This window comes from Furipterus horrens, unplaced genomic scaffold (genome assembly GCF_987537825.1).
Source record: "Furipterus horrens unplaced genomic scaffold, mFurHor1.1.pri manual_scaffold_3, whole genome shotgun sequence".
NCBI classification, from domain to species: Eukaryota; Metazoa; Chordata; class Mammalia; order Chiroptera; family Furipteridae; genus Furipterus; species Furipterus horrens.
The window spans coordinates 101,694,995-101,839,173 of record NW_028327173.1 but is presented as its reverse complement, the minus strand read 5'-3'; the positions used below and the strand labels follow the sequence as shown (position 1 = coordinate 101,839,173).

The 144,179-nt window shown below is 42.7% G+C and overlaps 1 protein-coding gene and 1 long non-coding RNA gene across 5 annotated transcripts; one reads left to right on the top strand and one right to left on the bottom strand.

Moving 5' to 3' along the window:
• Positions 1-56,544: 56,544 nt before the first annotated feature.
• Positions 56,545-120,454, top strand: RPIA (ribose 5-phosphate isomerase A). Of its 4 annotated transcripts, XM_090269924.1 has the most exons (12): positions 68,052-68,183; positions 68,825-68,861; positions 68,940-68,965; positions 69,075-69,135; positions 70,838-70,893; positions 87,543-87,602; positions 89,695-89,759; positions 91,152-91,220; positions 91,931-92,072; positions 94,332-94,431; positions 97,844-97,892; positions 110,879-111,783. In XM_090269924.1, exons 1-12 carry the CDS (start codon positions 68,067-68,069, stop codon positions 111,057-111,059), a joined length of 963 nt encoding a protein of 320 aa, XP_090126050.1. In that variant the 5' UTR covers positions 68,052-68,066; the 3' UTR covers positions 111,060-111,783. The 4 variants fall into 4 exon arrangements, with proteins under 4 accessions (XP_090126048.1, XP_090126049.1, XP_090126047.1 ...); XM_090269921.1 differs by lacking the exons at positions 68,052-68,183; positions 68,825-68,861; positions 68,940-68,965 and adding an exon at positions 56,546-56,885; XM_090269922.1 differs by lacking the exons at positions 68,052-68,183; positions 68,825-68,861; positions 68,940-68,965; positions 97,844-97,892; positions 110,879-111,783 and adding exons at positions 56,545-56,885; positions 120,009-120,454.
• Positions 97,583-106,117, bottom strand: LOC150015583 (uncharacterized). The gene is made up of 2 exons (XR_016509747.1): positions 105,886-106,117; positions 97,583-97,995 (listed from the first exon to the last, which is right to left on the bottom strand). It is a non-coding gene; the product is annotated as an uncharacterized LOC150015583 (long non-coding RNA).
• Positions 120,455-144,179: the final 23,725 nt, after the last annotated feature.

Genomic DNA, 144,179 nt, shown 5'->3' with positions numbered 1-144,179 from the left:
ATCTCCTTGTGTTTTTTTATTTTACATGATACAGAGAAATACAGAGAAATTCTCTGACCTCCAATTTTCCCACCTCCCCACTTGAAGAATATTTTTTATATGCATGGCTTAATGAGTACATACTCCCTGTAATATAACTTGGAGTAATTTTTGAGGTTTACTGACAAATATAAAAATCCCTTTGACTTTAAATTAGTTGTTTTATAGATCACACCTTTTCATGAATGTGGATATTTTCTTCTATTTCTTTTTCACATGGTCTCTATTTAGTTTGGTGGTGCTGGCAAAATTTACTTGCTGATGTGTTTAAAAAATTATCCACCGAATAAAGTATGTGCTCAAATAAAGAGTGTATCTGAACCCTTTTTATGGGAAAGGTTGCACTTGGATAAAATAGGCATCTCTATGTTGACATGTAATTAAATTCATAACCATTATTTATGAATATAGTCACTGTAAAATTTAATTATAGTATATTCCTTTGTTGAATTTTGGTCTCCTGCTTTGTAAAAATAACTATGTAATTGATATTTATGTTTTTAAATTTGTAAATTCTAATCATTGTCATCTGTAGTCATTTAAAAAATTGTAAAGATTGAGGTGTATTTGGTGATTTTCTCTCAGACAAAAATAAACAGTGAAAATAAGTGAGATATTAATGTAGGAAAATGTGGGCAGTGACTCATATTTGTTAATGAATTGCTATCATAGAGGTCAGAGAATGAACCAGTGAAGTGAAGCTAACACTAATTTTTTTTGTATACCTTCTTCTGTGTCATCTTTAAAATTGAACTGGATAAATTATTAATTTGGGCTGGGTACACAGCCTTGTTTTAAGGTTTCTAAGCGAATCATTTTATTGTTCAGTTGTCCTTCTACACAAAAATGAAATTAATCTGCTATGAGAAAATAACTAATTAATATGTATAAAATAACAAATTTGGACAGGCTTCTTTCACGTTATACAGTACAGTAACAAAAAATTCTTCTGGAAAAAATGTAAAGATAAGTATCTGTCTCTCAAAATAAGTTCCAGATGGAGGCCAAGATAGACATGATGCATTTCCCTCCAAAACTACAAAGGAATATAACTATCTCAAAACTGAAGACAACCAGAAGTTCCAGAAAATCGAGCTGCATGGAAGTCCAACAAGTAAAGATATAAAGAAGAAATACTCATCCAGACAGGTAAGAGGGGTGAAGCCAGGGCAGAGTGGAAGCAGTGTGGCAGGGGTCATGGCGGCAGTGGCAGCAGCAGCAGTGGCCAGTGGAAGGCACAGTTACATGTTTTAAAAAGTAGGGAAGGACACCTGGGGAGCACTCTCAGCACCAAACCAGGCCACAGAGCTCATGGTTCAGTGCCAGGGAAAATAGAGCCTCATTGCTTCTGACTGTGAAAACCAGTGGGGGTTGGGGCGGAGAAAGAAACTGCTGGTCTCTCAGCAGAGTCCACTTGTTTAAAGGACCCCCATGGTCCTAGAATATCTTCAGACCCATCCACTCTGGAAACGATGGCCAGGGCAGCAGCTAGAGAGGTGCCAGTCCCATATGGGAAGCAGGAGAAGTGCCTGGAAAATGGGCAAGTGCTAAGCAAGGGGCATTTTCCCTCTCAGACCCCTCCCTCACATAAAGTACCATAACATGGTGAAGTGGGTCACTCCGCATTGACGAACACCTAATGCTCCAACCCTCACAACATAATAGGTGCCACAGCTCTACCTAAGACACAGAGGCAAACGAACAAAGGAGCCTGTCAAGATGAGGAGACAGAGAAGCATGGCCCAAAAGAGGGGACAAATCAAGGTTTCAGTGATAGAACTAAGCAACAAGGAGATAGCCAACCTAACAGATGTAGAGTTCAAAACACTGGTGTTAAAGATGCTCACAGACTTGACAGATATGCTTAAGTATGGCAAATGCAGAAAGGAAGATATAAAGACTATGCTAGATGAAACAAAGGAAAATCCACACAAAACCAATGGTGAAGGGAAGGAAAATGGGATTCCAATCAATGATTTGGAACATAAGGAAGAAAAAAACAGTCAACCAGTACAGAATGAGGAAACAAGAATTGAACAAGCCCTGTCTGCTGTGGCTCAGTTGATTGAGCGTCGGCCTGCGAGCCAAGTGTCGCTGGTTCGATTCTCAGTCAGGGCACATGACTAGGTTGCACGTCAGGTTCCCAGTTGGGGGCGCGAGTGAGAGGCAACCACACAGTGATGTTTCTCTCCCTCTCTTTCTCCTTTCCCCTCTCTAAAAATAAAATAAACAAACAAACAAATGAATAAATTATTTTTAAAAAATTGAACAAACCCAGGAAGGCTTAGGAACCTCTGGAACAACTTTAAATGTGCCAACATCTGAATCATAGATGTGCCAGAAGGAGAAGAGGAAGAGCAAGAAATCGAAAGCTTGTATGAAAAAGTAATGAAGGAAAACTTCCCAAATTTGGTGAAGGAAATAGACATACAAGTCCAGGAAGCACAGAGAGTCCCAAACAAGCTAGACCCAAAGAGGACCACACCAAGATACATCATAATTAAAATGCCAAAGTTTCAAGATAAAGAGCGAATCTTAAAAGCAGCAAGAAAAAAGCAGAGAGTTATCTACAAAGGGGTGCCTATAAGACTATAGCTAATTTCTCAAAAGAAACTTTGCAGGCAAGAAGGGACTGGCAAGAAGTATTAAAAGTGATGAAAAGCAGGGACCTACAACCAAGACTACTCTATCCAGAAAAGCTATCATTTAGAATGGAAGGGCAGATAAAGTGCTCCCAGACAAGGTAAAGCTAAGAGTTCATCATCACCAAGCCATTACTATATAAAATGTTAAAGGGACTTACTTAAGTAAAAGGAGATCAAAACTATGAACATTAAAATGACAGCAAACTCACAACTATCAGCAAGTGAATCTAAAAAATAAAAACAAAATCCAACTAAGCAAACCAGAATAGGATCAGAATCATAGATATGGGGATCATTTAGAGGGTTATCAGCTGGGTGGGGAAGGGGGATAAATGGGGAAATGGTGCAGGGACTAAGAAGCATAATTGGTTGGTACCAATTAGACTGGGGAAAGTTAAGAATAGTATAGGAAAGGGTGAAGCCAAAGAACTTACATGCATGACACATGATATGAATTAAGGGGGCTGGGATTGCTGGGGGTAGGGAGTACTGGGCAGAGGGGACCAAAGAGAAAAGAAATTGGGACAACTGTAACAACATAATTAATAAAACATACTCAAAAAATAAAAATAGGCCCCAACCTCAAGCCTATAATTTCATCTGTTATTCATCATAAGAAAAAACAATCTGTTTCAATGTTGACTGTATTTGACTTATTAAGAGTTTATATATTTCTTTGCACTATTATGAGAGTTCCAATAATGATTTGAAAAATCCACCCACTACTCCTTCTTCTATCTCAAATAGGTACTATTTTTATTAGTTTCTTGTGAATTCTTCCAGAGCTTAATTATGCAAATTAAGTTAATGCAAATACTTATTTTCTCACTTTTTGGGCAAGGAGGAGGAAATTACAGCTTTTATTTTTCCCCTTTTCACAAAACAAATAGGAGAAATAATAATAATACAGGATTAAATCCATGAAAATAGTTAAATTGGTAGAACATGTATATAAGAAAAAGAAATCCAGATAAAATGATAGGCATATTTACAACAAGGAGATACATGTAAATTAAAGTAGCTTATAGTTTTCATATGAAACATTAAAAAATCAAACATATGCTACATAGGTTCCACTGTTTATAGCAATATTAAAGGGGATAAAACAACACTTACTTAGGAACAGATATACCACAAGGCCCAGGTTTTATAACATCAGTGCAATGAATTCACAAAACTATATTGCAGCTAATTAATTAGAGTTTAAGACTGGTAAAAAAAAAAGTAAATGTTAACAAAGCAGGACTGAGACTGCTATTCTTAGAAAATGCTATTTGCAAGGTTCGCCCATGCATGGTATCTGGATACTTGGAGTGGGATGCTTCTCACATTCCCTAACTGATAAGAGTGGCTCACTGTGCATAAACTATAATAACAGTGTGGTTTATGCTGATACCTGCCTTCCTTCTGAGAGTCAGGAATTGGTATATGTTAGGTAGTAAATGCCTGTATGATCAGCCCCTAGGGAAACCCTTGAGAACTGAGTCTGTAATAAGTTTCCCTGGTAGACAACATCTCACACATGTTATCACAATTTGACGTTGGAAGAATTAAGTGCATCCTGTGTAGCTCCACTGGGAAAGGGTTCTTGGAAGTTTGCTCCAGGCTTTCTCCGGACTTCACTCCATGTGCCTTTTCCCTTTGCCGATCTTCTTCATATCCTTCCATCATAATAAAGCATAATCAGAGAAGGAAAACTCTGATTCCAAAAAACCTCCGCTGCCTTGAGGCATACCTCTTCAGGGGAAAGGCTAAGGGAGTAAACCCCGACAGAAAATCCGGAGCCGGAGTCCCTAAGGCGGTTTGACGTTGTAGTCAACACCGGCAACTCCTGCGGCGCACCTGAAGCCAAGCTGTATTGACTCCGTCTTTCCCTTGGATCCTTCAGCTGCGAAGAGAGGGGGGGTCTGCTGCATGGGCAACAGCAGACCCTCCATATCACCCTGCCCAGGCTCTGTAGCTTCAGCTTCACTGGAGAGGACACTCCAGCGTCATCGCAAGATGTCGATTCAACACGGGAGGAGACAGATACCGTGTCACTCCCGAGTCGGACTGCACAGCCATTCTCGGCGGTGCAGATAGACTCTTAAGAAGCTACACCATCGTCTCTCGAGACGGACGGCTGCCGACTCAAATAAAGCATAGCTATGAGTATGACCATATGCTGGGTTCCATAAGTCCTTGTAATGAGTCACCAAACCTAGGAGTGGTCTTGGGGACCTCAGACCTAGTACCTTATTTGGATCTTGATAAAACAAACAAACAAAAACTGGAGAAAATAGACAAAGAAATTTGAACTCAATATAATGATACCATGGATTTATTAATTTTTTATTTGTGATAACAGTATCATGGTCCTGTTTATTTATTTAAAATTATTTTTAATCCTCAGAGGAAGGGAGGGGTGGGGAAGAGAGAGAGATAGAGAGAAACATTGATATGAGAGAGAAACATCAATCAGTTGCCTCCCATATGTGCCCTGACTGGGGAATGCAACCTAGGTATGTCCCCTGACCAGGAATCAAACCCATAACCTCTTGATGTATGGGATGACACTCAACCAACTGAGCCACCCAGCCAGGGCTCATGGTCCTGTTTAAGAGATACATGTATTGAACTGTTTCTGATATTTGAGACTTACTTCAACATACTCTGAAAAGAAGAACATTTCTACATGCAGCTCTGGCCTTCCACATTCCTTAGAATCCTTATTTTTTTAAAAAAGATTTAATTTTTTATTTTTTAGAGGGGAAGGGAAGGAGAAAGAGAGTGAGAGAAACATCAATGTATGAGACCTACATCGATTGGATGCCACTCAGAGGCCTCCAACTGGAGACCCAACCTGCAAACCAGGCATGTGCCCTGACTTGGAATTGAACCAGTGAACTTTCAACTTGTAGGCTGGTGCTCAATATACTGAGCCACACCAGCCAGGACCAGAATTCCTTTTTTAAATTAAAAGGCCAAACACTTCATGAACTTGGATGTGCACAGGTGGCATAAGTAGCTCAGCAGAAGGAGCAAAGATGAAACCTACTAAGGATTCTTTATGGTGGGAGAAAGTCTTCTCTCTGAAAGGAAACTTGAAGTGTAGCACCCCACAGGTTGTGCATGAAAGATCATACAAAGACCTACTTAATTCCAGGCCAGCCCTGACTACATCGCACCCCTCTACATGCAGGCCTTGGCTTTACTGAGCTTATGAAGATACTAGAGACCATTTGTTTGCTTGCCTGCTTTTCCGTGGTGGCTAAAGGAGAAAACTATAATTGGCTCTGTATAACCAAAGTATATAAATAACCAAAATTATAAAAAGGGAAGCTTTCAAAAAAGTCCTTTGGTTAAAAATCCCAGCTCTTAAGTCTGGTTCTTAGTTCATATTAAGTTTCTAGAGCTGTAAGGGCTTCACAGAACCTCGCAGCTCTACAGATTTCCTTTTTAAAATTCAGAAGGCCCTTTGCACATGCGCATGCGCACTGCCACACACACGGACAGGGCTTTAGACATAGGCCTTTGTTATTATAGCAAACCCAATAAAGCCTTCATTAGTGAACAAAAGACAGGCCTAGGCTTGATGGGTCCCCGGAATTGTGAATTTGGCTGCTTCCATCATTGAACGGAATTTGTGACAGATACAGCTATAAAGGAGGAGGGCATATAGTGAAGGGCCTCATATATCAGACTGAAGGATTTTTTTTCTGCAAGCAAAAATACCCCAGAGACTTCCAGTCAAGATGGAGGTATAGGTCAACATGCTTTGCTTCCTTGTGCAACCATAGAAAGAATTACAACCAGATCTCAAAAACAAATAACAATCAGAAAATTGAGCTATGTGGAAGTTTGACAACCAAGATTTAAAGAAGCCACATTTATCCAGATAGGTAGGAGGGGTAGAGTTTCAAAGATGGGGCAGAGAGGTGGTGTGGCTTGTACAAGCAGCAGCAATGTCAGTGGTGGTACAGACAGTTCCGATTCATGTGTGGTAGATAAAAATCAGGAGGGATAACTTGGGAGGGAGCCATCCCAGCCTCAGGCCAGACTGCATAGCCCTGGGTGCCAGCACCAGGAAGATAAAACTCCATTATATCCAGCTGTAAAAAGCAGTGGGGGTTCGGATGGCAGAAGAAATTGTGGATTATCACCACTTAAAGGGCCCTCATGGTCTTAGAACTTATGCAAATCCCAGGGCAGCAGCTGGAAGGGTGCCAATCACATATGGGAAGTAGTGAAATGATTGGAAATGGAGCAACAGCCAGGCAAATCGCCAGAAGCCAGGCAGTGGTATTGTCCCCTCTCTGAGCCCCACACCACAAACAGAGCCACAAAGTAGATAAGAGGATAGCCCCACCCTGGCAATTACCCAAGGCTTTGCCCCACACAATTTCTACACAGGCCACGCTACTAAGGCAGAGAGTGAAAGTAGCTCCACCTAATACACAGAAACAAACACAGGGAGGTTTCAAAATTGAGGAGGCAAAGAAATATGGCCCAAATGGAAGAACAGAACAAAACCTCAGGAAAAGAACTAAATGAAATGGACATAGCCAACCTATCAGATCCAGAGTTTGAAACACTGGTGGTAAGAATGCTCAGAGAACTCATAGAGTATATCAAATAAATAAATAAATAAATAAAAGAAAGAAAGAAATAAAGGTTAAATTAAGTGAAATAAAGAAAAATATACAGGGAACCAGCAGTGAAGGGAAGGAAGCCAGGATTCAAATCAATGATTTGGAACAAAAGGAAGACATAAACATTCAACCAGAACAAAAAGAAGAAACGAGAATGCAAAAAATCGAGGAGAGGCTTAGAAACCTCTGGAACAACTTCAAACATACCAACACCTAGCCCTGGCTACTATGGCTCAGTGGATTGAGTGTTGGCCTTCCAACCAAGTGTTGCTAGTTTGATTCCCAGTCAGGGCACATGACTAGGTTGCACATCAGGTCCTCAGTTGGGGGCGCGAGTGAGAGGCAACCACACAGTGATGTTTCTCTCCTCCTCTTTCTCCCTTCCCCTCTCTCTCAAAATAAATAAACAAACAAATAAATTATTTAAATAAAAAACAACAACATACCAACATCCAAATCATAGGGGTTCCAGAAGGAGAAGTGGAAGAGCAAAAATTGAAAACTTACTTGAAAAAAATAATGAAAGAAAACAACTCTAACTTGGTGAAGGAAATAGACATACATGTCCAGGAAGCACAGAGAGTCCCAAACAAGTTGGACCCAAAGAGGACCACACCAAGATACATCAGAATTAAAATGCCGAAGGTGAAAGATAAAGAGAGAACCCTAAAAGCAGCAAGAGTAAAGCAGAGAGTTACCTACAAAGAAGCTCCCATAACATTACCAGCTGATTTCTCAAAAGAAACTACAGGAAAGAAGGGAATGGCAAGAAGTATTCTGTGATGAAGAGCAAGGAACTACAATCTAGATGATTCTGTCCAGCAAAGCTATCATTTAGAATTGAAGGACAGATAAATTTCTTTTCAGACAAGGTAAAGCTAAAGGATTTCATCACCACCAAGCCCTTATTACATGAAATGTTAAAGGGACTTATATAAGAAAAAGATGATCAAAACTATGAACAGTAAAATGACAATAATCAACTATCAACAACTGAATCTAAAAAACAAAAACAAACTAAGCAAACCAGAACAGGAACAGAATAAAGAGTTAGAGATCATTTGGAGGATTATAAGTGGGGAGGGGAAAGGAGGAGAATAGGGGAAATGGTACAGGTATCAAGAAGCATAACTGGTAGGAACAAAATAGACAGGAGGATGTTAATAACAGTACAGGAAAGGGAGAAGCCAAAGAACTTATATGCATAACCTATGGACATGAACTAAGGGGGGATTGCTAGAGGGAAGGGGGGTATTCAGCAGAAGGGGGCAAAGGGAAAAATTTGGGACAACTGTAATAGCATAATCAATAAAACATACTTTAAAAAACCCAGAAAGCTGGAGAGCAATAGGAAAAGCATTTGTAAAAGATTAATTTACAGTTATTTCATGGGTTCCGTGAAACACTAATCCCAGGAAATCCTTCTTGAAAATAATCCTATGGACAGGGACTTACTTAAGAAAAAGAAGATAAAAATTATGAACATTAAAATGACAACAAACTCACAACTATCAACAACTGAATCTAAAAAATAAAAACAAAATCCAAACTAAGCAAACCTGAATAGGAACAGAATCATAGGTATGGGGGTCATTTGGAGGGTTATCAGCTGGGGTAGGGGGGTGGGAATGGGGAAATGGTGCAGGGATTAAGAAGCATAATCGGTTGGTACAAAATAGACAGAGGGAAGTTAAGAATAATATAGTGATGCTGGAAATCAAGACTTCTTATTTGAGGTATGTTTACATGCCTCTCAGTCCAGGTGTTTAATGATCCAAGCATCGTGCTGGACTCGCTGGTGCCGACAGTCTCTGACTGCTCAGGCCTCAGGATCTTAAAGACATCCTGTGACTTAAAAAGAATCTTGCTGAGTACTCCATCTTCCCTGAGGTTGATAAGGAAATCAAACAAAACTAAGTACAAATGGTGTTTAACCTTGACTTCTTTCTAAACAGTGTATCCGTTCCTTAGCCTTGGAAGAATCAGTGATTGGATTTCTGTTTTTCTGTTTTTGAATCTATAGATGTTATATAGATTTGTTTGTCAGGAAGCGTTCTCTTCAGTTGATCCTTTAAGCTTCCTCTGTTGTAAGTTTCAAGTACATTGTAATCATTCCTGGGATGTGCCTGTGAGCTCATTCCTGGACCCTCCCTGTTGATTAGCATATCTGCAAAATCCAATAAAAGGAAGGTGCCTGCACTGCTCAGTGCTGATCCTGCCTGAGCATGCGGCAGCCCTCCGACCGTCCCACATTCTGTCTGCTGGAATTACTTCCGCGCCCTCAACCACAAAGTACTACAACATATAGGAAGGGGTGAAGCCAAAGAACTTATATGCACGACCCATGGACATGAACTAAGGGGTGTGGGATTGCTGGAGGGGAGAGGTGTACTGGGCAGAGGGGAACAAAGGAAAAAATATTGGAACTACTGTAACAACATAACCAATAAAATATACTTAAAAAAAAAAAGTAATCCATGGACAAATACATTTTGAGCACCCAGTCCACTGAAGTCCTGCAAACAATTTGGAGATTCATAAGCCTATTTGTGTTAAAGTCTATGAGAGGTAGAGACTTATGGCCAAAATGGAGGCCTAGTTCAGACATGCTACGTTTTTCTCCACAACTAGGAAGGAATACAACTACCTCAAAACTAGAGACAATCAGAAGTTCCAGAAAACCGAGCTGCATGGAAATCCAACAAACAAAGATATAAAGAAGAAATGCTCATTTAGACAGGTAGGAAGGGAGGAGCCGGGGCAGAGAGGGCGTGGTGTGGTGGCAGCAGCAGGGGTGGCAACGACAGTTCAGTGGAAAATGGAGTCACACATTTAAAAAAGTCAGGAGGGACACCTGGGGAGTGCTCCCAGCACCAGACCAGACCACACAGCTCATGGTCCCAGCACCAAGGAAAATAAAGCATCATTTCTTTTGACTGTGAAAACCAGTGGTGGTGGGGGCGGAGGGAGAAACTGCCGGTCTCTCAGCAGATTCTACTTGTTTAAAGGGCCCGCACAGTGCTAGAACGTCTGCAGACCCACCCACTCTGGGAACGACAACCAGGGCAACAGCTAGAGATGCCAGTCCCATACGGAGGTAGGAGAAGTGCCTGGAACAGGGGCGAGTGCTGAACGGGAGGCATTATTCCCTCTTGGACTCCTACCCCACACACAGCGCCACAACATGGTGAAAGGGGTTGTCCTCTGCCAACGAGTACTTAAGACTACGCCCCTTATAATGTCAAAGGAGCCACAGCTCTGCTTAAGACACAGAGGCAAACAAACACAGGAGCCTGTCAAGATAAGGAGACAGAGAAGTATGGCCCAAAAGGGGGACCGAATAAAATTTCCAGTTGGAGGACTAAGCGATGAGAAGTTAGCCAACCTAACAGATGCAGCGTTCAAAACACTGGTGATAAACATGCTCACAGGCTGGACAGATATGCTTAAGTACAGCAACGCATAAGGGAAGAAGTGAAGACTATGCTAAGTGAAATGATGGAAAATCCACACAAAACCAATGGTAAAGAGAAGGAAACCAGGGTTCAAATCAATGATTTGGAACATAAGGAAGAAAAAAACAGTCAACCAGCACCGAATGAGGAAACAAGAATTTTAAAAAATGAGGAGAGGCTTAGGAACCTCTGGGACAACTTTAAACATCCCAACATCCGAATCATAGGGGTGCCCGAAGGAGAAGAAGAAGAGCAAGAAATTGAAAGCTTATGTGAAAAAATAATGAAGAAACTTCCCAAATTTGGTGAAGGAAATAGACTTACAAGTCCAGGAAGCACAGAGAGTCCTGACAAGCTAGACCCAAAGAGGACCACACCAAGACACATCATCATTAAAATGCCAAAGGTGATAGATAAAGAGAGAATCTTAAAAGCAGCAAGAGGAAAGCAGAGAGTTACCTACAAAAGGGTGTCTATTAGACTATCAGCTGATTTCTCAAAAGAAACTTTGCAGGCAAGAAGGGACTGGCAAGAAGTATTCAATGTGATCAAAAGCAAGGACCTACAACCAAGATTACTCTATCCAGCAAAGCTAGCATTTAGAATGAAAGGAGAGATAAAGTGTTTCCCAGACATGGTAAAGCTAAATGAGTTCATCATCACCAAGCCTTTATTATATGAAATGTTAAAGGGACTTATTTAAGTAAAAGAAGAAGAGCAAAATTATGAACAGTAAAATGACAACAAACTCACAACTATCAACAACTGAATCTAAAAAATAAAAACAAAATCCAACTAAGCAAACCAGAATAGGAACAGAATCAAAGGTAAGGGAATCACTTGGAGGGTTATCAGCTGGGAGGAGGAAAGGGGATAAATGGAGAAATGGTGCAGGAATTAAGAAGCATAATTGGTAGGCTCAAAACAGACAGGGGGAAGTTAAGAATAATATAGGAAAGGGTGAAGCCAAAGAACTTATATGCATGACCCATAGCATTGAACTAAGGGGTATGGGATTTATGGAGGGAAGGGGGATACTGGGCAGAGGGGAGCAAAGGAGGAAAATTTTGGGACTACTGTAACAACCTAATCAATAAAATACACTTAATTAATGTCTATGAGAGGTATGCATGCATTTACGTATGTATTTTCAGACAGAGGGGAAAGGAGAGAGAAAGAGAGGGAGAGAAACATTATCAGTTGCCTCTTCTACATGCCCAACTGGGGACTAAAGCTGCAATCCAGGCATATGCCTTGACCAGGAATCAAACCGGCAACCTTTCATTTCATGGGATGATGCCTGCCAACGGAGCCATGCCACTGAGGGATGAAGTCTCTAAGAAGCCTTGAGAGACTGACTTTTTACTCTGCTTAACTCAGAGGGAGAGAAGAGAGGAGAGTATATTGCTGAGAGCCTGATTACATCTTTTTTAGGCAACCTCACAACAAAAGAATTGCCCCTCTTCAGTAATGCAGGCAATTTCAAAATTAATTTCTAGGTAGCTTCTTTATTTGTATCAAAATATTGTCCAATAATTTAGTATCAGGCAAATGTAACTTGCATGACCAAACCCCACCAGCAAGTGACCTCAAAATAAAGTTTTATTCATGGCAATATCACAAAACTTGATGCTCAATGCTTCTAACAAAGTTTCCTCTGCAAGTATTCCTGGATGCTCACAGATATAGTCTCAATGCCCTCCAGTCTTGGTCAGTTTGTGGTTCTAGTTAAGTTCTAGTTCAGAGAGCAAAAGGGAAAGAGGGCCAGTTCCTTCGTCCTGCTCCACAGGCTGCTGCTGCTCCCTGTTGTCTACTCAGTGCCTTTCCTCATTCACAGAAACCCTCCAAATGACTGCAGTGTTTGTCTTTCTCAGCCAGCAGGAAAAGTCATTTCAGAGGGATGCTCCTAAGAGAGCTGCTGGGCCCCCATGTCACCGTTTTCCCTATTATGCTGCACATCTCCCGTGCTCAGGCATGAAACACACTAGCCCACCACAGTGAGCAGTGGGGGCAAGCTGGGTCTGGGGCATAACCTTCCGTGTCAGGCAGAGTTCTCCAGAGAAGCAGAACCTACAGAATATGTCCTGTATAATGAAATAGACCCAGAAAGAGTTGATGTTGTAGTCTCAAGTCTGAAGACAGTGTGGAGGCAGAATTCCTTTTTTCTTGGGCGACCTCAGCCATTTCTCTTTAGGTCTTCAAGTGATTGATGAAGCCAACCCACATATGGAAGTTTATTTGTTTTACTCAAAGATGACTGCTTTCAATATTAATGTCATCTAACATCTTCATAGCAACATTCAGACTGGTGTATTTTTAAAAAACTGGATACAGTGTCATTACCAAGTTGACACAAAATTAACTATTCTACCCAGGTGTACTGTGGAGTTGGGCCCACGCTACCAGGCTCCTGAGTCATTTGTGGTGACTTTCCTCTCAGGCTCTTTATCCTTCTCTGCAATCTGATGTCCACAGGGTCAGGCCCTGGCTAAATGCTTAACTCAGGAACAGCCAAAGTAGTGTCTCTTAAACCCATTAAACTAGCTTTAGTTTGCATGAAATTCTGTAGTTTTGTCTTTAAAGTCTCATTTTCCCAAAGAGTTTTCCTACTCTTCAAATACTAAAAGCTTTGTTTAATTATTTAAAAACTCAATATGACAACATGAGAATGGAAAGTGAGGTGCTGGCTACCAGACAATAGTAGAAAGACAACCACACTATCCAATAGCTTAATGTTCAAAAGCCTTCATTCAGAGCATGGAAGGAGATTTGGGGATGTCCATGTACAGGGTGCGGCAAAAGGAGGTTTACCATTGTTTATATGGAAAACAATACAATAATGAATAAACAATAATGCGAGAATAAACTCTGTGTTTCATGTACTCGCAACTGTAAAGTTAGGTGTGCACTGCCATCTGTGTCATGCTTGATGGGTTGAAATGTGGGCAGAGTGATCTGATTAGATATACCTAGGCTCTAAACCTCAGATACATTAAGACTTTTTGTATTTTATGGTTTTATCTACTAAATATTTTCTAAATTTAACTTCTATTCTCTCTTCCTATTCTGAAATCTGACTTTTTTTTCAGTCTTCAGTCTTTAGATATGCCAAAGTAAGAACCCTTAAAAGCCAGGTCTCTGTCACAAAATTGTGCCTGGTGACCAGTCACCCAAATTAATTTTCATACTGCTTGTTCATTTACACTAGTTCAGGTATCATAGTCCATTATGAAATGTTAACTTTTCTAATTCTGGCTACTAACAATTGTATAAGGGCGTGGTGCCACTTAAACCTTAAATCATCTAATCAAAATGGCCTAATTATGGACTATAGAGGCCATGATAAGGTTAATGCCAGAGAGGTGGAGGGGAATGCATATACACTTTGGAAAATGAACAACACTGTTTCCTTGTTCACTTATACAACTCATCTTCCAGTCTTTACAGGTGGTATTGTCCAGTTTTGAATGAAAAAGCAATTACATACACCCAAAGTCAAATATTTCTGAGCATCTATCCTAGATTAGACCCTGTATTGATGTACATAACCAATGACACACAAAACCATGTATTTTTGAATGTCATTATATAAGAAATAAGGACATAGTGACTCCCAAACCAGTAGAAAGTCAGTAGTAACAAAAGGCAAATGTAATTAAAGGGTCTTAAGGGTAAATGTAATTAGAGGATCTCTGAGAAGGGAGTTTACAGCACTGGCATATCTACAAATCACAATGGGGGCATTTAGATAACCGTGTTAGATTGTAACTCCCGAGTAACCAGTAATGGAGAAACGGGGAAGAAGGAGAGGGGAGGGGAAGCTAATTGATCTCACTTTAGGGCGAGGAAGCTAATCACTTTAGGGTGGCAATTTTAGGGTGGGGAAGATAATCACTTTCAGGGCAATTTCAGGGTGGGGAAGCCAAGACTATAAAACCAGCCATCTTTGTCTACTTGGTGTGCACATTCTCCTGGCTGTGAGGGTGCTCCCGGCTCTGCAGACTCATGAATAAAGGCCTCCCTTTGCTGCTCAAGTCCTGTGTCCCAGTTTTTATTGTGAGTGTTTCTCACAATTATATTTAAAATTGTTTTGTTATGATATGGATCCATACTGAAACTGTTAGGGATAAAGAAGCAAGCCAGTGATTCTCAAACCAGTAGTGTTACAGAACCCCTGGGCTGCTCCAGTTGAAAACAAACCCACGGGCTCTTTAGTTAGGGGCCCGATTGCCCGCCGCCAAAATTATAACTCTCAATACCAGAGTTTAGCGAAAAGAAAAAGAATTGTTTATTTAACAGTTATATAGATTTAGTTACTTGTGGATTTCTGTTATTAAGTCTTATGCTCTTTAAAATACCCACAAACACATATCCTTGCCTCCCCCACTTCCAAACCAGGCTAGTTTTAGGGAAGTCAGAGAAACCGTTTCCCTACTTTCCCAACACAGTTCAGCTTTACCAGCAGCTACCAATCATTCAATCTGATTGGGGAGGTCCTTTCTGTGCTGTGGTGCCCTCCAGCTCTCAATGCAGAACCACCTGGATTCTCAGCCTCCTTGCAAACTGCCTTCTTCCTGCAAACCACGTGGATCTTCTCTCCTTCTCAAAACCGTATGGCGAGAGCCTCTTAAAGCAGCCTGGAGACCCCTTCTCCAAGCCACATGGAGAAGGCCCCTTCACCAAGCCCCGTGGAGGGAGCACATGAGAGAGCGAGAGAGCGAGAGCTCCAGAGCAAGCGTGCCAGAGAGAGAGAGAGAGAGAGAGAGAGAGAGAGAGAGAGAACTAGAGCCCGAGAGCGAGCGCGCAAGTGAGAGCGAGAGAGTCAGAGCGCCAGAGCCAGAGCGAGACCGCAAGTGAGAGCCCGACTCAGAGAGCGAGAGAGTCTCAGAGTGAGAGCACGAGCGAGAGCCAGAGAGAGTCCGAGTCAGAGCGCCAGAGTGAGAGCCAGAGTGCCAGTGAGAGCCAGAGCCCGAACGAGAGCTTGAGAGACCCTGAGCTAAAATGTCTGCAGCTGCTTATATATCCCTGACTGCGTCATCTGACGCAGTGGGCGTTGCAAACAGTTCTGACCATTCACAGAACCTTACGTAGGCTCTGTGTGCTTTCCATACCGTCCCCTGGTTCAAGACTCCTCCCATCTGCCTGAGGCTTTGGATGCATTAAAGCCATTTGCATAAGAAAGACAGTAGCCACCAGCCTCAGGCATGTGGAAGCATTTGAAAAGCTGTTTACTTCTCCCCATCCCCCAGCAGCAAACTCTGGGGATTTTTGGACTCCCCTGTTTCTGTAACAGTAGGAGATCATTAACAGATGAATTATGGAAAAGGGGCACGGAAATGACATTCTGCAGCTTCTCACACATATCTCTGGGATTAAAAGGAGGAAGATTGTCATCACCAAAACACAGAGAAATAGGAAGATGTAGCTGGATAACTTTGCAAATAAGTTGGAGATAGACCTATAACTAGATTATCCTTGGTTAATCACACCCTGAGTTAAGTAGTTAATTGCGTTAGAGTGTGAACACAGATTAACCAGTAATGGAGAAACAGGAGAGAAGGTGAGGGGATGGGGGAGATAATTGCATTAGTATAAACCAGTTTTCTTTGTCTACTTCACCTGCACAGGCTCCTGGCTGGCAGTGTGCCCAACTCTGCAGACTCGTGAATAAATGCCTCGCTTTGCTGCTCAAGTCCTGTGTCCCAGCATTTTATTGTGAACATTTCTCACAAAACTAGACCAAGAATTGAACTGCTTTAGAATGCAATGGACCACACCGTCACAGACCCCAAAACATGAAACCCAAAATACTTCAAATCATCATGTTACAGAACCCCTGGGCTGCTCTAATTGAAAACGAACCCACAGGCTCTTTAGTTAGGGGCCCGATTGCCCGCCGCCAAAATTATAACTCTCAATACCAGAGTTTAGTGAAAAGAAAAAGAATTGTTTATTTAACAGTTATATAGATTTAGTTATTTGCGGATTTCTGTTGTTAAGTCTTATGTTCTTTAAAACACCAATAAACACATACCCTTGCCTCCCCCCTACCAAACCAGGCTAGTTTTAGAAAAGTTAGACATACCGTTTCCCTACTTTCCAAACACAGTTCAGCTTTACCAGTAGCTGTCAATCATTCAATTCTGATTGGGGAGACCTCCTCTGTGTTATCAGGTCCACCATCTTTTAATCCGGAACCTTGTGGATTCTCAGCCTCCTTGTAAACTGTATAGTTAGTCCTTTTGTAATCCACATCGTCAGTCTGTTCCTTTTCAAAGCAGCAAGGTACGTCCCTTCCTTAAAACTGCATTGTCAGTCCCAGTTAAATTCACATGACCAGCCTGTCCCCAGTTAAATCCACATGGTCAGCCTGGCTAAAATGCTGCTTATTTTTAAATTCCTGACTACGTATGTCCTCTGATGCAGTGGGTGTGGTAACCAGTTCTGACCATTCACAGAACCTCACGCAGGATCTGTGTGCTTTCTCCATACCATCCCCTGGTTCAAGACCCCTCCTTTCTACCTGAGGCTTTGGATGCATTAAAGCCATTTTGCATAAAAAAGACACTAGCCACCAGCCTCAGGCATGTGGAGGCATTCTAAAAGCTGCTTCCTTCTCCCCATCCCCCAGCCACAAAGTCTGGGGATTTTTGGACTCCCCTGTTTCTGTAACAATCATAACAAAAATGTGTTCTAATTTCAAGTCTTAATTGCTTGTGCAGTGCATAGTCTTATGAATATGACCAGTCTAAAAGTAACTGTGCTCATTAAGAAGCAGTACATCATCAATTTCCAATTCACTTCTATGGCCATTTAATGGATATATGCAAGACATGGCACTCACCCACACATGAAAGTCCCCACTCTTTTTTTTTTTTTTTTTAGTAAAAGTCAAAGACTTCTGAACTGGCCTCTAGCATACAAGACCTACTGGAGTTGTGGACTGTTTCACTGTGAGATCCTGAAGAAAATTTTCTAGAAGGGAAGGGAGACTCAGAACTGATATTGAAGAAGGAAGAGTTAAGATATTAAGACAGCAAAGCTCCCTTATTTTTCTAGGGTCCTATATGAATGGGTTTCTCTTGAGTTTGGGGTCAAGTTATATATTGTAACCAATCTACCTTCTTTCTTAGAATGTTGCATTCCAACATTAGGGATGAAGCAGTCATTGCCAGCCTTCTGAAAACCCCACACAATCACCAGGCCTTTGGCTGCAGGTTGAATAAACACACAAATATATGACAATCCAAACAATGTATAAATGGCATGGTTAATAAAATACAAATATATTTAAAATCACTGGAGAACTTACAGACTCTCATTATAAGTTGTATTAAGTCAACAAATAGTAGAAAAAACAACTACAAACAAGTAGAGATATACAAGACTTCTTTTTCATAAGTTAAAAATAAAAAGCCCTCTGCCCAGTCCTTGAAGTAGGAATTGGGTGTTCCAGCTGTTTTAGCTGTGATACAATGTATAATAGGGAGAGTTTTTACACAGTAGGGCAAGCAGAGGAACAAGATCAGAGGGTCTGAACAAAGGAGCAACCTCATGGCCCAGCTGCCCATACCTCCCATACTGTCCAGTTTGGAGGTTCTAGGGTGTTTTTGTTTTGTTTTTTGTTTTTGTCAGGGTCCCCTGGGAAAGTATCGAGACTTGGAGCTCTGTGCAGGCCAGGTGAAGGAAACAAAGCCTGTAAGACCTGACTGGAAAACCAGGAAAGCTGGGTGCATATGTGCTATGAGAAAATACTTTATGTCCTTTGAAGCTTGCCCTGTTCTTTTACCTCACTTGATCACTTTATCTACAAGCAGCAGAGGTTTTAACTTTAACTCAAAATGAACTCACCCTCCCTATTTTATGGCCACCTGAAGTTTTTGTGTCCAAGACACCCTGACCTGAGGGAGATCTCAATGTTCCTTTAATTGTTATCCCTGAACAACATCTGTTTTCTGTAATCAGCACTGTTTAACATTGATTGATGAGCTTTACCTGCATGCTACATGCCCTTAAGCTTACTGCACTCAATATAAGACCTTGGAGCAAGGCAATCAAGCCATTTGTCAGTCTCAGACATTTGCCATCCTTCTCCCCCCTAGCACAAGCTGCCTGGAAAGTCTTCGTTTCGTCGGCAACACCAGGGGATCTCTGTGGGTTGGGGGTCTCCAATATTTTCTAATTAGGAAGTCTCCATCCTGGGAGACTTCTAGGGTCAAGACTGGAGGAAAGCTGTACATGGAAGCACTTTATGGTAGCAGCATAAAGATAAAAAACACAGGGGCAATCCTGGACAAGAATACAGTAATTCACTCATTAAACTGAGTCTTGACTATCATATCAATTCCATGCCAGGTAGAGCACTAGGTTCTGGAGATGTTTGATAACACCCGTGCCCTCAGGAAGCTCACAGTTGAATCTAGGAGACATACAAATATAAATGGTGACCAAATATAACGGCAAAAGTATCGGGATGAGGTGCTTCAACTATGACCATGTTGCAAGTGACAGTGGCCTATAAATAAAACAATTCAGTCATGTATCTTCATTTCCTATACAAACTTAATCTTAGGCTGACCAAAGAGAGAGGGAAGGCTTATCTTTATAGACATTTTTATCTTTTTCTTCAAGGCTGAAGGATTACACCTGAAATGACTGTGCCCACTGAAGTTGGAGGAGAAAACAATGCCAGCCACCAATGCCTTTTGATCAGCCAGACTAGATCTAGGCTCTCCCAAAGGTGGTTGGATGGCAGTGCCCCCACCTGCTCAGGTGCTGCCATTCTCAGGTGTCCTTGTTTTCAAGCACTGTTCACAACACAGCTATGACTTATTATCACAGGGTGCCTGTCTCTGCACCTGCCCTGGTCCCGCCAGATCAAACATACTAGCTACAGAGGTAATTGGCCAGGAGTTCTGAGCCCTCCTGACCTGAAACATTTGGCACAGTGACTGCAGCATGCCCATCACCAATTCACAGCTGTGCCCAACACAGATTGCTGGGCTCCACACTGGGGCCTCGTTTCCTGCCCGCCTGCCCTATTGTTCCCCTTTGTTCCCAGCATTACTCATCTAGCTAGCTTTCCTGGTGATCCACCTTTGCGTAGTTGTCCCAAGATATTTTAAGCATTTGTTTGGTGGCTGCTCTTAACCATGCTTAACCAAATGCTCTTTACAGCAGAATGCAAAGCTGTGTGATTCACACACCCCTTGGCCTTACAGGGGGTCAGAGTGGGGGTATTGCTGAAGACTAACATAGTGTGGCTGAGTATTTTCATTAGCACCAGCTGACCAATCCACTGTCTCTGTTTCCCCCAAGTTTTATTCCAGAATCACTGTCTGCACGCCTGTGCAGTCCAAAGGGGAAATGGGGTTCCCAGGAGAGCAGGCAGTATAAGCACTAGGAAGATGTTTAAAAGTTCACTGTCTTTTTCTCTCACAGCTCTTGCCTTTGTGACCAATGCTCTGCAGCTACGGATGCACCACAGGCTCTGCTCCTCTCTAGAGCCTGACCACCCCAATGGCCTGGCAGGTAGGAGACATGCGCATGCTGTGCTGGGGAGGCGTCCCGTGAATTCACACTCCCATTCATTTCAAGAAGTATAGCAGTTGTATCCTGAGACTCAGCAAGGAACATAATAGTTTTTTGCTCAGCTCCAGCATCAGGCCGGGCAGAGGGGGGAAGCTCGCGGGCTTGGCAGTGAGTGTGTCTTTCAGAGCTAAGAGCACCTAAAAAGTATTCATCATTTTTCTGTTTCACTTTTCCACCACATCTCCTCACTCACTTCTCCTTATTTTACCTGCCTTGAGTGGGGAGCTGTGTGCACAATAATATCTTAGCTGCTAAGTGTCTATCTTTGGTGGGGGATCATTCCCTGTGAGGCCTCAGGCTGAGCGACTACACTGCTTTTTAGCTACAAAGTGGGACGTAGAAAATGGGAGGTTCTGGTTAAGGAGCTGTTTTGTGGCAGTCCTCTTCCCCTGCACCTTGCTTTGTACTTTCATATGGTGGCATGGGGGTCTCGTGAGCCTGACATTATACGTTTGATTCAAACAGCAGGCACTTCCTGTGAGATCTCTGATTCCGCTCTAGCTCCCTCACAGTCCACTCTCCCCATTGCAGCCCAGGTGACTGTTTTATAGCACAAACTGGATCGTGACCTTCCCCCTCTTCAGGTTTGTCTTTACCGAGACCAGATTTCAAACTCCCTTGCCAACACACACAAGACCACACATGAGCTGGCCCCCTACCCTGCCCAACTCACCATCTACCAGCTCTTCCCTCACATTCTGCTCCAGCCACACTGAGGGCAATTTGCTTTCACCAACACTGTAAGTTTCTACCCATCTCAGGGCCTTGGTACTTGCTATTCCCTCTGTCTGCAGTGCTTTTCCCCAGAGCTCTGGATAGCTGCCTTTTTGTCTACATTTAGGGTGCAGCTCAAACGTCACTTCCTCAGAGAAGGCTTTTCTCAGAACTGTCTCAGGATTCAAAAGCAGCTTTATGTCTACTTGGCAGCTTGGCATGGTACCCTGGATGACAGTCCCCATGACAAGACAGGCTTAGTGACAACCCAGGAGAATGTCATTCTGAAATCCTCTCCCATTTCCTGATCTGAAATCCCTTCAGACAGGAGTAAGAGTAAAGCCATCCCTAGGTAGGGGGACCAGCCATCCCAGTTTGCCTGACTGAGAGGTTTCACCGGATTTGTGATCTTTAGATCTAAAGCTAGGAGAGTCCCAGAAAAACTGATGTCTTGAGAAGGTGCAACAGTTGTATTGAAATCCAACCAAATCACTTTTGTGCACTTGGTTTTATTTATTTATTTTAGCTTTTCCCACATCATAGAAGTTAGGTACCAAAAAAGAACAAATACTTTTTGGTAGCACTTCGTGCAAATTTATATAGGAGGACTTGATAGGAAAATACCTTGCAATACACACACACACACACACTCAACCTAAAGCAAATGGGCCATACATCCTGAACACTTAATATGGCTCTGGTCCCCAGCCCTTTGCACAGTAACTGTCATATGAGCTTGATAAATATTTGATAAACTCTTGAACCATGTTTAACTGAATATATTATTGAATCACATCCAAAACCAGACAATCAGGACCAGACTCTCTGGAGAAACTGGGCTGTTCCAGAAATTCCTCAAAGCAGAAAACAGAGAAAGACTTCTTAATCTTAATATATCTGGTTACCAATTACCTTTGCAACCAAATTGATCCTTCAATTGAGAGGATGGCCTGCCACCTGGTGGTATCTGTTAGCATTGCTCACTGGTAAACCACAATTAATTCCTGTGTTGGGTGAATTTACTGGGCAAAGGATCATCAAAGATAAGGGCTGGAAGAGTCACTATTCTATAACTATATTTCTAACAACTAAAATTTCTAAGCATATTTTTAAATGATTTGTGAATTATTTTATATGAGAAATCTCATAATGGGGTAAGGGAAATAAAAAGCAAAGTAAAATCTGTGAAATACTTGAACTAAACATTCTAATAGATTATTTCCTCTCACAACAACCAAGTAATATGGATAGTATTATATCTATTTTATAGATAATAAAAAGGATACTTAGAGAAGTTAAGATATTTCTCTGACATTAAACAAGAAAATAAAAGGGTATGACAATCCTTTCTGGCTCCAAAGCATGAACTCAGGCTGTTACTGTGAATTTTGCTAAACATTTAACAAATCACTTTAAAAAATTTAACTTTATTGCAGTATAGTTTACATACAATATAATTGCTAGTTTGTAACATTTTTTTACAAATTTTTACATCTTATTGGACTACAGTACAGCATCAAAACCAGGAAATTAATATTGGTACAGTGTAGACACCTACACATGTATAAACTCATGTAACCACTGCTACAATAAAGAGACAGAAGTGTTCCATCACCACAAAGACGCCCTTTATAGTCACACTGTTTCGTATTAACCTCAGCCTATCAACAGTAGTGCTATCTCCTGGAAATGCCTGGGGGCACTCACTGGGGCATGTATTATTTGTGGTGAGCCAACAGATATTTTTCATTTCACAAACAGTGTTGTGGCTAAACTGGCCCTGTGGTTCTTATGATTATAAGACAGGTCAGCAAGAACCATTAGGATACTTTGAGAAGACAAGGTTCATTACTCACTAGTCCTGCAGTGTACAGGGCACACCCAACGCCTCATGGTGAGGTCATTGAAAGGTAGGAGGGAGGGAGGAAGGAGTGGGAGGAGGGAGGGAGGGAGGGAGAGAGAGAGAGAGAAAGAGAGAGAAGAAAAAAGGAGAAGGAGAGGGAGAGGGAGGGAAAACAAGAACTAACCTGGGGTTCTGCATTATTTGGGGTTGAGAGTGTAGTGCGTAGGTTTTCCCCAGGTTCACTCTTTCAGGAATTAATGGAATGCAAGAGAAAAGCAGGGTCACTTAAATAGTCATTTAGATCACCCAGGGCTTTCTAAAAGGGGACCTTCATGGGTGGGGAAGCCTGGCTCTTCATCTAGTTGTGTAGCTGGCAATGTGTTCATTACAGACTTGAAGTGGATGCCTTAGCAATAAAAAGCTTAATGTCAGCCACTTGCATTAAAATAAAAAAAGCTAATTGTCAAGCACTTGTACACACCCACAAATCTCTCTTCTACCGTTCCTAAACGTGGGCAACCATTAAACCATCTCCACAATGTTATTTGACAGTGTTGCATAATTGGAATCATATAGTATGTGATCTTTTGAGATCTTTTTTAATTTCACTAACTATAACACTCTGAGGTCTATCCATGTTGCTATGTATACCAATAGTTCATTCTTTTTCATTGGTGAGTAAAGTTTCATGGAATGGATATACCACATTTGTTTAACCATTTACCCACTGAAGGACATTTTAGTTGTTTCCAATTTTTATTATTACAAATAAAGTTTTTATAAACATTTATGCACAGGTTTTTTTGTGGAAGTAAGTTTCCATTTTTCTGGACTAACTGTCCAGTAGTACAACTGCTGAATCACATTGTAGATGCATGTTTAATTTTTAACTAAACTAGTTTGCCAAAGACCTTTTCAGAGTAGCGTATCACTTGACATTTCAACCAGCAATATATGAAAGATTTACTTTCTTTTTAAAATGTTTTATTTATTTATTTTTAGAGAGAGGGGAAAGGAGAGAGAGAGAGAGGAAGAGAAACATTGATCAGTTGCCTCTTGCATGCCCCCAACCAGGGACCTGGCCCACAACCCAGGCATGTGCGCTCATTGTGAATTGAACCAGCAAACTGTTGGTCTGCAGGCCAGTGTTCAATCCACTGAGCTGCACCAGCCAGGACAAGAGATCCACTTTCTTTACATTCTAGCCAGTGTTCGGTATTTTCACCCATTTTTATTTTAGGGTTTTTGTTTTTTTTTAATGAAATCAGGTTCTGCATCTTTTGTTTGACATATAGAAAAAACTTGATACTGGAGATGTGAGAAACACAATAAATCACTGGGACAAAGGACTTATGCAGCAAAGTGAAACATTTATTCACAAGTCTGCAGAGTTGGGCGCACCTCCAGCCAGGAGCACGTGCACAAGAAGTAGACAAAGAAAACTGGTTTTATAGTAACATGATTAGCTCCCCCTCCCTAACACAACTAGCTCCCCTTCCCCTCTCCTTCTCTCCCGTTTCTCCATTATTGGTTAATCTGGGTTCACAGTCTAACATGATTAACTACTTAATTAAGGGGGTGATTAAGAGTAATCTAGTTATAGGTCTATCTCCAATTTATTTGCAAAGTTATCTAGCTGCATCTTCCCATTTCTCTGTGTTTGGTGATGACAATCTTCCTCCTTTTGATCCCAGAGATAAGTGTGAGGAGCTGTGGAATGTCATTTCCTCGTGCCTTTTCCAGGATTCATCTGTTAATTACCTCCTACTGGTTTGAGAGTCAATGGCTTCTTTATCCCTTACAGAGAGGAGTGGTAGTTCATAATACAATTTTGTGAAATTGAAATATATGTTGCCATGTTGAGCAACAGTTATCCAGCGGTCCCTCATGGTTCTGCTTGTTTGCAATGGGAGCACTGTCTGCCCTTTTTCCTTTATGTGTAGGAAACATCCTTGGAAGATGGTGTTTGCCTCAGGAGCAAAGGACAGGTTTGCTTATGGCCTTAGAAGATAGAGATGGTTTCTCCATTTGAGCAAAGGGCAGATGTTCTTACTGCTCATTATTAAAGATATGGGTTTCCTAAGCTCATTGACCCTTTTCTGTAATGCCACCTGGTATGTACGAAGGTGTCATCTGGCCTTCTTCACATCACCCTGTGGGAACTGGGGCTCAGAGGACTGGCACAAAAATGGTGATACTCTGCTGCTATGCTGAGTAACAAATTCTCCTTTCTCTCAGACCCAGCAGTTTGCCAGTCTATCAGTATACATGGGGCTGTGTCAAATCTCAGACACTTCAGAGTTCTGGAAAAGCGATCAAGAATGATGCATAGCACATGTATGTGACTGCTGATGGATACAGGTTTCTTTGGGGGGTGATGAAAATGTTCTGAAATTAGTGGCAATGGCTGCACAACCATGGGAATATATTAAAAACCACTAAATTATATATTTCACAATGGTGCATTTTACAGTAGCAAATTATATCTTAATAAAAAGAAATGTTGCAAAATCTAGTTGAAAGGTATATAGCATCTATTTTGTCAGATATAACTATTGGGTACACCTGCTTTTCTGGGAGTGGTATTTTCTTGGAGAATAATTTTCCACCCTTTCCCTTTGAGTCTAACTTTGTTTTTGCAGCTTTCTTGTGTCTCCTGAAGGCAGCGTATGGTTGGGTTTTGCTTTTTTGAGCCAATCTGCTAATCTGTGCCTCTTTATTGGTGAATTCAGTCCATTTACATTTAGGGTAATTATCAATGTATGAGGATTTCCTACAGCCATTTTGTCTTTTGTTTTCTGGTAGCCTGTCCCTCTGTTGGTTCTTTTCCTTTGTGTTTCTGACTGTTATTTTTATTTAGTGGTATTGCATCCTTTGTTCCTCTCTTTCCTTTTTTTTCCCCCCCTTTAAGCTATGTGCCTCAGTTTTGGCTTTTTTGTGTGTGGTAATCATTAGGTTTATGAAAAGGAAAGTTTCATATACAAGTTGTGTCCAGAAGGTATCCAACCACATAATACAAAAAATAGGAAAATTTATTGAATATACAAGATACAGGAAACATTAGACATAAGACAAATGACACCTCAGTCCCCTTCAAAGTAGGCACCTTGGGATCTCACACAGTTCTCCCAGTCACCATCAGCTGCCCTGTTATATTTTCCTGAATCTCATTTATGGTCTGAAATATGTTTACTTTCAAAGGTGGTTTTAGTTTTTGGAAGAGCAAGAAGTTGCAGGGCACCAAATCTGGGCTGTATGGAGACTGAGTCACCTGAGTGACTTGATGTTTCACCAAAAGACTCTGCAAAAGACATGATGCATGAGCAGGCATGTTGTCGTGATGAAGCTGCCAATCACCAGTTGCCCAGAGCTGCAGCCTTCTAAATCATCTGAATAGTTTCCTCAGAGAAATGTTCAAGTAATGCAAATTTTTTTTCTTTTTTTTTGTTAGTAACAAATTTATTTTATTTTATTTTTTTAATTTTTTGGTTTTCAATTACAGTTGTCCCATTTTCCCCCCATTTCTCTCTCCCACCCAGCCCACCCCTTCTCCCATAATCATATTCCTCCCCGTTGTCCATGTCCATGAGTCATTTATACACATTCTTTGACTAAACCCTTCCCTTACTTATCCTCCTTCTCTCCCTCCCCCCTCCCCCCTATTGACTGCTATTCTGCTCTTTGTCCTATTTAGTTCGTTTAGTAATGCAAAATTTGATGCAGATTTGTTGCTCTACTTGCTCAGTCATTGTGAATGCAATGGCCACACAGTACATACACTCACTCAACAGCGTCTACTGCTTCCCCTCACTAGTACAGTGAAATCATCATTGTTCACACATGTCCACTCTCCTTGGCTGCCCAGTTACATTGATGTCATGCAAACCATTCTCATTATATTAACAATGGCTGGACTTTTTCTGAACAGACCTTGTATACTTCAGTTCATTATCTTTTGAATGTATCTGATCTCCATTTTCCTCTGCAAATTCAGATCTTTATCCCCTCCCCTTTTATGTTTTTGTTGTCACAAATCATCCCTGTTTATGCTATAAGTTTGTTGGTGATCTTACTTATAGTTTTGCAACCTTTTGTTTCAGGTAGAATAACCCCCTTGAGTATTTCCTGCAATGGAGGTCTTCTGGTGATAAATTCCCTCAGCTTCTGTATGTCTGGAAAGGTCTTTATTTCTCCTTCATATTTGAAAAATAACTTTGCTGGATATATTATTCTTGGCTGGCAATTTTTCTCTTTCAGTAGTCTGAATATTTGGTTCTACTCTCTTCTAGCTTGTAGATTTTCTGGTGAAAAGTCTGATGATAACTTAATGGGTTTTCCTTTATAGGTTACTTTCTTCTTTTCCCTGGCTGTCTTAAGAATTCTTTTTTTGTCATTAATTTTTGAAAGTTTTAATACAATGTGCCTTGGAGAAGGCCTCTTTGGATTGAGATAACTAGGTATTCTGTTTGCTTCTTGGGTTCAAGAATTTAGCTCTTTCCATTGGTTTGGGAAGCTCTCATAAAGCATTTGTTTAAACAAGCTGCTTCCTTCTCCCTCTCTTTTTCCTCTTTCTGATGGAGTCAGATCATTCTCAGAGTTCTTTCTTTCTTTATTTTTATGCTCAAGTCTCTCTTATTCTCCCTGCATCATTTCTAAATTTCTATCTTTGATATCATTAATTCTTTTCTCCACCTGCTCAGCTCTATTTCCTATGCTCACTAGTTCATTCCTGATATATGTTGTTGAATTCTTCATTTCAGAATTTGTTTGGTTCTCTTTTAAAGTTTCAATTTCTGTGGTAAAGTACTCATTTTATTTGTTAATTTGTTTTCTGAACACATTAAATTGCCTGTCTGTATTTTCTCACATCTCCTTGAATATCTTCAGAACTGCAATCTTGAGTTCTGTATAATTTATGTCACATTTCCATGTGTTTGCTTTCTGGAGATTTTTCATTTTCTCTCTGAGCTGCCTTGCTGCCTTGGTTATATATGGCATTTGATGGGCTCCTTCTCTGTCTAGGCATCTGTGTATGAGCTCCTGGCTGCAATGCTGGCTGTGTCAGCCCTTCTCCCTATTCACTTCCCCTGTGTGTCCAATGTGTGGATCTCTTAGGCATGCTTGTACATTAGGCAGGGAATTCTTTGTTGAGTTATAACGGTTCAAATAGTTGAAAGTTCAAGGGGAAATACCAAAGGGATCTCTCACACTACCAATTCCTCTATTTTAGTTGTTTTTAAATTTTTATCTTGAGAGAATGTTTATTAAAGCTGGAGACAGTGAAATAAGGGCCTAGGATAGAAGAAGCAACTGGAGAGAGACTAGGCAGGGATACTTTGGCTATCTAGAAATGTTATAGGAAAGAAACACGCTAGGCTGGGCTGCTCTGGCTCACTGAGAAGTCAGAGAAAAGGGGGCCTTGGAGACTGGTTCAGGGGATTAGCCTGGGAGAAACCATCACTACCCATTACTCCCCTGGTTGCAAGGCTCATAGGGTCCCTTAAAGCTAAGGAGATGCATGCCTTTAGGAAAAAAAGAAGGGGAAGGAAAAGGTATAGGCATACTCCCTGAAACAGAGAACATGCCTATTTTAGTGGTTTTTAATAGGTCTAAAGTGATGTCTCAATGTGTTCTTAATTTGCACTTCCCTAATGACTAGTGATGTTGAGTATATTATTGTGTGTTTATTTGACTTCAGTATATCCTCTTCACTTAAGTGACTTTTCATGTCTTTTGCCCTTTTTCTAACTGAATTTTTTATCATTGTCTTTAGCCATCTTTTAAAAATTTAATTTAAAAAATTTTCTTTGAGCATTCTTGCTGTATTCTAGTTATGTATTCTTCTGTTACCAAACAAGGGTTCCCTGCCCAATCCATCCAGAAGCCAATACTATGACATTAGTTTTTGAGATAAGAAAGAGCAATTTATTTAGTGCTGAGTTGGCTCACAGGAGAAAGGAGGCAAAGCTCAAATCTGTCTCTGTGATCCAGGGTTTGGGGCAGAAGTGCTGGTGGGGCAAGTTTTAATTGGAGAACCTTGGAACTTGGACTTTTATGGTTAGGGGGTTCAGCATCGGATCTTTCCGGACAAAAACAGCCATCACTTCTGAAAGGGTTCTGATATTCAAGTTCCAGTTCTGTCCTGGTCCTTTGGTTCCTTGCAGAGGTGGAGCACAGAAAAGATTCTGGTTCTGGCTGCAGCTGGAGGCTAATTTTCTTTCTTCTGGACATGTTCAGGTTGCACGACTTGCAGCCTTGTTCTGTTATCTCTGAGTAGCAACTCAGTATGTACTTAAACAGGATAGGACCATTTTGAGCTGGTTCTGCAATTACATTGTGGTTTGCAAATATTTTCTCCTAGTCTATAGCTTGTCTTTTCATCATTAACCAAGCCATAAATTCTAAAATTTTTCTCCAATGTATTGTGATATAAGAAATATATTTTCGTCTTCATCCATGATTCCTCCTGGCACACAGCCCCTAAAATCCTTGTAATTTCCTAAGTGATAAAAACTAAGGAGCACCATTTGTTGTAATATTTAGTTTTTGTTCTCAGCTCCTGAAATAGCTTCACAGAACAAAGGTGAAAGGAGTGTATTATTCATTGCAAGCTCCTTTCAACCACACCTGAGTTTATGTTAATGAGGTGACTTTTTAAAAGCCTCTAAGGATGAGGGATCTGGTTGCCAGGGAACCAACTTTGTAATTAGAGAGTTGGAACTTTTAGTGCCACAAGTGCCCAAGTACTATTTTCCACTTCCCAGCATTTTTTCTTTCTTCAACCCTAATTTTTATTTCACTCCTTTCTACAATATGCGGGCTTCTGAGGAAGCTAATTCTGGCTCAGAGTAAGCAAAATCCAACTCTCCTTCCCCCAAAATTAGTTCTGAGGGGAATATTACTAAATTGGCCTAAAGTAAAGATAAGGTATTTGGTCCAAGATGATGGAGTAGGTATAAGCTGCATTCACCTTCTCCCATGAACACATAAAATTACAACTAAATTAAAACAATCAACCTGGATAACCACTTGAAGACTAGCTGAACATAAGTCTTAAAACTGAAAATGTATAGAAGCCACATACAGACTGATAAAGGGGCAGAAATGCTAAATGAGCTGGCCTTGTACCCACATGTGAAGGTTGAAAATCCATAGGGCTATCTCAGCTGCAGAGGTACCTTCTGAGGAGCAAGGGGTCTCAGCCCTATGCCAAGCTTCCTAGTTCAGAGCACCAGTACCAGGAATAGGAACCCACATAACATCTGGCTGAGAAAATCAGCAGGGATTTTTGTCCACCTGGGGAGACAGGGGCATGTTGGAAACCTGGGCATCCTTTGAAAGGGCTTGCAAACTCTTACTAGCAGCACTCACTCTGGTCTCTGGCAAATGGGTGGCAGAGTCATACAGGGAGAGACTGGGTTGTGTAACTTCAGGGAGAGGGCTGGAGGGACAGCAGCCAAGGTCCCAGTGCTGAGAGCCTTTCCTGCAGGGCTCAGGAAAACTATCTTTCCTGGGTCGAGCCTTCCTCCCATACACTGGGGAGCTACACTAGCCCCACCCTACCCAATTTACTCACAACTATAAGCTCTGCCAAACGGCAGCCAGCCTGGGCCTGTGTTTCAGTCTTTCTTGAAAAATTCTAGGGAAGCTTGGGGGTAGCCAGAGAATGGAAGGTAGAAAGTAAGTTGTGTAGCTTTAGGGCAAGAGCTGTCTTCCCACACATCTAGCAGGCACCATCTTTTATTTGCTAAGTACCCCCCCACACACACAGATAAATCTTAATTGCTTGAGCCCAATAAACTCAACTAGCTATACCCTGATGACTCCCTGAGACCCCCCCCCCCCACAGCACACCACAGAGGCCCGCAGGTACCAGGAGGGTGTACTATGCAACTTTTGCTAAGAGACCTCAGACATAGTGCTGGTGCCCAGTTTGAATCTTTTTTAACCTGGCGACCACCACTCAACCTCCTCAGGTGATTCTCTAAGAACCTGCCTTATGCAACTCACATACCATCTGAGGCTCTTTCAGTGGCTGAGCGTAATGGGAAGCTGGCAGGAGCTGGCAGATCTCAAGGTGCCTTGGGCTTTTTGCTGACCTGCCCCAGGCCCTGTGCTGGTAGCAGCTGGCCTCAGTAAGCAGCTTGGCCCCTCCCATGTGCACCCAGACCCAACAGAGACAGCTGTCTGTCACCAGGCTGACTTTCACACAGTAGGTTCAAAGCTTTGTAAAAAAAGTTATCTGCATCCCATTTGGCAGAACAGCTGCATCCCATTTGGCAGGATTCTTTGCATGCTTGCTACTAAATAACTCTGAAGTCTGGGGAGGAATCTGGTGCTTTCTCACTTGAGGTGCTCACCTTTTGCTCCCCAGAACAGGCAGACAGTTTCTGGGTCATTTTCATACATGCCGTGGGAACTGCTGGTCCAGGATCCCCTCACTTAGTGACAATTAAACAGCATAAGAAAGGACATAGAAACCATAAAATGAACAAGTAAGAAATGAAAATTGAAATGAAGAAAACACAAGAAGGAATCAACAGTAAATTAAATGAAGCAGAGGTTTGAATCAGCAATTTGGAAGACAAGGTAGCAGAAAACACACAATCAGAGCATTAAAAAAAAAAAGAATTTTGAAAAATCAGGGACTTCCAGCCAAGATGGAGGTATAAGTAGACACACTAAATCTCCCTTGACAACTAAGAAGGAATACATCTACGTCAAAAACTATAAAAAACAATCAGAAACTGAAGGGAAGTTGAACAAAAATATAAAGAAGAAATACTCATCCAGACAGGTAGGAGGGGCAGAGCCAGGGTGGAGAGGAATCAGTGTGTCGCACCAGTGGTGGAGGCAGCACTGGTGGCACCTGGGAAGCAGCACCAGTGGCAGTGGCACCAGCACCAGCAGCGCTGGTGGCAATGGCAGTGCAGTGGCTGGCACCGGCTGGTGTAAAGGGCAGTCACACATTTAAAAAGTCAGAAAGGAAACTTGAGAAACTATCCCAGTCCCCAACCAGACTGGGCAGCTCATTGTTTTGCCACTCGGGGAAAATAAGGTCTCATTGCTTCTGACTGAGAAAACTAGTGAGGGTTGGGGTGGCAGAGGAGCTGCCGGTTATTCAGCAGAGTCTGTTAGTTTAGTGGAAAAGGAGCGAGTACTGAGCAAGTGGCATTATTCCCTCTCAGACCCCTAGCCCCTATACAGCGCCACAACGTGGTGAAACAGGTCACCCCAGCACTAATGAATGCCTAAGGCTCTGCCCCTTACAATATAACAGGTGCAACAGCCCTACCCAAAACACAGAGGCAAACACATGAAGCTGTCAGGTTGAAGGGACAGAGAAGTATGGCCCAAAGAAGGGAGCAGATCAAGATTTCAGTGGGAGAACTGAGCAACAAGGAGATAGTCAACCTAATAGACAAGGAGATAGGCAACCTAACAGATGAAGAGTTCAAAATGCTGGTGATAATTATGCTCACAGACTTGACAGACAAGATTAAGTATGACAGGGGAAAAAATGAAGGCTATACTAAGTGAAACGAAGGTAAATCCACACGAAACCAGTGGTAAAGGGAAGGAAGCCAAGGTTCAAATCAATGATTTTGAAAATGAAGAAATAAACAGTCAACTAGTACAGAATAAAGAAACAAGAATTGAAAAACATGAGGAGAGGCTTAGGAATCCCTGGGACAACTTTAAACGTGCCAACATCCAAACCATAAGGGTGCCAGGAGAAGAGGAAGAGCAAGAAATTGAAAGCTTATATGAAAAAGTAATGAAGAAAAACTTCCCAAATTTGGTGAAGGAAATAAACACACAAGTCCGGGAAGCACAGAGAATCCCAAAGAGGACCCAAAGAGGACCACACCAAGGCACATCATCATTAAAATGCCAAAGGTGATAGATAAAGAGAGAATCTTAAAAGCAGTAAGAGAAAAGCAGAGACTTACCTACAAAAGGGTGTCTATAAGACTATCAGCTGATTTCTCAAAAGAAACTTTGCAGGCAAGAAGGGACTGGCAAGAAGTGTTCAAAGCGATTAAAAGCAAGGCCCTGCAACCAAGATTACTCTATCCAACAAAGCTATCATTTAGAATGGAAGGGCAGATAAAGTGCTTCCTGGGCAAGGTAAAGCTAAAGGAGTTCATCCTCACCAAGCTATTATAATATGAAATGTTAAAGGGACTTCTTTAATAAAAAGAAGATCAAAACTATGAACATTAAACTGACAACAAAATCACAACTATCAACAACCAAATCTAAAAAACAAAAACAAAAACAAAAACAAACTAAGCAAACAACCAGAAGAGGAACAGAAACATAGGTATGAGGATCATTTAGAGGGGTATCAGTTGGGAGGGTGAATTGAGAGAAAGGGGGAAATGGTGCAAGAATTAAGAAGCATAATTGGTAGGCTCAGAATAGACAAGGGGATGTTAAGAATAGTACTGGAAAGGGTGAAGCCAAAGAACTTATATGCATGACTCATGGACATGAAGTAAGGAGGGTAGGAGTGCTGGAGGGTAGGGGGATAAATGGGTGGAGGGGAACAAAGGGAAAATAAATTGGGACAACTGTAATAGCATAATCAATAAAATATACTAAAAAATAAAACAAAATAAATGAATGAAAAACATAAATGGGGACAGTTTAAGGGACCTCTGAGACAACATCAAGCATAACAACATCCACATCATAGGGGTACCAGAAAGAGAAAGAAGATGGCACAAATTTAAGAATATATTTGAAGAAATAATAACTGAAAACTTCTCTAATCTGGCAAAGGAAATAGGCACACAAGTTCAGAAAGAGCAGAGAATGCCAAATAGATGAACCCAAGGAGGCCCACACCAAGACACATCATAATTAAAATGGAAAAGGTTAAAGACAAACAAAGCACCTTAAAAGCAGCAAGGCAGTTAGTTAACTACAGGGGAGCTGCCAGAAGACTGTCAGCTGATTTCTCAGCAGAAACTTTGCAGATCAGAAGGGAGTAGCAAGAAATATTCAAAGTGCTGAAAAGGAAAGACCTACAGTCAAGATTACTCTATCCTGCAAGGTCATCATATTCAACACAGTATTGGAATTCCTAGCCACAGCAATCAGACAAAATAAATAAGTAAATAAATAGCATGCAACTTGGAAAGGAAGAAGTAAAACTGTCATTATTTACAGATGACATGATACAATATATGAAGAACCCTAAAGAGTCTACCAAAAAAAACATTAGAACTGATAAATAAATTCAGTGAATTAGCAGCATACAAAAATAAATAGTTAGAAATCAGTTGCATTTTATACACTAGTAATGAGAAACCAAGAAAACAACCCATTTACAACTGCATCAAAAAAATAACCTAAGACAAATTTAATCAAGGATAGAAATGACCTGTACTTGGAAAATTATAAGACATTGAAGAAATAAAAATACAGATAAATGGAAGCATATACTGTGCTCATGGATAGAAAGACTATTGTTAAATGTCCATAATACCCCTCAAAATCTTTAAATTTAATGCAATTCCAAAATATAGGACTTCCAGCCAAGATGGAGGCATAGACAGACATGCTGTGTCTCCCTCCACAACTAAGAAGGAATACAACTACCTCAAAACTAGAAACAACCAGAAGTTCCGGAAAATAAAATTGCATGGAAGTCCAACCAACAAAGATATAAAGAAAAAATACTCATCCAGACAGGTAGGAGGGGTGGAGCTGGGGCAGAGAGGTTGCGGTGTGGTGGCAGCAGCAGTGGTGACAGCGGCAGGCTGGCGGAAAGCGCAGTTACATGTTTTAAAAAGTCAGGAGAGACACCTGGGCATCGTTCCCAGCTCCTCACCAAACTGCGCAGCTCACGGTCCCAGCACTGGGGAAAGTAAAGCCTCATTGCTTTTGACTGTGCTGACCAGTGGGGGTTGGGGCGGAGGCAGAGACTGCTGGACTCTCAGCAAAATCCACTTGTTTAAAGGGCCCCACGGTCCGCAGACCCAACCACTCTGGGAACAACAGCCAGGGTGACGTCTAGAGAGGCACCGGTTCCGTACAGAAGTTGGAGAAGTGATGGGAAAAGGGGTGAGCACTGGGCAAGCGGCATTGTTCCCTCTCAGACCCCTCCCCCACATACAGCGCCACAATGTGGTGAAACAGGTCCCCTGTTACTGATGAATCCCTAAGGCTCTGCCCCTTACAACATAACAGGAACAACAGCTCTACCTAAGACACATAGACAAAGACACACAGGAGACTTCCAGCCAAAGTGGAAGGCTAGACTGACATGCTCCGTCTCCCTCCACAACTAAGAAGAAATACAACTACTGCAAAACCAGAAATAACCAGAAGTTCCAGAAAATAAATGGAAGTCCAACATATGAAGTTATAAAGAAGTGGTGCTCGTCTGGATGGGTAGGAGGGGCAAAGCCAGGGTGGAGAGGTCAAGCTGCGCTGTTGGGGGCAGCAGCGGAGACGGCGGCAGGACAGCGGTAAGCACAGACATCTGTATTTAAGGGGAGGCGAGAAGCGCCCGGGGAACACCCCCGGCTGCAGACCACACCCATCAGCTTGCGATTCCAAAGCCAGGAAAGGCAGACTCCATTGCCTTGGACTGTGAGGCCCGGAGGGGGTGGGGATGGAGGAGGAGGCTCCCGATCTCTCAACTGAGAGTGAAGGGCAGGAACCGATTCTGCCCTCCCCCCCGCCCAGAAAATGCCACAGCGTGGTGAGAAGTGTTGCCCGGTTGTGACAAGTGCATGGGGCTCCACGCCCTTTTGCATAGGAGATGTGACAGCCCTGCCCAAGAAGGTAAGATAAACACAAAACGGTCAGGATGGCACAGATCATGATAGAGATCCCGGTGACACAGTTGACCAGACAGCAAATATCTAATCTAACGGACCAGCAGATAGATAATCTTTCTGAGGCTCAGTTCAGACCTTTGGTTATAAAAATGCTTACAGACATAATAGCAGATCTTAAACAAGATGGGGAAGGAATGAATGCTAGTCCTGCTGAAATGAACAAAAACACATACGAAACTAGTGGTGAGGGAAAGAAAACCAGGAATCACATCAACAAATCAGAACATAGGGAAGGAACAAACAGTAAACCAGCGCAGAAAGAAGAAACAAAAAGTGAGGAAAATGTGGAGAAGCTCAGAAACCTCTGGGACAACTATAAGTGCACGAACATCTGAATTATAGGGTTGACAGAAGGTGAAGAAGAACTAAAAATTGAAAAATTATGTGCAAAAATAGTGAAGCAGAACTTCCCTGTCTTGGGGAAAGAAATAGACTTACAGGTCCAGGAAGCACAGAGAATTCCAAAAGAACTGGACCCAGGGAGAACCACACCAAGACACATTATAATCAAAATGTCAAAAATTAAGGATAAAGAGAGAATCTTAAAAGCAGCAAGAGAGAAGAAGAGAATTATGTACGAAGGGGTCCCAGTTAGACTATCAGCTGATTTCTCAAAAGAAACTCTGCAGGCAAGAAGAGACTGGCAAGAAATATTCAAAGTAATGAAAGGCAAAAACCTACAGCCACGATTACTCTATCCAGCAAAGCTGTCATTCAAAATAGAAGGGCAGAGAAAGTGCTTCCAGGACAAAGTAAAACTGAAGGAGTTCATTAGATCCAAACCACTGTTATGAGATGTTAAAGGGACTTGTTTAGGAGAAAGAGGATCAAAACTATGAACATTAAAATGAAAACTGTATCACAACAACCAACAACAGAAGTTAGGGAATTGAAACAAAGGCAAACTAAGTAGGCCACAAGAGTGGGAAAAGAACTATAGGTATGGAGAACATTATGGGGGGCGGGTCAGCAGGGAAGGGGAAGGGGGGAAAGGGAGGGAGGTGATGCAGCAATTAAGAAGTGTAGTAGGAGGGAATGGAGTAGACAGGAAGAGGATGAGAAGAACTATATGCACAACCAATGGACATGGACTAAAAGGGCGGGACAACTGGAGGGAAGGGTGTCACTAGGTGGAGGGGAACAAAGGGAAAAGAATTTGGGACAACTGCAACAGCATAATCAATAAAGCATATTTAACAAAAAAATTCAATGCAATTCCCATCAAAACACCAGTGGTGTTTTTCAGAGAACTGAAACAAATAATCCAAAATGTATAGGGACCCAGAAAAGACTCTGAATAATCACAGCAATTTTGAGATAAAAGAACAAAGTTGGTGGTATCCCACACTCTGTTATCAAACTATACTATGAGGCTATAGTAATAGAAACAGCATGATACTGGCACATATATCAATGGAACAGAATAAAGAGTCCAGAAATAAACCCACACCTATATGGTCAATTAATATTTGAAAAAAAAAAGAAAAGAAAGCTGAACAGACTGAAAAAAAATTAATATTTGACAGAGGAGGCAAGAACATACAATGGGTAAAGACAGTTTATTCAATAAATGATGTTGGGAAAATTGGACAGATACATGTAAAAAGTACCTTCTTACACCATATACAAGAATAAACTTGAAATGGACCAAAGACTTAAATGTAATACTCTAAACCATAAAACTAGAAGAATACAGGCAATAATCTTTGTGACATTTATTTTAATAATATTTGTTCTGATATATTTTCTCAGGAAAGAGAAACAAAAGAAAAATTAAAGAGCCCTGACTGGTGTGGCTAAGTGGATTGAGTGTCAGTCTGAGAATTCAAAGGTTGCCAGTTTGATTCCTGGTCAGGGCACATGCCTACGTTGCAAGTCAGGTCCCCAGTTGGAAGTGTGCGAGAGGCAACCGATTGATGTTTCTCTCGCACATCAATGTTTCTCTCCCTCTCTTTCTCCCTCCCTTCCCTTCTCTATGAAAACAATAAAATCTTTATAAAAAAAGAAAAAGATAAATGGGACTGGAAACGAATTCAAACTAAAAGGGTTTTTTTTTTGTTTGTTTTTACGCATAGCAAAAAAAAGGCTATAAAAAACAAACAAACAGAAAACCTACTGAATGAAGATATTTGCCAATGATACATGTGATAAGGGATTTATCCCCAAAATTTATAAAGAACTCAACTAAAAACCCCCAAATCCTCAAACAATCGAACTAAAAAATGGGCAGAGGACCTGCACAGACACTTCTCTAAAGAGGCCAATAGACATATAAAAAGATGCTCAAGTTTACTAATCATCAGAGAAATGCAAATTAAAACCACAATGAGCTATCACCTGACATTTGTCAGATTGGCTATCATTAACAACTTAAGAAACAACAAATGTTGGCGAGGATGTGGGTACAAGGGAACACCTATTTACTGTTGGTGGGACTGTAAACTGGTGTAGCCACTATGGAATACAGTGTGGAGGTTTCTCAAAAAAAAAAAAAAAAAAGGAATGATTTTATGATATGATCCAACATTTCCACTTCTGGGAATCTATCCAAGGAAACCCAAAATACTAATTCAAAAACAGATGTGCAGTCCTATGTTTATTATAGTGTTATTTACAATAGCCAAGACATAGAAGCAACCCAAGTATCCATCAATAGACAAGTGCATAAAAAAGCTGTGCCAGATATATACAATGAAATATTACTTAGCCATAAAAAAGAATGAACTCTTACCATTTGTGACAGCATGGATGAGCCTAGAGGGTAAAAAGATAAGTGAAATAAGTCAGACAAAGACAAATACCATATGATTTCACTTATATGTGGAATCTAAAGAGTAAAATAAGTGAACAAACAAAACAAAAACACTCATAGATACAGAGAATAGCTAATGTTTGCCATAGGGGAGAGGGGTTTACAGTGCTCATAGAAAAAGTAGATGAGATTAAGAAGTAAAAGTAGGTAGATACAAAATAATCATGGGGATGTAAAGTACAGCATAAGGAATATAGTCAATAATATTCTAATAACTATGTATGGTGGCAGGTGGGTACTTGAAACATGGAGAGGATCATTTCTTAAGCTATATAAATGTCTAATTACTATGTTGTACACCTGAAACTAATATAATATTGAATGTCAACTGTAATTGAAAAATAAAATAAAATAAAATAATGGAGGTTTTGGATCAGAGGATGAGGAACACACACCTGAAGTTTCTGGTAGTCATCTTGGGATAAAGGGAAAAGTCCATCTGAGGCTGGAGCCAACCTAGAGGTAGCTGAGCTGAGACATGGTTATAATCGCATCCTTTGAGGTCCAAATCAAGCCAAGCTGTGGATATTTGGTTTTTTGAACCAATCAACTTTTTTGTGTGATTGGGGCCAGTTTGAGCTTAGTTTTTCCATCCAGAAGTGAAAGATTCCCTAACTTGCCTCTTCTCTCAGAGAGGCTTCTTGCCCTGGGAAAAGTTAAGGCCAGCAATAAGAGAAGTGGAGGCAGGTAAAAAAGAAGTTTGAAATTGGCCACTAAAACCTTCTTGCTTTGGGCAAAAAGTATCCTTTTCAGTCAGTACATTCACCTATTACTCCACTATTTTGCGGGTAGAGTGGAGGCAATAAGGAAAAGCATGTTTACCTTAGCAAAACAAGACTCAGAGAAGCAATTCTGGGTTTTTCAACAAAAATATGTGGACTTTCTTCTAGGGGTCATCTGCCATAAATGCATTTCAGTCCCACCAGTAGGTCCTGGGGACAGTGTTTGGGAATTACCAGGTTGAGACAACCTCTTGAAAAACCTCAGCCAGACTAGCTTCCAACCAAAGCCGGCAAGGCATTTCTTCTTCCCAAATTTATTTTCTAATCTTTGATATAAAATGAGCTTCAGGGGACTTATGGCCAAGATGGAGGCCTAGACAGATACACTGCATCTCCCTCCACAGCTAAGAAGGAATATAGCTACCTCAAAACTAGAGACAACAAGAAGGTCCAGAAAATCAAGCTGCATGGAAGTTCAACAAACAAAGATATAAAGAAGAAATACTCATCCAGAGAGGTAGGAGGGGCACAGCTGGGGTGGCGAGGAAATGGTGTGGTGGCAGCAGCAATGACAGCAGTGGCAGGCCAGCGGAAAGCGCAGTGACATGTTTTAAAAAGGTGGGAGGGACACCTAGGGAGCCCTCCCAGCACCAGACTAGACCACACAGTCCACAGTCCCAGCACTGGGGAAAATAAAGCCTCATTGCTTTTGACTGCAAACCAGTGGTGGTTGGGGCAGAGGAAGAAACTGCCAGTCTCTCAGCAGTCTGTTTGTTTAAAGGGCCCCCATGGTCCTAGAATGTCCGCAGACCCACCCACTCTGGGAACACTGGCTAGGGCAACAGCTAGAGAGGGGCCAGTCCCATACAGAAGTGGGAAAGTGACTAGAAAAGGGGCAAGTGCTAAGCAAGTGGCATTGTTCCCTCTCAGACCCCTCCCCCACATACAGCGCCACAACGTGGTGAAATGGCTTGCCCTGAACTGACAAATACTTAAGGCTCCACCCCTTAAACATAACAGATGTGACAGCATTATCTAGGATATAGAGACAAACACAGGAGCCTGTCAAGATGAGGAGACAGAGAAGCATGGCCCAAAAGGGGGAATGGATCAAAGTTCCAGTGGGAGAACTAAGCGACGAGGAAATAGCCAATCTTGCAGACAAGGAGATAGACACCCAACAGACATAAGAGTTCAAAACACTGGTGATAAAGATGCTCACCAGCTTGACAGATATCCTTAAATACAGCAAAGGCATAAGGAAAGAAGTGAAGGCAATGCTAAATGAAATGAAGGAAAATCCACAGAAAACCAATGGTGAAGGGAAGGAAACCAGGGTTCAAATCAATGATTTGGAACATAAGGAAGAAACAACAGTCAATCAGCGCAGAATGAGGAAACAAGAATTGAAAAAACAAAAATGAGGAGAGGCTTAGGAAACTCCGGGACAACTTTAAACGTGCCAACATCCAAACCACAAGAATGCCAGAAGAAGGGGAAGAGCAAGAAATTAAAAACTTACGTGAGAAAATAATGAAGAAAAACTCTCCAAATTTGGCAAAGGAAATAGACATACAAGTCCAGGAAGTACAGAGTCCCAAACAAGCTAGACCTCAAGAGGACCACACTAAGACACATCATAATTAAAATGACAAAGGTTCAAGATAAAAAGAGAATCTTAAAAGCAGCAAGAGAAAAGCAGAGAATTACCTACAAAGGAGTGCTTATAAAATTATCAGCTGACTTTTCAAAGGAAACTTTGCAGGCAAGAACGGACTGGCAAGAAGTATTCAAACTGACAAAAAGCAAGGACTTACAACCAAGATTACTCTATCCAGCAAAGTTATCATTTAGAATGGAAGAGCAGATAAAGTGCTTCCCAGACAAGGTAAAGCTAAAGGAGTTCATCATCACCAAGCCCTTATTATATGAAATGTTAAAGGGACTTACTTAAGAAAAAGATCAAAATTATGAACATTAAAATTAAAACTGCATCACAACAACCAACAACATAAGCTAGGGAATAGAAACAAAGGCAAACTAAGTAGGCAACCAGAGTGGAAAAAGAACTACAGGTATGGGGAACATATTGGGGGGAGGTCAACAGGGAGGGGGAAGGGGGGAAAGGGAGGGAGATGGTACAGAAATTAAGAAGCATAGTAGGAGCGAATGGAGTAGACAGGAAGAGGTTGAGAAGAACTATATGCACAACCAATAGACGGACTAAAAGGGGGGGATTACTGGAGGGAGGGGGGCCACCAGGTGGAGGGAAAAGAAATTGGGACAACTGTAACAGCATAATCAATAAAACATATTTTTTAAAAAATGACAGCAAACTCACAACTATCAACAACTGAATCTGAAAAATAAAAACAAAATCCAACTAAGCAAACCAGAATAGGAACAGAATCATAGGTATGGGGATCATTTGGAGGGTTATCAGCTGGGAGGGGGAAGGGGGAGAAATGGGGAGATGGTGCAGAGATTAAGAAGCATAATTGGTAGGTACAAAATAGATGAGGTAAAGTTAAGAATGATATAGGAAAGGGTGAAGCCAAAGAACTTATATGCACGACCCATGGACATGAACTAAGGGGGGTGGGATTGCTGGAGGGAAGGGGTGTACTAGACAGAGGGGAGCAAAGGGGAAAAATTGGGACTACTGTAACAACATAATCAATAAAATATACTGAAAAATATATATAATATAATGAGCTTCACTAAATAAATCCTTTCTCCAGGGATTTCTGTCCTTCTTTGGTCCTGAATTACAAAGGCCCCAAAGTTGTGCATTTTAAACTGCTGGTCTCCACCCACCATGGGTGAAATCAATCTAGTATGTTTGTTACAGAAACAGGGGTGTTCCAAAAAAAACCCCAGAGTTTGCGGCTGGGGGATGGGGAGAAGGAAGCAGCTTTTAGAATGCCTCCACATGCCTGAGGCTGGTGGCTAGTGTCTTTTTTTATGCAAAATGGCTTTAATGCATCCAAAGCCTCTGGTAGATGGGAGGGGACTTGGACCAGGGGATGGTATGGAGAAAGCACACAGAGCCTGCGTGAGGTTCTGTGAATGGTCAGAACTGGTTACCGCACCCACTGCATCAGAGGACGTAGTCAGGGATTTAAAAATAAGCAGCAGACATTTTAGGCAGGCTGACTGTGCGGATTTGACTAAGGTTGAGGCTGACTATGTGCATTTGACTGAGGCTGAGACTGACTGTGCGGATTACAAAAGGACTAACTATACAGTTTACAAGGAGGCTGAGAATCCACGAGGTTCTGGATTAAAAGATGGTGGACCCCATAACACAGACGAGGTCTCCCCAATCAGGATTGAATGACTGGCAGCTACTGGTAAAGCTGAACTGTGTTTGGAAAGTAGGGAAACGGTTTCTCTAACTTTTCTAAAACTAGCCTGGTTTGGTAGGGGGGGAGGCAAGGATATGTGTTTATGGGTGTTTTAAAGAACATAAGACTTAACAACAGAAATCCGCAAATAACTAAATCTATATAACTGTTAAATAAATAATTCTTTTTCTTTTCACTAAACTCTGGTATTGAGAGTTATAATTCTGGCGGCGGGCAATTGGGCCCCTAACTAAAGAGCCCGTGGGTTTGTTTTCAATTGAAGCAGCCCAGGGGTTCTATAACATGTTTTTTAAATACAAAATATCAGTACATTACACATAATAAAAACACTGTTTTCATGAGTATTCCTTCCAGGTTGCTATGTAGAATGTGGTGTTTTCTGTTGGGTCTGAAAAGTTGAGTCCTTTTGTTACAGAAACAGGGGAGTCCAAAAAACCCCAGAGTTTGTAGCTGGGGATGGGAAGAAGGAAGCAGCTTTCAGGATGCCTTCACATGCCCGAGGCTGGTGTCTTGGTGTCTTTATTATATAAATGGCTTGGATCCTTCCAAGGCCTCAGGTAGATGGAAGGGGTCTTGGCCCAGGGGATGGTATGGAAAAAGGCACAGAACCTGCCTAAAGTTCTGTGGATGATCAGAACTAGTTACCACACCCACTGCATCAGAGGATGTAGTCAGGAATTTAAAAATAAGCGGCAGACATTTTAGCCAGGATGACCATGTGAATTTAACTGGGGACAGGCTGACCATGCGGATTTAAGGGGGTCTGATGATGCAGTTTTAAGAAAGGGATGTACCTTGCTGCTTTGAAAAGGAACAGACTGATCATGTGGATTACAAAAGGACTAACCATGCAGTTTACAAGGAGGCTGAGAATCCACGAGGTTCTGGATTAAAAGCTGGTGGACACCATAACACAGACAAGGTCTCCCCAGTCAGAATTGAATGATTGGCAGCTAGCTACTGGTAAAGCTGAACTGTGTTTAGAAAGTAGGGAAACGGTATGTCTAACTTTTCTAAAACTAGCCTGGTTTGGTAGGGGGAGGCAAGGATATGTGTTTATGGGTGTTTTAAGGAACATAAAACTTAACGGCAGAAATCCACAAATAATCTAAATCTATATAACTGTTAAGTAAACAATTCTTTTTCTTTTCACTAAACTCTGGTATTGAGAGTTATAATTTTGGCAGCGGGCAATCGGGCCCCTAACTAAAGAGCCCATGGGTTCTGTTTCAATTGGAGCAGTCCAGGGGTTCTGTAACAATTTGGCTGAGGTTCTCAGAGGTCTTGGGGTAGGAGGCAGGGGTGGGATAGAAGGAGATAGAGAAGATGAGAGCTGGGAAAGGGGTTGGAGAAAATTGAGCTGCTAATTACTGCTGGTTCTGTATTTGTGAGGCCAGGGTGAGAGGACAAGTCTATGGTTACTCCAATGTTAAGATTTCTAGGACAAATATTGAGTACTAGGACTATATACCTGTTGCTAGAGAAGTGCAACTATGTGAATGTATTACAGATGGGTTACCTGCCTTGGTTCTTGTCTCGCTTGCAAGACATGAATTCAAGTGAGAGATAAACATGCATAGTGGAAATGAGATAGCAAGTTTATTTATGAAACACATGAGCACAAAGCTGCAAGCAGTCACCCAGCTAGTCTAACTGTCCCACATATGGAGGAAATAAAGTTATTAGTAAATTTGTTCTACACATTTGAGCTGAGGCTACAAGTGGATACTTAGCTAATCTGAGTATGCTGACTATTGGGGTTCATGAGTTATATACCTTAGCTAGCTTCTAGCCACGCCCCGTCCCCTGCCATTCCCTCTTCTAAATCTTGAGAATAATGTACAAAGGCTTTCTTTATCAGTTAGTAAAGGCTCTTTGTCTTAGTTAATGAAATTGTTACAGAGGCCCCCTTTCTCAGCATAGGCCCCCCTCAAAACACAAAACTATAAAACTCCAATAAGATAACATAGGAGAAAATCTCAATAACCTTGGGTTTGTCGATGACTTTTTAGATGCAACACCAATAGCACAATTCGTAAAAAGAAAGAATTGATAAGCTTGATTTCATTAAAATTAAAATTTTCTACTCTTTGAAAGACACTGTTGAGAGAACTAGAAGAAAAGCCACAGACTGGAAAAAATATTTGCAAAAGACATATCAGATAAAAGACTAATATCCAAAATATACAAACAAATCTTAAAACTCAACAGTAAGAACACAAACACTCTGATTAAAAAATAGGCCAAAGATCTTAACAGACACCTCACCAAAGAAGAAGATATACAGATGACAAATAAGTATATGAAAAGATGCTCCACATTATATGTCAACAGGGAAATGCAAATTAGAACAACCATAAGGTTATCACAAGAGACCTATGAGAATGGCCAAAATCAGGACATTGACAACACCAAATGCAGATGAGGGTGTGTCTCAACAGGAACTCTCAGAAATTGCTGCTGGGAACGCAAAAAGGGTGCAGACAGTTTCCTGGTTTCTTTTAAAACTAAACCTCCCCTTAACATAAGATTTAGCAATCATGCTCCTTGTAATATACCCAAAAGAGCTTAAAACTTATGTCCACACATAAATCTTCACGTGGATGTTTATAGCAGCTTTACTCATAATTGCAAAAACCAGAAAGCAACTAAGATGTTCTTTTTAGTAGGTGAGTGGATAACTAACTTGTATGTAGTACATCCGGGAAATGAAATACTACTTGACACTAAAAAGAAATGAGCTATTAGACCATGAAAAGACGTGGAGAAAACTTAAATGGATATTACTAAGTGAAAGAAACCAATCTGAAAAGGCTATATATGATTCCAACTATATGACATTCTGGAATAAAGGAAAACTATGGAAATAGTAAAAAGATCGTGGTTGCCAAGGTTTAAGGGGGAGGGATGAACAGATAGAGCACAGAAAATTTTTAGGGCAGTAAAACTATTGTGTTTGATAATATAGAGGTGGATACATGTTATTATGCATTTGTCCGAATCCATAGGATGTATAACACTGAGAGTGACCTATAATGTAAACTATGGACTCTCAGTGATAATGACATGTTAATGTTGATTATCAATTGTAATAACCATATCATTCTGGTAGGGGCTGGGGAAGCCATGCATGTGTGGGAACAGGGATTAATAGGCAACTCTCTGCACCTTCTGCTCAATTTTACTATAAACATAAAATTGCTGTAAAAAATATATTTAAAATCATAATAATATCATCTGAGTCACAATCCAATACATATTTAGATTATAATTTAGGAAAAAACTGAAGTCTTGGAGAGCCTGGACTTTCTAATCATCTGAAGATAAACATGCTGAGTAAATCAGCAACATTTTTTGAGTTTATCCTCCCTGTAATAATAAAAACAATGCTCGTTTTCTGAAGTTTAAAATAATAGCACTTTATGTTAGGTTATTCTAAATTTCCAACACTTGTCCTGCATTTCTAGTGGTGCAAGCAGAGGTTGCCTATATCAGCTTCTTTTCGTCTTCTGCTTGAACCCTGCCCATGTGTGCGGAGAACCAAGCCCAGCAGCCTCTGCCTGAAGACCCTCTTCTCTAAACTCTGGCTGAGCCTTGAGTCAGAGAAATCTGCAAGAACAGAGTTGCTGTAAAAGACATCAGCAATGCTGTGCTGAGCACTCAATAATGCATGCTGTGTGCTTCATACATAGCAAATAGGTCAAGGGATGCAGAAGGAAAAACGATTGGGCTGAAGTTATCTTGGTTTGTGGTTTTATCATAATTTCTTGGTAAAATTACTTCTTATACTTAAACCACTTGTAAGCTAATAAAGAGAAAGGTTATTTTATACTATGCCTGAGGCACAGTGAGGGTGAAGGCAGGGAGTTGGAGGGTGAGGAGAAGGAGAAACCAAGGGCTGGTCCCCATACTCATTTGTTCCGCAAATGTGGGGATCCAGCAGTGAACAAGAAAGCCAAATTTTCTGTTTATGTTTGAGAAGAGGGAATACAGGCAATAAAAAAAAGAAACAGACCACTTAACAAAATGATGTTAGAGCACAATAAGATGATATGAAGGGCATGAGATAGAGATTGGAGGGCTGAGAATTGGGGTAATGGTACTTTATTAAGTGATCCGACAGGTAAGACCTCTGAGCTGGCAGAGAGCTGAATGAAGTGAGGAAACTAGCTTGTGAAGGTCCATGGTTAAAGTGTGTGGTCAAGTCTCAGAAAGTAGCTCTCTGACTTCTCTGTAAAACTCATTGCTCCCTCCCAAAATATTGAGCCAGGTGCTATGCATTTTATAGGGAAAAAAAAGGTCTCCAACATCGAGTGACTTGTAGTCTTTTGAATGAGACAGTAAGTTATAGATGTTACTGGTGATTGGAAGCACAAAAGAGCAGCCAGCCCAGCCTGGGTGGGGTTCAGGGTTGCGGAGTAACAAGTAAGAGTGGGGTCCTCAAGGATGACTGAGTGTTAGAAGGGTACAGTACGTTTAAAGATATGGAGGTAAGATGTGCACAGCAGAGACTGAAATTCTGTATGGCTGAAGGCTGAATGTGAGGTTGAGGCACAAAATCTGTTACCCAATCATGCTCTAGGTATTTGTCTGGACCATCTATGTAATAGATACATGGAGGATGCTGTAGGGAAAAAAGCAAAGTCCCTCTTGTAAGAACGGTGTCGCTCAGAGAACCATAGGCGGCAGCAAGCAGATAGAAAATTTAATTAAGGGAACTAGCAAGCTGGGAGGAAGCCCTGTTGTGAATGGCCTGACTCCGGGGTCCTAGGGAAGGAGCGGCTGTTTTATAGAGGGAAGAAAAGAAAACTATTGAATTCAGTTGTTATCTCGCAGCTGTGAGTCTAGGGCTCATCAAGGCCAAACGGACCTCGGGTTGATGTACCCTACTATCTGTTAGAAATAGTAAAAACCAAAACCAAGGAAGCTGAGATGCAAGATATATTAAGAGGAACCTGCCGGGCTGTCTCAAAGGAAAACAGCAGCTGGCGTACAGGCTGGCAAGGTTTTAAAAGGAGGGATAGAGAATGACTGGAACAGGGTATCCGGGCGCCTAGTGATTGGCTGGACCTGGGGGTAATGGTGGGAACAATGGGTTGAGTCTGGGGGTAATGGCGCGAACAGTGGTGGGAACAACGAGGCACTTGGTGTTCTGTTGGGTATGTTGCTCGGGAGAAGGTACTTGGTGATTTATTGGGCATGTTTCTGGGGAGAAGAATAGAATAAGGGAGTAAAAAATTTTCTACCCCCTGCTGGTGTTTTGCAAGATTTGAGGAACTTTTCACTGGACTGCTCAATAGTCACTGTTTGTGGTTTTTACTTCCTGCTAATCAACTTATTATTGGGTGGGGGTTTTTGAGGCTCTTACTGAACCTAAGATTCCTGCCTTTTGGTTGTTTTTAAGAGCTGGGTGATAAGGAAGGCAGGGACCGGAAAGGGGTCGTCGGTCTTTCTCCGTAGCTGCTTCCTGCTGAGTGGGGGCGTTGTTATTGAGAGGGGGTCCCTGAGGGTTTTAAGGGGGGCCGTATTCCCCTTTGGCTATTGTGGAGTTGGTTTGTAGGGCTAGATAAATTTCACCAACCTTCTGGTTGGTGAGGGCTTGGATGCGGTTTTGTAGGAAATTAGAAAAAAGGCGGAGGATACAGGGCCCAAAGGCTAGGGCAGCAAGTAGGAGGGTTAGAGGGCCTAAAACGGGTAAGAGCCAGGAGATCCAGTTGGTTCATAGCCAGTGGTCCCAGGATTCCATCTGCTGTTCCCGGATTTTCTGGGTCCGTTCTCTTAGCTTCACCACCGCGTCGCGGACCAGTCCAGACTGGTTGAATTAGAAGCAACATTCCTCACCTAGAAAGACACAAACGCCCCCTTTTTCCGTGGTTAGGAGGTCTAAGCCCCTGCGATTCTGGAGGGTAACTGCTGTTAGTGAGTCGATTTGGTCCTGTATGTGTACTAATGATGCGGCAATGTCATCTAGGGACTTCTGTAAATCTTCTGAGAGGGCGTGAAAATAGGCGAGGGCGGTTGCTAAGCCTCCTACTTCCGTGCTATTCCTGTTGATATACCTAAAGCTACAAGAAGGGGAATAAGCTGAATTGCTCTTTTGACCTTGAGGGGCAGCGGTAGAGTGCTGGGAATAGGTAGCGGGGTGTCCGAGGGAACGATGTCTAAATTTGGGGTGAGGTAGACTGGGGTGCAGGTCCCTGTCCAATTGGTAGGTAGGCACATATAAGTGTTGCTCCCACATAAGTAAAATACCCCTGCCTGAGTGATACAGGAGGATATGTGAATGGAGAAGAGATGTATAAGGGGATAGGAAGGGCGTGTTTTGCCCTGTTCCGGCTCAGAGCTCCAGACACTAAGCGTTGAGGAAAGGGTTGCGCCTATTAGGGGTGAAATGTGGGTAGCGCCTATGTGGGAACATTGGTATTTGGATATAAAGGAAGTAGATAACCAGGGGTAGATTTTAGAGGTAGGGAAGGAGCAGTTTATTCCGACAGCTGCTAGGAAAGGGGGTCCCGTAAACCTTACCGGTTGAAGAAAGAGTCCATTGGCGGTAGGTGAAACTTCATAGTTAACGTGCTGGGAAAGATGGTTGTTGGGTAATTGAATGGGAATAGTTGTACTGTATTGTTTAGTAGCTAAGTGGCCTACTAGTACAGAGCCAGTTGCCAAGAAGCAGACGGGGGCTTGAGAGAGAAGAGGGGTGTTGAGGGTAATTGGACCCTGTGCTGGAGGGGTGGATGGTTTAAAAGCCTGTAATTGGGTGAAATAAGTTTGGTATAATAGGTTGGCTCGGTTGAAGGCTGCAGTGGGATAATTATTTATTAGGGAATGAGCCTTTTCGAAGAAGGTTGCTCCTTTCTGAACGTTAAATAGGAGCTGTACTTTGGGAGAATGAGACATGCGAGTGGGAACTGGTAACGCGGAATATGCCGATGAGCACATAGATATGCACATCCAGCAATTATTGGCATAAGAGGAGTTAGCTCGGCGTAAGAGTTCCTGCGTGAGATTGAGGGATCGAGGTATGTACCTAGCTTCAAGGAGGGAAGATAAGGGAGCAGTGTAAGATGGAGGTAAGGAAATGCCAAGTAAAAAGAGAAGAGTGTGGTAGATCATGATTGAGTGGTATAGAGGAGGGAGAGGAGGAAGAATGGGAATATTTCTGCCTCTTCTAGAGTGAAATCAGAGAGAGCCTTGCCAGGCTAAGTCCTGCATCCATTGGAGAGTGTCGGAGACTTCCAGGGTGCGTAGGCAAAACCAGGATAGATCCTCGGATACATGTAGGAGGAAGTGGAGAAATCTAACGTGGTGGTAATGGAGGTAAGCTATCTGAGTATATTTGTTGTTCAGTAGGGTGTGATGTCGGATGGCTTTGTGAAGAAGAATAAGAGGTTTAGTCTGGTTCCTCCTGGATTGGAGGACATTTGGAGATTTTGAGAGTCAATGGACCTGCGGGGGTAGAGATAAATGAGTTAGGGGAGTTGGAGGGGTAAGGTTTGATATGCGAGAGATGGGTCCAGTGGGCATCACCTTCTAATTTAACAGCGGTGGGCGTAGAGAGGATGACAGTGTGAGGACCTGTCCAAACGGACTGGAGTGGCCCACTCCCTTTAGCGCGCCTGTAGACTGTGTCTCCAGGTAGTACTGATAGTTGTGTGGTAGAGGTAGGGAAAGGTTGTGGTAGTAGTTTGTTAACTTCTGTTTGAAGTTGCGCCCTCATGTGAGCTAAAGAGGTGAAGTATGAACCAAAAGTGAGGTTGCTGGGAGCTGGGATAGGGGCAAGTACAAAGGGTCATCCATACATGATTTCGAAGGGACTGAGATGTAGATGTTTCCAGGGCATGGCTCGGATATGTATGAGGGTGAAAGGAAGGAGTTGGGGCCAAGGGAAATGAAGTTCAAGGAGGAGTTTTTTTAGGTGGTGTTTTAGTATTTGGTTGGCCCTTTCCACTTTCCCTGAGGACTGGGGTCAGTAAGGGATATGGAGATGCCATTTTATTCCTAGTTAACTAGGGCCTGGGTAATATGTGAAATAAAGGCCGGGCCATTGTCCCATTGAAGGGATAAGGGAAGACCAAAGCGTGGAATGATGTGGTATGTGAGAACTGAGGCAACTGTAGAGGCGTCCTCTTTTCTTGTGGGGAAGGACTCAATCCATCCTGAGAATGTGTCTACAAGGGTGAGGACAAACCTGTATCCCTTGTAGGGAGGCATATGGGTGAAATTGATTTGCCAGTCCTGACCTGGAATACTGACCCTTGCTTGGTGTGTGGGAAAGGATTTGGGGTGGAGTCCACATTGTGGTGAGCAGGGGGTACAGATGGAACAGGCTGAGGTGATACACTTTAGGTCTGTTGATAAGAGAGGGGCAGGAGAGGAAAGAAGAGAGATATAGGTGGAGGGGGCGATGCCCTATGTGAAAGGTATTATGGAAGGCGCATAGAATGTACTGTGTTTGTGCTTTGGGAAGGATAAGTTTGCCATCCTTGGTGTACCACTGGTAAACCTTAGGTAGGGGGGCATATGCCTCTACTTCTGTAGGGGAGTAATTAGGGTGGAGGGAGGCTAGAAAAAATACTTGTAAGGGAGGTTGGTGGGTAGCCACTTTCCGGGCGACCTGGTCAGCTAGGTTGTTACCAATGCTTATGAAATTATTGTTTTGTTGGTGGCCTTTGCAATGAATTATAGCGGCCTATTTTGGTAAAAGTGCCGCCTCTAAAAGACGTTTTATAAGAGAGTGATTTTGTAGGGGGCTACCCTTAATTGTGAGGAATCCCCTTTCCCGCCATATGGCTGCTGCTGAGTGGAGTATATAATAGCAGTATTTTGAGTCTGTATATATATTGGCTGTTTTGTTAGAGGCAAGTGTTAGCGCCCTGGTTAGGGCAATAAACTCTGCCTGTTGTGAGGTAGTGGAAGGGGGTAAGGGATGAGCCTCAAGGATGTGATGGGAGTCAGAGATTATAGCATATCCCGCAGCTGACGATCCATCCCGAGTTTTGGTAGAGCTGCCATCGACAAATAGGGTTAGGTCTGTTTCCGTTAGAGGGGCAGAGGTAAGGTGTGGAAAAGGGGAGTGGAAGTACGTTAAGACTTCGGGACAGGAGTGGGTTGGCGGGTCTGAAGAAACCGGGAGTAGGGTGACTGGGTTAAGGGTAGAGCAGCGTTGAAAGGTAAATTCTGCGTTTTCAAGGAAAATGAGGTGAAACTGTTGGAGGCGGGAAGGGGAGAGGTGGTGTGTGGCCTTGTTAGATGCTAAGCCCTGGAGATTATGTGGAGACCTAATAATAACCTTTTGACCTAAGGACAGCTTTTTGCTTTCTAAGGCTAACACTGCTGCAGCTGCTAGAGCCCGTAGACAGGAGGCCCATCCCTTGCAGGTGGGATCTAATTGTTTGGATAGGTAGGCTACAGGGGCAAAGGAGGGTCCCTTCTGGTGTCCTAGAACCCCAAGGGCTAGATCTTTGTTCTCATGGACGTATAGGAGGAACTCTAGTTGTAGGTCAGGGAGGTGTAGGGCAGGAGCCTGGAGGAGTGCTTGTTTGAGTTGAGTAAATGGGGTTGCTATGGGGAATTCAGGGCTTAGGGGCTCCGAGGGGTCTCCCTTAGCCGCCTCGTAGAGAGGTTTTGCTAGGAGACTGTAGTTAGGGATCCATGAGCACAGGAAACCTGGCAGTCCCAGGAAGGAGAGGATTTCCTCCTTGTTGGAAGGGGTAGGAATTGAGGAAATAAGTTTCTTTCTGTCTGAAGTAATGGCCTTGAGTCCTGGGGGTAGGAGTATGCCGAGGTAGGAGACTGTGTGTGAGGAGAGTTGGACCTTAGTGGGGGAGACTCGATAGCCTTTACTTGCAAGAAAGTTGAGGAGAGAGATGGTGTCATTTTGGGAGGTTTCTAGAGAAGGGTTACAGAGGAGGAGATCATCTACGCACTGTAAGACAATACTGCCTGACAGGGTAAGAGATTGTAAGTCAGAGGCAAGAGCCTGTCCGAAGAAATGGGGACTATCTCTGAATCCTTGGGGAAGGACTGTCCACGTTAGTTGGCAGGAACGCATAAGAGTCAGGATCAGTCCAGGTAAAAGCGAACAGGTCTTGGCAGGAAGGATTTAAGGGAATGGTGAAGAAGGCATCCTTGAGGTCGAGGACAGTAAAGTGAGTGGTAGTGGCCGGAATGTTAGAGAGGATAGTGCAAGGGTTTGTGACTACTGGGGTAATAGGGAGAACTGCCGAATTAATGGCCCTTAGGTCTTGTACTAAGACGGTAGGTGCCGTTGGGCTTGACAACGGGGAGGATGGGAGTGTTGTAAGGGGAGTGGGTGGCTATTAGGATGCCCGCCTGGAGGAATTTGTGAATAAGAGGTTTGAGTCCCTGGAGGTGGGAGAAGGAAATGGGATATTGAGGTATGGATGGAAAGAGGGAGAGGTCTTTGAGAGAGATAGTGACTGGGGTGTGGTGGGCGGCTACAGGGGGATGGTCGATGTCCCAAACTGAGGGGTGTACGACAGTGGGGGAAATGGGGTAAGTGTGGATATGGGGAGTGGAGTCTGGATCCCTGGCCAGCAAAAGGAGAATGTTGGTAGAGCTGGGCGGGGTAAGGGGGAAGAGATGGAGAGTTGTCCCAAACTTGGCTAATATGTCTCTTCCTAGTAACGGGGTTGGGCACTGAGGTGTTATGAGAAAGTGGTGAATGAATGGTTGTTGTGTAATATACAGGTGACCGGAGAGGTGGTGAGGGGAGTAGTCCTGATGCCCGAGACTCCTATAATGGTCGTGCTGGATGGGACTAGTGGCCCAGAGAACTCTGGGAGGGTGGAGAAGGTGGCCCCGGTATCTACCAGGAAAGAGATTCGCTTTCCTGCCACTTGGAGGTCTACCCTAGGCTCATCGTTGGAAATGGGTACCGGGGCTAGCAGCCCAGGGCCTCCTCAGTCTTCAGTTGCCAGGCCAAGGAAGTCTGCCACGGGTATAGAGGTTTGGGGATTTCCTGGCCCAGTCCCTCTCTGGGGACTGGGGCAGTCAACTCCCCAGTGTCCCTCTAGGTGGCAGTGCGGGCACGGGCCCGGCAGAGGCCGAGGATTAGGACATTGCTTTGCCCAGTGGCCTTCCTGCTTACATTTGAAACATGATCCTGGTGGTTTTGAGGAGGGCCCCTTTGGTCCCTTTATTTTCGAGCCTGGGTGTTGAGCCCCCTGTATGGCTTTAGCTAACATGAGATAATTCTCCTGGTCCCGTTTTTTCTGGTCCTCCTTCTCCTGTTCCTCCCTATTGTGAAAGACCTTGAAGGCCAGGTTAAGAAGTTCCTTTGGGGGGTTTCGGGCCATTTTCAAGTTTTTTTTAGTTTTTTCCGGATGTCTGGGGCAGATTGGAAAATGAAGTGTGAATGTAAGAGTATAGTTCCTGCTGGGGTAGTAGGGTCTATGCGGGAATATTTTTGTAAGGCCTGGGACAGACGTTCTAGGAACTCCCCTGGATTTTCTTGGGGATATTGAATTACCTCCTTGATTTTATCATAATTGACTGCCTTATTAGCTAATTTGTTAAGGGCTTGTTGTAGGTAATCTATCATGAGATCTCAGGCCTCCCGATTCTGATGTCCGGTTTGGTAGTTCCAATTGGCATCTATGGTAGACACCGCAGTCACCCCTAGGGGGTTGGCATTATTGTGGGAGTAAACCTACCTGGAGGATAGGAAGACGCAGAAAATTCCTAGTCCAGGTGCGGCAGGGGATAGCTTCGGGACAGGGTTGGGTCGCCAGCCAATCTACCCTTACTCCCACCAAGCAGAATCAGGGAGTAAGTCCGAAACGAGCTGCCGCTGTTCACAGCTTCCCAGGTCGTAAGCTTCGTAGGGGAGAAGGGGATCATCCAGCCAACTGGCACCCTGTCCCGGGTTTCGGCACCAAATGTTAGAAATAGTAAAAACCGAAACCAAGGAAGCTGAGACGCAAGATTTATTAAGAGGAACCTGCCGGGCTGTCTCAAAGGAGAGAAGAGCAGCTGGCGTACACGCTGACAAGGTTTTAAAGGGAGGGATAGCGGATGACTGGAACAGAGTATCGGGGTGCCTAGTGATTGGCTGGACCTGGGGGTAATGGTGGGAACAATGGGTTGAGTCTGGGGGTAACGGCGCGAACAGTGGTGGGAACAACGAGGCACTGGTGTTCTGTTGGGTATGTTGCTCGGGAGAAGGTACTTGGTGATTTATTGGGCATGTTGCTGGGGAGAAGAATAGAATAAAGGAGTAAAAAATTTTCTACCCCCTACTGGTGTTTTGCAAGATTTGAGGAACTTTTCACTGGACTGCTCAATAGTCATTGTTTGTGGTTTTTACTTCCTGCTAATCAACTTATTGGATGGGGGTTTTTGAGGCTCTTACTGAACCTAAGACTATCATGGGAAACTCCCAGGCAGCTGCAGGCAGGCGGGTGGGGAGAAGGGGGGATGGCATGGGAACCAAGGCTGTCACCTCTTAAAATATTTTCTAGAAAGGATAGATGATAAACAAGTACAAGATTAAGTAAACAAATTCATGGAAGTTCTATGATGGAAATAAAAAATGGGTAAAGTGACAGGTAGGTGGGTAGGAACCCAGTTTAGATAAGGTGATCAGGAAGACTGAGGAAGTGGCATTTCAGCTGAGAGAAGTATAAGATTAAGTTGGCAGTACAAAGATGGGTGGAGCATTTACGGTGGTGAAGAGATCCAGTGCAAATGCCCTGAGGCTGGAAGTGTAAAGCAGAGATTGGCTACTAACAATTGCTCCAACCTCTGGGTAGTGAGTACCGAGGAGCCTGAATGGGAAAAAGACTGCCCCAAAGAGGATGCAGAAAATGTCACAAATTTGACTCAAGAGGCCTTCAAAGGTGCAGGGACTAACAGTGGTGGGGGTCCACTGTCTTAGCCAGGACTTGGTGCTAATTTCCAAATTCTACCTAGAACCTAGCATTCAAATATCACCTCAAGTAACTTTTATTCTTTAGACTAAGTGGAGAGGTCAAGGAGCTGACAGCTTTAGTGGACACAGCAAAGAAAACCGAGATCGGTGCTCTGCACACAGAAAAGGGAGAAAGCCTGGGGTTTGAAGATGACTTCGCAGGCAGAGAGGGAATTCCACCAACATGGGCAAGAAGCGCAAAGTCTGCGTGCTTTGTAAGAACCTTCAAGTCGTAGGTGTGGCTTGGGTCAGCATGACCTTCCTCTCCTGTAAAGTGGGGACAGTAAAAATTCTCCGCTCCTTACTATTTCCCGCAGCAAGACAACTTACAGATGGAGAAAAAAAAAAGAAAGCTTTTAAATTCAGTTAAAGTCCTTGTTAGTCAACAAGAATTGTATGGTATCTGTAGGGCACATTGGTAGGTGCAGGACCACGCTCCATCCGGAAGAACGCCATCTACTTCCGCAAAGTGCAGGACAACGTCTAGGGCCCGAGATTCTAAACCTGTTAGTCCTGGGCCTTCAGAGGTCTAGGACAGAATTCAGCGCCCGCCGCCCCCCTCCCCCTTGTGCGTTTCTTTTGGGAATCTAGAGAAGCCACTCCCAAACGGAGGTCTCCAGACGAGCGACTGCCCTGCCCTGAGGTCTCGTCCACCGTCTCATTCTTACAGCTGGGAAAAACAACAGGGTCAGGTCTAACATCGCTTCCCCTGAACTAAGGGAAGAGAGAAAAACCTCTGGCATTCACTCAACCTGTTACTCCCGCCACACTGACCAAGACGCCAAAGCCGGTCGCTGGACATTTACGTACCCGGTCGCGGAGCATTGTGGGGCTGGTAGTCCAGGCTGGGGCACATGGCTTTAGCTACGGAAGCCTTAGAACTACATGTCCCAGTAAGCTCTGCGCGGGCGCCGGCCGCGTGCCTGACGATCAGACTTCCGGAAGAACCCGGGGCGGGACCGTGGCTGAGGCTGGAACCAAGCGTCAGGATGCAGCGCCCTGGGCCCTTCAGCACCCTCTACGGGCGGGTCCTGGCCCCACTGCCCGGGCGGGCCGGGGGCACGGCCTCTGGAGGAGGCGGAAACAGTTGGGGAGTCCCCGGCTCCCACGTGCAGCTCTTAGGGTACGCGCAGACCGGGATTCGCGGCGGCGCGGGTCGAACAAACACGAACAGCGGGGAAGCCAGCAGCGCCTTGCCGGCTCCCTCAACGATGTCGAAGGCCGAGGAGGCCAAGAAGCTTGCGGGCCGCGCGGCGGTGGAGAATCACGTGAAGGTGAGCGGCTCCGGGCTGGGGAAATGGGCTCGTGTTGGGTTCTGCCAGGGCGCCCTAGTTCCTGGAGGCGCGTGTGCTGCGTGAGAGAGGGGAAGGTGCTCATTTTCCCCGAGTGAGTTCCCCGCTTCTAAAGGGCCGTTGTGATAATGGGATCTACTGGGGGCGAGCACCGTAAGTGGAGCTTTATGAAGACTCCTTGTGTGGCCGGACAACAGCTTTTGCAAAGTGGAGCCAGCTGGTGTCTGATGTTGAGTGGGACTGGAAGGGACTTGCCGTCTGGGTTTTTATCAACAAATGAGAACTGGTGAGTTCTGGGTTGCCGAGAGGTATTCTTACTTTCCTTGGAAGCCGATGGAATGCTGGCTTGAAAATTGCCTTGAAATATCACTCCAAGCAGGTTTTAGGTTGGCGCGCGCCCGCTCCTGCGCATACTCGTCAGAAGGAAGGGGAGACAGGTTCAAAGGGGAAGACCTGAGCTCTAAACGTCACTTCGACAGGGCCTGGTGAACACTTGAAGTTTGGAAGGTGATACTGTGCCGACATGTTCAACTGTTGGTGATGAGGTCGAGGCCCCACTTGTTTGTTAAGCAGCGCGTGTGATGCTGTTAAGTGGAGTTTTTTTTTTTTGTTTTTTTTTTTTTACGTGACTGGATTTGCTGTTGCCAATCAAGTTATCTTAATTGTAGTGTTTTGAGAGCCAAGTGGAGTATCTTTGCCCTTAGGTGGAGTTTCTTTTGCTTTATTGGCTTTTTTTTCTTTTCGGCTTAGGAAATGATATAATTCGCTAATGATAGTTCATTATATTTACAATGCATTAGTTTACAAAGTTATTTTGCGTAGATAGAGGATGTTCAATCCTCAAACAGCCTGCTTAAGTGGGAGAGGCCAGAGTGGTGATCTGTAGCTCAGCATGTCTGTAGAAGAAATGGACGAGGATCCTCCAGAACGGAAACCAAGTGACTCGTGTTCCAGTGCCCTTCTGTTACAGAACGAAAGGGGGTTCTTTCACGTGGCGCCTTCGTATAAAACCCAACTACTAGTGTTGAGGGAAACAGGTTTTTATTTACAGTAGTCCAACCTGGGGAGGACAGTGAGCACTTCAGCTCAGAGCCCTGTTCTCTCACGGGACCCAGCACTTCCCTTGCTCCCCAAAAGGCTAGAAGCCAAAAACATGCCCAGAAGTTCCCCATCTTTTATCTGTTAGCTGTCTCCTTCAGAATCTGGGGTACGATGTCATCAGCCTCTGTATAGCAGTCCAGAAAAACATGTGCCATGTTGCACTGGATTACGCATGGTTCTCCCTTTGCTCTTTCAAAGCCGCATGGTGTTCTCTCACTAAAATGTCTGCCGCCTATTTTTAAATCCCTGCTGTGTCCTGTGATGCAGTGAGCATGGTAACCAGTTCTGACCATTCACCGAACCTTGTGGGGCTCTGTGTGCTCTTTCTCTACCATTCCATGGTCAAAACCCCTCCCATCTTCTTGGGGTCTTGGAAGAACCAAAGCCATTTGCATAACTGAGACACTAAGCTACTAGCCATAGTCATGCAAAGGCATCTTATAAGCTATTCCCTTTTCCCCATCCTCCAACCCTCAGGCTCTGGGGATTTTTGGAGACCTCCACTCTCACACTTCCATCAGTTCCACAGCTGCCCTGTCCTGGTGTCACTTGTTCTAAGTCTGGTTTGCAATAGGATTTTCTATGGAAATTGACAGTTAATGTGTAATCTGGCTCTACTTTTGGGATTCAGTGCCTCCGCTTCAAAATTGGGAAAATAAGCAGAGATTTCAAAATGCTGGGATAAAGTGAATAGCTTATCTACAGGTAAATGGAATCTATACAATTGGAAAAGCCCATATTTTAGTTGTTTAGTTAACCTATTTACATTAATATTTGGTGGCTCATGTCTCCCTGACCTTTGTTTTATAATTATGTATTTGTTTAAATATAAATCTGCAAGCCCCTATTCAGACTAGAGCCCCAGAACACTGTATTCCAGACACATTATTCCATGAAGTTACCAGGTGACTCTGGGGAGATCGCCATTGACCTTTTGGGGACATCTCGCCCAATCTCAATGGCACCCACTTTCCCTACCAACATGCTTTTCTGAGATGCCAACACTACTTGCATTTTGTATTTTCTTCTCTTTAACATTGATTTATTCATTTCATTTGTTTGCCAGGTATTTTTTTGAGTGCCTAGCAGTGTGGTCACCAGAAATATGGCTAGAGGGGGAAGGAGGAGAGTCTGGTTCTGGATACTTTTTGTTAGAAATAGTAAAAACCGAAACCAAGGAAGCTGAGATGCAAGATATATTAAGAGGAACCTGCCGGGCTGTCTCAAAGGAAAACAGCAGCTGGCGTACAGGCTGGCAAGGTTTTAAAAGGAGGGATAGAGAATGACTGGAACAGGGTATCCGAGCGCCTAGTGATTGGCTGGACCTGGGGGTAATGGTGGGAACAATGGGTTGAGTCTGGGGGTAATGGCGCGAACAGTGGTGGGAACAACGAGGCACTTGGTGTTCTGTTGAGTATGTTGCTCGGGAGAAGGTACTTGGTGATTTATTGGGCATGTTGCTGGGGAGAAGAATAGAATAAGGGAGTAAAAAATTTTCTACCCCCTGCTGGTGTTTTGCAAGATTTGAGGAACTTTTCACTGGACTGCTCAATAGTCACTGTTTGTGGTTTTTACTTCCTGCTAATCAACTTATTGGGTGGGGGTTTTTGAGGCTCTTACTGAACCTAAGATTCCTGCCTTTTGGTTGTTTTTAAGAGCTGGGTGATAAGGAAGGCAGGGACCGGAAAGGGGTCGTCGGTCTTTCTCCGTAGCTGCTTCCTGCTGAGTGGGGGCGTTGTTATTGAGAGGGGGTCCCTGAGGGTTTTAAGGGGGGCCGTATTCCCCTTTGGCTATTGTGGAGTTGGTTTGTAGGTCTAGATAAATTTCACCAACCTTCTGGTTGGTGAGGGCTTGGATGCGGTTTTGTAGGAAATTAGAAAAAAGGCGGAGGATACAGGGCCCAAAGGCTAGGGCAGCAAGTAGGAGGGTTAGAGGGCCTAAAACGGGTAAGAGCCAGGAGATCCAGTTGGTTCATAGCCAGTGGTCCCAGGATTCCATCTGCTGTTCCCGGATTTTCTGGGTCCGTTCTCTTAGCTTCACCACCGCGTCGCGGACCAGTCCAGACTGGTTGAATTAGAAGCAACATTCCTCACCTAGAAAGACACAAACGCCCCCTTTTTCCGTGGTTAGGAGGTCTAAGCCCCTGCGATTCTGGAGGGTAACTGCTGTTAGTGAGTCGATTTGGTCCTGTATGTGTACTAATGATGCGGCAATGTCATCTAGGGACTTCTGTAAATCTTCTGAGAGGGCGTGAAAATAGGCGAGGGCGGTTGCTAAGCCTCCTACTTCCGTGCTATTCCTGTTGATATACCTAAAGCTATAAGAAGGGGAATAAGCTGAATTGCTTTTTTGACCTTGAGGGGCAGCGGTAGAGTGCTGGGAATAGGTAGCGGGGTGTCCGAGGGAACGATGTCTAAATTTGGGGTGAGGTAGACTAGGGTGCAGGTCCCTGTCCAATTGGTAGGTAGGCACATATAAGTGTTGCTCCCACATAAGTAAAATACCCCTGCCTGAGTAATACAGGAGGATATATGAATGGAGAAGAGGTATAAGGGGATAGGGAGGGCGTGTTTTGCCCTGTTCCGGCTCGGCGCTCCAGACGCTAAGCGTTGAGGATAGGGCTGCGCCTATTAGGGGTGAAATGTGGGTAGTGCCTATGCGGGAACATTGGTATTTGGATATAAAGGCAGTAGATAACCAGGGGTAGATTTTAGAGGTAAGGAAGGAGCAGTTTATTCCGACAGCTGCTAGGGAAGGGGGTCCCGTAAACCTTACCGGTTGAAGAAAGAGTCCATTGGCGGTAGGTGAAACTTCATAGTTAACGCGCTGGGAAAGATGGTTGTTGGGTAATTGAATGGGAATAGTTGTATTGTATTGGTTAGTAGCTAAGTGGCCTACTAGTACAGAGCCACTTGCCGAGAAGCAGACGGCGGCTTGAGAGAGAAGAGGGGAGTTGAGGGTAATTGGACCCCGTGCTGGAGGGGTGGTGAGGGGAGTAGTCCTGATGCCCAAGACTCCTATAATGGTCGTGCTGGATGGGACTAGTGGCCCAGAGAACTCTGGGAGGGTGGAGAAGGTGGCCCCGGTATCTACCAGGAAAGAGACTCGCTTCCCTGCCACTTGGAGGTCTACCCTAGGCTCGTCGTTGGAAATGGGTACCAGGGCTAGCGGCCCAGGGCCGCCTCAGTCTTCAGTTGCCAGGCCAAGGAAGTCTGCCACGGGTATAGAGGTTTGGGGATTTCCTGGCGCTGTCCCTCTCTGGGGACTGGGGCAGTCAACTCCCCAGTGTCCCTCTAGGTGGCAGTGCGGGCACGGGCCCGGCAGAGGCCGAGGATTAGGACATTGCTTTGCCCAGTGGCCTTCCTGCTTACATTTGAAACATGATCCTGGTGGTTTTGAGGAGGGCCCCTTTGGTTCCTTTATTTTCGAGCCTGGGTGTTGAGCCCCCTGTATGGCTTTAGCTAACATGAGATAATTCTCCTGGTCCCGTTTTTTCTGGTCCTCCTTCTCCTGTTCCTCCCTATTGTGAAAGACCTTGAAGGCCAGGTTAAGAAGTTCCTTTGAGGGGTTTCGGGGCCACTTTCAAGTTTTTTTAGTTTTTTCCGGATGTCTGGGGCAGATTGGAAAATGAAGTGTGAATGTAAGAGTATAGTTCCTGCTGGGGTAGTAGGGTCTATGCGGGAATATTTTTGTAAGGCCTGGGACAGACGTTCTAGGAACTCCCCTGGATTTTCTTGGGGATGTTGAATTACCTCCTTGATTTTATCATAATTGACTGCCTTATTAGCTAATTTGTTAAGGGCTTGTTGTAGGTAATCTATAATGAGATCTCGGGCCGACCGATTCTGATGTCCTGCCTGGTAGTTCTAATTGGGATCTATGGTAGACACCGCAGTCACCCCTAGGGAGTTGGCATTATTGCGGGCGTGAACCTCATCTGCAATTTGTTGGGCAGTGGTCCAGACTCTGTCTTTATCGGAAGGTGAGAGGGAAGAAGTGAGAATGATATGAAGATCGTGCTAGGTGAGGTCATAGGATTGGGTAAGGTAGCGGAACTCCTTTATTATCGTGTCAGAGTCAGAGGAAAAGGACCCGAGCCGGCGCTCAATTTGGGTTAAATCCGAGAGCGAGAAAGGGATGGCTACTCGGACTATGCCCTCCGATGCAGCAACTTCCCGAAGAGGGTAGAGGCCGGATTGGGTGGAATGGGGGCCGTCCCTGTGTCGTGGTCTGAGCTGGGGGGGCGAGAGAGGAGGGTCTTGGGAGGAAGTGGGTGGCTCTGATGGGGCTTCGGACGAACTCTCGGAGGCAGAAGGTATAGGGGAGGTAAGGACTGAGGCGCCGGTTGGGGAGGAGCAGAATGATCAGGTCGAAGAGGTCAGTAGAAAGGGGGACGGGGGTTAGAGTGGCTGAGGGTGTAGGAGTAGAGGGTTTGGTAGATTTGGCTAAAAGGATTTGGTAGGTTGAACAAGAGGTGCAGAGAGAAGGGCGAGAGCTGAGATAGAAGAAAGCCTGGACATAGGGAATTTCTGAAGCTTTCCGTGTCCGGTGGCAAAAATTATCTAAGTCCTGAGTATATTAAAGTCCAGTGTGCCATTCTCTGGCCAGTGTGAGTTATTGTCTAGTTTGTATTGTGGCCAGACCACATTACAGTAGAAAATGAGTTTTTTGGGCTTTAGGTCTGACAATCCTAGCTTATGGAGATTTTTGAGAAGGCACCCTAACGGGGTAGCCTCGGAAGGCTGGGACTTGAGAGGAACCCATTGTAGAGAAGTCTCAGTGAGGAGTCAGGCGTCCCCGAGATCCAACACTGAGACCGCGTAGGCGTAGGCGAAGGCGAAGGCAAAGGGAGTGATAGGGACGTCGTCATCGGCCCTATCGATCCCGGAATGAGGGACGGACTTGGCCAGGCACCTGGACTTTCGTAGAGTAGGCAAATCAAGTCGTCCAAGAATGGTCTCTCAGTCTCTAGCCGGCAAGAAGGGAAGGAGGGGTGGGAGAGGAATGTAGGGGCTGAAAGCGAGGGAGTAAACCTACCAGAGGACGGGAAGACGGAGGAAATTCCTAGTCCAGGTGCGGCAGGGGATAGATTCCGGACAGGGTTGGGTCGCCAGCCAATCTACCCTTACTCCCACCAAGCAGAATCAGGGAGTAAGCCTGAAACGAGCTGCCGCTGTTTGCTGCTTCTCAGGTCGTAAGCTTGGTAGGGGAGAAGGGGATCGTCCAGGCAACCGGCACCCCGTCCGGGGTTTCGGCACCAAATGTTAGAAATAGTAAAAACCGAAACCAAGGAAGCTGAGATGCAAGATATATTAAGGGGAACCTGCCAGGCTGTCTCAAAGGAGAGAAGAGCAGCTGGCGTACAGGCTGACAAGGTTTTAAAGGGAGGGATAGGGAATGACTGGAACAGGGTATCAGGGCGCCTAGTGATTGGTTTGGCCTGGGGGTAATGGCAGGAACAATGGGTTGAGTCTGGGGGTAACGGCGCGAACAATGGTGGGAACCACGAGGCACTTGGTGTTCTGCTGGGTATGTTGCTCGGGAGAAGGTACTTGGTGATTTATTGGGCATGTTGCTGGGGAGAAGAATAGAATAAGGGAGTAAAAAATTTTCTACCTCCTACTGGTGCTTTGCAAGATTTGAGGAACTTTTCACTGGACTGCTCAATAGTCATTGTTTGTGGTTTTTACTTCCTGCTAATCAACTTATTGGGTGGGGTTTTTTGAGGCTCTTACTGAACCTAAGACTTTTCAAGTGGAATAACTAATTCAAACCCACACATTTATTGAGCATATTCACATACTTAGTTGCTTTCCACAAGGCGTAGTGTTTGCTCCATCTCAGGCTATGCTTTTGTCTAGCACTTTGTGACTTGGATTCAATGACTTGTTTGTGTAAGAAGATTATCAGGATCAGATATATGCTAAGACCTGTTGGTTCCATCTCTGGAATATTCTTAGAGCTGACTCTTGCCTTTGACTTACCAGCTTGCTCAGTTTAGGCTCTCTCCAGGGCCAGATGATAGCAGTTGCCCTTACCTTGTCCCCTTTGTCAACCTCCAAGTGGTGCATTATCATCTTCTGAAGCTCTCATCTGCTCTTGTCACAGTGGCCTTCATGTGGCTTCATCTTGACCTTCATGTGACACATCTGGAACATCTGTTGTAAGCTAGGAACTCAGCTGGGTGGGGAGGATCCACAGACAAGAGACTCTGGTCCTTGTCCTCAATCCCAATCTTGTTTCCTTCTATACTCCCTTCTCCCCATGTACCCAACCATTGCAAGTCAGACCACTGGCATGTAGTGTGTGTTTTAACATCATCACCCTCAATCTAGAATGCTTTCTTTTGCTTTCCCTCTATGTTAAAATCATATGTCCTTCAGGATTTTGCTCAAGGCCAGTTCTTCCTTTCAGTTTTTCTTTAGCCTCATAAGAGGAGGGCAAATTATCTTTGATTTTGTAGCACTTTTTACCTCTGAGGCGCCTTATGCAGATGTCTTATGTTCTAGTCATTTCTGTGTTTACATCTCCCAGGCCCATAAAGGGTAATCTCTTATTGAGAGTTAACCTTATCTTCATTCAGCGTGGGTCCCACTGGGGCCTGTTTAGTAAATGTTCAATGAATTGAATGAAGTGTGGACATAAATATGGAGGTTGTGGGGTTGATTATTGGTGGCTTGAGTCTCTGGGTGTAGTCTAGTTCCCTAGCCCATGGGTGTTCCAGTGTGGTAACCACCTCCGTATCTGGGTAGATGCAGAAGTTGGAGAGTTCTGAACCAAACTCAGATCTGCCTGTTTCTGGGACTATAGCCACCCAGTATCAGCTACCATCCAGGTCCCTGCTCTTTTGAAGGTCCATAGCCTCCTTTGTTCTCTTTGGAGCCCTATATAGTAATCTTGGTTGCAGGTCCTTACTTTTCATCACATTGAATATTTTATGCCCGCCCTGTGGCCTGAAAAGTGACTGTTGAGAAATCAGCTGACAGTCCTGTGGTAGATCCCTTGTAGGTAACTGTCTGCTTTTCTTTTGCTGCTTTTAAGATTCTCTCTTCGTCTTTAACTTGGCGTTTTAATTATGATATGTTTTGGTGTGGCTTCTTTGGGTTTGTCTTGTTAGAAACTCAGAACTTCCCGGCCTTCTGTGTCTTATTTGTTTCACTAGGTTAGGAAAGTTTTCCTTCATTATTTTTTCAAATAGATTTTCAATTCCTTGCTCTTTCTTATAGCACCCTCATGATGCAAATGCTGGTATGCTTGAGGTTGTCTCAAAGGCTCCTTTCTTCCTCCTCCTACTCCTTCTCCTCCCCTTTTATTCCTTCCCCCCTTTTTTCTCCCCCTACCCCATTTTGATTGGGTGTTTCTGCTTCCTTATATTCTAAATCACAGATTTGATTATCTGCTTCATCTACTGTTGATTCCTCTAACTTTTTTGTCATTTCAGTTAGTGAATCCTATATTTTTGCTGGTTCTTTTATGGTTTCCACATATTTTTTTATGCTATTGAAGTTATCACTGAGTTTCTTGATCATCCTTATGCCATTGTTTTGAACTCTGGTAGTTTACTTGCCTCAATTTCATTTAGGTTTTTTTTTTTTTTTTTTTTTAATGGAGATTTCTTCTGTTTTTTCACTTTCGACGTGTTTCTTTGTCTCCTTATTTTGGCTGCTTCACTGTGTTTGTATGTATTAGGTAGAGCTGCTACATGTTCCAGACTTAGTAGTGTCCTTATGTAGTAGGTATCCTAAGGGCCCAGTGGCTCAACCTTCCAAATTACCTGTACTGGGTGCTTCAGGTGCACCTCTCTGTGGGCTTTGTGCACTGTTCTGTTGTAGCTGAGCCTTGATAGCTGTTGGTGTCACTGGGTGGGATTTACCCCAGGCCAGTTGACTGTGAGGGCATGCTGCAACTACAGTAGGTAGCTGCTACTTGTGTTGTGCTTGGCAGTGCCTGGAATAGGTCATGCTGTGAAGAGAGGCTGGCTGGCTGCCACTGTTGCTGGGCCTGAAGCTACTTAGCAACAGGTTTTCTACAGAGGCCAGATGCTGCTTTTTGAGAGACTTTAGGAAAGTCTGAAGCATCAGCCAAGATAGGCCATTTGTAGGGGAAAGCCACTGGAAACAGCTTGGGTGGGCCCACAAGTTGGGTGGGGTGGGGTCTCTGGGAATCACCAGAGTGGGGCAAATAGTATTAGGCAGGTTGATGGGGAGACTCAGATGTGGTGGCCACATGCCAGGTCAGTGGGGAAAGGCTCAGCAAGGAAACAGTCGCCTCTGCCAACACTTCTGTCTGGGAGGATGCTCCCCTCCAGGCCTTGCCCTGATGCCAAGACACTTCAGTTCTTCTTATGTCCCTGGCACCTTTCTAGCTGCTGCCCCATTGCTGGAACTCAGAGTGAGTTGGACTAATTCTGTGCTCAGGCCCTTTAAGAAGAATGCCTGGGACTTTAGAAACTCTCCATTTCACTCAGCCACAATCCCTACTGATTTTTACAGACAGATGTTATGGGACTTCTCTTCCCAGTACTGGAACCCTGGGCTGGGGGGTCTGGTGTGGGGCTGGGATTCCTCACTCATTACGGGGTCCTTTACAGCTACGACATCTCTCCTGGTTTTTAACTGTCACATGTGGGAACAGTCTGTTTCCTGTCTCCTCTCCTCCTTCCACTCTGATGTTGCATCTTCTGTATACCCTTAGTTTTAGGACTTCTGTTAGCTAGATTTTAGGTGTTTGAATGATACGGTTATTCTGTGATTGAGCTGTAGTTTTGATGTGGTTGTAAGAGATTCTGAGCACCGTGTTTACCTATGCCGCCATCTTGACCGGAAGAAAGAACCATAAATTAAAATGGAGTCAAAAATGTTAAAATTTACAGGACTTATTTCTAGGGTAGTAATCAGATGGATCTTGCAAAACACAATTAATTTGCATTTTGGTGGACAAGAATTATTTATTGTTAACGGTTTTCTGCAAGTTAGAGTCTGTTTCTAGAGTTGTAAAATGGCCTAGTAAGGTGTTATTGGTTTTCTCCAAGATACAAATCGAGGAGAAACCCCATAGAAAATTCCAGGCAGATTTTATTAACCTTTTACTTGAGCACAGAGGATCAACACAGAGGAAAGGACTGTCCTCTGAAATGGCCTGGGGGCTGGCTCTGCTGGCTGCTTTTATAAACTGGGGACAAACTAGGTATGCCTGAAAAGGCAGGCTTTTTGAGAAAGGTAGGCTTGCAGAAATTTCCATTCCAGGCTTGGATGACTTCCTTTTCCAGCTGTGTTGTGTGGTAAGTACATGGGCACCTGAGCTGTGGGGCAAGATGGCTGACTGCTCAGTACTGCCACCCTACAAAGGTCGATTAGTGGTCACATCTTCATCCACTGTGCATATGGGTCAATAGTTGAAGCAGTTAGTTAGAAGGGAGAGAAAATCAGCTATCTCTGCATTTTTGAGTAGGGAGTGGAAGAGTGGTGACATTTTGGGGTCCAGCATTTCTTTTGGTTATCTGGAGCTGTTGGGGTCCTGGGCAAAGGTCCCTATGCTGTCTCAAGGCAAAAGCATACACCTCTCTAGGATCAGATTATACAGTATTTACAGGCTCCAGTATGCCATTGAATGGACATCCAGTAATCTCTTTTGCTTATTTCTAAGTCTTGTTTTTCCTTAGAGTGTTGAATTCATCGCTAAAGTGGGGATAATGGGTCTTGAGATTATAAGGGGTTGTGAGATATGACTAAAAATAACATTTATCAATCTTCTTGGAAGATGCTTAATAAATGGTAGTTGCTGCTTTGGTTTTTAGCTGTTTGCTTTAGACTAGTAGGACATTGTTTCCAGGAAGTTGCTTGGGAACTGAGCTCCATAATAGTTCCTGACTGTTTGTACCCTGACCTTGTTGTGTTGTTTATGGTCTAACTGACCTCTGCTGGGGCCCTGCACTGCCCCTGGTCTAGTCATAGGTCCTTCCTCCTTAAGATCAGTAGTGATGCCTGTTTCTTGTCCATTGCACTGAGGAAGTGGTGTGCATCTTTCCAAGTCCTTCCTATTGCACATGAAGACTTTTTTTAAATGTCTCTAATTAAACCTTTGTTTGCCCTCTTCCCATATTCTTTTAAACAGGCTTATGCAAAATGTGGATCCCTTGGTATCAACTGGACAGAGGCTGATGTAATTTGCTACTTCAAGGTTACTTCAGACTCTTCCCTCTTCTGTTAATTCTGGGGTCTAGATAGTGGGCTGGGTATTGGATATGTCCCTCAGGTTCCCCTTGATGTCACCAATGTGAAAGTATCTGTGGTTAGTCTCTTGCCTTTCTAGATATTAAGCCTTTACTTAGGCGCTGAGCCAGAAACCTTGACTTATTAATGCCGAGTGCCTTTCCTTGCTGATTGCCTTGCCCAGGGGTTGGTCAGGGATCTTTCAGCTAATTTGCCGGCCATTTTGGGGAGGCCAACCTAAATTGCTATATGTTGTATGTGAGCCAAACCTTCTGTCGACAAGATGTAGGGAGTATTAAATATTAGGCAACAGGCCCAAAATGGAGTAATTTATGCTAAGCCCAACTCACCAAACCGAGACATAATTACAGTTTTGGTTCTCCCAGAAATGGAATCTTGAATTAGTCAGTTGTGAATCGCCTGATTGGTAGTTGGGTAATCTGCCCGATAGACCTGCCATCCCTTAAAGGAAAAGTACATAAAAGTTTCATTTTGGGCAGTTCCTTGGAGCTCCTTTCTGTCTGCTAGATTGGATGCTGCCCAATTCAAATCAATTTTTGCTCAAATAAACTTAACATTTTAATATTTCTTAGTTTTATCTCTCAACAGGAGGAAATGGTGGTGTCAGTGTCAGAGATAAAAGGAGGTAGTCTGCTGATAGATTGCCACTGGGCATTATAATAAAGTACAGCTTTGAGGTTCAGTGGTTATGTTTCTGTAACAGGGGCACAGCACCTCCCTTGCATCCAGGTTGGTGAATTAATGTTTATAATAATTTTATAGCTCTAGGAAGTGGGCTGAAGAGGGGATAAAAGATGGTATTAATATTTTGGTTTTTTCCCTTCTTTTTTTTGGACAGAATAATCAAGTGTTGGGAATCGGAAGTGGTTCTACAATTGTCCATGCTGTGCAGCGAATAGGTATGGTCTTGGGCTGTTTCCTGGATGTTTAGTGTGGTATGGTGGGTGTGGGGAGGTAGGACAGGATGGAAGCGGGGCATAGGTTTGGCAGTGGCTGAGTGTGGCTCCAGCAGTATGGAGCTGGGAGGAAGGGCTACTTGCCTGAGGTCGGCTGAGTGTTCCTGCTCTTTTCTGAGAGAGGGATTCTAGGACTTTTCAGCCACCTTTGGGGGTTGCCCTTTGTTTTACTCAGCTGGAAGGGAGGAGCAGACTTAAAGTGAGGTCTCAACAGAATTTTAATACTCATTTGTGTGAGTGTGTGTATGTTTGTGTTTGGTCTCAAGGGCCCTAAGGCAAGCTCTGAAGTCTGTGGGTTTCTCAGACAATCTCAGGTTAACAAATCAAGGTCAGTGCAGGCTTGACCCTAGAGAGAAAGTGAGGTGCCTGCAGTTAGTGGATGGTTCCCGTAGGTGCTGATTTGATTCTGACTAGGGTGTCTCTGTGCTTCAGAAAGGCTCAGGAGTCATCAGCCTCTGTGGGTTGCTCAACAGGTTTACTGCCTTGATCTTGTGTGTAAGAACAAAGCCCAGAGGAGAGGCTTGCCCAAATGCTGACCTCTTCTAGATCCCAGGAGACAGTGCTCAGGAGACAAAGTCCAGCAACAGTTTGTCTTTAAGGAGTGGTTGTGGTGCTGCGGTTTTGGCTCCTGGAGGCCTTCTCATTGGCCTAACATGGTCTCCACACACTTTTTACCTTAGCACCAAGTGTGTGGAGGATTTTAAGCACAAGAATTAACTGTGGATTTCATAATTCCGACATCCAAACCTTACAAGATGCAACCTGGTGATTAAAAGGACTTAAATTTTAACAAGACAGTGTTTTGTTCGGACTTTAAAAATCAGGTTTTTCCCTGGCTGGTGTAGCTCAGTGGATTGAGTGCTGGTCTGCGAATCAAAGGGTCGCCAGTTCGATTCCCAGTCAGGGCACATGGCCTGGGTTGTGGGCCAGGTCCCCCGTTGAGGGCATGCAGGAGGCAACCACACATTGGTGTTTCTTTCCTTCTCTTTCTCCCTCCCTACTCCTCTCTCTAAAAATAAATAAATATATTTTAAAAATCAAGTTTTCCTGAAAGGTGCAGTTCCCCAAATGGATAAATAAACCCACTCTTAACCCTCTGGGGCCTACAAATGATTATACCTTTTTACTAAGTGTAAAAGTTGTAGTTTTTCCCTGTAAAAGGCAGTATAGGGAAGTTAAAGACTATGAAGCTAAACTGCCTGGGATCATATTTCAGTTCTGCCACTTGTTAGCTGTGTAACTACCCAGTGATTGTACCTTACCTTTCTATGTCTCACTTTGCTCACCTGTAAAATGGAGATAATAATTGTAACTTATCTTTGGGTTGTAACTTATCTTTGGATTGAAAGAGTTCATTTGTACACAGTTCTTTGAACGTTGCCAGAAAATAGCAAGCACTGGCATTGTTCTTTCTGTAGTTAGTAGTTAGTACTCACTTCCTTAGGCTTTCTAGTGACCCTGTCTTGTGATGTGTGATATAAGTTCACCAACTTTGTTTTACCAAAAGTGGGGGGACAGAATGAAAGGCAGCTGTCAGTCAGGGGAAGACTGTTTGTTTTCTGTTGGATTTGAGCAGATGTGTACATGACAAGAAGAATGAAGTGAGGAGAATGAAAATTCACCAACATGGCTTTTGTCTCCACAGCAGAAAGAGTAAAACAAGAGAACCTGAACCTCGTCTGTATTCCCACTTCCTTCCAGGTATGTCTTGTTTTCCCTTCTGTTTCTTAGCAGTAGCTGAGGAATCTACTGGGTCCCTGAGGACATTGTGGTGAAAGGCTTTGAGTGGCACAGCAGGGTTGTTCCAGGTGAGAGGGCTAGGGAGCAGAAGAGCCTCTTTACTGAGGATTGTTCCTCAGAAGTGTGGCTTTGGTTCATTCATTTATTCATTCTGAATATTTCTGTGTATCTTGTGTTAGGCACGATGGAGTCTATAGAGATGACCACATGGTTTCTATCCTTATTGAACATTATTTTTATTTATAGATGGAAAAAACTGGGGCAAAGGGCATAGGGCATTAAGTGATGTGTTAGTAATGCAAGTACAGTATTTGCAGTTCATGTCTAATGCTCTTTTACCATAAAATAGTAGGGGCTCACGGAGGAAAGCAGTGGAGCCAGCTAAATTTAGGGAAAAATCAGGGGAGAGTAGACTTCAGGAAGGGAAGGAAGAGAGGTGCCCAGGTGGAGCTTTCCCTGTCTGCCATCTGGCTGTTGTGTGGAGGGGCATGTGTTGGAATTGCAGGTGGTTGGTGCTACTGTGACTTTGTGGACTTCATTTTGGACAGGTAGGTCTTAGGAAAGAAACTCTTCCAACCCTGCAGGCTCCACACCCACAGCCTGCAGGTACCGCTGGTGAAGGGACAGAGAGGATAAGGTGCCCGAAAGATGTCCTTTAAGCTAGGCGGGTGCCTCAGCCTATCAGAGTAGAGAATGGAGGAGGCATTGCGGATGGACAGGGTAGGAAGTTAGGGTAGCGCATGCTGCCAGAGCTTCCTTGGAATGAAATCTCTTGGAACCCTCAACAGGGTGAGTGGGCACCCAGGAGACTAAAGGCAGTACCATAATCTCTGCCACAGGCTAGAAAATGAGTGTTTTTACATCTCATTTTTGCCTTTGAAATCCTACTGTTCTCAGGAGATGTTTTTAAAATCAGTAATTTATGGATTTTCTTGCCTTTCGAAAAACTAGGTATATAATTTTCCAAAGGACTTGACCATCTTGTTTTTTTTTTCTTATTTAATAAGTTATATGTATATCGTCGTTGGCAGCCGTCCGTCTCGAGAGATGATGGTGTAGCTTCTTAAGAGTCTATCTGCACCGCCGAGAATGGTTGTGCAGTCCGACTCGGGAGTGACACGGTATCTGTCTCCTCCCGTGTTGAATCGACATCTTGCGATGACGCTGGAGTGTCCTCTCCAGTGAAGCTGAAGCTACAGAGCCTCGAGAGACGATGGTGTAGCTTCTTAAGAGTCTATCTGCACCGCCGAGAATGGCTGTGCAGTCCGACTTGGGAGTGACACGGTATCTGTCTCCTCCCGTGTTGAATCGACATCTTGCGATGACGCTGGAGTGTCCTCTCCAGTGAAGCTGAAGCTACAGAGCCTGGGCAGGGTGATATGGAGGGTCTGCTGTTGCCCATGCAGCAGACGCCCCCTCTCTTCGCAGCTGAAGGGTCCAAGGGAAAGACGGAGTCAATACAGCTTGGCTTCAGGTGCGCCGCAGGAGTTGCCGGTGTTGACTACAACGTCAAACCGCCTTAGGGACTCCGGCTCCGGATTTTCTGTCGGGGTTTACTCCCTTAGCCTTTCCCCTGAAGAGGTATGCTGCAAGGCAGCGGAGGTTTTTTGGAATCAGAGTTTTCCTTCTCTGTATATGTGTGTGTATATACATATATATATATATATATATATATATATATATATATATATATATATATATATATTTTTTTTTTTTTTTTTTTAACATAGATGGTCTTGATAAACTCATACATATTCCTGGTGGTTTGGAAGAGGTACATTGAGGCAAGGTGCAGTGTACAGGCTAAAAAGAGGTCAGAGATGGCCTAGTTATTTACTTATCTTCCCTGGCTCAATATGGTGCCCAGTGCAGGTGCAAAGGAGACATAAGAAAGCCCAGCAGAAAATAATAGCCAGGGCTAGCTTGTCAAATGCCTGATCTTTGACTATATAGTATTCCCTCACTTATCGTGGGTATTATGTTCTAGACGACTCCCCCCCCACCGTGATAGGTGAAAATCCGCAAAGTAGGAACCTTACATTTATTTTAGTATTTATTTACGTTTTAAAGCTTTATAAACCCTTCTCACACACTTATAAACTGTTCCCAGTCCCTTATTAACCTTTTCCACACTTTTATAAATACTACTTATGTTCTTAATCATATTCAACACTCTTAAACTTATGTAACTTTAACATGTATACAGTACTGCAAAATCCCGCAATATAGCAAAAAATCCGTGATAAATAATTAAATATAATATTTTTAAAAATCCCGTGATAGAGTGAGGCTGCAATAAGTGAACCGCGATAGAGGGACTACTGTATTCCTCAATCCACACATAGATCTGTTAGTAAAGAATGAAAGCCTTAGTGGTTTAATCTGTTTAAGCATAACTTCTGATCAACTAAACTATGCTGACACAGGGTGACTGTTATGATTCTAGGCTTACAAATAATAACAATTGAAGTAAAATCAAACTGAGCAAAAGTATCAGTGGCCATACATTGCAGGGAAAATGAGACTATAAAGTAAGTTAGTGCAAGCAAGTTGTAACAGAACCCCTGGGCTGCTCAGACTGAAACAGAACCCACGGGCTGTTTAGTTAGGGGCCCGATTGCCCACTGCCAGAATTACAACTCTCAATACCAGAGTTTAGTGAAAAGAAAAAGAATTGTTTATTTGCACATAGTTCTGCCTCCCCCTCCCAGACCTGGTCAGTCTTAGGAAAGTTAGAAACACAGTTTCCCTACTTCCTAGACACAGTTCAGCTTTACCAGCAGCTGCCAATCACTCACATCTGATTGGGGAGATCCTTTCTGTGCTGTGGTACCCTCCAGCTCTCAATGCAGGACCGCCTGGATTCTCAGCCTCCTTGTAAACTGCCTTCTTCCTGCAAACCGCATGGTGAGAGCATCTTCTTAAAGCAGCCCGGAGGCCTCCCTTAAAGCAGTCTGGAGAGACCCACTCCTCCAAGCCACCTGGAGGGAGTGCACCCACAAAAATGTCCGCAGCTGCTTATATATCCCTGACTGACACAGTGGGTGTTGCAAGCAGTTCTGATCATTTACAGAACCCTATGCAGGCTCTGTAGGCTCCTTCCGTACCATCCCACAGTCCAAGACCCCTCCCATCTTCCTGAGCCTTGGAAGTTTCAAAGCGGATCTTTGTGCAACAAAGTTTCCAGCCACTAGCCCCAGGCATGCAAAGGCATCCTGAAAGCTGCTTCCTTTTCCCTATCCCCCAGCAGCAAACTCTGGGGTTTGTTTTTGGACTCCCCTGTTTCTGTTACAAAGTCACTAAATGAATAGCAAGAACTACTCCTAGTGACACACCAGATCTGGAGTTGTTGCAGCATATTATTTTTATTTTTTAAATGACAGTTGCCATTCACTATTATTTTGTATTAATTTTAGGTGTATAGCATAGTGATTAGACAATCGTATACTTTACCAAGCAGTTCCCCCAATATTTCAAATACATAGTTACTTCAATATTATTGACTATTTTCTATGCTGTACTTAGTATCCCTGTGACTATTTTGTATCTACTAATCTACTTCTCAATCCCTTTACTTTATTCACCCAGCCCCCAAATTCCCTTCCCTATGGCAAACATCAGTCTGTTCTCTGTATCTATGGGTCTGTTTCTGTGTTGTTTATTTTGCTCTTTAGATTCCACATTTCAGTGAACTTATATGGTATTTGTCTTTTTTCTGACCCCTCTGGGTTCCATCCATGCTGTTGCAAATGGTAAGATTCATTCTTTTCTGTGGGTGAGTAATACTTTTAATTGAAGCTGTGCAGTCATGTGCTGATAACATTTTGGTCAACAGTGGACCACATATATGACATGATGATGGTCTCATATGATTATAATGGAGCTGAAAAATTCCTGTTGCCTAGTGACATAGCTGTCATAATGTTGTAGTACAATACATTACTCATATGTTTGTGATGATGCTGGTGCAAACAGCCCTGTGCTGGTAGTTGTGTAAAAGTATAGCACGTACAATTACAGTAGTAGGCTATATACCATCTAGGTTGTTTAAGTGCACACTCTGATATTCTACAATGATGAAATCATCCAACAACACATTTCAGAATGTATCCCAGTTACATTACATGACTGTACCTACACAAGGATTGAAGAAGCAAAATATTCAAGTCTTTTTATTAAAAACACCACCACTCTCCTTATCCCCCACCCCTGACAACCACCATTTCTTGCTCTTTACATGGAAATAATTTTAAAATTCCTTTAGCTGACTGGATATTTGCTCCAGTATCTCAAAAAGACATGTTTTTCTTGGTACTTAAAATTTTTTTCAACGTTAGGTAACAATTCTGCACTGAGAGGATGAATAAAATATAACATTTGGTGATTTTTACTTCATCTCACTGTTCACACACTTTTCTCTCCCAGTCTTCCCATAGAATTCACATTAAAAAAAAACTTATTTATTTGTTTGTTTATTTATTTATTTTTAGAGAGGGGGAAAGGAGAAAGCGAGGGAGAGAAACATCACTGTGTGGTTGCCTCTCACTCGCACCCCCAACTGGGGACCTGATGTGCAACTTAGTCATGTGCCCTGACTGGGAATTGAACCAGTGACACTTGGCTCGCAGGCCAACGCTCATTCCACTGAGCCACAGCAGCCAAGGCAGAATTCATATTTTGATGAGGTTTTACTCAATTCTTCTTTTTCACTGTCCAATATCAGTTTTATTTTATTCTTTATTTTTATTTATTTTTTTAATTTTATTTTTTGGTTTTTCAATTACAGTTGTCCCATTTTTCCCTCATTGCTCCCCCCAAGCCAGCCCACCCCTTCTCCTACAATCATATGCCTCCCCGTTGTCCATGTACATGAGTCATTTATACACATTCCTTGACTAAACCCTTCCCCTACTTATACCCCTTCTCTCCCTCCCCCCATTGACTGTTATTCTGCTCCTTGTCCTATTTAGTTCGTTTGTTTATGTTGTTATTTAATTTCCTTTATTAGGTGATATCATATGGTATTTTTCTTTCATTGCCTGGCTTATTTCACTAAGCATAATTCTCTCTAGTTTCATCCATGTTGTCGCAAATGGTTTTACTCAATTTTTACAGAACTGTGACCATCCAAACTACCGCTGACCTGTGTAGTGTGCTGATTACTCTTCCTTACCCGCCCATTATTTTGTTTTCTTGAAAGTTAAGCAGATATTGCCTTTGTTGTTGTTTTGTTTTTGTAATTTGCTTTGTTGTCTATGTACTCCTTACTAATTCAACCCTAAACTCTTATTCAAAAACACAGTGGCCTAAAAGCAAATATTTTAATCCTCATGATTCCCTGGACTGACACGGAAGTTTATCCTCAACCCTTTCCAACACAGTGGATATTCCACTAAATCAATTTCATCTTGGTCAAGTCTCTGAAGGGTTGGGGTTGGTAATACTATAGCAGCTGCTAGTGGCTCTTATCTTGGGGGCTCCCTCTGTAGTTAGGAAATTTCCTTCTCTTGTTTTGGATCCATTATATTTTTTGGTCTTGTTCCTCATGCCTCCTCCACACCCTTTTGTTTTCTTCAGTTTTGGCTAAGCACAACCTTTAGGTAGCTACTCAGGTGCATGGGATACAAATTTATTGCTACTTTAGATATCTGAAAATATATTTATTCTAGCCTCTCTTGTAGTCAGTTATTTCGTCAATAGAGAATTCTATATTAAATCATTTTTTAGAATTTTCAAGGGATTTCTCTGTTGTCTCTACTGTCTTCTGGTTTTCATTTTGCTATTGGGGAGCTTCAAGCTATACTGATTCTTGATCCTCGGTATGAAACCTGTATTTTATTCCTTTACACGTATACCCTTATATTATCTTTTCTTTGTCTCCAGTATTCTGAAATCTCACATATTGTGTCTGTCTTGGTATGTGGTTTTTTCGTTTGTTTGTGTTTTGTTCATTCTGCTGCTCACTTGGCTGGGACATTTTGTTCTGCGAATTCACACTATAGTTTTGAGAATTTTTTTTCCTGTTCCTTTGATTTTGTTTCCTCTCTTTTTATTGGTCTTTCTTTCAAGGACCCCTGTGTCCTTGGTGCTTGTGGCCTGTTTTGTCTTTTTCTTTTCTTTTTTTTAAGTATATTTTATTATGTTGTTACTATGGTCCCAATTTCTTTTCCCTTTGCTCCCCTCTTTCCAGCACCCTCCTTACCTCCAGCAATGTCACACACCACCCCTTAGTTCATGTCCATGGGTTGTGCATATAAGTTCTTTGGTTTCAACCTTTTCTATATTATTCTTAACTTCCCCCTGTCTGTTTTGTACCAACCAATTATGCTTCTTAGTCCCTGCACCATTTCCCCATTTATCCCCTGTCCCCCTCCCGGCTGACAACCCTCCAAATGATACCCATACCTATGAATCTGTTCCTGTTCTGGTTTGCTTAATTTGTTTATGGATTTATTGTTTAGATTCAGTTGTTGATAATTGTGAGTTTGCTGTCATTTTATTTTTCATAGTGTTGATCTTCTTTTTCTTAAATAAGTCTCTTTAACATTTCATATAATAGTGGCTTGGTGATGATGAACGCCTTTAGCTTTACCTTGTCCGGGAAGCAGTTATGCTGCCCTTCCATTCTAAATGATAGCTTTGCTGGATAGAGTGGTCTTGGTTGTAGGTCTTTGTTTTTCAACAGCTTGACTACTTCTTGCCAGTCTCTTCTTGCCTGCAAAGTGTCTTTTGAGAACTCAGTTGAGCATCTTATAGGCACCCCTTTGTGGGTAACTCTCTGCTTTTCTCTTTTTTTTTTTTTTTTTTCAGATTTAATGTGTTTTATTTATTAAATTATTACATGTGCCAATTTCCCTTCCCTCTGCTCCCCTCCACCCGGTGGCCCCCCTCCCTCCAGTTGTCCCCCCCTTTTAGATTATGTCCATTAGTTGTGCATACAGTTCCTCCCAACCTCTCTCCGTCTATTCCATTCCCTCCTACCTTGATCCCCAATTCCTATATCATCTCCCTCCCTTTCCCCATTCCCCCTCCCTGTTGACCTCCCCCCAATATGCTTCCCGTACCCACAGTTCCTCTTCCCCTCTCGTTGCCTATTTAGTTTGCCTTTGTTTCATCTCCCTAGCTTCTGTTTTTTTTTTAAACCAGTCCCTTTAACATCTCATATAACAGTGGTTTGGATCTAATGAACTCTTTCAGTTTTATTTTGTCCTGGAAACACTTTCTCTGTCCTTCTATTCTGAATGACAATTTCGCTGGATAGAGTATTCGTGGTTGTAGGTTTTGGATTTTCATTACTTTGAATATTTCTTGCCAGTCTCTTCTTGCCTGTAGGGTTTCCCTTGAGAAGTCAGCTGATAGTCTAATTGGGACCCCTTTGTACATAATTCTTTTCTTCTCTCTTGCTGCTTTTAAGATTCTCTCTTTATCTTTAATTTTTGACATTTTGATTATAATGTGTCTTGGAGTGGTTCTCCCTGGGTCCAGTCTCTTGGGAACTCTCCTTGCTTCCTGGACCTGCAGGTCTATTCCCTTCCCCAAGTCTGGGAAGTTCTCCTTTATTATATTTTCACTCAGTTTTTCAAGTTCTAGTTCATCTTCCTCATTCTCTGGCAAACCAATGATTCTTATGTTGGGCCTTTTATAGCTGTCCCAGAGGTTTCTGATCCTTTCATTGTTGCTTCCCATTTCCTCTCGCTGCCTTGGTTGACTGCTTGTTCCTTCTCCATATTCCAGTTTGTTGAAATGAACTCTGGATTTTATTTCCTTTCCTTCTGTCTCGTATGCTATTTTGTTCCTTTCGTTATGAAAGTTTTTCGCTTCTTTCATATCTTTTTCCTGCTCTTTTGTGAATTCTGTAAGCCACCTGATAACAATGGCCCAGAACTGAGCCTCTGACAGGTTTCTTATCTGTTCATCTGTCAGGTTCTCTATCTGCTGCCTGGTGAGTTGTGTTACTGGTATTTCTAAAGTTGCCTGCCTCATTTTGACAGATGCTTTTTGTTTTCTTGGGCTGGCTGTCGGGGGCAGTGCCTGTGTACGCGTCACAAATTAGCGACCGGCGTCTGCTTGTCCGCGACCTATTTCGCAGCCCTGTGGTGCTTTCTTTGGGGGCGGGGGTCCAAGATGGATTCACACAGTTATTCAGCTAGGAGACCGGGATCCGTCCTCCCGCCCCCCTGGGCCTCACTGTTCAAGGCGATGCGGCAGCCGCCCTCCCCAGCTCCAGAGTCGCGCACCGCCAGGGGCTTGGCCGCCGGGACTCCTCGCCGGGGTCGCGCACCGCCAGGGGCTGCGCAGCCCGGATTCCGCGCAGCCCGGATTCCTCGCTGCCCGGATTCCTCGCTGCCCGCTGCTCCGGGTGCGACCGCAAACAGCACTGCCCCCTTTAACTCTTACCTGCCCAAATGGCACCGCTGGTTTATAACTTCATATGTTGGACTTCCGTGTAGTTTTATTTTCTGGAATTTCTAGTTATCCTTTGTTTTGAAGTAGTTGTATTCCTCTATAGTTGTAGAGGGAGACCTAGCGTGTCCGTCTAAGCCTCCATCTTGGCCGGAAGTTCTCTCTGCTTTTCTCTTGCTGCTTTTAAGATTCTCTCTTTATCTTTCACCTTTGGCATTTTAATGATGATGTGTCTTGGTGTGGTCCTCTTTGGGTCTTGCTTTTTGGGGATTCTCTATGCTTCTTGGACTTGTATGTCTTATTTACTTCGCCAAATTTGGGAAGTTTTCCTTCATTATTTTTTCACATAAGCTTTCAGTTTCTTGCTCTTCCTCTTCTCCTTCCGGTGTAACAGAACCCCTGGGCTGCTCCGATTGAAACAGAACCCACAGGCTGTTTAGTTAGGGGCCCGATTGCCCGCCACCAGAATTATAACTCTTAATACCAGAGTTTGGTGAAAAGAAAAAGAATTGTTTATTTACACATAGTCCTGCCTCCCCCTCCCAGACCTGGCCAGTCTTAGGAAAGTCAGAAACACCATTTCCCTACTTCCTAGGCACAGTTCAGCTTTACCAGTAGCTGCCAATCACTCAGTTCTGATTGGGGAGGTCCTTTCTGTGCTGTGGTGCCCTCCAGCTCTCAATGCAGAACCGCCTTGATTCTCAGCCTCCTTGTAAACTGCCTTCTTCCTGTAAACCATGTGGATCTCCTCTCCTCAAAAGCGCCTGGCGAGAGCTTCTTTAAGCAGCCTGGAGACCCCTTCTCCAAGCCACATGGAGGGAGCCCACAAGAGCCAGAGTGAGGGCATGAGGGCCAGAGAGAGAGACCCTGAGAGAGAGAGCCTCCTAGCGCCAGAGCCAGCCCAACATGTCCGCAGCTGCTTCTCTCTTCCTCCTTGCCTCCTCTCTCCCCCTCACTGCGTCCTCTGACGCAGTGCGTGTTGCAAACAGTTCTGACCATTCACAGAACCCTAGGTAGGCTCTGCCTGCTTCTTCCGTACCAGCCCACAGTCCAAGACCCCTCCCAGACCTGAGCCTTGGAAGTAAAGCGGATCTTTGCAACAATGTTTTCAGCCGCTAGCTCCAGGCATGCAAGGGCATCCTGAAAACTGCTTCCTTTTCCCTATCTCCCAGCCTCAAACTCTGGTGTTTGTTTTTGGACTCCCCTGTTTCTGTAACACTGGCACCCCTATGATTCAGATGTTGGCACGTTTAAAGTTGTCCCAGGGGTTCCTAAGCCTGTCCTCATTTTTTTCAGTTGTTTCCTCATTTTGTACTTGTTCACTTTTTTTCCCTTATATTCCAAATCATTGATTTGAACCATGATGTCCTTCCTTTCACCATTGGTTTTGTATAGATTTTCCTTCATTTTATATAGCATAGCCTTTGCTGCTTCCTTTCTGCGTTTGCCGTACTTAAGCATATCTGTCAAGTCTGTGAGCATCTTTATCACCAGAGTTTTGAACTCTATGTCTGTTAGGTTGGCTATCTCCTCATTGCTTAGTTCTCCCACTGGAACCTTGATCCGTTCTCTCTTTTGGGCCATACCTCTGTTTCCTCATCTTGACAGGCTCCTGTGTTTGTTTGCCTCTGTGTCTTAGGTAGAGCTGTTGCACCTGTTATGTTGTAAGGGACTGAACCTTAGGTATTCATCAACCTGTTTCACCACGTTGTGGCAGTGTGTGTGAGGGACGCATCTGAGGGAACAATGCTGCTTGCTCAGCACTTGCCCCTGTTCCAGGTACTTCTCCCACTTGTTTTTTTTTTTTTTTTTTTTAATTTTTGGAGGTATAATTTTCATATAAAATTTACCATTTCTAACATATAATTCTAAGTTTTGACAAATACAATCAGGTAACAACCAACACTGTTAAAATATTGTTAGATTGCTTTGGTAGTTAAAAGATATATATTTCTGTTTTTCTTATCCTGATGTTCTTAGCTGTATGCTTGCTATGAAGACAGGTAGGCTGAGAAGTTGATTGGAAACTGACTCTCATGGAGAGGGTGGTCTGAATTGCTCAGTTGCCTCTTGGGTGGTGTGCATGGCTGCCCATGTCCTGGGAGTCACATAGGTAAGAGGGCTTGAAGACATCTGTCATTAATCTGAATATAAGCTTGCCCTTAATTCTCATTTTTAGTGTACTTGTGGTAGATGAATAAGAAGTGTCTGTAGTGTTTTGCAGAATTTCTTTGACTGTGATCGTGGGACCCTGCCCTGGCTGGTTTAGCTCAGTGGATTGAGCGTCGGCCTGCGAGCTAAGTGTCGCTGGTTCGATCTTCCAGTCAGGGTACATCAGAGAAGGAAAACTCTGACTCCAAAAAACCTCCGCTGCCTTGCGGCATACCTCTTCAGGGGAAAGGCTAAGGGAGTAAACCCCGACAGAAAATCCGGAGCCGGAGTCCCTAAGGCGGTTTGACGTTGTAGTCAACACCGGCAACTCCTGCGGCGCACCTGAAGCCAAGCTGTATTGACTCCGTCTTTCCCTTGGACCCTTCAGCTGCGAAGAGAGGGGGGGTCTGCTGCATGGGCAACAGCAGACTCTCCATATCACCCTGCCCAGGCTCTGTAGCTTCAGTAGAAGCTACACCATCGTCTCTCGAGACGGACGGATGCCGACGACGACGATCGTGGGACCCATTTGCCAATGGAATGTGACCAAATTGTATGCCAGAGAGGCTTGAAAAGTGATCTTGCATTGGGCTTAGCCCTTCTTGCTGCAGAAACCATTCTGCTCTCAGATGAACAAGCCCTGGTAGATGAGTGGTTAATTGGCCCCAGGCATGTTTGTGACACAGGTTACACACCTGGCCCAGACCAGAAACTTCCCAGTCAGTCTTGGGAATCATGAGGATTAATAAATATTTGCTTTTGTGTTTTGGGGTAGCTTCTACACAGTAAAGGCTCACTGAAGTAGTACTCCCATCTTCATCATTGCCTGCCAGCGCAGTCCTGAGACCTACCTACTGTTTGACTCTCTCAAGATAATAAATGTACTGTTTTGGGAGTAGCAGAGAAGGATATGGAGGTGCAACAGGTTCTTACATAGCCTTTCCACCAGTCTTCCCTTTGCTCCCATCATTGTCTGCTCCCTGAAGTTCACAATGCCTTTGAGTCCTGAATCTTTTGGGAGATTCTATGTTTATTTGTTTGCTTCTTTGCTTTGTCCAGTACTGACTTAGAATTTCTTTTTCATTTTTGCCTTGTATGAGAGGCAACCGATCAATGTATCTCAATGTTTCTCTCCCTTTTCTTTCTCCCTCCCTTTCCACTTCAAAAAAATAAATAAAATCTTTAAAAAAAAAGTTTGTTGCTGTTTTCTTCTTCTTTTTTGGTTTTTTGTTTTGTTTATTCCTTTAAGAAAAAAATTTTTATTACAGTTTTAGAGAGGTTTTGGGAAAGAGCTTAGCTAAACACAGGTTTTTATATTGCTACCTTTAATTGAAAAATTGATCCTGCATTTTAAATATAGCATCATCCTCTTAATGTGCCTGTTTTATGGTAGTAATTAACAGCAACTGCTGGCCAGTTCCAGGAAGTTAGGAGGAGGAATTGTTCACAGTTCATAGGGCTTTTAAAAATTTACTTGCTCAGTTACTGTTTCGGTTTTGTTTTTTTCTCTTCCAAACCCAAACTTATTTCTTAGTAAGTTTAGTAAGATACAATCTCTTGAAATGATTGGAGGAAAATAAATATATTACAGGCCCTATCTTTTAAACAAGTAAACCTGTAGTAATTTAAAACATTTGTATAGATTTTCCTTTTAAAGTTAGGCTTTGGAATAATTTTTAAAAATTTGAAAGTCAGATCTGGTCTAAGCCAAAAAGAGTTGTTTATTGATTACACTGGCCTTTGTTCTACCTCAATTAGGTGGTAGAAGGGGAAATGTTTTCAGATTTTAGTGTAAAATTTATGAAAAACTAAAGGATTGCTAGCCTGTCATTAGTCACATGAGACATTTGGGGGTCATCAACTGTGGGATTACAGTGAGAAGGCATTGCTTTCTCTTTTCACAAGCACAGGCTAATCTTTATTAGCTTTCTGGCTCCCTGCACTTTCCAGAAGAGGCAGACATTTGCTCTCCACCCTCAGGAGACCCCTTAGATTGTGAGCATGAGTGTCTGATGTTCAGTAGGGGCTGCTCCCAGTCGGACACCTGAGGCACCATCTGTGCTGGCTGAGCCAGAGGTGGGTCGGTACTCCCAGGCAGGGCTGCTGCGTTGCATTCACAACACAACAAGTGCATTAGTGTACTAGGGCTGCTGTGACAGGGCCCCATAAACTGAGTGGCTTAGGAACATTTACTTTCTCACTGTGGGGGAGAACCTGTCCCGTGCCTGTCCCCTAGCTTCTAGTGCTTGGCTGGCCGTCTTTGGTGTTGCTTGGCTTGTAGGTGCATCACCCTGATTTCTGCCTTCGTGTGCATATGGCTTTCTCTTTGTGTGTGTATGTCACTGTGCAAATTTCACTTTATAAGGAAACCAGTGATACGGGATTAGGGTTTACCCTAATGATTTTATTTTAACTTGGTTACCTCTGTAAGAATCCTAGCTCCAAATAAGGTCTAACTCTGAGGTACTGGTGGTTAGAACTTTAACGTGTCTTTTTTTAAGGAAACACAGTTCAACCCCTAACACTCAGGCCACTTGTGAGTATAACTTCTCTGTGTGTGCAGGGCCACTTACATGGCATCCAGTCAAAGGTAAGGAGAGACAGGAGAGTTGGAGAATTTGCTGATGGGAGCAAATTTAAAGGGTCTCAACCCAGTGGAATCTTGAGGTCATTGTACAGGGTCTTCCATGTTATGAATGGGGATATATACTGTTTAGAGGTAGGGCAGATCCTGTGCTCATGTTATTGCTTATTGTTTGGGGAGATGAGTGTTTGTGTGGGGTAGGGGGTTCAACAGGCTCTCCCAGCTGCACAACGTAGACAGTACTTACCTACTGGCCCCCTCATGTGCCAGACTCTGGACAGGTGCTGGTGTGGGAAGCTGGCAGTGGTGGTGGTGTGGAAGCAGAATCAGTTGGATGTAGTGCTTATTGAAGGTGTATGTATTTTTATTAGGGAGAGAAGGCTCCCTGGGGCATGGGAGGTGTTAATCACTGTCTCCAGTGTCCTAGTGTTGTTCCAGGCTCTTAGGCACTCTGTGTTTGTTGGATGAATTACTGCCACATTTATGTGTGTCATTTGTTACAAATATGTAGTAGAGAAGAAGTAGAGATAATGTGCTGTTTAGAGGTAGGAGAGAGCCCACTCTTTGCCTGGGGATTGGGGAAGGCTTTCTGGAAAGAACAACGTTTCAGTTGGATATGAGGGGCTGGAGTTTGGGAGAATTGCGGGGCATTTCAGGTAGAAGAGGAATGCCAAGACCTCAAAGATCTCCTTTTAAAATTGTTACTGTTAATGGAATTATTAATAGCATATTATTATGTAAGATGGCTTCAATTCCATTTATAAGTAGGGTTGTTTTCCTTTTTTTCTTCTATCATTCCCTCTGTTTTCCTTTCCTTCTAATTTCATTCCTGGTCCCTACAGAGGATAGGAAAGCAGGTGGTTGTATTTCTGTTCCTCACTCTGTCCCTAACTTAACCACTGTGTGACTTCCCCCGGCATCCATTCTTTAAAACAAAGGCTTTCACTAAGTGACTCCTTTTGGATTGAACTCACAACAATCATTTATTCAACTATTGGCCCAATATGATGCTAACTTTCGTAGGGCGCCAAGAATATTTGAACTGTGTTCTTTTGTACTCTGATTACAGCCTAGATGGACAACAGGACATCCTCATCAAACAGGAACACTGGCAAATGTGCTTCAAACTTAAGAAATGTTAAATTAAAATAATATATTTACACAGGACTTTTTCCATAGGAATTGTGATAGAACATTTTTCTAACACCCAGTTTTCATGTAATGAATTTGAATACAGTTTAGTACTGTTTCTAAAGTATGTAAAATTAATAGGAAATCATAGTATATCACTTTTTTATTTGTATGATACAACAGCACACTGAACTGTGCAGTTTTTGTCATTTTTCTAACACCATCCGTATTAGCTATTTGTTCCTATGGCACAAAGTACCCCCAAACTTATCAGTTTCAAACAACTAAATTTATTACTTGTAATTTCCAAGAGTCAGGAATCTGGAGTGGTTTAGTTGGGTCTCTCATGAGGTTGTAGTTGAGCTGTTATCATTTCAAGACTCAGCATGGTTGAGGTCTCTTCAAAGCTCAGTCATGTGGATGTTTGCAGACCTCAGTTCTTCACAGGCTGTTGAGTAGAGGGCCTGTGCCCAGGACTGTCTCAGTGTCTTAAAGACATAGCAGTTGGTTTCCCCAGAGTGTGTGGTAAGAGGGACAGAGGGAGAGGAAGGAAAAAGGGAGGGTGTTTGAGTATGTCGTGCCCCACAGCCCCTTACGCTAGTTCATCTCAGCAGTGTCATGCCATCTCCCCTGCTGTGTCATACAGACCAACCCTGGGACTCTGTTGGGCAGGGATTATCCAAGGGCATGAATACCAAGAGGAGGGGATCATTGCGGGTCATCTTGGACGCTGCCTTTCAGATATTCTTAATGTTTTAGAGTCGCAAGTTCTGGAATTGGGGTGATTTCCCTAGTACTACTTTTGAAGAAATCTAGAAACTTGTAAACAATCCAGCAATACCATTTGTTGTTATTGTTTTCTTCATATGTTTCTTTTTAATATGAACAAAATCATGTTTTTTTTAAACTTGCTTTTTTTCTGTCAGTATTTTAGCTTTTTATTATGAAAAATTTAAACTTCAGAAAGGATAAAGAACAATATAATGAATTTCTGTGTACCCATCACCCAGTTTGAACAATTATCAATTCATAGCCAGTTTCGTTTCACCTGTACCCCATTCTCCTCCACCTAGGTTATTTTGAAACTTCCCAGTCATAATATAAATTAATTGTATATATTTTATTATGTCTGTCTGAAAAATAGGCTTTTAAACATCTTAACACTACTAAAAAACTGTAACTAATTTTTAATAGCATCAAATAAAAATCCAGGGTTCAAAATTCCCCTTTTGTCTTATCCTTAAAATATTTTTTTACAGTTCGTTTGAATCAGGATCCAAATAAGGTTCATATATTGCAAATTCCAGGGTCTTTGTATTTTATTCTTAGAGTCTTAGGATTTTGGATGTGAAGATTTATATTGGTCATTTAATCTATCCCCATCTTGTTATAGATGAGAAAATTGGCCAGGGGTTACATGGCTGGTTCATTTAAGATCGGAACCCAGAGCTTGTGATTATTAATCTCAGGTGCTTTTCACTTTAAGAAGAAAATATTTTCAAGACGTGCCTTTGAAGAAAACATTTTCATTCTTTTGTTTATTTGCATGTTGTAAACAATGACATGAACATAAGTCCTCCTCACTTGGAGTTGAGTGATCAAGGTTCATGGTGCATTTGTTTCAGCTATGAGTCCTGTTCAGGGCTGTATGGTGGCAGTCACCACTGCTCTCCCCTTTGGTCAACCTGTGTTAAAGGTTAATTATTTATAAGGCATGTCTATAAAGTTAGTGGTGCTGACTTTTTCCACAAATATCCTAAATTCCAGTTGGGTGCTCTCAATTTGCCAAGCTCCTTACTTAGCCATTCCAGAAGTCCTGCCTTTATATACTCTTCTCAGTATGTTTCCTTTTCCTTGTTTTTTTTTCTTCTGCTTATTTTTACTTGATAGTAGTATAGCCTAGGAATCACTCCGTATCAATTCATAGTGATCTTCAGCCTTTCTCCCCACACTGTTGGATTGTTTTTAAAAAACTTTTGTAATATTTTACAGATTTGGTTCTTATTTTAGGAAGTATTTTAAAACACTATAACCAGAAGCTTTTTTAAGAAGCCATAGCACTGTCTTAAATAGCAGGTCATTGAGGAGGAGCACTTAGATTAGCACTGGACTGAGTCTTCACTATGTGCTATTTGCCTTCTTCTGGGTCCCAAGATGAATTAACTTAGTTTTGCCTTTCGTGAATCTAGATCTCCTGTCTCTTAGTGGTCCAGGCTGGGATATGGGAGGGAGTCTTGGTGTCAGGACTCAGTGTTTGACACTTAAATCCAGCAGAATTCTGAAAATCCTTGGCATGTGCTCAGGGTAAATCATTATGGGTACTTTTTCCTGTCATGCATAGGCCCGTCAACTCATCCTGCAGTATGGCTTAACTCTCAGTGACCTGGACCGACACCCTGAGGTAAGAGACGCTACTCTGTCTTCTGTCTCCTTTTTTATGGCTGTCACTTGTTCATGGGCTCTGGGTATCTTGTTGCATCTAGGAGAAGGGTCAGTTAATCGTAATAGCTTTTCCCCTGAGGCCTTGAGTATTAATCTTGACTGAGGTCACATGAGGAGAGGTGGTTGATTTCTAGTACATTCCCTTTGGTTTAACCATGAGTACTCAATCTTAGTGTAGTGAAGGGGGATAGGACAGGCCTCCCAGCTTCATGCAGGGCTTCATGCAGGTCCTTGAGCAGACTTATGATAGTGAGCCGGCCCGCGGAGCTTACCACCACATAGAGAAAAGAAGTAATCATGTGAGGCACCATAGTGTTTTGGAAACAGGTTATAATTAAATTTTATGGTAAAGATGATTGAATACATGGGTAATACAGGGAAACTGAAGTTGATAGGGTGAATAGCATGGTCATAGTTAGCATTTACTGCACCCTTACTGTTTACTAGATATTTTGCTTAGTGCTCTACTATGCGGTAAATTATTTAACCTCCAGTAATCTTAAGGGTGAGTACTATTATATACCCCCCATTTTCAGAGAGGGCAAGCCACTGCCTAAGGCCATGCTTTTTGTAAGTGGCAGAGTCTTAATATGAATTTGAGTGCTACTAGCTCTAGAGTGATGCTACTTAGAAGGGTATTTGTGGAAAGAGGTAAAGTTTGAACAGAGCTAGGTGACAAGGGCATGAGAGAACATTCTAGAGACAGATAGATGGAAATCACAGGACCAGTTCCGGGCATGCACATGGATATGTGTGTACATTCCCAGACTGGCTGTGGTGATTAGGACTGAGTGGTGGAATGCTTTGATGCATTGGGGTAAGGAGGAGAGGGCAAGGCTGGACTGGAAGAATTAGGAAGGGTTATGGCAGCTCCAAAACCAGGCTAGTCGTTGAGGTTTGTTGATGGTCTAGTAACCTAGTTGTCATGGTATACATGGGCCTCAGAGGGGATAGCAAGGATCATGGGAAGGCTTGTTGGGAGAAATCTGTGGATGGAGCCAGGGCACAGGCTGGATCAGCTGTTTAGCACTGTTAGGAGAGTACTTTGAGCTGAAGATGGGTCTGCCACCTTCCAGGCCCTGGAGAATCAGTAGCCCAGGCAAAGCCCAGCCCTGGAGTTAGAGCAGGGTCAAGGAAGAGCAATGTAGGCTGTACCTTCAGATAAAGGGCACATCTGTAAATGGATGGAAGCAAGGTTGTGCACCTGCAGCTTTGTAGGCTTCACTTGTGCCGCAGCAGCCACACCGAGCAACTTCTAACTGAAGCGTAAACTGAATTTGTACCCTGAGGTTTTCTATACTGTTATTATTAAAAACCATACTCGAAACTGCCACATTATTCATGCACAGTACCAGGAGTGAGGAGAAATACATAGCTCCCTTGATTCCAGATTTTGAAAGATGAATGAACCGATTTTTCTTTTGACTACTTTTGGTGCTGGTGGTAGAGCTTCCTAACAGAAGGAGTGGGCAAGGCCAGATGGGTGCTTTGGTAGTATCATAGTCAGGGCCCCCTCAGATAATTTCCAATCCCAGATCAATCAAATGTGTGTCAGCTTTATAACTCTTCATTGGGTCTTCTCTGTCCACTTGAAATTGCCTGATTTTGCCACACTAGTAAGAAGACTTCTGAATCAGTGTTTCTCTGCCTTTCTCTACAATCTCCCTTTCCTTCCCCAATGAAATTTTAATACCACAGATATATGTGTATATATATATATGTTACTGTGCTTGGGGGTAATGTCACCCACATTGAGATTGTGTGATCTCCACAATTCCAGATTGCGCAGAGAGAATCCCGTTGGTGAGAAGAGGGGGTGTAAGAGCTGGACCCAGGCGTGGTTCCCAGGTCCCATGTTTATTTCCCTGTGCCTCTAGGAGAATAGTTTGACCTCTCAGAGCCTCCGTGTCTGGATTGGTTAAAAGCAAGTAACTGTACCTAGCTAATTGGGCTTCTGAAGGTCTGATGAGCTATTATATGCTCAGGCTTTGCACAGAGCCTTCCCTCAAAAGGCTCTTAGTAGTGTTTTTATCTTTCTTCTCCTGACACAGATTGACCTTGCCATTGATGGTGCTGATGAAGTAGATGCTGATCTCAATCTCATCAAGGGTGGTGGGTGAGTATTGTGGTGACTCTGGAGTATCTACCAGTTAATCCTTGGCAAAGCAAAATGGATTACAAAATAAACAAATTGCCACTGTGATATACCCGAGTTTGTCTTTCTACTAGGGTATTTATAGCTATGGCTGTAGAGCCACCAAATTGGCATTTCTGGTCATTAGTTGCAAAATATGGTGACTAGGAACCTGGGCCTCTCTAGTGAGATCATTCATTTTAATGGGTTCTCTGTATGTGCATTCTTCTGATTCAAGCTTTAAAACTGTGCAGGCTAAACCAAACATATTATTGGGACTAAATTATTAGGTCTGTGGGTACCAGGGTGTGATCTTTGCTTTAAAGCTGCTCTTACCTATGAGAAGTTAGTGATATGTTTGTTCATTCATTTAGAAAACATTTATATTGGATGTTTTTATGTGTTGCTTTGAGGAGTAGGGAGGAGTGAGTTGAAGAAGGTGAATTTTCCTGTTTTGCTGGTTCTTAGAATTAAGCAGACTATGAAATGACACTAAATTTGTTTATGTGCTCTCTGCTTTATTACCCTGTCAACCTATAGACCAGGTTGTTCTAAGCTTATTTTACTTCTTGATCTATAAACTCTTCCCCATTTACTCCTTGCTCAGATAATTTCTCCCTAAGCATGGCACTTCCTCACAGATGCATCTTAGATTATATTAGGCCTGGCCTAACTGGGAACCATTGTCCGTTTTTAGGTTCTCCCAGACACAGTCTAAGGTTCCCATAGTCCATTTAGTACAGCGGTTCTCAACCTGTGGGTCGTGACCCCTTTGGGGGTTGAACGACCCTTTCACAGGGGTCGCCTAAGACCATCAGAAAACACATATATAATTACATATTGTTTTTGTGATTAATCACTATGCTTTAGTTATGGTTGGTTACCACAACATGAGGAACTGTATTAAAGGGTCGCGGCATTAGGAAGATTGAGAACCACTGTTTTAGTAGAAGCGTCATGTCTTACCTTTGGCTGCCATAATAAAATACCATAGCCTGGGTGGCTGCAACAACAAAAATCCCTCGCAGTTCTGGAGGCACTTCAATTGAACATGGTGTCTATGGTCATAAAGACTTTATTGTTATCAGACCAGGGCCTGACCCTGTGAACTCATTTAACCATAATTACTTCTTAGAGGCCCCATCTCCAAATACAGTCACATTGGGGGTTAGAGCTTCAGCCTCAGAATTTGGGTGGGACACAGTTCAATTCATTGCACAGCATAATGGAGTTGGGTCATGTCCCTTAAGAATTAAAAAGTAAGGTTCTTTTTAAGTGCCAGAATTGAGTGGATTTGGGTTTTCTGTATCTCACTAGTTCCCAGATCAAGTTTTTGTTTTACCCATGTGTTCATTTTCTTTTTCCTATCCCTAGAGGCTGCCTGACCCAGGAGAAGATTGTGGCAGGCTATGCTAGTCACTTCATTGTGATTGCTGATTTCAGGTATAATGCTTAGTGTTGTAAATGTCCACCAAGGAGGTAGATTGGACCCCAGGCATCATTCTCATTTTATAGAGGAGGAAACAGAGAAATGGAGAGACTGCCTGACTACTTTCAGACTCATGACTAGGACTTAGGGCAGTGTCTAGGAGGATTTCTGTCCTGCCTTCATGCTGAAGGTAAATATTGTTATTTATGTGTCCTTTGGAATGAGGAGGAAATAGCTTGTCTCCCTTGTTAACAGAGCCCATCTTCATATATCAGTCATTTGATCCACAAAGACTCAGAGGAAGCAGAGCAAACACTGCTTCCCATGGGCAGTGACTCAGCACATACTGCTTCCTTCTGAGGTCATATGTGACTTGTGTTGTGGATTGGTTTTGACCTGGCTCTTAGATTCTCTTTCAGGATCCTAGTAGAAGGCACATGTGCTGAGCGTATTAATTTTTTTTTAAAGTATTTGCTTTTGAAATATAAAATAGCTGTAGAAAGAACATAAATAATAAATACCTGTATACCACACAAAGCTAGTCATACTAGATTTTAACATTTTTGTCATAGGTACTTCAGATACATTTAAAACCTCTGTATACTTGCCCCTGCTTTCCTCCTGTGCTATTTTACCATATAATTAAACCCGTTCCTGAATTTGGTGTTTATCTGTACCATTGAGCCTATTACATTTATTGTAGTTTTTAACTCTTTACTTCCAGGAAAGATTCAAAGAACCTTGGGGATCAGTGGCATAAGGGAATCCCCATTGAGGTCATCCCTATGGCTTATGTCCCAGTGAGCCGAGCTGTGATTCAGAAGTTTGGGGGCATGGTTGAACTTCGCTTGGCTGTCAACAAGGCAGTAAGTGGCCGGGGAGGTTTCTGGAGGATGTGCCCGGTTCTTAGTACTGTGTCAGCAGTTGTGGTGTAAAACTTTCTAGTGCCCACATGTCCTCAGTGTTTTCTGCTTTAGTTAGGGCCTCTGCCTGAACTGTGCAGTTAGCTTTCATGCACTTCTTTTATTTTTGTATATTTTATTATGTTGTTACAATAGTTCCAATTTTCCCCCCTTTGCTCCCCTCCACGCTGTACTCCCCTGTACTTCTTTTATTTTATTTTATTGTGTGGCTTCAGGTGAATCTTTTATTCTTTTAAATGGATACAAACATAATTTTTCAAGGATGGTAGCACAGTCGTTATCACAAGCATGTTCTTATGTTGGTTTTGCAGAGAAAGAATGCTAAAAGTCATGCTATTCTTATATATAATAGCATTCTGGCATAATTAAAGACATTTCTAATTGCCTCAACATTTAATGACTGGCAAATTCGCTTTCTGCCTTTGAGTAAATAAATGGTGTCTTTCAGGGAAGTGGTGGGAAATAGGTAATGTGAAGCCTGCTTCTTAAAATGGCCCTTGGCTCCAACAGCTGTCAGCCTCTTAGATTACCATTGAACTTCTCAGCTGTTTTCTGTAGTTCCAAATCCATTGCAGCCAAGTTTTCAAGTTCTTTTTCCTGGATCCACCTCAGAAGAGGAAAGAATAGAAAGGGCTTCTACAGAATTAAAAGCCTCGCTGTGGGCCTCCTGGTTGGGTCCCTGTAGCATGTAATCTTATGTCACAAGCAGATGGCAGGTCCACAGCATTGTTCCCTGGCTGCCTGGAGTGGTTTCCTGAGATGCTGTAGTTCATCCGGGAAGAGAAGCAACCTGGAATCCGGGAGCCTGTTTATTTATTTTAAATAGGTTTCTTGGTTTATTTTTAGAGTGCTGGCTCTATTAGTTTTTCTATTCAAACTCTTGTAAATAAAGCTTAATGTAGTGTGTGTTGTCTGTACCAAATGGGGAAGTGATTCTTTGTCTCCTGAGGGGCTGACACTCCTCAGCTGATCTGAACTTTCTATCCCATACCTGCCTGGACCACCCTGATTAACATCTGCTAAGCCCAGGCCCCCTGGGGCATCAAGTTTTTCAGGTTTCATGGTGTAATTTTCTTTTTTCCTCCTCTTTTTTTATTCTTTGGTTAAATTTGACAAAAGTAGAATTTCTTGGGGGATACGAACCCTTCCTCAAGAATACACTCCAGATACTTAATCCAAATGTTTCGCTTCAGCTTCTAAAGTTGCACTGAACTTGTTTTTCTTACCCATAAATAAACAAACAAAAAAAATTAAAAGTAATAATCCAAAAACTAAATATAGTATAACTATTAACTATATAAAAAGCTTGGGAGATATAGAAAAGAAAGATTATCTGTAACTCTTCCTTGATACATTTTTGTTTTGATGTGTTTTCTTCCTGGTGTTTTTGTGACTTTTTAAAATCATTGTCCTAATCATAGAGATTGTGCAGATCTCTGACCCTGGCTCCTTTTGAAGTCCAGGAGGAGATTGTTGGAAGTTCTCTCTCATAGCTGGGTTTATTCCAGATAAGAGCCTCAGCATCCTGTTTTCATGGAGGTCTTAACCTGCCTTTTCCTCCAGTCTGCAGGGGATCCCTCATTTCTTTCCCTTTGACTGCAGTGTTCTGTCAGCATTTGTGGTCTTAAGCATTTCCTAGTGCCCAAAGCTGTTGAGGAATCCTAGATTAATTAACTAAAACTACCCCCTGCCTATATGACCTCAGAAACCATCTCTACTTCCTGTCTTTGATGGGACTGCCTGATTGAAGAGTGAGATAGCATTGTCTCATTTTACATTATTAACGCTACTTAATGTGAAGCTCTTGAGACTATTGTGCCTCATTGGTGGCCTGCTGTAGTTTTCAGTCTAATAATAGCTAAGAATTGTTGAGCTGTCACCATGACCACTCCCTGTGGTCAGTGCTGACCCATGTGGTTTATACATAAGCTGCCTGCGAAGTGTGGATTGTTGCCTCCTTTCTGCAGTTGAGAATCTGAAGCCCATGGAAGTTAATGGCTCATCTGAGGTCTGGACTCAGATTCTGACTCCAGGCTCTTCTCATTACTGCCTCTCAGCACTGCCTTCTAGAGAGCATGAGGTGGGAATACTAGCTGGAGTGGGTTAGTTAGGATATTTGTCTTTGGTTATTGCCTCCACTTTCCTGTCTGTCTCTGCCTACTTGTGTCTCTATAGTCAGTAATATGGAAAATTATCTCCTAGGGTCCCGTGGTGACAGATAATGGGAATTTTATCCTGGACTGGAAGTTTGACCGCGTGCACAAATGGAGTGAAGTTAACACGGCTATCAAAATGATCCCAGGTAATGTGAGTGGCATTCACCCTCTCTGCATACAGCCTTTCCTCCCAGGACCTTTGCTTAAGAATCAGGGAACATTCATAGGTACAGACGATAGGCAAGATATTGTGCCACGTGTCATAGGGAATGCTCCCACCTGGAGAACATGATTTAAACCTGTGGAAAGCTTTGTGGCTGTGTAGAAGCCATGCCCTCAAACAAGATGGCATGTGTTAAATTCTGCTAGAATACCAAGAGTCTAGAGTGAGTAGAAGTTCTTTCTTTTGGGGAGTGTAGGGAAGTTCCATGGGAGAGAGGTGGCTTTTGAGCTAAGCCTCAGCATAATTAATCTAGACACTGCACAAAGTGTTTAAGAGTCTCATTTGACTCCCCTGTTTGATTGCATAGTTATAAAGAGCACACAGATTGAGCAAGGTTAAAGGATTTGCCCAAGGGCCGCAGCTTCAATGTGAGAGTCCCAGGTTGTTTCTAGACCCTGAACTTTTAGTCCTTCCTTCTTTGAGAGCCAGGTCAAAGAGGGGTTGTGTGACATGCACATTTGAAGCAGTGGAGAGCCTCTGATGTAGCTTTTATGAGGGCCCTGGGTAAAGTCTGGTGGGCAGTGTATAAGTGTGTGCTGGAGGAGATACTAAGAGCCCATACAAGGGGATTAAAAGGAGGAGGGAGAGGTGAGAAATATTAGTGTTATGATATTGAGAGACTAATATTCTAACTGGGAATACTTCATGACATGGAATATTCGTGGCTGATAAGGCAGATAAGGTCAGTTTAGCAGAGTATATTTGGCTGAGAGTAGATCCTCGAGCAGACTGCCTGAGTGAGGGTCCTAACCCAGCTTTGCTCTGTCAGTGTGGCTTCTGTGCAGTTAATACCTCTTCCTTTGTGAAAGAGGCTCATTCTAATATCTACCTCTTAGGATTGTTGGAGGATTCAGTGAATTAAATGGTGCTCAGCACACAAGGGAGTGTTTGAATGAGTGCATCCCTAGGAAAAAAGGGTAGTATCTTCATTAATTAAATATGCTAGAGTCTGAGTTATTCATGCTATTTGGGATTGGAAATAGTGTGAGTACATGCCATGTAACAAAGAGCTAATTTTTCCAGCCTTACTTTAGGTCACGATTTTAGTCTTCCATTGACAGTTTTTTACCAGATTTCTTAAATTTTTAAAAAGATGAGCTGAATTATGCTTATTCTCTCAGTGTGTTAACTTTTTGTTGGAAGAACTAAAGAGCCAAGAAGGCACGAGGAAGAGAAGACATAGAGGGCACTGTTAATAAAATGGGGGCATCCGTCTTAATGATAATGCAGACAGAGCCAGGGGACCAGGAGAAGATGCCTCACCCATGCCAGCACTGCTCCTCTGTAGGAGCTTTTCTCGCAGTACCACAGGGTGCCTCTGTTGCTCCTGTTCAGACCGCTCTTGGCTTATTGAGACATTGAGATGTCCTTCGTGAGAAACTTTCTTCCATACTTTGCTCCCCAGCTCAGTAAGTACATGTTATATCCTAGAGATGGTTAGAAGTTTGTCAACATGAGAAACATTCAAACCTGTAGAGAATTTTTGTGAGTTTATTTGAGCCAAACTGATGACAGTTGTCAGGAAGCAGAGCCTCAACAAGTTTAGAAAATACTTTGGAAAATGACAGTTTTACACCTTATTTATACATCACAATAAAAGGAGAAGGTATAAGGGGGTTACTTGAAATCCATTGGTGATAGATTAGGGAAGCAGGAGAAAGCAAAGTGGGGAAACCTCAGATTGGATAAAAAGTAAAATGATAGACACATACTTCTTTTACACAGGTGAGTACAGGATCCTTAACAGTCAACAATTAACATCATAATAATAACAAAGGGGATTTGTGGTCTCTGGTCCAGTGTGGTTTTTGTAGGTGGAGGGATCTGGAAAAGGTGGTCTTACGTTGGCACTCCAAAGGCATGTTATTGTAGCTGCAGAAGGACAATGGACAAGCTAAAGATAAAGATTGACTTTTGTCAGGGAAGATTCAAGCCTAGGGCATGACTATCAGCCATAAACTGGTTTTAGTTAATAAGTTTTAATTTCAGATCATCCTGTGTAGTTACTTTCGGTCTCCAAATTTGCAAGGTTGTCATGCAGGCCCTCCCCTGACCTTGTCAGGCTTAGCATGTGATCCCTTTTCTTCCATAGTTTTTAAGAACTTAAAGTGAAAAAAATGAAGAGAGGCTAGATATTAAATCATTTAGTACAACGCAACCAGGATCATCTGTGGTTTGTTTTCTCTTTTGTCTTTCCAATTTGGCACATTATAATAATTGCTGCTGGGCCAAGATCTAGGGAGGAAAAGCAGGGCAAGTTTCAGTCTGTCCCTGTCCCCCTGCCCTTGCCCCATGTCCATCCATGAGTGTCGCGGACCTCTGACCAGCAGAGTCCACGGCGTTGTGGATGAGGGAATAAATGCACAGCGACTGCAAGAATCCTGTGGAGAAGAGGGGACAGAAGTGGCCACTTTCTAGAGGAGAAAGCGCAGTTTGTCCCTGCCTTAACAGGCTTTTATTGATTTCTTAGGTGGATTACATCCAAGAAAGTTGTGAATCATTGTGCTAATCATTGCCTTATATGATTATTACTTTTACATGTTAGAGAAAAGAATGTTACACATGCATGGATGATAAGGATAACTTGTCTAGCCACATCCTGTTCTTAGAAATTGGCCCGGAATAGGCTCTAAGAGACTGGTTCAAGGTTACACGCTGAACATCTGTTGTTCTCAGCCCAGGATGAGGGGGTCCTTTAGCAGAAAGCAAGCTTTTTAACTATTATAGAAATGCAGGCCTGGTTCCCTGCGGGAAAACTGGTCTGTGGAGTGGGTCCTGCATGCCACCATGCTCCCAGGGGTTTTCCACTCTGGGGCTGAGCTACATTTGCCACCACCAAGCACCCCGGCTTCCCATACATGAGGTCACTTAAGAGAATAGCTGAACTGTGGATTCCCTTGGGTGATCCACTGAGTTACACCCAGAAAGACATTCTCTATAGAAGGGTTAGAGCTACTGGGGTTCTTTCCCTGTGTTCATGTTGAGCCACCTCTGCCTCTCCCACTTTGTGAAACCAGAAAAGCTGGTGTTCGTGCTGCCTGTCACCTACCAGACCCAATAAGCAGACACAGGGATTGAATCTTTATGGGCACTTTATTCAGATTGTTGGCAGTCTGAGAAGACTGCGGGTTTGAACCCTAACAAGACTGTCTTAAATTTCATTATAAACAGATCCTTTTTATACTGAGAATTAAAAGTATAGGTTACAAAGGTTTGGAATTCAGGGGAAAAGTTAATCAGATAAAAAAGCTGCAGCATTCTTTCATCTGTGTCTTGGGCCATGGTTGTCTCACCCAGGAGTACAATGGCTCAGATACCATCTTGATTGCTTGCAGTCCTCCTGAGGCACAAAGGTGGAACTGTTTATGGTCTCCTGGAGTCAAGGTGGGTCATATCTTCAGTTCCTGAAACAATAGCTTTTTCCATACATTTGAGTCCCCCATCATTTGGGGGTGGGTGGGTCAGTCATTCCCTTCATCTCAGTGACCTGAGGAGAGATTGCTTTCAGATTAGATCATAGACTACTGCCATTCATCTCTGCTCCTTTTTTCAAATATTCTCTGAACCTGGTTTGCCTTCTAGTGGATCGGGTGGAAGCTGTCACCTTGTATTACAGAATTTTTGAAAAGAATGGGTCTTCAGTGGTCGTTTTTCATATCTTTGTGTGGGAAACGCTCACAATAAAACACCGGGTCACAGACTTCAGCAGCAAAGTGAGGCGTTTGTTCACTAGTCGGCAGAGTTGGGCACGCAGTCAGCCAGGACATGCACACCCAAAGTAGACAAACTGGTTTTATACTAATAGAATTGGCTCCCCCTCCCATCTGCTCCCCCATTTCTCCATTACTGGTTAATCTGGGTTCACAACCTAACACTGTGAGAAACACTCACAATAAAACTGGGACACAGGACTTGAATAGTAAAGCGAGGGCTTTATTCATGAGTCTGCAGAACCGGGCTCACCCTCACAGCCAGGAGAATGTGCGCACTAAGTAGACAAAGAAACCTGGTTTTATAGTCTTAGCTTCCCCACCCTGAAATTGCCCTGAAAGTGATTATCTTCCCCACCCTAAAATTGCCACCCTAAAGTGATTAGCTTCCTCGCCCTAAAGTGAGATCAGTTAGCTTCCCCTCCCCTCTCCTTTTTCCCCGTTTCTCCATTACTGGTTACTCGGGAGTTACAATCTAACACGGTTATCTAAATGCCCCTATTGTGATTTGTAGATATGCCAGTGCTGTCAACTCCCTTCTCAGAGATCCTCTAATTACATTTACCCTTAAGACCCTTTAATTACATTTGCCTTTTGTTACTAATGACTTTCTACTGGTTTGGGAGTCACTATGTCCTTGTTTCTTACAACATGATTAACTACTAAACTCCGGGTGTGATTAAGGGTAATCTACTGATAGGTCTATCTCCAACTTATTTGCAAAGTTATCTAGCTATATCTTCCCATTTCTCTGTGTTTGGTGACTGTAACAATCTTCCTCCTTTTGATCCCAGAGATATGTGTGAGAAGCTGCGGAATGTCATTTCCTCGCCCCTCTTCCATGATTCATCTGTTAATTATCTCCTACTGGTTTGAGAGTCACTGACTTGCTTCTTTACCCCTAATAAGTCCCCGTCTCTTGGAAAATTGACTTACTCAAACCTCTAATTTGTTCCTTCAAAACCCATGAGGATTTCCCGATTCTCTGCCTCATAGCAAGGATTTTCTTCAGCCTCCAGGAGGAGATTACAGTATTCCTTCACTTATCGCGGGTATTACGTCCTAGACCACCCTATGAAGTCGGAACCTTACATTTATTCTACAATCTTAAACCTACGTAACTTTAACAACATGTATACAGTACCACAAAATCATGCGATATAGCAAAATATCCGCAATAAATAAATGTAATATTTTTAAAAATCCCACGATACAGTGAGGCCGCGATAAGTGAACCGCGATATAGAGGGACTACTGTACTCTGTTGTTAAATTACTGGCATCTGTATAGTTAGTGTAGTCTCAATCTCTGAACTAAACCTATGATGCAGGGAATAATACAGCAGCCTAAAGCAGTAAGGATGCCTGCTACAACTACGAGGGAGAGGAGACAAGAGCGTGACGTTGATCATTCCTTTCCAACTGCCAAACCAGTTTTCTAAACATCCTGTTATAGGATTGCTGATACCTAAGTTTTCTGCTAGTTCATTTGCTACGGTGGTCAGTCCCTGTAGAGCCTTAGTGATAGTCCCATCAGGAGCTGTATTATTGGGGATAAAATTGTAACACTGTTCCCCGAGCATTACACATACACCTCCTTTTTCTGCTAGCATCATATCCAGTATCATCCTATTCTCCCAGGTCATTCGACTAGTGGCATCTTACTGTTGAGCTATTTCTTCTATAACATCCCTGGTATAATTAATAAATTACTGCTGATTATAATAAATATAGTTTATCCAATCACTTATTTTTATTTAAGATTTTATTTATTTTTTATTTTTAGGGAGGGGGAAGGGGACGAGAAAGAGAGGGAGAGAAACACTGATGTACGAGAGAAATTGGTTGCCTTTCACAGAGCCATGTAACCCAGGCATGTACCCTGGCAGAGAATTGAAGCAACAACTTTTTGGTTCACAGGCCGACGCTCAATCCACTGAGCTACACCAGCCAGGGTTCAACACTCTTATTAATTGTTGACCACAAGAAGAGGACTGACTCAAACCCTGCGTTATTTGATTCCTAGCCTTGAACTCATCTGAAACTCCTTAAGGGACCCCAGTGGCATCGATATAGATGTGAGGATCAAATGATCCACCAGGGGCTGTTCACCTCTTTTTCATCACTACTTTATAGTCAAAATCCCTCCCATCTCCTTGGGGCTTTGGAAGAACCAAAGCCGTGTGTATAACTAAGATAATAGCTTCCAGCCATTGCTATGCAAAGGCATTTTGAAGGCTGTCCTCTTCCCTCACCCTCCAACTGCAGGCTCTGGGGAATTTGGGGGCCCTTACTCTGTAACAATTCACTCTCTCAGACTTAAGACCTTTTATAATCTTATAGAGGACAATGGGCAAAGGTCTTGTGCTCCTCTTGCTGCTTCAAGTTGGACATGGCAGTTGTTCTACCTACCTCTGGGTCTAGAAATCCCAAATAGAGTGGGAGTGAGGAGGGGAGGTTGGCCTTCCACATGGGGAAGGATTTTGTAAAGTCCAGGCCAGTTGGCTGTCCCCAGGCAACGGCATGCTCAGCTTCCATGGGCTTGCACTGCTGAACAAAGTGGCATCATTGTCATAATCTGGGGGCAACATATTTGGTAACGGGGTTAAAAGGCATAATTAAAACTATAACCACTAGATGACAACAGGCAGGTATTATTGTTTAATGTCCTACATTGGGAAAAAAAATTGGCTTCTTTGGCAGAAGGTGTGCAAGGCATGTCACATCTGTTCAAAGCCCTTTTGCTCACTAAACTTCGTTTTGGCTGAGGGGAATATTTTAGAATTTCCCCCTTCTCAGATCTCTGGGCCCTTTCTGTCCAAGTTGTGGGACCAAAAAAGAGAAACCAGTTTTAATGTGAAGCCCACAGATTGCCCCACACTTTACCAACCCAACCACTTAGTTCAACCAAACCATTGAGTTTCAAGAGGTGGTGATGCAGATGGGCTTCTTAAGAGAGGCCTATACGTACAGACAAATTACTCAGGTAATGAGATTATGGGTGTATGCCCTATGCAAACAGAAGGTAGAATATACATGTTAACTCACACATCATAATCCACAAACCCGCCTCTGAATCTGTAAGACTGTAGAGACATCCAGCCACAGGGCCTTTGCTGCAATGATATTTAACAGTGGCAATTTGACAGGTCCTCCTTGCCTGTAGATTGAACATTACTGATGATTTTATAAACCTACTTTTAACTTCTAAATGAAAACAAACTTTCTAAGACACTAGCTGCACTAGTTTATAGTCTACCACTGAGCATTGTGATCTTCCTCAAATCATGATTTTTCTCCTTAAGATTACCCTCCTTGTTGTTAAAGGGACTGCATTAAGTCCAGTTTTAATTTAGCCTGTTCATTTGCATAAACACAACAAGAGCAGCAATTGATCACATATAATCTTTTAAGTCTGCTTTACTGGAACTCACAAGAGGAACCTTCAGGTCAACCTTCAGTCTGGCCTCTGGGCACAGAAGCTGAGTCACACACCTGCCATCTGGCCTTGCAAGTCCTTCAGGCTTTCCATTGTGTCTTAAGGTTCCTCCTAGCCATCTATCAGGAAAACAAACTTCATTCCTTCCCTAGAAAGATTGTCATGAACCGCACAACCAACCAGGGTATCACGCTTTTTCTTCCTTGGCTTTCATTAGCCTTGAAAGTCAACTCCCATTTCTCAGGGCTTCTGGTAACAACCAGAGCCTAGGCATGCCTCCTTCAGGCATGATATCCCAGTCAAAGCCTTGGCTGACAAAACCACCATGAGTAAGTAGTCCTATTAGTTTTTTGCCAAGGAACCTTATTGTTACAGAGTGAACCTGGCTACAGGTTCCATTAGTCCCATCTGGGCTTGCCAAAACTGTTACAGAGTGAAAGGGGGTTCTTTCATGTGGCACCTTGGTATAAAACACAACAACTCGTCGGCAGCCGTCCGTCTCGAGAGACGATGGTGTAGCTTCTTAAGAGTCTATCTGCACCGCCGAGAATGGCTGTGCAGTCCGACTCGGGAGTGACACGGTATCTGTCTCCTCCCGTGTTGAATCGACATCTTGCGATGACGCTGGGGTGTCCTCTCCAGTGAAGCTGAAGCTACAGAGCCTGGGCAGGGTGATATGGAGGGTCTGCTGTTGCCCATGCAGCAGACGCCCCCTCTCTTCGCAGCTGAAGGGTCCAAGGGAAAGACGGAGTCAATACAGCTTGGCTTCAGGTGCGCCGCAGGAGTTGCCGGTGTTGACTACAACGTCAAACCGCCTTAGGGACTCCGGCTCCGGATTTTCTGTCGGGGTTTACTCCCTTAGCCTTTCCCCTGAAGAGGTATGCCGCAAGTCAGCGGAGGTTTTTTGGAGTCAGAGTTTTCCTTCTCTGATGTGCCCTGACTGGAAGATCGAACCAGCGACACTTAGCTCGCAGGCCGACGCTCAATCCACTGAGCCAAACCAGCCAGGGATAAACACAGGAAAACAGGTCTTTATTTACAATATTCCAACCTGGGGAGGACAGTGAGCACTTCAGCTCAGAGCCCTGTTCTCCCATGGGACCCAGCACTTCCCTTGCTCCCCAAAAAGCTAGAAGCCAAAAGCATGCCCAAAAGTTCCCCATCTGTTATCTGTTAGCTGTCTCCTTCAGGATCTGGGGTACGATATCATCAGCCTCTGTATAACAGTCCAGGAAAACATGTGTCATATTGCACTGGATCACACATGATTCTCTGTTTGCCTTTTCAAAGCCACATGGAGTTCTCCTCTGCCCTCCTTGCAAACCATGTGGATCTCCTTTGTTTCTCTCAAAGCTGCATGGAAATCTCCTCTTCTCAAAACCACATGGAGAACCTCACTAAAATGTCTGCCACATTTTTTAAAACCCCTGACTGCATCCTCTGACACAGTGGGTATGGTAACCGGATCTGACCATTCACAGATCTTTGCGCAGGCTCTGTATGCTCTTTCCATACCATTCCATGGTCAAAACCCCTCCCATCTTTTTGGGGCCTTGAAAGTATGAAAGCCATTTGCGTAACAAAGACATTAGCCACTAGCCACAGGCATGTGAAGGCATCTTAAAAGCTATTTCCTTTCCCCATCCCCCAACCTGCAGGCTCTGGGGATTTTTGGAGACCCCCACTCTGTAACATGTCATTTCTTAATTCTATAGAATGCCAAATACTGGAGGGTTCAGGTAGGGAGAAAAATATAAAGGCGTGAAGGAAAATCCTTGTCCTTCAAAACTGCATTTCCATTCATGATACCTTCCATTACTAAAACCAGACAATTTCTTTGCCAAGCCTTTATAAACTTCTAACAGACCTTTTCATTTTCATGCCTTACACTTTCCCTGGGAAACCTTATTTTTCCTTTCAGAGCATAAACAGAGAAATAATTCAAAACAAAGACAGCTAGGCCCTCTCTCTCCAGTTGTCCACTGGTCCCCTGAGAGACGTGCCCTTGGCAAAGACATGTTCACTTGCCCAGGCTGGAACACTCAGCAGCCCTGAATGACCCTTCCTGGATCCTGGGTGGCAAGAGGAATTTTCGCCAACCGGTTTAGATGACCTTTCCTAGGGTCTCATTAGTCAGAAACAGATACAGAGAATTCCACAACAGAACAGACCAAAATATGCTTTTATAAAAATCAACACAAGCGGCTGAGGTTTCCTTTTCCCAGGTAAAAACTTCCATAACTGTTTCCTTTTTATCTTTACGACATTCCACAGACGTTCTGCAACATTCACAAACTTTCTAAGTATCCTTTAGATTTAACCAAAACATGCTTCCAAACCTTGTTCTTTTCCACACTGTGAAGGCTATACTCAGACTCAGTATCTGGCAGCTAAAAGTTTCTAGATTTTCAGAGATATCCTGCAGCTTTTTGAAGTTCCTGCTTCTTCTCTCTTCTAACGTGCACTTTCTGAGCTTTCCTGAGGAGTTTTTAAATTGTTCTCTTTGGCCCATTCATCTACCATCTGCAATTTCTTACAAATATCTGGCCAGTTTCTGTTACAAAGGTGACTTTTAACAGTCCCTGTCCTCCTACAGTGTTCTCTGAATTTAGACCAGAATCCTTTCTCATCTGGTCCCTGAGCCTCTGTAGGAATGCTGATGGAGTTTCATCTCTTTCTTGCTATATTTTGAAGGCCTTGGAGACAATCTGTGCTTGGGAAACGGACTCCTTGATTCCCCTGGTGATGGGCTTCTAAAGTCTCTCATCTGAGCCCTATCCTCCGGCCCATTTTTATCCCATTCAGGCTCTATATTGGGAAACTTCTGTTTGGCCGGGACAATTCCCTGACTAGGAGGATGTTCCCTTTCACATATCCTCATAGCAGCCCGTCTGATCACTCCCTTCTCTTCCCCACTGAAGATGTCTAGTATAGACATTAATTCCGTCCACATGTATGTGCTGGGTCCAAGGAACTGATCTAATTGTTCTGCCAATCCAAAGGGGTCTTCTACCAAGCGCTTCATATTGCGCTTGAAGTTTCTAACTTCAGTGCTTGTTGAAGGAGCATTTGACATATCTAATATGTCCTGGACCCATGGAGACCTCCCTAAGGGGAAACATCGGCTGCTCTGAGGGAATGGGAAAGTACTTCAGGCCTTACTTACATCATTCTAATTCTTTTCTTAAATCTAGAGGATGTTCCCGCCGGTGCTGTGGGTGTCATGGGCACAGCTACCAGTTGGGCACCTGTTAGGTGTCCTTGGCCTGATTCGTCTGTACTGTCTGTCCGAGTCCCTCCGCCCAGTTGGCCGCCGGCTGGCCAGGGTTGTAAGGTGGTGGGAGACAGGGCAGAGGGTTCCAGGCTTTATCTTCTTTTTCATTTATAGGGAAGAGACCTGTAGACCTGCTGGTAGGTTGTAACCAGCAGAGAGCATATTCCTTCTCTTCCTTAGAAGCTCATGCCTGATAACTCACACATAAGATCAGGGCTTGACAAACCCAAGTGTAATCAGACCCAAATTGGGGCCAGAAAGCAGATTGCCCCTTATTGGGTTCCTTTGGCCAAAGGAAACAGCAATATTTTACCATTTTCTGTTTTTTCTTATTCTGGGTCTGAGGATCTTTTCCCCGATGCTCTAATATTTTCCCTAATGGACTGTTGGGTGGAATGTCTATGGGGTGTTTCTTTGCCTCATTTTCTTTAGTTTCCCTAGGCTTAGAATTTTTCTCATCCTCCGTCGATTCCCGTGGCTGTGACTGAATCTGGTTGTGTACTCAACCCCCCTTACTAGAGGTTTCTTGAACATGAACCTGTAAGCTCAACCCCCCCCCCCCCCCCCCCATTATTGGAAGTTTCTTGCTCACACCCTGTATACTCAGACCCCAGTACTGGAAGTTTGTTGTTTGTAGACTTCCTATGCTCAGCCCCTCTTACTGGAGATTTCTTATATAGGGAGACACTGTGAGCTCAACCCCCCTTATTGAAGGTTTCTTGTTCGTGCCCTGTGTGCTCAGTCCCCTGTGCTGGAGATTTCTTGCACACACCCCAAGATTCACTTTGTCCATCTCCAGATTCACTTTGTCCGTCTCCGACCATTTCCCTCTTGGGAGAACTGAACTGCGGATTGGGACTCTGCACTCCATATCTTGAGATACATCTCAGCCACACACACTCGACCCCTGAGGTTGCCCAACCACCAAGGCAGTACTTAAGTCTGATTTTCCTACCTTGGCCCGTGCACGAGGTTGCCTGGTTACCACAGTGTTTGCTTTTGTTTCTCCCTTGAGTCGGTTCTACTGGTGTCCCAACAAGAAGTCTCAGGTCCACTTCCGGACACTGTGAGATGGGTGTGTTTGGGGGCGAGCAAGTAGGATGCGTCTCCCTGTCTTGGCTCAGAGCTCCTTCCTGCACACAGGCAGAGGATCCCAGTTGAGCCCACAAATTGTGAGAAACGCTCACAATAGAACACCGGGACACAAGACTTCAGCAGGAAAAAGAGGCGTTTATTCACGAGTCTGCAGTCGGGCGCGCATCCACCCTGGGGCATGCGCGCCCGAAGTAGACAAAGTAAACTGGTTTTATACTAACACAGTTAGCTCCCCTTGCCTAACACGAATAGCTCTCCCTCCTCTCTCCTTCTCCCATGTTTCTCCATTACTGGTTAATCCGGGTTCTAACATGATTAACTACTTAACTAAGGTTAGAGTTAACTAAGGGTAATCTAGTTATAGGTCTGTCTCCAACTTATTTGTAAAGTTATCTAGCTGCATCTTCCCATTTTTCTGTGTTTGGTGATGCCAGTCTTCCTTTTAATCCCAGAGATGTGTGTGGGGAGCTGGGGAATGTCATTTCCTGTGCTCTTTTTCATGATTCATATGTTAATTATCTCCTACTGGTTTGAGAGTCACTGGCTTCTTGTCTACATTTGGGAAGCTGCAGTCATGACACAGTTTAGTGCCAGGGACCTTTGTGTTTCAGCAGGTTTGTTCACCCCCTGGCTTTTCATTGAAGATAGATGAGTTTCTTTATATATTGGGGGGTGTCTTTGGAAGTTTAAATTTTATTTTTTTTATTTCATGTAGTTAATATTATAAGAGTAAGCAGTGAAAAGTCTCTTCTACCCCTTCAGCGTTCCCTGTCTGGGAGTCAGCCAGTGTTACCAAAAATTGTATCTTCTTGAGTTGTTCTTTGGTCAACAAATCAATCCTCACCTTGTCCTGCCCCTTTTCACACAAGCAGAAGCACATTAGATGCAGGTCTTTGCTTCCTAGTTTTTCCTGTCTTGGAGATTATACATAATAGTTCAGAAAGAGCTTCCTTATTCTTCTTTTTAAAATAACCGTGTGACTGGCCCCACCCTCCTGACTAGGGAGTATTAGAGACACATAGGGAAAAACTAAGGTGTGTGGCTTTCAGACAGTCATTTTCCCCCACGTACCCTGACTTTTGCAACGATCATGTGCAGAGCCTTTCTTCCACACAATCAAATCATATTCTCTTTGGGGCAGATGACTCCCTGAGACCCTTCCCCACCACAAAGGTCCCCAAGCCCCAGGCTGGCCTTGATACACACTGAGACTTTTTCTGAGTGACCTAGCACTGGTGCTGAGTTTGAATCTGTATCAACCCGGTGAACACCTCTTGCCCTTAACTGCTGACTCACTGAGAACCTACCTCACGCAACTCATATTGTAGGAGGCTCTTTCGTGGCTAACAGGCAGCCAGCAGGCGGAGCCAGGTCTTGAGTGCTTTGGGTCTTTTGCTGCCCTGCCCTGCTCAGTACTGGTCGTAGTCAGCCTGGGGGCACGGCTTGGCCCCTCCCATGTGAACACAGGGCCAGCAGAGGCAGCCAGCGCCTGTGGATTGCTTTGGAGCTCTAAACAGGCAGCACAGGCAGTGCCTGAACTTGATCTGCCTTGGAATCTCTCCCAGAGGCCCAGGAACCAGTACATCCAGTGGCTGGCTTCAGACTACATCAGAGCACAAGCCAGGTAGCTCCATAAGGGGCATGCTCAAATGGAGATGTCTGCAGGCTCCAGACCTTGCTGGAGCAAATTCCACTTCATGGGGTCAGCCCCTGCACAGCAGCTCCTACACTGTGGATGAGGTCGATCCTCATAATCTTCCAGCCCAAGGGTCATCCTCACATACAGACGGACCAACAGCAATCAAGTCTCAACTACAATAGGAGAGCTTACATAATTCACACAAGGGATATTTTTGAAGCACCTAACTGAGGTGATCAGGGAGAACATGCCATTAACCCCACAAGACACCTACTGTGTAAGGACATCATACTATGACAGAGATACAGCAGATTTTACCTAATACACAGAAACAAAGACAAAAGAGGCAGCCAAAATGGGGAGACAAAGAAACATGCCCCAAATGAAAGAAGAGAAATACTCAAAAAGAATGAAATGAAATGGAGATAAGCAATCTACCACATACTGAATTAAAAACAATAGTAAGGATGCTCAAAGTACTTAGGAGAAGAATGGATGAATTCAGAATTTAAAGATAGCATAAAAAAACACATAGCAATCATAGAACCAGTTGGAACTGAAGAATACAATAACTGAAAGAATACATTGGGGGGGGGGTAAGAAGGGAAAGGGTATAGTCAGAGAACATGTATAAATGACCCATGGACATGGACAACGGGATGGGAATTGACTGGGAGAAGGGGTGGGCAGGTTACAGGGAACCAATGGGGAAAAATGTGGGACAACTGTAATAGAAAAAAAATTTTTAGTGGGGGGAAAAAATGAAAGCAAAATAAATTAATGAGCCAGAAAACCCCCTGTACCCCCCCCCAAAAAATACCCTCACATGTAGGAAAGTGAACAAAAGAAAATGTGTAGTATGGAAGTGCAATTTTAGTGAATATTAGAAGGACAAGGATTTTCCTTCACACTGTATATTTTTCTCCCTACCTGATCCCTTCAGAATTTGGCATGCTGAAGAAGTAATGACATAAGGTTCTTTTCATAAAACTAATAAGACCAATTGTTATTAGAGGTTTTGTTAACCAAGACTTTGGAATGTCATGCCTAAAGGAGGCATGCCTGGGCTCTGGTTGTTACCAAAAAGCCCTGAGGAACTGGGATTGACTTTCAAAGGTAATAAAAGCCCACGGGGCAGGGGGGAATACATTAGAAGGAATTAGTAGCAGATTAAAGAAGCAGAGTATTAAATCAGTGATTTGGAAGACAAAGTAGCAGAAAACGTCCTATCAGAGCAGCAAAAAAATAAAAAAATTGATATAAGGATAGTTTAAGGGACCTTTGGAACAACATCAAGCGTAACAATTTCTGCATCATGGGGGTACCAGGTGGAGAAGAGAGATAGCAAGGGAGAGAGAACCTATTTGAAGAAATAATGACTGAAAACTCTAACCTGGTGTGGGAAATAGATACACAAGTCCAGGAAGCACAGAGTCTGGAACAAGATAGATGCAAAGAGGCCTACTCCAAAACACATCATAATTGAAGTGCCAAAGGTTAAAAACAAAGAGAATCTTAAAAGCCACAAGAGAAAGGGAGTTAGTTGCCCACAAGGGAGCTCCCATAAGACGATGATCTGATTTCTTAACATAAATATTTCAGACCAGAAGGGATTGACATGAAATATTCAAGGTGATGAAAAGCAAGGACCTGCAACCAAGGCTACTTAACCCAGCAAGGCTGAAATTTAAAGGTGAAGGAAAAATAAAGAGCTTCCTAGATAAGAAAAACCTAAAGGAGTTCATTACCAACAAGCCAATGTTATAAAATAACTGCATGGCATTTCATTTTTTAGCCATTGCATAATTTCTTTAACAATATCCCCAGTAGGGGATATCTGTTTCCAGTCCTCTGCTAGAAGGGAGTGACTAGATCAAAGGACAAGTGTCTCTTGTCTTGCTAGATGGTGCTAAATTGCTCTCCATGGATTGCACCAGTTTACCCGTCTACCAGCAACACAAGTAGGTGCCACTCTTTTCATCAAACTTTCTTCTGATAGTTGAACAGCATTATCTCATTGTAGTTGTATGTTTACAGTCTACATTTAACAACACAGGATTGGAACTGTGTAAGTGCACTTACATGCAGAATTTCCAGTCTGACCTGTGCATTTCAAACCATGCTGCCCGAAGGGTCAAATCCATAGCTGGGAGTTTGCGTGTTTGTAGGGCCACCTGTAGTTATACTTCAGTTTTCAGCTATGAAGCCCTAAATTGTTTAAGGGTTAGCTGAATTACGTAAATATTTTCAGTAAAAATTGCTCACAGTTGTAGTTCTCATTGCTGAATAGATTCCATCCTATTATGTGTGTGGGGAAAAATACTTGTATATTCATTCCACTCTTAATGGTCATTTGGGTCTTTCTAGTTTTTAGCTACTAGGAAATATACTGCTATGAACAATTTTATATATGTCTCTTGATGACTGTATGTATGCCTAACAGTTGATTATACACCTAGAGTAGAATTGCTGGATCACAGGTATGAGTGTGTTTGGCTTTACAAAATATATTAAGACATTTTTCAAAGTGGTTTGCCAATTTACTCCTGCTGTAAATGTGTAGAAATGTAGACATTTCATCATAGTCTTCCTGGTGAGTATGCCGTGGTGTCACGTAGTTTTAATTTGCTTTCCCTTCTGTCTCATTTGAACCCCATTTTTAATGTTTATTGGCCATTTTGGATAACTTCTTCTGTGAAGTATCTCTTTTGCCCACTTTTCTACTAGGTTGTGTGTGTTTTTATTGATTTGGAAGGAGTTTTATATATTTTGATATGGGACTTTTGTTGCTAATATGTTCTTGGGTTCTGTGGGGAAAAATTCAAAGGCTAACAGTGTGATTTAGAATAACTGGGAGTGGGGTTTACTTAAGTAGTCATAGGAGATCTTTAAGTTGAAGATATGATTTGTTATGATTCCTGAAGGACAGAGAAGAGCCAGCTCTTGAAGCTCTCAAAGATGACTAGTTCAGACATAGAAATATGACCAAAGGCTCTGAGGCAGGAAAAAGTTTGGCACTTGTGGACATAGAAAGAAAGCCAATGACAGCAGGGGAGAAAGGAGTTATAAGATGAAATAAAAAGAATCAGAATCTTTTCATTTATTTGTCCAATGTTGCTAGTGGTTGTTGCTCCTACTGATTTTATGATCCTTGATTCTTTTCTTGCCTTGAGGAGCTGAAGCTTAATGCCTGCTTCCATCTTTTGTCCTGCAGGTGTGGTGGATACAGGCCTATTCATCAATATGGCAGAGAGAGTCTATTTTGGGATGGAGGATGGCTCAGTGAACATGAGGGAGAAGCCTTTCTCTTGACCCTGCCAGGACTGGAGTGTACCCAACTGGAGTCTGCAGCCCACAGCCAAGTGGACATGTCTTTCCAGGAGCCTTTGCCTTAATGTCTCTGTGCCAGGTGGATGGCAGCAGGGTGGGGGCTGGGCAATGAAATCCAGTCTTCTCAAGTATTGTTATTAAATGTCTTTTTTAAAAAGAGAAATATAAATATATATTTTTTACTATTAAAAATACTCAGTTTTTAAAATAAAGTGGAAATTGATTTCATGTTTTATATAAAACATTTACCAAAAATAAGAAGGGAACTGTTTTTTAAACTTAGCCTGCTGGTTAAACTTCTGAATATTGAGTTTGCTGAGTAATGAAAATCAGAACTTCTTTAAACTGGTAAAATGAAAGGCCCAGCCAGCAATGATTCCCTGATGCCTTACTAGAAACATCAGAGTTTACTCTTCTATCACTCTTTTTTGGTTTTTAGTTTTTTGTTGTGTTCACGCACAATAGCTTGTTACATATTTTAATAAGAGGCTTACAAAAATGTGGTGAGTGTAGCAGTGTGCTGTGTAGTGACTTTGTAAACTATCAAGGAGAAAAATGTGGTGGTTCTTTGATTAAGATCAGGGGGTTCATTCAGACTCCCATAGGGAGTAATTGGCCAAAAGTCCTTGCTAGTACTGCTGTGAAATGTGAGACACATTTAAATGATTGTCTTTCTGTTAATATTTTATCCATTCCTGTGTGATTGATTACTTGCATGGTTCAGCATCAGAACTTCTCACCTCTTTATACTGTTTGAGGGTTGAAATAAACAGTATGGTGCCATTCTTACTCTTTGTTTTTACTATAGAATTTGCAGCAATTTTGCAGTAAAATAGAAATCAATTTTGCTCACCCAGTTTACATTGGTCTCTGATAAGAGGTAAAATTTACTCAAGAAATGTTGAGCCAAAGAACAGGTAAATATTTATTTCTGAGAGAGCTTAGTATCAGTTTTATTCCATAGACCTTTGTCAAACAAAACATTAATTTTCTTTGTTAGTTGAGGATAACACAATTGAACAAAAGGCACAAATTATTCCCAAGTTTTATATTAGTCAAACCTTTAGTCATGGAAGCTGACAAGCAGTAAAATGGGTGACCTGAATGTCATCTTTATCCCCTCCACTTTAGTGAGCAGCGATTGTCCAGAAAGCCCCATCGACAGGGAAAGGAGAGGCTGTGATCATTTTAGATGGGACTCGAATCCACCTGAGAACCCTAACCTCCCTTATGCTGATTTTGTACAATACTTGAAACAGTAGGCTTGCCCTCTGTTTCAAAGCTTGAATTATAGCTACCAAACTTGTTGACATTTAAATTTCGCCTAAATTAAATTGCAGAATAAAAGTTAATCAGGCTCTCTTTTCCTTGAAAAATTCCTTCTCTTTCTCTTCTCTTTCAAGGCGTCTTTAAAAATAGTTGCCTCACACATCATTAGGAAACCTATTTTTAGGAGTGCTTTATTTAAGACTATTTGGGTCTGGATGATTAGTAATTTTTGCACAAAGTGGGCACTAGATATCTTGGCTGAGAAAATTTGATAGAACTGATTTTTGAAATGATCCTTTAAAGCTCTTGTGACACAGATTAAGTTCAGGAATAAAGATAAACAGCAAAGTTGTCCTGCATTTCTACAAAACACCTGCATGCTCTAATCACATGTAAATTTTCAGCTGGGTTCCTAGGCACACCTGTGACCAAACTGCAGCTCCTTTAAGTGTTAATGTGAGGTTTTCCTTGAAGAATACAAAACACTTGCTATGCTTTGGACACATATACAGCAGTTTGTTTTTGAGGTAAATTCTGATTAAAGTTTCTTCAATAAAATTGTTATTAAATGTGATCTTGTAGGTGGTAAGTTGGATGGAAAAATTTTCAGGCTGGTGATCAATTTAAGGAACACAGGGCAAACTGCAAGCTGGCTGTTTGGGAAAAGGTTTATAACTAAGTTAAACTGCCGCATTTCTGGGAAGGATCAAAGGGGAAAAATCACCTGGGCTTAAATAAAACCTCAATTTGGTTTCAGCTGTAGCTCATGAAGTTTTTGAGTCTTCATCAAACTTCTTCTGAGTCTCCATATGCAGATTCCCAAGTGTGCTGGTGGGGAGGGGAGGGGAAACGAGTAAACAGAGCCTGTGCTCCAGCATGCTCTTGTACTCCAGATGCTTCCAGACTGCTGGACAAGACAGACAGGTTGACAGGAGTGCCATCTTGCAAAGGGAATGCATGGGAAGAAATTGTCAGCACAGTGGGCAAGAGGTGGGCCATAGGTGGGAGAGGTAGTTATCAGGTGATTTGTGTCGGAGTCCTACCTGTCATTACATCCTCTGTGCCAGGTGCCGTTTTGGGCTTTTGGCCTGTTACCTCACAGCAACTTTATGGCATTTGTTCTCAATTTGTGGAGTGAGAAACAGGTTTAGTTTAAGTAGCTTGTTCAGGCCATGCTCCTAATTCCACGTAGCTGTGGCGGAATAGTTTGTGTTCCTTAACTGTTATGTCCATCGTTTGCAACTTTAGTCACAAGTAATTTGTTAAAGTACTGAAGTTAGTGAAATGGTTTTGTGTGTGTGTAGGTGCTTGTGCCTATAATATTAACTTTGGTTTTCTTATGGGCTTTCTTTAGTGGAAGAAAGGGGTAGAACATTGCACAACCTAGGGGTGGCCATGAGAAGGTGCCATTTGTAGATGTTATGTTTGCCACCGTTGAATTTTCTCCTTTCTCCTTTGCCCATTTCCTTTTATCTCTTCCCAGGCCTGGGGATATAGGCACAGTGGTAACCATAGCCTAGGAAGGGATGTTTATGGTTAAGGGTTGTTAGTTCCCCTTAGCCAAAGACGCTTCAGGAAAAGTAGTTCAACACAGTTGGGTTTCCTGACCTTTTTGATGAGGGAAGTTGCATGCCGTGGGCAGCAGTGGGGAGCCTCGGTCAGAGAGTGTTAGGACTAGCTGTTCAGGCTTCTATCTGGTGCTTTGGGGAAGGGCTCAAGGAAGGAGGGCTTTGCTCTGGTTTAGTTGTTGTGAGGAAGTCAGTTCTGTGATTGGTTATCTTAACTTACTGAGAAGGTGAGATGAATGAATGGAGTGAGGGTAATGCTGGGCTGGGTAAAGCAACAGCATCCACTTGTTAGCAGGATGGGGTTGTCTGGTCCTTTGTGGTGTTTGGATGATGTTCATCTTTTGTCTGTGTTGAGATGTGATTACGTAGTTGTCTGGTTTTTGTTTTCATTTCTCACAGTCACAGAGTGGCCTTGGCTGATGTTCTGTGAAATGTTTTGTTCCACAGGAGAACACAGCAGCCTACCTGCGGGGGGCCAGGCCAGCTAGTAACAACGCCAGGCATGACTAGAGCCAGGCCAGTTCCTGACTGTCAGTGGCTGTTTTCATTTCCTTGATATGCTGACCCCAGGGGCTAGAGGGCCCAAGCAGTCTATAATCAGCTCTCCTGTTCCCCTTTGATTTATAGGTATTGAGCACTGGCTGTGTATTGGGCACTAGGGTGGAAGGATCAGTCACTCTGTGATGTAGCTCTGGCCTTCAGAGACTTCACTGGTGCCATGACGACTGCTTCTCTTGACTTGCTTTTCAAATGCCAGACTTAGATCGCTTCCTGTCTCCAGCAGCTGATGCAGCCAGATCAGGGCTTCAATAGCTTTCACTCTACTAACCCCATATTCAGGTGATGTTTTGGCATAGACGCAGTGCCTTTGCTTTTTAGTAACTAGGTGGTTGCAGGACAGCAAAATATTCCAGTATAGCCCAGCATTCAGATGTGCCCAGGTGACCCTCACTCAGCAAGTAAGCATCTGTAGTGGTGCTTTTGGGGGGAGGGGGGTCCAGAGATGGAAGATAAGGTCTGCCCTGGAAAGGCAACCCCCATTTTCTGTGGACAATGCTTTATTCAAACTGATGAATGAAATAAATTTCGTTTTGAAACCCATTGTTTTATGTTGGGCCATTGACATTTCTGCTCAGCAGTGAAGTGGGAGAAGCAGCAGCTCCATAACTAGAACCGAAGCCCTGGCTGGCTGCATGCCTGTTAGCCTCATCTCGGTGTCAGTAAAATCCCTGATGTCCCACATTGTTTCAAGTAGAGTTGTAGCCATCCTCATTTTGTGTCCGGAGCTGTTCCCAGTGGAAGGTTAGGCCAATCTCCAGTCATTGCTGAGCTCTGAAGGTTCCAGAACTCTGATCCCTGACTGAGCTGCACTTGACCAAGTTGGCTCTGTGCCAGTGGTGCTGCCCTACTTCTCTGCAAATCTGTGAGAAGTGTTCTCAAGGAGAGATCATGGGAGCTGGCATGCAGGGCAGCAGAGGTGCAGTCAGGCCTAGTGGAAATGTGAGCCACATATGTAATTCTAAATGTTCTAGTAGCCACACTAAAAGGGTACAAGAAATAGGTGAGGTTAATTTTAATAAAGTATTTTATTTAACCAAACATCTAAAATATTACTATTTTAACATGTAATCAATATTTTACTTTTTTTTTTGTACTATGTCTTCAAAATACAGTGTGTATTTTACTTTAGTACATCTCATTTTGAACTGGCCCCATTTCAAGTGCTCAGTAGGCATGCTGGTGAGTGGTACCATATTGGAGAGCTCAGACCTAGAAATTTGGCAGGGCGAACAGGTGTTGCCATCGTTCTGGCTTTTTCAATTTTTTAAAATTTTTTATTGCTGTTCTGTTAACAGTTGTCCCATTTTTCCCTGTTGCTCTCCCCTGTCCCACCCACTGCCCCTTCTCCCACAGTCAGTCCCCACCCTGTTGTTTATGTCCATGTGTCATTTATACTAGTTCCTTGAATTGACCCTTCTCTTTCTTTACCCCCTTCTCCCTCTCCCCTCCTCCCCTCGGGTCACTGTCAGTCTGTTCCTTGTTTCCATTCCTCTGGTTCTGTTTTGCTCATTTGTTTGTTTTGTTCATTAGGTTCCTGTATTAGGTGAGATCATATGGTATTTGTCTTTCCCCAGCCTGGCTTATTTTACTAAGCATAAAATATTCTGGCTTTTTTTAAGGGTCTTTATTGCCTGGGGTCTGCTGGCCGCCTTACCCATTTCTTAGATCCCACAGAGGATGAAATCAAACAGGGTTCCCTGGGGGGTGGGGTTGGATGGGGGTCCACTCAGTCCCAGTTTGAACTTCAAGCAGATGACCTCAGGAAAGAGAACACCATTCTTTCAGCTTCTGAGTTAAATTATTCTTTTAGTTATTTTATTTATTTTTGATCAATATGAACTATTGTCTTAAGATAGTAACACCTTGGTTTGAAATTCCATTCTTTCACTTAGCTTTTGGAGAAGTTACTTCACCTCTAAGCTTGATTTCTTCAGTGAGGGTAGAACAGCGTTACCTTTTGGGATTGTTTTGAGGGTTAATTCGTTCAAGTGCTTAGGACAGTCATGGGCACATTATGCATTTAAGTGCTAAATTACTTTTCCACTGCTGTGAACTTAACAATTTCTAGGTTCCTTGGGCCTCAGGATCAAGAGCATTGGGATGTACAAAATGGCTCTGCTGAAAATACAGGTGGGTGGGCAGTGGTGGGGAAACCATGAGTGAGTCACAGGTACATGGAGGTGGAGGTTCACTGTTCTGTGCTTTTATATATGTGATATTTTCCATAATAGAATTTTTTAAAAAATATGGTTTGCCAACTTTTGTTCTGAAACTTGCTGAATGAAGAAAGTATTTCAATATTTTTATATGCCCCTGTAACATGCCATATAGCTTTACTTGAGATGAGTGTGTATGTGTGTGTGTATATTACACTTGGGGAAGTCAGGGAAAGCCTTGTACTCTATGTGGTCATTTAGCTGAAGTTCTAAAACAAATTTTTTAAATCAAATTTTTTAGCAGCTTAAAAATATTGTTTATCAGCTTTATTGAGATATAATTTACATACCATAGAGTTTACCCATTTAAAGTGTATAATTCAGTGGCTTTGAGTATTGGGGTTGGTCAAAAGGTTTTAGTTTTTTCTATATGATGGCTACTGTAGTAGTGCTCAGTTGTCTTAACTTCAGTTGATTGTGACAGCTGTCAAATCAGTGTGAATTTGAAAAAAAAAGTACCAAAATTGGTGAATTTTTGTGTAGTCATTTCAATATTGAATATGGAAGAAAATAAGCAACTTTTTCAGTCTGTTGTGCTTTATTATTTCAATAAAGGTAAAAACAACTGAAATGCAAAAAACGATTTATTTGTGCAGTGTACGGAGAAGGTGCTGTGATTGAGCGAACGTGTCAAAAGTGGTTTGTGAAGTTTCTTCGTACTGTTGACATTTTGGCTGAATAATTCCTTGCTGTGGGACTGTCTTAGGCTTTGGAAAATATTTAGCACCACCCCTGGCCTCAACCCACCAGAAGGCAATAGTGGGAGATAGCCAACATACTCAAAATATCCAAATCAATAGTTATTGTTGAAAATGAAAAATGTTATTCATTTTATGGGAAAAACTAAATGGACTTTTTGACCAACCCAATATAGTCACAGTTGTACAATCACAATGACTTCTAGAACATTTTCATCAACTCAAAGAGAAATTCCATATTCATGAGCAGTCACTCCAACCTCTCAGCCCTAGGCAATCATGAATTCACTTTTTGTTTGGATAGATTTGCCTCTTCTGAGTATTGTATACAAATAGAACCATACCATATATTACCTCTTGTATCTTTTATTTAGCATAATGCTTTCTAGATTTATTCATGTAGCATGTATTAGTATTTCATTCTTTTATTGCCAAATATTTTATTGTGTGGCTGTACACATTTTATTTATTGACTCATCATTTGATGGACCTTTGGATTTTTTCACTTTTTATAAATAATGCTATGAACATTCATGTACAAGTTTTTGTATATGAATATATATTGTTTACATTGTCTCCTATCTTTTTTTCTTATTCCTTTCTTCCTTTAATTTAAATAAATATATTTTAACATACCATTCTAAGTACTCTGGGTTTTGTTTTTTTTTTACTATATATATTTTAGTGACTTTCTTAGTGGTTGCTCTAGTTGTTGAAAATTGAAAGAAGAATAAATGACCACCAGACAGGCAGTGGTGGGTATGAGATGAATAGATGGAAAGAAGCATTCCATGAAGTGGGGACAGAATGTGCAGGGACAGGGATTAGTGGGACCTGGTGGGTACAGATAACTTGGAGGAGCTGTGTATGGCTGACAAATACTGCAGGCTCTAGTAAGGCTTGGCCAATTGGCTGTTACTGTCCAGGGTCTGAACCTTAAATGAGTGTCTCAGTTATCTATTGCTATGTAACAAATCACACCCTAACTTAGTAGCCTTAAACAATCATTACCATTCATTTGCCCACAGTCCTAACAGTCGAACAGAACTTGGTGGGGATGGCTTGTCTCTTGCATATAGCTCCAACTGGGGCACTAGGCTGAGGCTGGGATGTCTGGGAGAATTCTTCGGCATCTCTCCATGAGCTATCGTGGGCTTCCTCAGCATGGCAGCTGGTTTCTGAGAGGAGCATTCTTGTGGAAGCTACAAGGCTTCCTCAAATTGTACAGTGTCGTTCAAAGCAAGTCATAATGCCAGACCAGACTCAAAGAGGTAGAGAAATAGACTACTTCTTGAAGAGGGAAGGAATTAATGCACAGTTTATAGTTATAAGGAATGATAAAGATGTAAGAAGACAATATTCATTCTGCTGGTGGTGTGCAGAATTCCATGGTGGGTGGCAGGCAGCAATTCCAGGAACAACATTCAGGGTAGCTATCTTATTCAGACAAGTTTAAGATGGGATCTTGACCATATTTCCAGCTTGTCAGGTTTCCTTGGTTCCATCTATTTCCTGAACCTAATTTTCCAGCTTTCATATCCACTTTGGAGCTGAATGGTATGCTTTCAATAAATCCCATTTTTGCTTAATTTAGCCAAAACCACCTTCTCTTTGTTTGTATCTGAGAACCTTGACTGATAATCTAGTCAAGAGACTTGTTAGGGCTCTGGCTGGTGTGGCTCAGTGGATTGAGCACTGGCCTGCGAACCAAAGTGTTACTGGTTCGATTCCCAGTCAGGGCACATGCCTGGGTTGCATGCCAGGTCCCCAGTTGGGGGCGCGTGAGAGGTAACCACACATTGATGTTTCTTTCCCTCTCTCCCTCCCTTCCTCTCTCTCTAAAAAACAAAATAAAATCTTTAAAAAAAATTAAGACTTCAGAGACATATGAACCAATCTCGACGAATGGATCTTTTAAAAAAATATTGTTAGGGACTATAGTAAAATAGGTAATTTACCAAAGAGGAAGTGCATGTGGCTCATAAACCTCTGAAAAGTGTTCCACCTCACTAACAATATAAAGAAAACATCTATGTTAAAACAGTCATAACCACCCGATAAGCCACAGTTGTGGATTTGATCTTTGGTCAGGGCACATACAAGAGTCAACTAAATGAATGCATAAATAAATGGAACAACAAATTGATGTTTTCTTTTCTCTCTCATCTATTTCCTCTTTCTCTAAAAAAATCAATAAAAAACAAAAAAACCTAATAATCAGATAAAATTAGCAAATTAATGTAATCGGAGCTGCGGAGGGAATGGTGAGACAAGCTCTTGTAGGCATCTGGTGGGATTGTGAACTGGTCCAAACCTTTCTTCATAGAGACTTCTAGGTAATGTTTACCAGGAAACAAAATGAATCGTTTCTTTTTAGTCACTTCCAGAAGTCTCGTCTAAGCCAATAACTTAGAAATGTAGATATAAGTTTATGTATACAGATGTTTACACCAATGTTATACTTTAAACAAACATTGGAAACTTAAGTGATGTGAATCAATTAAGGTGTGATGTATAAGATATTATACAGCCATTAAGAAAGGCTTGTAAAGAACTAAAGATACAGGAAGAATTTATGAAATATTGAGTGATAAATTAACCAAAAGTTATTACTCTGACATATCAATCATGATGTATTCAGGAAAGTAAGCTACTTTATGTATTTCAAACAAAGGTAATTTACTCTAGGAAATGCTTCACAGGTGATGGAAGAGCAGAGAAGCCAATCATGATGCTGAGGCAGCCTGAGATAAGAAACCACAGGAAGCCGTCCCTCGGGGCTGGAAGAAGGCAGTGACACCAAGACACAGAAGCTGGGCACTTGTGGAAGCTGGATGGAACCACAGAGCCCATGCAGCCACTGCTGGAAAATTCCTTCCGCAAGCAGACAAAGGGATGTATATACCTGATTCTTTCCTCCCACTCTCCAACCTTTTGCCAACCAGCCAAAAGTCGTTGGCAATGGAGCCAAGGACTGGGCATGGATCCAACAGCAGGACAATGATCACCACAAATATGCTTATTAAATGTTAAAAGTTGTTTTGCTGATGGGCTTATATATGACTTATTTTCATGTTTTTCTGTATTTGCTAAAGAACCAGAAAAATATCATTAAAATAAAAATTGGCAATTGTAACTGGGGAGATGCTAAATAAAATTTTTACCAAGATGATTTGTGTGTAAGAATGAAATGTAATAATAGTACAGGCAAAACTGCAGAGGCCAGGGTTGAGTCCTCGGCCCAAGGGTTGGGTGTGATCTCGGCACCGGCCAGCAGGGCGCGCTCCAACTCGGCGAACCCAGGCCTCCCCATTTAGCCAGAGGAGTGCGGGGAGCTGAGGGGAACCTACTTCCCTGTCTGTTCTCCCACTCCCCCAGCCCCCATCTCAGCACCCCCTTCCTTCCGTTTTACGCAAGGTACTGCCAGTTTTCAGGAGAAAACCAAGCACCACCGGAACTTGAGGGTGTGTTTGTAGCATGTGTGTCCCTCCAACCTTGAGCCTCAGTGTGTTGGTTATGCTTGGCTGGAAGGAACTTGCACTGGGTGCCAGTGGTCACTGGTTAGAGCGCTCAGAGCGCTCAGCCTTAGGTGTTATGTAAGAGTAAATGCTCTATAAAACCATCTTGGTTTTTCCCTAAATAATCACCTCAAATTCAGGAATGCAAGGCTCCATCTTTCACTGTATATGCTGTTTCTTCAAGCCATCTCACCATCTCACCTTAAGTGACTGATGCTGGGAAATCAGCTCCAGCCAGTTAACTTGGAAGTACCAGGTGAATTAGAGCTGCCATTTTTTTTTTTTTTTTTTTTTTTTTTTTTTGTGGGTGAGATGTTTGCTCTTTGCCCTCCCGAGTGTGAGAAATGCTCACAATAAAGCACTGGGACACAGGACTTGAGCAGTAACTGAGGCAGATGTTTATTCACAGATCTGCAGCTCTGGGCACAACCTAAAAGCCAAATCAAGGTGCGCACCGAAAAGATGGAGCTGGCTGCTTTATCCCAACTTGAAAAAAGTGCCCCCTTCCCCTCTCCCCCTCCCTCTCCTTCTCCGTTTTTCCATGCTGGATACTCCGGAGTTACACTATAACTCAGTGGTTCTCAACCTGTGGGTCGCGACCCCTTTGGGGGTCAAAGGACCCTTTCATAGGGCTCACCTAAGACCATCGGAAAACACATATGTAATTACAATTGTTTTTGTGATTAATCACTATGCTTTAATTATGTTCAATTTGTAACAATGAAAATACATCCTGCATATCAGATATTTACATTACAATTCATAACAGTAGCAAAGTTACAGTTATGAAGTAGAAACGAAAATAATTTTATGGTTGGGGGTCACCACAACATGAAGAACTGTATTAAAGGGTCGCAGCATTAGGAAGGTTGAGAACCACTGATATAACGCGATTAACTAAATTAACTGAGGGTGATAATTTTTAAAAAATATTTATCTGATTTATTTTTTAGAGAGAAGGGAAAGGAGAAAGAGAGGTAGAGAAACATCAATGTGTGGTTGCCTCTCACGCGCCCCCAACTGGGGACCTGGCCTGCAACGTGGTCGTGTGTCCTGACTGAGAATCAACCCAGAGACACTGGGTTCGCAGGCCACTGGTCAATCCACTGAACCACAGCAGCCAGGGCTCTGAGGGTGATAATTAACTGAAGGCGATCTGGTTATAGGTCTGTCTCTGGCTTTTCTTTGAAATTTATCTTGTTCTCTGGGCTGTCTAGCTACATTTTCCCATTTCCCAGAGTTTGGTGATGGCTATCTCCCCCGCTTTGATCTCAGATATCCTTTGTCCTCAGAAGCATTTGTGCTGAGCTATGGAATGCCCCCTTTGATTTGTAAATATGCCAATACTGTTAACTCTGGCTCAGAGACCCTCTAATTACATTTGCCTTTTGCTGCTAATTATTTTCTACTGGTTTGGGAGACACCAGTTTTCATGTTCTTATAATCCCCCCTGTCTTCTTTTGGGAAATTGACTACTCAAACCATTTTATTTATTCCAAACCTAAGAAGGATTTCTCGACTTCCTTATAGCAAGGGTTCCCTTTGGCCTTTGGGAGGAAGAGATTATGAAAAGTTGCCAGCATCTGTTTAGTTAGTGCAGTCTCAATCAGTCCTGAACTAAACCTCTGATGCAGGGAATATACCTGTTACCACTATGAATGATACGAGAGCTGATGAGATCATTCCTTTTTAATTGCCAAACCAATTTCCTAACTACCCTGTTATAAGATTGCTGATGCCTGAATTTTCCACAAGTTCTAGGGTAGTCAGTCCCTGCAGAGCCTTAGTGATAGTTACATCAGGGGCTGTATTATTAGGGATAAGGGTGCAACACTGCTCCCCCCACCCCCCGAGCATTACACATACACCTCCTTTTTCTGCCAACATCATATCCAGTGGCAACCTATTCTCCCAGGCCACTCAACTGGTGGCATCTAATTGTTGAGCTATTCCTTCTATAGCATTCCTAGTATAATTGATAAACCTCTGCTGGTTATAATAAATATAATTGATTCAATCGATATTTTTATTAATGATTGACCAACAGAAGAGCACTGACTCAAACCCTGCTGCTACTTGATTTTTATCTTTAAACTTATCTGGAGCTTCTCTAGGGACCCTAATAACATCGATGCAGATGTGAGGATTGAATGATCCATTAGGAGTTGTTGACGTCTTTTGTCACTATTTTATAGTTAAAATCCCTCCCATTACCTTGGGGCCTTGGGAGAACTAAAGCCACCTGTATAACCAAGACACATAGCCATGCAACGGCACCCGAATAGCTGTCTTCTTCCCCTAACCCCAATCACAGGCTCTGGGGAACTCCTGGGGACCTTCCTTTGTAACAATTTCTCCTCTCAGACTTAGTCGTAGTAGTCGGCAGCCGTCCGTCTCGAGAGACAATGGTGTAGCTTCTTAAGAGTCTATCTGCACCGCCGAGAATGGCTGTGCAGTCCGACTCGGGAGTGACACGGTATCTGTCTCCTCCCGTGTTGAATCGACATCTTACGATGACGCTGGAGTGTCCTCTCCAGTGAAGCTGAAGCTACAGAGCCTGGGCAGGGTGATATGGAGGGTCTGCTGTTGCCCATGCAGCAGACCCCCCCTCTCTTCGCAGCTGAAGGGTCCAAGGGAAAGACGGAGTCAATACAGCTTGGCTTCAGGTGCGCCGCAGGAGTTGCCGGTGTTGACTACAACGTCAAACCGCCTTAGGGACTCCGGCTCCGGATTTTCTGTCGGGGTTTACTCCCTTAGCCTTTCCCCTGAAGAGGTATGCCGCAAGGCAGCGGAGGTTTTTTGGAGTCAGAGTTTTCCTTCTCTGATGTGCCCTGACTGGAAGATCGAACCAGCGACACTTAGCTCGCAGGCCGACGCTCAATCCACTGAGCCAAACCAGCCAGGACCCAGACTTAAGACCTTTTATAATCTTATAGAGAACAATGGGTGAAGGTCTCCTGCTCTAGCTGCTTCAAGCTGGACATGGCCATAGTTCTATTTACCCTTGGGTTTAGAAATCCCTAATAGAGTGGGAATGAGGAGGGGAGGGTGGCCTTCCCACATGGGAAAGAATTTTGCAAAGTCCAGGTCAGGTCAGTTGGCTGTCCCCGGGCAGCAGCATGCTTGGTTTCCAAGGGCTGGCACTGCTGAACAAATTAGCATCCTTGTCGTATTCTTTGAGTCTCAGGAGGCTGAGATGCAGATGGGCTTCTTAAGTGAGGTTTACACATACAGACAATCACTCAGGTAATGAGATTATAGGCTTATGTCCTATGCAAACAGGAGGAAGAATATATGTGTTAATTCACATAACATAACCCACAAACCAGTCTCTGAATCTGTAAGACTGTGGAGACATTCAGTTACAGGGCCTTTGCTGGAATGATGTTTAACAGTGGCAATTCAACAGGTCCTCCTTGCCTGTAGATTGAACATTTTTGATATTACAAACCTAGTTTTAACTTTCAAATGAAAACGAACTTTTAAAGACAGTTAGCTGTACTAATTTATAGTGCAGCACTGAGTATTGTGATTTTTTTAAGGTTTTAATTTAATTTTATTGTTGTTCTATTACAGTTGTCCCATTTTCCCCTCATTTCTCCCCCGCAACCCAGCCCACCCCTTCTCCCACAGTCATTCCCCACCCCGTTGTCCATGGGTTATTTATAGGAGTTCCTTTACTAGACCCTTCCCCTATTTACCCCTTCTCTCCCCCACCCCCATAACTGTTTTTCTGTTCCTTGTTCAATTTTGTTCATTTGTTTGTGTTGTTCATTAGTCTCCTGTAGTAGGTGATATCATATGGTATTTTTCTTTTATTGCCTGGCTTATTTCACTAAGCATAATTCTCTCTAGTTCCATCCATGTTGTTACAAATGGCAGGAGTTCCTTCTTTCTTTCTGCTACATAGTATTCCATTGTGTAAATGTACCACAGTTTTTTGATCCACTCATCTACAAATGGGCACTTAGGTTGTTTCCAGCACTTGGCTATTGTAAACAGTGCTGCTATAGGGCTGCATAGGTTCTTTTGAATTGGGGTTTCAGGATTCTTTGGGGATAGCCCTAGCAGTGGAATTGCTAGTTCAAAAAGCAGTTCAATTTTTAGTTTTTTAAGGTACTTCCACACTGTTTTTCATAATAGTTGCACCAGTCTGCATTCCCACCAACAGTGCACTAGGGTTCCCGTTTCTCCACACCCTCGCCAGCACTTGTTGTTTGTTGTTTTGTTGATGATGGCCATTCTGACTTGGGGTAAAGTGGTATCTCATTGTGGTTTTTATTTACATCTCTCTGATGGCCAGTGATGTTGAGCATTTTTTCATGTGTCTATGGACCTTTAGAGAAGGTATGTCTTCTTCAGAGAAGTGTTTGTTCAGGTACTTTAACCATTTTTTAAAAAATTTTATTTATTTGTTTATTTATTTATTTTATTTTTAGAGAGAGGGGAAAGGAGAAAGAGAAGGAGAGAAACATCACTGTGTGGTTGTCTCTCACTCGTGCCCCCAACTGGGAACCTGACCTGCAACCTATTCATGTGCCCTGACTGGGAATTGAACCACTGACACTTGGCTCGCAGACCAACGCTCAATCCACTGAGCCACAACAGTCAGGTTTACCCATTTTTTAATTGGGCTGTTTGTCTTCTTGGTGTTGAAATGTGTAAGTTCTTTATATATTTTGGAGCTCAATCCCTTGTCTGAGGTATCATTGGCAAATATATTTTCCAATATGGTTGGTTTCCTTTTCATCTTGCTGATGTTTTCTTTTGCTGAGCAGAAACTCTTCAGTTTGATGTAGTCTCATTTGTTTATTTTTTCCTTTATTTCCCTTGCCTTAGGAGATGTATCAGAGAAAATATTGCTACGTGGGAGATCTGAAATTTTCCTGCCTATGTTTTCCTCTAGGAGTTTTATGGTGTCACGTCTTACATTTAAGTCTTTGATCGACCTTGAGTTCATTCTGGTGTGCGGTGTAATTTGGTGGTCTAGTTTCATTGTTTTACATGTCTCTGTCCAGTTCTCCCAGCACCATTTGTTGAAGAGGCTCTTCTCACTCCATTTTATGTTCCATATGTCTGTTCTTAGGCCAGTACCAGGCTGTCTTGATCACAGTGGCTTTGTAGTATAGTGTGATGTCAGGTATGGTGATTCCTCCTACTGTGTTCTTCTGTCTCAAGACTGCTGTAGCTATTCGGGGTCTTTTTTGGTTCCATATAAGTTTTTGAAGTGTTTTTTCTAGGTCTGTGAAATATGTCACTGGTATTTTAATAGGGATTGCATTGAATCTGTAAATTGCTGTCGGTAGTATGGACATTTTGATGATGTTGATTCATCCCATCCAAGAACATGGTATTTGCCTCCATTTATTTGTATCTTCCTTAATTTCTTTCTTCAATGTTGCATAATTTTCAGAGTACAGGTCTTTTATCTCTTTGGTTAAGTTTACTCCTAGGTACTTTATTTTTCTTGTTGCTGTAGTAAATGGAATTTAAAAATATTTCTATTTGTGACATTTTATTGTTCATGTACACAAATGCCTTCGATTTCCTTTTTTTTTAATTATTTTTTAACAATGTTACTTTATTTTATTTTATTTCATTTATCTGTTTTTAGAGAGAGGGGAAAGGATAAAGAGAGGGAGAGAAACATCAATGGATGGTTGCCTCTCATGCACCCCCAACTGGGGATCTGGTTTGCAACATAGTCATGTGCCCTGACTGGGAATTGAACCAGCGACACTTGGTTTGCAGGCCGACGTTCAATCCACTGAGCCACAGCATCCAGACTTTGATTTTTTAATATTGACTTTGTATCCTGCTATTTTGCCAAATTCATTTACTAGGTCGAGTAGGTTATTGGTGGAGTCTATACGGTTTTCTATGTACACTATCATGTCATCTGCAAATAATGACAGTTTTATTTCCTTTTCCAATTTGGATGCCTTTTATTTCTTTTTCTTGTCTAATTGCTGTGGCTACAACCTCCAACACTATGTTGAATAGGAGTGGAGAGAGTGGACATCCTGGTCTTGTTCCTGATCTGAGGAGGAATGCTTTCAGTTTTTTTCCATTGAGTATGATGTTGGCTTGAGGTTTCTTGTATATAGCCTTTATTATGTTGAGGTATGTTCCCTCTATTCCCATTTTGCTGAGACTTTTCATTATAAATGGGTGTTGTACTTTATCAAATGCTTTTTCAGCATCTATGGATATGATCATGTGGTTTTTGTCTTTCAGTTTGTTTATGTGGTGTATTACACTTATTGATTTGCAAATATTAAACCATCCTTGCATCCCTGGGATGAATCCCACTTGATTGTGGTGTATGGTCTTTCTCATGTGTTGCTGGATCCAGTTTGCCAAAATTTTGTTGAGGATTTTAGCATCTATGTTCATCAGTGATATTGGCTTGTAGTTTTATTTCTTTGTTGTGTCTTGACCTGGTTTTGGAATTAGGGTAACAATGGCTTCATAGAACAAGTTTAGGAGTCTTCCCACTTCTTGGAATTTTTAGAATAGTTTGAGAAGGGTAGGCATTAGTTCTTCCCTAAATGTTTTGTAAAATTCACCTGTGAAGCCATCCGGTCCAGGGCTTTTGTGTGCTGTGAGTTTTTTGATTACTGCTTCAATTTTGGTCTTTGTTATCAGTATGTTCAGGCTTTCTACTTCTTCTTGATTCAGTTTTGGAAGTTTATATGTTTCTACAAATTTGTCCATTTCATCTAGGTTGTCAAATTTCTTGCCATATAGTTGTTTGTAGTAATTTCTTACAATCCTTTGTATTTATTTGATATTGATCGTGATTTCTCCTCTTTCATTTCTGATTTTGTTTATTTGGGTCTTCTCTCTTTTTTTCTTGATGAGCCTGGCTAAAGGCTTGTCAATATTGTTTATATTTTCAAAGAACCAGCTCTTACTTTTGTTGATCTTTTGTTTAGTCTCTGTCATTTTACTGTGCTCTGATCTTGATGAGTTCCTTCCTTCTTCTCGTCCTGGGCTTTGTTTGTTGTTGTTGTTCTAGTTCTTGTAGCTGTAGGGTTAGATTTTTTATTTGAGATGCTTCTATCCTTTCCATGTAGACCTGTATTGCTATGAACTGTCCTCTCAAGACTGCTCTTGCTGTATCCCGCAGATTTGGTTTGTTGTGTATTCATTATCGTTAGTTAGAAACTTCTTCATTTCTCCTTGATGTCATTGCTAACCCATTCATTATTTAATAGCACGTTATTCATTCTCCATGAGTTTGAATGTTTTTGATTTTTTCTTGAGGTTGATTTGTAGTTTTAAGGCATTGTGGTCTGAGAAGATGCTTGATATAATTTCAGTTTTCTTGAATTTGTTGAAACTGTTTTGCATCCCACCTTGTGGTCTACCTTTGAAAATGTCCCATGTGCATTTGAAAAGAATGTATATTTTGCTTCTTTCGGGTGAAAAGTTCTATATATGTCAATTAAGTCCATTTGGTTTAATGTGTTGTTCATTGCCTCAATATCCTTGGTGTTTCTTTGCTTTGAAGATCTGTCTATTGTTGAAAATTGGGTGTTAAAGTCCCCTACTATGAGTGTGTTGCTGTTGATATCCTTTTTGTAGTCTTCTAGTATTTTCCTTACATATTTGGGTGCTCCTATGTTGGGTGCATATATGTTTATCAGTGTTATATCTTCTTGATGGATTTTTCCCTTAAGTATTATGAAATGTTCTCCTTTGTCTCTTTTTATGGCCTTTGCTATGAAATCTCTTTTGTCTGATATAAGTATTGCTACCCCAGCTTCTTTTTCATGTCCGTTTGCCTGGAATACTTTTTTCCATCCCTTCAATTTCAGTCTGTGTAAATCTTTTGTTTTGAGGTGTGTCTCTTTTAGAAAGCATATATGTGGGTCATGTTTTCATATCCATGCTGCTACCCTATGTATTTTGATTGGAGCATTTAATCCATTTACATTTAAGGTTATTATCGACAGGTATTTATTCATTTCCCTTTGTACCTGTGTTTATCTCCCTCTCTCTTTTTCTTCTTTTTCTTAAAGCATTCCCTTTAGCATCTCTTGCAATGCTGGTTTGGTGGAGATGTATTCTTTTAGTCTTCCTTTGTCTGGAAAACTCCTTATTTCACCTCTCATTTTGAAAGAAAGCCTTGCTTGGTAGAGTAATCTTGGTTGTAGGCCTTTGTTTTTCATTGCTTGAAATATTTTTTGTCATTCCCTTCTGCCTTGGAATGTTTCTGTTGAGACATCAGTTGATAGCCTTATCGGAGCTCCCTTATATGTTATTTGCTTTTTTCCTCTTGCTGCTTTTAGGATTCTTTCTTTGTCTTTAAATGTTGCCATTTTAATTATGATGTGCCTTGGAGTGGGCCTTCTTGGGTTCACCTTCACTGGGACCCTCTGTGCTTCCTGGACTTGCATGACTTTGTCTCTCATCAAGTTAGGAAATTTTTCTATTTTTCAATTAGGTTTTCTATCCCTTGCTCCTCTTATTCTCCTTCTTATATCCCTATGATTCTAATGTTATTTTGTCTCATGTTGTCCTGAAGTTCTCTTAAACCCTCTTCATTCTTTTTCACTCTTTTTTTATTTTGTTGCATTGTCTGAAAATTTTTTCTACATTGTCCTCTAACTCACTGATCCGATCCTCTGCTTCGTTTAGCCTGCTTTTGATTGATTCTACTGTGTTCTTCAGTTCAGAAATTGTATTTTTTATTTCTTCCTGGTTCTTATTGTTAGTTTCTATGTCCTTTTTTATGTTGGTGTAGTTCTCTGTAAGTTCCTTGTAGCTTTCCTGGTTTCTTTATAATTTCCCTGGAGTTGTTTGTAGTTCTCCTGGAGTTCGTTATAGTTTTCTCTAAGTTTTTCAAGTTCATTGAGCTTCCTCATAACCATTGTTTTGAATTTCATGTCCAATAGATTGCTTGCTTTTGTTTAATCTAGCTCTCTTTCTGGGGATTCCTCTTTTCCTTTCATTGGGAGGTTGTTTCTGTGTCACCCCATGTTGTATGCTTCTTGTTTGTTTTTGTTTTTTTTGATTTGTCTGCTTTGATTTTCCACCTTTGTGGTATGGGATTCTGTATAGGAGACCTGGGGGGTTCAGTGGTGCAGTCTTTTTGAACTTCTGAGCTTGATACTCTTGGGACACCCTTTATACCATTTGTTTAAGCTGTCTGGTTATTTTTCAGTTACTCTGGTGGAAACTTCCTCTGGCTAGTTGATTGAGAGTCACTCTGCCCACCTTGTTTTGAGTTCTTTTGTGGAGATGCTGTTAAAACATAAACACACAACCCAGGCAAGAAACCCACACCCTCCAAAATATCCCCTACCCACAATCACACTATGAGTAGCAAATGAGCCAGTATTAATATAGATGTAAAGAGGTTAAGACTATTATACTATATGCAGAACTGATAAGAGTTGTTTTAACTGATAGAAGATTTTTGAGAAGGAAAATGATAGACTAATAATAGTAGCAAGTAGGGTCAAGGCTGAGTGAGACAGTAAGTAGTATTTACATTGTATGTTGAAATAGGGAGGGAAGAATGGAGAATGAAGTGAGAAAGTGGAAGTATATAGTATTAGGTTTATTAATAGTTATAAGCTATATATTTAGTGTGAGAGGGAGAATAAACAAAACAGACAAACAAACAAAATTAAAGAAGAAGAATAGGAGGGAGAGAGGGTAGGAAACAGATTAAAGATTTTTATTCCAGTACAACTTTTGGGGGCAATCCTGCTGTTTCTGGATCCACCCCTGGTAAAAATCCATGGGTTTCAATTCCTCTTTTCTGGCTGGCTGGCTGGCTGTGAGGAGATCTGGCTGGTTTTTCTCTCACTTGTGGGCCTGCTGCAGCTTTCTGCTGTGAGCCGCACTGAGTTGGGTCTCTCCCCACTTGTGCTGTGGCACCCTCCAGCAATTCTCAGGCTTGTCTAGCAACGTTGTTCTGCTGGCAAGCCAGTGCACATGTCCATAGGCCCTGCCCAGCCTTGGGTCCTGTCTTTGCTCTTCCTCCCAAAAAGTCTCTGTGCTCCAAGCCGCAGCACCGGGCTGCATTCATCACTGGCTGGCAGCATCTTATTGTTCGCCTGTGCGTACTGCTTGCCTGCCTGGAGTCCCTACTGAGTTTGTACTTCCACTGCAGCTTTCCTGAATGGGTCCCTCTCCCCAGCTCAGTTCTGCTTTTTTGTTTGGTGGTGACATGATGTATGCACCTGGGGTGCAGGATTGCCAGCCCAGAGTTGCCAGTCCAGGCAGTCCTTACCTAGACTCAGTTCACACAGTTTCCCACAGTCCGGGCTGTTTGCTGTCTTTTCACACCCCTGGCTGTTTCAAGGAAACCTTCTCATTAATTCCCTCTGGAACTTTGCTGGTCCCAGTGCCTATGGCAAGGGGCAGTTTCTAAGCAGATCCCGGCTAATGAGCCAGTCTCCAGCTGCCCCTTTGGGGTGCGGTGCGGTAGCGGCGCTGGGCTGAGGGGCCCAGCGTCTCCTTTTGAGAGCGCAGTGAGCTTTCTGCCCTCTTTCACGCTGCTCCCACACTCCCTTCCCCGTTCAAGCTGTCTGAAATCCGCACTCACTCACTCTTCTCCGTGTTTGTACTCCAAGTTTTTCCGCGATGGGAGCAAGCAGACAACACTGCTACCTACTCCGCCGCTATCTTCTCCCCAATTTTTTCTTTTAATTATAATTTTTCTCCTTAAGATTACCCTCCTTGTTATTAAAGGGACTGCATTAAATCCAGTTTTAATCTAGCCCGTTTATTTGCTTAAACACAACAAGAACAGCAATTGATTATATATTATTTTTAAGTCTGCTTTGCTGGAACTCACACTAGGAACATTTAGGTTGACCTTCAGTCTGTCCTTCGGGGCACAGAAGTTGAGCCACACACTTGCCATCTGGCCTTGCCTGTAAAATCCATGCTTTTTGTAAGTCCTTCAGGTTTTCCATCATGCCTTAAGGTTTCTCCTAGCCATCTTTCAGGAAGGCAACCTTTGTTCCTTCCCTGGAAAGATTGCCCCAAATGAACAACCAACTAGGGTATTAGGCTTTCTCCTCCTTGGCTTTCATCAGCCTTGAAAGTTCTAAGAAACAAGGAAATAGTGACTCCCAAACCAGTAGAAAGATAGTCATCATCAGACAAAGGGAAAATGGGAGAAGGCAGTTGACAGCATTAGCATATTTACAAATCACAATAGGGGCATTTAGATAATTGCATTAGATTGTAATTCTGGAGTAACCAGTAATGGAGAAACAGGGAAGAAGGAGAGGGGAGGGGTAGCTAATCGCATTAGGGAAGGAGAGCTAATTGCATTACTATAAAACCAGTTTTCTTTGTCTACTTGGCGAGCACATTCTCCTGGCTGAGGGTGTGCCCAACTCTGCAGACTCATGAATAAACGCCTCGCTTTGCTGCTCAAGTCCTGTGTCCTGGTTTTTACTGTGAGCATTTCTCATAATTTGGGGGCTAAGAAGCACCAACAAACAATAGGAGTCACAAAAATGGGGAGACAGAGAAACAACCTCCCATCAAAAGGAAAGGTAGAATCCCCAGAAAGAGTGCTAAATGAAATAGAGGGGAGCGAACTATCAGATATGGAATTCAAAACATGGATTATGGAGAAGCTCAATAAGCTCAGCGGAAACTACAAAGAACTCCAGAAAAACTACAAGGAACTCACAGAGAATTACGTGAGCATGAAAAAGGACATAGAAGCTATCAATAAGAGCCAGGGGGAAATGAAGAATACGATCTCTGAATTGAAAAACACAGTAGAAGGAATTAAAAGCAGGCTAGAGGAAGCAGAAGATCAGATCAGCGAGCTGGAGGACAACGTACACAAAAACTCCCAGACAATGCAACAAAATGAAAAAAGACTGAACAAGAATGAAGAGGTTCTAAGACAGTTGCAGGACAACATGAAACGTAATAATATCCGTATCATAGGAATTCCAGAAGGAGAAGAAGAAGAGCAAGGGATAGAAAACCTCTTTGAAAAACTAATGACAGAAAACTTCCCTAACATGAAGAGAGAAAGAGTCACGCAAGTCCAGGAAGCACAGAGGGTCCCAATGAAGATGAACCCCAACAGGCCCACCTCAAGACACATCATAATTAAAATGGCAACATTCAAAGACAAAGAGAGGATCCTAAAAGCAGCAAGAGAGAAACAACTAATAACATACAAGGGAGCTCCAATAAGGCTATCCTCAGATTTCTCAGCAGAAACACTACAAGCCAGAAGGGAATGGCAAAAAATATTCCAAGCAATGAAAAACAAAGGCCTACAACCTAGAATACTATACCCAGCAAAGCTCTCATTCATAATGGAGGGTGAAATAAGGAGCTTCCAAGACAAAAGAAGGCTAAAAGAATACATCTCCACCAAACCAGCAATGCAAGAGATGCTAAAGGGTCTGCTCTAAGAAGATAAAGAAACAGAGAGAGACAGAGAAGAACACGAGTACAAAGGGGAAAAATGACAATGAATAAGTACTTATCGGTAATAACCTTAAGTGTAAATGGATTAAACGCTCCAATTAAAAGACATAGGGTAGCTGAATGGATTAGAAAGAATGACCCACATATATGCTGTCTACAAGAGACCCACCTTAGAACAAAAGATCTACGCAGACTGAAAGTAAAGGGTAGGAAAAAAGTATTTCAAACAAATGGACATAAAAAAAAAAAAAAAAGCCGGGGTAGCAATACTTATATCAGACAAAACAGATTTCACAGCAAAGTCCATAAAAAAAGACAAAGAAGGGCATTTCATAATACTTAAGGGAAAAATCCATCAAGAAGATATAATCCTTATAAATATATATGCACCCAACTTAGGAGCACCCAAATATATAAGGAAACTTTTGAAAGACTCCAAGAAAGATATAGACAGCAACACACTCATCGTAGGGGACTTTAACACCCCATTGTCAACAATGGACAGATCTTCGAAGCAAAGAAACACCAAAGATATTGAGGCACTGAACAACACTCTAGATCAAATGGACTTAGTCGATATATATAGAAGTTTTCACCCCAAAGGAGCAAAATATACATACTTCTCAAGTGCACATGGAACATTTTCAAAGATAGACCACATGGTAGGACACAAAACAAGCCTTAACAAATTCAAGAAAATTTAAATTATATCAAGCATCTTCTCAGATCACAATGCCTTAAAATTGGAAATCAACCTCAAGGAAAAAACTCAAAAACATTGAAACTCATGGAGAATGAATAACATGCTACTAAATAATGAATGGGTTAACAATGACATCAAGGAAGAAATCAAAAAGTTTCTGGAAACTAATGATAATGAACACACAACAACCCAAAACCTATGGGATACAGCGAAAGCAGTCCTGAGAGGAAAGTTCATAGCAATACAGGCCTACCTAAAAAAGCTAGAAGAATCTCTAATAAAAAATTTAACCCTACAGCTACAAGAACTAGAGGAAGAACAAGCAAAGCCCAGATCAAGTAGAAGGAAGGAAATCATCAAGATCAGAGCACAATTAAATGACATAGAGTCTAAAGTAACAATTCAAAAGATCAACAAAAGTAGGAGCTGGTTCTTTGAAAAGATAAACAAAATTGACAAGCCTTTAACCAGACTCATCAAGAAAAAAAGAGAGAGGACCCAAATAAATAAAATCAGAAGCGAAAGAGGAGAAATCACAACTGATACCACAGAAATACAAAGGATTATAAGAAATTATTATGAACAACTGTATGGCAAGAAATTTGACAACCTAGAGGAAATGGACAAATTCCTGGAAACCTATAGTCTTCCCAAACTGAATCAAGAGGAAGCAGAAACTCTGAATAGACCAATAACAGCTAGTGAAATTGAAGCAGTAATCAAAAAACTCCCAGCACACAAAAGCCCAGGACAGGATGGCTTCACAAGTGAATTCTACAAAACATTTAGGAAAGAACTAACTCCTATCCTCCTCAGACTAATCCAAAAGATACAAGAAGAGGGAAGACTGCCAAACTCATTCTATGAAGCCAGTATAACCCTAATTCCAAAACCAGGTCAAGACGCAACAAAGAAAGAAAACTACAGGCCAATATCGCTGATGAACATAGATGCTAAAATCCTCAACAAAATATTGGCAAACCGGATCCAGCAATACATTAGAAAGATCATACACCACGATCAAGTAGGATTTATCCCAGGGATGCAAGGATGGTTTAATATTCGCAAATCAATAAACGTAATACACCGCATAAACAAAATGAAAGACAAAAACCACATGATCATATCAATAGATGCAGAAAAAGCATTTGATAAAGTACAACACCCATTTATGATAAAAACTGTCAGCAAAATGGGAATAGAGGGAGCATACCTCAACATAATAAAGGCCATATATGAGAAACCTGAAGTCAACATCATACTCAATGGGCAAAAACTGAGAGCATTCCCCCTGAGATCAGGAACAAGACAAGGATGTCCGCTCTCTCCACTCCTATTCAACATAGTCTTGGAAGTTCTAGCCACTGCAATCAGACAAGAAAGAGAAATAAAAGGCATCCAAATTGGAAAAGAGGAAGTAAAACGGTCATTATTTGCAGATGACATGATAGTGTACATAGAAAACCCTATAGACTCCACAAAAAAACTACTCGACCTAATAAGTGAATTCAGCAAAATAGCAGGATACAAAGTCAATCTTAAGAAATCAAAGGCATTTTTATACACCAACAATAAAAACTCAGAGATAGAAACTGAAAGAAAAGTTCAATTTACCATAGCAACAAGAAAAATAAAATACCTAGGAATAAACTTAACCAAGGAGGTAAAAGACCTGTACTCAGAAAACTACATAACACTGAAGAAAGAAATTAAAGAAGATACAAATAAATGGAAGCATATACCATGCTCATGGATAGGAAGAATCAACATCATTAAAATGTCCATACTACCCAAAGCAATTTATAGATTCAATGCAATCCCTATTAAAATACCAGCAACAAATTTCACAGACCTAGAACAAATACTTCAAAAATTTATATGGAACCAAAAAAGAGCCCGAATAGCCACAGCAATTTTGAGAAAGAACACAGTAGGAGGAATGACAATACCTGATATCAAACTATACTACAAGGCCACAGTAATCAAAACAGTCTGGTACTGGCATAAAAACAGACATATAGATCAATGGAACAGAATAGAGAGCCCAGAAATAAACCCAGGTCTATATGGTCAACTAATATTTGACAAAGGGGGAAAGAACATCAAATGGAGTGAAAAGAGCCTCTTCAACAAATGGTGTTGGGAGAACTGGACAGGGACATGCAAAAAAATGAAACTAGGCCACCAACTTACACCATACACCAGAATAAACTCAAAATGGATCAAAGACTTAAATGTAAGCCGTGATACCGTAAAAGTCCTAGAGGAAAAAATAGGCAGGAAAATTTCAGATATCCCACATAGCAACATTTTCACTGATATATCTCCTAAGGCAAGGGAAATAAAGGAAAGAATAAACAAATGGGACTACATCAAACTAAAAAGTTTCTGCTCAGCTAAAGAAAACATCAGCAAGATGAAAAGGAAACCAACCATATGGGAAAATATATTCGCCAATGACATCTCAGACAAGGGATTGATCTCCAAAATATATAAAGAACTCATACGACTCAACACCAAGAAGACAGACAACCCAATTAAAAAATGGGCAAAGGACCTGAACAAACACTTCTCCAAAGAAGACATACAGAGGGCCCATAGACATATGAAAGTATGCTCAACATCACTAGCCATCAGAGAGATGCAAATAAAAACCACAATGAGATACCACCTCACACCAGTCAGAATGGCCATCATCAACAAATGAACAAACAACTTGTGCTGGAGAGGATGTGGAGAAATGGGAACCCTGGTGCATTGCTGGTGGGAATGCAGACTGGTGCAGCCACTATGGAAAACAGTTTGGAATTTCCTCAAAAAACTAAAAATGGAACTGCCTTTTGAACCAGCAATTCCATTGCTAGGATTATATCCGAAAAATCCTGAAACACCAATTCAAAAGAACCTATGCACTCCAATGTTCATAGCAGCACTATTTACAATAGCCAAGTGCTGGAAACAACCTAAATGCCCATCTGTAGATGAGTGGATCAAAAAACTGTGGAACATTTACACAATGGAGTTCTATGTAGCAGAAAGAAAGAAGGAACTTCTACCATTTGCAACAACATGGGTGGAACTAGAGAGAATTATGCTTAGCGAAATAAGCCAGGCAACGAAAGAAAAATACCTCATGCTGTCACCTATTACAGGAAACTAATGAACAACACAAACAAATGAGCAAAATTGAACCAGAGCTATGTAAACAAGAAGTAGACTAACAGTAACAAATATCTGAGAGGGAGGGATAGTTATTTTTTACGAACCATGGGTATGGACTTGGGGGGGTATTGCTGGGGGAGGGAGATGCTGGGGGGAGGGGAGTAAAGGGGAGAAAATTGGAACTATTGTAACAATATAATCAATAAAGAAAAGCTGGGGGGAAAAAAAACAACCAGTTTTCTTTGTCTACTTGGCGAGCACATTCTCCTGGCTGAGGGTGTGCCCAACTCTGCAGACTCATGAATAAACTCCTCGCTTTGCTGCTCAAGTCCTGTGTCCTGGTTTTTATTGTGAGCATTTCTCATAATTTGGGGGCTTGTCTGGGATCCTCTGCCTGTATGCAAGAAGGGACTCTGAGCCGAGGTGGGGAGATGCGTCCTACCTGCTTTTGGGTGGCTCGCTTGACCTAGGGCCCACCTGCCTCACAGTGTCTGGAAATGACCCAAGACTTCTTGTTGGGACAGCAGTAGATCGATGCAAGGGGGAAACCAGAGCAAACACCACGGCAACCAGGCAACCTTGTGCATGGGCCAAGGTAGGAAAATTGGACTTAAGTACTGCCTTGGTGGTTGGGCATCCTCAGGAAGCTGATTGTGTGTGTGGCTGGGACGTGTCCCAAGACACGAAGCGAATGTGGAGTCCCAATCCACAGTTTTGTTCTCCCGTGAGGGAAATGGCTGGAGAGGGACAAAGCGTCTTGGGCTGTGTGCAAAGTCTCTGGTAAGAGAGTTGAGCACACAGGATTTTCCCTGTAAACAAAAAAGAAAAAGATAAAGCCTGGGATCTCTGTACTGTCTCCAGCCACCTTATGGCCCTGGCCAGCCAGCAGCCAACTGGGCAGAAGCACCACAGACAGACAGTACAGATGGAAGAGGCCAGGAACACCTAGCAGATACCCCACCAGTATCCGCTTCCATGACAGCTACGGCGCCGGTGGGAACTTATTCTAGATTAAGAAAGGAATTAGAACAATGTAAGCAAGACCTAAAGAACTTCCCCTTTCCCTCAGAGCAGCCGATGTTTCCCCTCAAGGGAGGTCCCCATAGGTCCAGGGTAAATTGGATATGTCAATGCTCCTTTAATAAGCACTGAAGTCAGAAATTTCAAGCGTGAGATGAAGTGCTTGATAGAGGACCCCCTTTGACTGGTGGAACAGCTAGGTCAGTTCCTTGGACCCTGCACATACACGTGGACAGTATTAATGTCTATTCTAGACATCCTTTTTAGTGGAGAAGTGAGGGGAATGATCATACAGGCTGCTATGAGGATATGGGAAAGAGAAAACCCTCCTGGTCCAGGAGTTGTCCCAGCTTAACAGAAGTTCCCCAACGTAGGTCCTGAGTGGGATCATAACAGGCCAGCAGACAGGACTCAGATGAGAGACCTTAAGAGTTTCATTATCAGGGCAATTAAAGAGTCTGTCCCTAGAACACAGAATGTCTCAAAGGCATTCAAGATACAGCAAGAAAGAGATGAGGCTCCATCTGTGTTCCTACAGAGGCTCAGGGACCAAATGAGAAAGTATTCTGGTCTAGATCCAGAGGACGCTGTAGGGTAGGGACTCTTAAAGGTCACCGTTGTAACAAAAAGCTGGCCAGATATTAGTAAGAAATTACAGAAGGTAGATGGATGGAATGAAAGAACGATAGAGGAACTCCTCAGGGAAGCTCAGAAAACGTATGTTAGAAGAGAGGAGGAGAAGCAGAAGCAGAAGGCCCGGATCATGGTCTCAATCACTGAGAAAGTTATCCAGGGGAAGCAAGGACTAGAAACACTGAACAGAAGGGGTTGCATGTGTCTAAGGAGAAACTGCAATTTGTAGAACAAGGGTTAAAATATTTAGGCCATCTAATAAGTGCAGGAAAGAAAAAAATCAGTCCTGAGAGGATAGCAACTATTACCACTCTTCCCTGACCTCGGACTAAGTGAGAATTAAGAAAATTTTTAGGACTAACAGGGTATTGCAGGCTCTGGATAGAGTCACATGTTCAGAAAACCAGACTATTGTATTCAAAACTGTTAGAACAAAAACCAAATCCTCTTCAGTGGATGACTGAGGGGATAAATATGGTCAATGAGCTAAAACAAGCTCTAGTAACGGCCCCAGTTTTAGCCCTTCCTTCCTTAGAGAAACCTTTCCACCTCTTTGTCACGGTGGATCAGGGCATGGCACTCAGGGTTCTGGCTCAGGAGTGGGCTGGAAAGAAACAACCTATTGCCTATCTCTCCAAACTCCTCGATCCAGTTTCTCGAGGGTGGCCAGAATGCATCTAGATGGTGGCTGCTATAGCTTTGTTAGTAGAAGAAAGCAGGAAATTAACCTTTGGGGGGCCTCTCACTGTAACCTCCCCTCATCAAGTCAGAACAATTCTAAACCGGAAGGCAGGGCGGTGGTTAACCAACTCCTGGGTTCTTAAGTATGAGGCCATCCTCCTAGAAAAGGATGATTTTTCTCTCTCTCAAAGCCCAAATTTGAACCCCGCTAGCTTCCTTTGGGCAGGAGAAGAGGGGACTCAGGAGGCTTTAGAGCATAACTGCCTTGATGTCATAGAATACCAGACTAAGGTCAGACTAGATTTGAGAGAAAAACCGTTACAGGGTGGACAGTCCCTTTTCATTGATGGCTCTTCCCGATTAATCAATGGGAAAAGGCATAATGGATATGCCATTATTGATGGGAATTCTCAAGTGCTTTTTGAGAGAGGGAGGCTGCCTAATAATTGGTCTGCACAGACATGTGAACTCTATGCTTTAGGGCAGGCATTGAAATTACTAAAGGACAAGGAAGGAACCATCTATACGTACTCTAAGTATGCCTATGGGGTAGCCCATACCTTTGGAAAAATTTGGCTAGAACTAGGACTAATTAATAGCAGGGGGAAAGAACTAGTACATGAAAAACTAGTCAAGTCAGTCCTGGATGTCCTCTTACTCCCTGCAGAAGTCGCTATAGTCCACATCAATGGACATCAGACTGGGGGATCACATGAAGCTAGAGGAAATAGGCTGGCTGATAATGCAGCAAAGCAGGCTGCTTTAGAGGGAGAAAGTAAAGTCCTCTACCTGGTTCCATGCCCCCCCCCTCCTGTGTCAATAGCTCCTACCTTTTCCTTGGAGGAAATAAGGAGATTAACTTAGATAGGAGCCTCCAAAGATGCGACCAGGAAGTGGAAACTCCCTGATGGGAGGGAGATGCTGAATAAGCAGGTCCTCAGGGAAATTATAATAACACTACATCAAGGCAGCCATTGGGGGCCACAGGCTCTTTGTGACACAGTCATCAGACAATATGGGGGATTTGGAATTTACACTATAGCTAAGCAGATCTGCCATGGATGCCTCATATGCCAAAAGGTAAACAAACAGGCAGTACGAAAGGTGCAGGCTGGGGGAAGGCCACCAGGACTCAGACCCTTCCAGAGCATTCAGGTTGATTTTACTGAAATGCCAAAGGTGGGTCATCAAAAGTTTCTCTTAGTTATAGTAGATCATTTCTCCAGGTGGGTAGAAGCCTTTCCACTTCCATCAGCCCCAGCAAGCAACGTGGTTAAAATAATCCTTGAACAAATTATCCCCAGATTTGGCTTAGTTGAAAATATTGACTCAGATAGTGGGAGTCATTTTACCTCCCAAGTGTTAAAGGACGTTATGAATTGTCTAGACATCAAATGGGAATATCATACCCCCTGGCACCCTCCTTCCTCAGGCTGAGTAGAACACATGAACCAAACCCTAAAGAAATAACTAACTAAATTGATCTTGGAGACCAAGTTACCATGGACCAAGTGTCTTCCATTGGCTCTCCTCAGGATCAGGACAGCTCCTAGGAAGGATATTGGGATATCACCCTACGAGTTCCCATATGGACTCCCTTTCCTAAGAGAGAGGACTGAGCTACCCACCCTGGAGACCAAGGATCAGTTCTTAAATAAATATATATTGGCTATTTCATCTACCCTTCCCTCTCTCAAAGTGAAAGGTCTCTTTGTCCAGACTCCACCGCTCGAGTTCCCAGTTCACTGCTTCTAGCCTGGCGACAGGGTCCTGATCAAGTCCTGGAGAGAAGAGAAACTTCAGCCCACGTGGGAAGGACCATTCCAGGTGCTTCTGACCATTGAGACTGCCGTGAGAACTGCTGAAAAGGGGTGAACTCATTACACTAGGGTAAAGGGACCCCTAGAAGAAAAGGCAGAGGCTAAGTGGGAAGTAACCTCGGAGCAGGGGAGGGACCCTCTGGAGTTAACTCTCATGAAAAAGTCATGTCCCGGGGAGGGATATGATTGTGGGAGAGGGGGTGGGTTGGGTGGGGGAGAGAAATTGGGGGAAAAGGGGACAACTGTAATTGAAAAACCAAAATAAAAAAATTTAAAAATTAAAAAAAAAAAAAGTCATGTCCCCTAGGTGGGGGTGTGAGCCCTTTATAATGCTCTGCTGGATAACAGTCTCCTTCCAGGGCACTCTGGGCTGGGTCAGGCCAATAACCCTGATTGGAAATGTAACTGAAAGTACAAATCCCCAAACTCTGAAGTTTGATGCATGCCAAGTTTTGTCTTGTGGGGACCTTACTTATCAACGCTGGCTGTCGTCTCAGGAAAAATATCTCTGTCCCTATCTAGAAAATAATGGAATTATTACATATTTAGGGAACAGCCCTTGTCCTACCTGGGAAGATATCTGGTGGACAACAAAACCCGGTGGGCAAATGGCCACGCCCCCTGAGCAAGTAAAACTGCTCCTGCCTAAAATAACTGTAAGCAAAGGAGCTCCTCCCCCAAACTGCCGGCCTCTCCAGTGCGACCCTCTTCTTCTAACACTTAACCATCCACAGGCCTTAAGTCAGGAACCCCATGTGGCACCCAGAGTTTATGGCCTAGGAGCTGATGTATCTGGCATAGATCCAGTAGGGTGGCTAGGTCTTCACTTAGTGACAACTCCTCCTTCCCTAGAAAATTTAACTTCTCCCAGTCGGACCTCAGAAATACTTCAGAAGAGACCCCAGAATGATCCAGCCAAGGTAAAAGTCTTTGAGGTATTAGATCTCAGACAAACCTTAGAGATAGAGACTGGGTAGGGGGACGCAAATGCTTGGGTAGAATGGGTCAAGTTTACCGTTAAATCCCTGAATAAAAGCAACTGTTATGCTTGTACCACAGGGAGACCCCAGGCACAGGTCGTACCATTTCCACTAGGCTGGGACTCTGACCCCTCGGGAACGGCCTGTATGCTCGCTCTCTACCTCTCTACCGGGGCGAGAATGCATGGGGAAATGAGACTTGCAGAAGCTTGTCTCTCCTCTTTCCCTCTCTAAGGAGTAATGGGACTCAACCCCTCCCTCCATACTCAGTGGGGCCCATGAATCACTCTTCTTGCCTCTCTAGGTGGGAAACGAACTCGGGTACCCCTGTGGAAGAACTCCTAACATGCACTCATACCAGATATGCGAGCCACCTTCACAGTGGGGCCGGCGACTCTGTTCCCCTCCAAATCCCCAGAACAGATGTCTGGTGGTATTGTGGGCAAAGGAGTCTCTGGAAAATCCTACCTGACAGGTGGAGTGGAACCTGTGCCCTGGTTCAATTGGCTATCCCATTTACCCTAGCATTTCCAAAACCGATCCAGACTGCCCTGTTAGGAAAAAAAGGTCAGTGGCACCTGGTGAATCCTATAATCCTCATATCTATAGTGACGCCATTGGAGTCCCGAGAGGAGTTCCAGATGAGTTTAAATCTAGAAATCAGATAGCAGTAGGGTTTGAGTCAGTGCTCTTCTGTTGATTAGATAAACTATATTTATTATAACCAACAGAGGTTCATCAATTATACTAGGAGTGCTATAGAAGGAATTGCTCAACAATTAGATGCCACCAGTTGAGTGGCTTTGGGGAACAGGATGGCACTGGATATGACGTTGGCAGAAAATAGAGGTGTATGTGCAATGCTCAGGGGGCAGTGTTGCACCCTTATCCCTAATAATACAGCCCCTTATGGGTCTATCACTAAGGCCCTGCAGGAACTAACTACCTTAGCAAACGAACTAGTGGAAAACTCAGGTACTGACAATCCCATAACAGGATGGTTAGAAACTTGATTTGGCAACTGGAAAGTGATGATCTCATCAACTCTCGTATCCCTCGTAGTGGTAGCAGGTGTCCTCATAGCTTTAGGTTGCTGTATTATTCCATACATCAGTGGTTTAGTTCAGAGACTAATTGAGACTGCATTAACTAAACAAATGCCAGCAACTTTTCATAATCTCCTCCTCCTAGAGGCCAAATGGAATGCTAACTATGAGGAAGAAAGTCAAGAAATCCTCCTTAGATTTGAAGGGATAAATAGAATGGTTCGAGTAGTCAATTTCCCAAGAGAAGACAGGGAGGATTGTAAGAAACAAGGAAATAGTGAATCCCAAACCAGTAGAAAGATAGTCATCACCAGACAAAAGGAAAATGGGAGAAGGTAGTTTACAGTAGTAGCATATTTACAAATCACAATAGGGGCATTTAGATAATCATGTTAGACTGTAACTCCGGAGTAACCAGTAATGGAGAAATGGGGGAGAAGGAGAAGGGAGAGGGAGCTAATTGCATTACTATAAAACCAGTTTTCTTTGTCTACTTGGTGTGCACATTCTCCTGGCTGAGGGTGTGCCTGACTCTGCAGACTCATGAATAAATGCCTCACTTTGCTGCTCAAGTCCTGTGTCCCAGTTTTTATTGTGAGCATTTCTCACAAAGTCAACTCCTGTTCCTCAGGGCTTTCTGGTAACAACCAGAGCCTAGGTATGCTTCCTTCAGGCATGACATCCCAGTCAAAGCCTCAGTTGACAAAACCACCATTAGCAACTGGCCTTATTAGTTTTAAGCAAAGAAACCTTATGTCATTACATACTTACTTCTTTAGAATGCCAAATACTGGAGGGATCAGGTAAGGAGGAAAATATAAGGGCATGAAGGAAAATTTTTGTCCTTCAAAACTGCATTTCCATGCATTATACCTTCCATT

Bases quoted from the DNA above. Each gene is read 5' to 3' on its own strand.
- RPIA (XM_090269921.1), top strand. From the start codon at position 56,601: ATGCAGCGCCCTGGGCCCTTCAGCACCCTCTACGGGCGGGTCCTGGCC. The intron at 94,432-97,843 runs GTAATGTGAGTG...GATTGCTTGCAG, and splicing joins GGCTATCAAAATGATCCCAG to TCCTCCTGAGGCACAAAGGT. The intron at 97,893-110,878 runs GTGGGTCATATC...TTTGTCCTGCAG, and splicing joins TATGGTCTCCTGGAGTCAAG to GTGTGGTGGATACAGGCCTA.